The sequence below is a fragment of the Mesoplodon bidens genome, assembly GCF_964165515.1.
Source record: "Mesoplodon bidens genome assembly, chromosome: 8".
NCBI lineage: Eukaryota > Metazoa > Chordata > Mammalia > Artiodactyla > Ziphiidae > Mesoplodon > Mesoplodon bidens.
Window position 1 is genome coordinate 99,394,899 of NC_138165.1, and position 102,474 is coordinate 99,497,372.

The 102,474-nt window shown below is 42.1% G+C and overlaps 2 protein-coding genes across 2 annotated transcripts; one reads left to right on the top strand and one right to left on the bottom strand.

The window, feature by feature from the left end:
- Nucleotides 1-43,985: 43,985 nt before the first annotated feature.
- WDFY1 (WD repeat and FYVE domain containing 1) lies at nt 43,986-90,109 on the bottom strand. Its single transcript, XM_081242937.1, has 12 exons — nt 89,842-90,109; nt 73,043-73,110; nt 68,580-68,653; nt 62,456-62,510; nt 60,815-60,965; nt 59,127-59,239; nt 57,162-57,288; nt 54,927-55,032; nt 49,528-49,629; nt 47,858-47,988; nt 46,274-46,382; nt 43,986-45,488 (listed from the first exon to the last, which is right to left on the bottom strand). Exons 1-12 carry the CDS (start codon nt 89,976-89,978, stop codon nt 45,429-45,431), a joined length of 1,233 nt encoding a protein of 410 aa, XP_081099063.1. The 5' UTR covers nt 89,979-90,109; the 3' UTR covers nt 43,986-45,428.
- A 3,283-nt stretch (nt 90,110-93,392) lies between these two features.
- MRPL44 (mitochondrial ribosomal protein L44) lies at nt 93,393-100,136 on the top strand. Its single transcript, XM_081242938.1, has 4 exons — nt 93,393-93,722; nt 95,541-96,009; nt 98,595-98,773; nt 99,595-100,136. Exons 1-4 carry the CDS (start codon nt 93,544-93,546, stop codon nt 99,764-99,766), a joined length of 999 nt encoding a protein of 332 aa, XP_081099064.1. The 5' UTR covers nt 93,393-93,543; the 3' UTR covers nt 99,767-100,136.
- The last annotated feature ends 2,338 nt before the right edge of the window (nt 100,137-102,474 follow it).

A 102,474-nucleotide genomic window follows, 5' to 3' on the forward strand; every position in this document is an offset into this window, starting at 1 on the left:
GCCCAATTCCTGGAAATCCCCGCCCCTTCCTGAAATAGCTGGAATACTCCTCCCACTCATTAACCTATGAAATGACCCACCCCTATAAAAACTGACAACCGCACACCCTGGTGGTTTTCTCACCTTCTCAGATGGCCCACACTCTGTGGAATGTGTTTCTCTCTAAATAAATCCACTTCTTACCCTCATTAAGTCCTGAAACCAGCCGTGTGATCTCAGGTGGAAGACTGTGGGTTTTCGATGGGTTCCAGTCCCAGCCACGTGGGTCTAGTCCCAGTCTGAGTTTTGGCTGGGTTCGAGTCCCCACCGCGTGGGTTCAAGTCCTCATCTGGGTTTAGGCTGGGTTTGAGTCCCAGCACATGGGTTCAAGTCCCAATCTGAGGTGCACGGTTTCAGCTGGCAACCACGAAGGGATAGTGATTAGGTAAGAAAATGTTGAGAGTTTGGTCTTGGTTCTAAAGAGGCCCATGGGACGCCCCGAGCCAGGCACGCTGGGGAGGAGGCTCTGTCGATTGTCGGCTCGTTTTTGACCGGCAGGTCAACCCCATATACTTTTGCACGTCCAACAGCAGATCCACGACAAAACTGTCAAATCCTATACTCTTCTCCTTGACTCTGAGGTTTTTCTCCTACATTCTTGCATTCTTGTTCATTTCTGCTCTATTTCTTTCTTTCTTCTATTAACCCCAGAAGACCTGTGTGACCACCAAGGTGTACTTTTTATTACTTTTACTCCCCTCCCTCTGACCCTTACAGGTGCTGACCCTTCATTCCCAACTTATAGCTAGACCAACTCCCGCTCATCGTCAACACCACTGGGGACATCTGCACCATTTCTTTGCAACTTCTGGGGCCCTCACCTGGTTGGGAGACTACCTTGGAAAGGATAGCATCTAAAATCGTAAGTGCAAATCTTGACCAAATTGTGCAGTGGATTTTTTTTTTTTTTACGGTACCCTGGCCTCTCACTGCTGTGGTCTCTCCTGTTGCGGAGCACAGGCTCCGGACACACAGGCCCAGCGGCCATGGCTCACAGGCCCAGCCACTCCGCAGCATGTGGGATCTTCCCGGACTGGGGCACAAACCCTCATCCCCTGCATCAGCAGGCGAACTCTCAACCACTGCACCACCTGGGAAGCCCTGTGCAGTGGATTTTGACTTAAGAGTAGAATTTGGATAGCTCAGGAGTTAGGCTCAGGCTTGTCTGAAACTGGCCAGGCTGCATCAATCTCAACCAATACCCCCTGGACCATATACTCTGGGACTGGGAAAGATTTGGACAACAGTAATTAAAAGGAAAAACGTAGTAGGTTATGTTATCAGGTTTGGCCACAATATGAGTTAGGAAATTTAAAATGAAGTACCCTATGTTCAGATTTTCACAGCCTTGTATAGGCAATGAAACCCAAAAGAAATCTAAGGCGTGTGTAGCTCAGAGGGGTAACTCTAGGAAGGACACAGAGGGCTTTTTAACTGACCTACCCTACAGGGCCATGGATCCCGAATGAACGTGGATCCCTCCTCCCCTGAGGTACAGGCCCTTTTGTTATGCATTTCATAGCCCAGTCTGCCCCAGACATCAGGTGCAAAATTCAGAAAACAACTGCTGGTCCTCAGACTCCAATGAATGGTTTGTTCCAATTGGTTTATTTGGTTTTCAGTAATAAGGATGTAGCCAAAAAGGCTGAACACACCCAGAGAAATATGCAAAAGACCCAAATGATGGCAGTAGCTTTGTCCGCTCAGAGACCACCAAAGGGGAAGCTGGCTTTTCTGGGCCAATATGGCCCTGACAGACCCCAAGGCCCACGGGTACCCATACAAGGCCAGTGTTACCCTGTGTGGACAAAAGGGGCACTGGAGGGAGGATTGTGATGGATGTGCCCTTTGCAAACAGCCAGGGCACTGGGAGAGAGAATGCCCCAGACGCCAGAGAGTGACGGGCCCCCTCCTCTATTGATGGTTTTGCAATCAAAAGACTAAAGGGGCCCAAGGCCGAAAGTGGCTCTGCCTAGAAGTACCATCTACATAACTAACGTCATGCCTCAGGTGGTCAATGATGTGGCGGGCCACTTGATAAAATTATTTTATAGACACTGGTGCAACCTTCTCGGTCTTAACCCAAAGGATTGGAAACCTTAGCAGTCATAAGGAATACGTAATGGGGTTGTCAGGGAAGAGACAGGGACACACTTTCCTGGAACCCTTTTGTGCAAGATCAATGGCCAACTGTTTTTACATTCCTTTCTGTTCATGCCTGACTGTCCCATCCCTTTAATTGCAAGAGATTTATGAACTAAGTTAGGGACCACTCTGTTTCTCGAGGGGCAAGGGAGCCACCCTCATCACCAAATGGTTCTAACAAAAAGCAAAAAGGAACAGATAAAATCTGAAGCTAAGATAGAAGCCTTAGTAGACCCTGGAATATGGAATATCGAGGTTCTGGGCTTGGCCAAAGTTATCCAGCCAGTGATTATTAAGTAAAAAGTGTTATGTAGTGTCTGAATATAAGGTACAAATTTCTTAAACCTAGGGAAGATCCTCAAAAATGTTTGTAAGAAGATTACCAATATAGGAGGCCACTGGTCTGACTAAGCTGACCATAGCTGATATTCAGAGCCTGATGGGAATTTTGGAAGAAGCTTTCTCCCCTAAGCTAAATGAGGAAAAGTAAAACTTAGGTGAATGGGTATGTCAGTCCTTCAGTATCATTGAGGTAACCACCCAATTCTTTGAAAAAGAAAACAAAACTGTCCTTGTTTGACAAATGTAGTCTTTATAGGACCAGAGGTGTGGCTCCAAAAATAATCCAAAACCCACCAATCCTTTTACCACTCCCAAAACCTTCCCTATGTATTTTAAGAGGCTTGTAAGTATTAAACAAAGGGGAAACAAAGTCATCCTAGGAGGAATTTGCCTGTACCTTTGAGATGAAAATGTCCTATCTGGTCTTCTCAGAAAGCCTTATCTCTGCCATCTTTGTAATTGCAAATTTTAAAAATGAGGGTAAAGTAATTTAGAACTTGACTTGTCAAGGATAAATAGAAATCTTAAGTGTCTTTTCTGTAAACACGAGTAAATAGGGTTTAGCCATCTAGGTAGGTGACCTTGATTTTCCATCTGCTAGAAGCCCAGTTTGAATCCAACCCCTTGTTACTGATGGTTTTATGCTGTACCTGACTCAGGGCTGAAATTTTGGAATGGGAACTATGAGGCCTCTGTGTTTGTGTGTTCATATGTATCTATATGTGCATTGTAGGTGTATGATATTGCCAAAAATGAATTCGTAAAAGAGCTCTACTTAATTGGCTTTTAAAAAAGAAAATAATAATAAGTAGGGCTTCCCTGGTGGTGCAGTGGTTGAGAGTCTGCCTGCCGATGCAGGGGACACGGGTTTGAGCCCTGGTCTGGGAAGATCCCACATGCCGTGGAGCGGCTGGGCCTGTGAGCCATGGCCGCTGGGCCTGCACATCCGGAGCCTGTGCTCCACAACGGGAGAGGCCACAAGAGTGAGAGGCCCGCGTACCGCAAAAAAAAAAAAAAAGAAAAGCAATTATATAAATACTCAGAAATAGAAAATAATCTGGCCAGAATGAATTTCAGGTTCATGTCATCTGGAAAATATTCAGTACTAATCTGATATCTGGTATTGAAGGTGGCTTAAGCTTGTTGGTTTGATTAATACAGGCAAGTTAGAGTCATCAGTGTTGAGTATAATAATTGTGTTGTACCTAGGTTTATTAGAGGTCAAATAAGACCTTACTCTGTTACAAATTTGTCAACAAGAAAAGTATCTCAATGTGAAAAAACTTCTAAGAAAAGTAAGATATGCATTTTTAGTAAAAGAAGGTGTGAAGAATGAAAAATACTGAAAACAGTTATTCATGATTAGGATTTTCTAAGACTGGATTGAATTTAGTTGAGTAAATGGATTTTGTTAGGAATGGGCTGGAACAAGACTGGACTTGGTTTCTCCCTCCAAAGTATTCTTGAAATTCTGCTTTTGACAACAGATTGTGTGAGTTTCTTTGCCTTTAAGTGACTTGTATTTGCTTTTGAGATCTTTTGTAACTTTGGTTAAGGAATAAGTATTGTCTCACAGTGACCTATGATCTTATTTGACCAAGTGTTTTAAAACTTTTTGACAAACTTCCCAAGTATCAAATTTTAATTGTTTCTTTTGATTTCCAGCTAACTTTGGGGTACTTTAGAGGTCCCCTGAGGTATCTTAAAGAGAAATATTTAACTAGGATTATTTGGTATGTTAAGTTAAATGTAATCAGTCAGAATTCTGGTTATTGTAACCAAGTTTCCTTATTGATTACACTATAATCAGATGTTTAACCATGACTTTTAAGTCTTTTGTCATTTATAGATATTCTTGTAGTCTGATGCTGTTACAAAAAGTGCTTCATCATCAAGGAGATTTATAGAAAAGCTATGGAAGCAGTTACAACAGTTCCACACCAAGATGATGGCTATGCGAGGATTACAGCCCATAATGAGGTAAAACAAGGAGTTGCCCTGACCCTGGGGCCCCTAGATCAGTCATCCAGAGATTTTTACTCCCTGACAGGCAGGGTCCACACCCGCACTCAGCCCTGAAGCAATTACATAAGACTGGACCATGCCCTTCTGCTTCCCATAAGAATATGGGAGTAAAATCTCTGAGAGGGGAATGAAACAGGAGGGAAGGAGGCAGGGCACAACCTTTGAAAGAATGACACATCCCAAGGACATGACATAAACTGATTAGAACCAAATGGGTCCAAGATGGCAGACAAGTGACTTCCACTAGACCTTGAGCCTAAGTATACGCTCACTGTAACACATCAGCAAGCTAAATGACATGCCCACAGGCTCCATGACAGTTCCAAGACCAACCATAAGGATCAAAGAGTGGGCCATGGCCCAATTCCTGGAAATCCCCGCCCCTTCCTGAAATAGCTGGAATACTCCTCCCACTCATTAACCTATGAAATGACCCACCCCTATAAAAACTGAAAACCCCATACCCTGGTGCTTTTCTCACCTTCTCAGATGGCCCACACTCTGTGGAATGTGTTTCTCTCTAAATAAATCCACTTCTTACCCGTCACTTTGTCTTTCACTGAATTCTTTCTGTGATGAGACATCAAGAACCTGAGCTTCATTAAGTCCTGAAACCAGGTGTGTTATCTCAGTTGGAAGACTGTGGGTTTTGGTCGGGTTCAAGTCCCAATCAGGGTTTTGGCTGGGTTCAAGTCCCAATCTCAGGTGCACGGTTTCAGAGGCTCAAGTTGATTCCTGCTGAAGCCTCACACCTGGCAGAGCCACTCAGGACACAGGGTGGGGGATAAGCCATGTTTATTCAGAATACTCATGGATCTTAGTGGAATTACTTGCATTTTTGAGTCTTGACTTCCCTATCCCATCTTTGCTCCCTTTTGAACTCCACAGCAGGTCCACCAATAATGAGGCCAACCCCAAGGAGGACCCAGAGGTCCTGTATATCACGATACTCCACCGGGAAGATGGTCCAATCCTGAAGGTGCCTTTGATTCCAAATCTACTGCCATAAGCAGAAGCCAGGGAGCACAGTGGGGGATATGGTTCAGATCAGGCCATCTCTGAGCAGATTGGTGTGATTCTGTGCACAGAGCCCTGGTAGGAGGTCAACTCGAGTTATGAGTTTCACTTCTCAGATCACTCTATAACTCATAGTAACAGAAAGTACAGAGAATTCAGTAAAAGCCACCGTGGAGTCCATAGACGGGAAGTGGGGTGGGTGAGGTTACAAATCAGGGACATGGGAATAAAGCAAAATGATGACAGTCCATAAACCAGAATATATAGAAACTGATATTCTAGAAATTGAGGAAAGTAAAGCTACAAGTTAAATAAAATAAAAGAAGCAAAGGAGAAGGCAACTTCAAAGCCAGCCTGTGCAATTCCTGCATGGCAGCACACATCTGATTGAAGCCTGGCCCTGCTGTTCTTCAGTGCCTCCTATTAGTGTCTCAAGCAATCAACATCTCCAGTAATCCCCTCTGCAGTGTTCAGGAATTCACCTCATCATGGGGAAACTTGTGGTTTGAGGACTTATGTTTTTAGAAAACTTCCTTTCTTTTCAAAACTGGACATTTTTATTCCAAATAAAAGAACATTATCCAATATGTTTCTAAAGAGTATTTTTAGAAAATTTTCAGTTAAAAAATATTATAGGTTCACTGTAGATTTGGAAAATACAAGAAAGTGTTGTTTTAAAGCCCCACTCTTAATCTTACCATGAAGAAATAACCACTGTTACATTTGGTGTATTTCCTTTCAGATTTTTATTCTACAGGCACAGAGGAGAGGAGGGAGATTTAGTTTTTAAAACAAAAATTGGAATCCTACCATATGTACTGTTTTATATCCTACTGATTGTTTTTTTTTTGTTTGGGGCTTTTTTTTTTTTTTTGGTAACTGAATAAATATTAATTGAGCATCTGCTTTGTGCCAAGAACTGTGTTGGCTACTGGGCATAGAACAATGAGAAAAAAAAAAAGCATGGTCCCTCCCAAGATGAGTATGCAGTGCTATAGGGAAGATAATTTTTCTGTAACTAACATACATAAATGTGTAATTATCACAAAGGAGAAAGTGCTATGCAAACATGTAGTAAAAAAATTCCTAGCAGGGGGCTTCCCTGGTGGCGCAGTGGTTGAGAGTCTGCCTGCCGATGCAGGGGACACGGGTTCGTGCCCTGGTCTGGGAAGATCCCACATCCCGCAGAGCAGCTGGGCCCGTGAGCCACGGCCGCTGAGCCTGCGCGTCCGGAGCCTGTGCTCCGCAACGAGAGAGACCACAACAGTGAGAGGCCCACGTACTGCAAAAAAAAAAAAAAAGTCCTAGCAGACATTTGTTGTTTGCCTCTACAGGATCCAGTCTCCCTGCCTCCTGAAATCCCAGTTTAGGTTTGGGGACCCAACACACACATAACGCTTAGCCTTAGGAGTAGCACATGGCCTGACAGTGTCCTGGTGGATCAAAGCATTGCTTTCCCATGGTGACGATGATTGGCTCTAAAATAGGCATATGCTTGGAGTCAAGTAACCTAAGCCAACAAGACTAAATTCTGGGACACTTATTGGAATCTCCTTGGAGAAATATATCCACTCTTCCTCCTAGGTTTGAAGGTGAAGAAGGAAGCTGGAGCCACTGCAGCCATCTTAGCATGAAAGATGAGCTTCTCTTTGGAACCAGCACCAAAGAAATGCAGCCAAGAGATGAGAAGATAACCAGGTCCTGGTGACACTTTTTGAGTCCCGGATCAAGCCAGAAACTAACCCTGGATTTTGCAGTTACCTGAACTAATTTGGTTGTCACAGTTTGGTTGATTAAGATGATTTGAGGCATAAATGAGTCAGGTAAGGTTTCTCTGAGAAAGGGAGGTATAAGGTGAGATCTGAGGAATGAATAGGAGTTAAGCAGGCCTGAAGCGGGAGGGAGGTGAGGAGACCAGTTGAAGGCAAGAAACAGCATGCTCATGCTCAGGAGCCTGGAGCAGATGAAGCTGCAGAACATGGGTCCAAAAAGGCTTGAGTGCAGGGACGGGGCAAATCACGCAGGGCCCTGGAGGTTGGATTAAGCATTCAGAATATGAGATCAAGAAGTGGGAAACCATTTAAAGCTTACAAGTAAAGAAGTGTCAAATTTGTGTTTTAAAGATGTTTATTAACAATTTGCTATGGTGCGGAGAATAGAACTGGTGGCAGACAGGAGAGGATACAGGGCGTCTAAGTGGTCTTTGCAATATTTCAAGTGAAAGATGATACAGTGACTTTGACCAGGATTCTTGTAATGGATTCTTTAAAAATATATTTATTTATTTATTTATTTGGCTGCATCGGGTTTTAGTTGCGGCATCTTTGTTGCGGCATCTTTGTTGCGGCACCTTTGTTGCGGCACTTGGACTCCTCTCTAGTTGTGGTGCACAGGCTCTAGAGTGCACAGGCTTAGTTGCCCCGTGGCATGTGGGATCTTAGTTCCCCTGACCAGGATCGAACCTGTGTCCCCTGCATTGGAAGGCGGATTCTTAACCACTGGTTCACCAGGGAAGTCCCTGGATTTTTTTACTTAATGCTATTTTGTGAGAATCTCTCAGTATCAATTTCTAGTTAAAAAACAACAACAACAACAAAAACACAGGGACTTCCCTGGTGGCGCAGTGGTTAAGAATCCGCCTGCCGAGGCAGGGGAGACGGGTTCAAGCCCTGGTCTGGGAAGATCCCACAAGCCGCAGAGCAACTAAGCCTATGCACCACAACTACTGAGCCTGCTCTCTAGAGATGGGAGAATAAATAAGAAACGAGTTTGGACTTCCCTGGTGGCGCAGTGCTTAAGGATCCACCTGCCAATACAGGGGACACGGATTCGATCCCTGGTCCATGCACCACAACTACTGAGCCTGCGCTCTAGAGCCCACATGCCACAACTACTGAAGCCCATGTGCCTAGAGCCCGTGCTCCGCAACAAGAGAAGCCACTGCTCACCACAACTAGAGAAAGCCCGCGCACAGCAACGAAGACCCAACGCAGCCAAAAAAAACAACAACAACAACACAATACTTAAAGGACATATAAATAGCCTGTTCTTGGGCTATGCATATTCTATTTCCTTATAACTGACATATAATGAAATTCCAGGAATCTAAGTCCTTATGACTAAATACTGAGATTGTTTCCACTTGTTATTTAATGAATATTATTCAATACAATGGAAATCTTGTACATAAAATTTTTCTCCAAGCTTCTGGTTACATCAGGATAAATTCATAAAATTCAAATTACTAGTTGAAAGAATAAACCTTTTTGAAGCATCTCTCTCTATATATATCCAGTTTATCCTGGTCTATATTCCCACCATTAATAAAAAACCCACGTAACTCTTGAATTAAGAATAAATTTCAGTATAAACAAAGTTCCAGCTGAATTCAGTTGGAGAAAACTCACAACTCTGCTGACCTGTCTCAGTTTAGATTCCTGCCCACATATTTAAATAGCCTTTAGGGCCAACTGGCAGTCTTACCGCATCCCCCAGCCAACTTGCTCCCCTCGGCTGGAGGGCTGTTGAAGACCTTCTCTTCTCTCCTCATACTTCAGCACCTTCTCCCCTTTCCTCCCTCTCAGCTTTTTATTCCACTGAGAAAACAGAAGCAATCAAAAGACACACTGCTATATTTAAAATAGATAACCAACAACGACTTACTGTATAACACAGGGAACTCTGCTCAATACGCTATAATAACCTAAATGGGAAAAGAATTTGAAAAAGAAGAGATATATGTATATCTATAACTGAATCAGTTTGCTGTACACCTGAAATTAACACAAAATTGTCAATCAACTATATTCACATATAAAATAAAAATTTAAAAAAGAAAGATAACTTCCCCTGCCTTAAAACACCAATGTTGGGCTTCCCTGGTGGCGCAGTGGTTGAGAGTCCTCCTGCCGATGCAGGGGACACGGGTTCATGCCCCGGTCCGGGAAGATCCCACATGCCGCGGAGCGGCTGGGCCCGTGAGCCATGGCTGCTGAGTCTGCGCGTCCGGAGCCTGTGCTCCGCAACAGGAGAGGCCACAACAGTGAGAGGCCCGCGTACCACAAAACAAAAAACAAACAAACAAACAAAAAACACCAGTGTTCCAGCCTTCCCGAATTCTCTCATGTCTCCCCCTTGCTCGTCCCTCCATTACTACCACGGATGGCCTGTCTGGACCTGTCCGCTTGGGCACGAAGTACCCCCTGCCCCTCACAGAAGCCTGTTCTGGAACTGCCACACTTTTTTTCATCATCACTTCGTCCCATTCTACAAGCCCATCCCCATGCAACATTTAAACATGAAGTAATATCCTCCATTCTTTAAAAACAAGACAAAACTTCCTTTGGTCTTGTGCTCCCTTCTAGCTGCCACCCTATTATCTCTTCTCTCCTTTATAATAGCGTTAGGGGACCCACTGACTGAAACCGCCCACCCGGGCCAGGCACCATGGTAACCACTTGCATGAGTTATCTTGCGACAGGAGGTCCTGGTAAGGAACGCAGAAGTAACAAGCCACCACCAACCAGAAGAATTCGGGAAAGGTCAAAAGGAGAGAGGAGATCCCATCCAAATGTCCTACCAACTTCCCAGAATCCCTCTCACAGGAATCCATCTTGGCTGAGCGATGCGCACGCCACCAGGAAGGACCCAGAGTCAAAGTGATTGGACAGAGACAACCCGGAAACTAACCCCATCACCATAAAACCCGCGACTGCGAGCCACATGGCGGAGCAGTTCTCCTGGGTTCCCTCATCCTCCTGCTCTCCTCCCTGGTGCCCCTTCCCAATAAAGTCTCTTGCTTTGTCAGCACGTGTGTCTCCTCGGACAATTCGTATCAGAGTGTTAAACAAAAGCCCACTCTCGGGCCCTGGAGGGGATCTCCCTTCCTGCAGCAGTAAAGACTCAGTTAGCTGTTACTCCCTGTCTTTGCATCCTCTGATCCCACATTCTTTTGAACCCACTCCCATTAGGCTTTTGCCTCCACCACACTGCTTTTATCCAGATCGCCAATGAGCTCACGTTGCCCAACCCCGTGGGTAACGCTCAATCTTCATCTCAGTCCAGCCAGGTCTGACCAAACTGCAGGCAACCTCCTCCAGGAAACACTGTCTCCTTGGCCTCCAGGACACCACTCTCTCGGCTCTCCTTCTGCTTCACTGGCCCCGTCCTTTGCCTTTACTAAATCCCCCTCTTATTCCAATCCTCTAAGCATTGGCCTACCCACACTCAGTGTTTGGACCTCTGTCATCTTCACATTCACTCCCTAGTTTAGCTGAGATGTGGCATGAGTTAAGATAGTGTTTCAAAGCCACTAGTGTGTATTTATACCAATTTTTTTTGGGGCTGAGTTGGGTCTTCCTTCCTGCGCTCAGGCTTTCTCTAGGTGCGGCGATCAGGGGTTGTTCTTTATTGCAGTGCGCGGGCTTCTCATTACAGTGTCTTCTCTTGTTGTGGAACCTGGGCTCCAGGCACATGGGCTTCAGTAGTTGCAGCACACGGGCTCAGTAGTTGTGGCTCACAGGCTCTAGGGCATAGGCTCAGTAGTTGTGGTGCACGGACTTCATTGCTCCATGATATGTGGGCTCTTCCCAGACCAGGGATCAAACCTGTGTCCCCTGCATTGGCAGGTGGATTCTTAACCACTCTGCCACCAGGGAAGTCCCCTGGACCAATTTTTGAAGGGCACTAATGTCAGTCAAATAATTCCTGTTTTACTTTTAGACAATGAGGATCTATTGAAGTTTTTATAGTGGGGGTGAGCATGTCAGGAGGGGCTTCAAGTGGAAAAGGTTAACATGTGGCTGAAACAAAGCTGTGCTTGAAAGAGATTAACTTGAGACGGTATTTGGCTGCAGGGCATAAGGACATGATGCCTGGAGGGACTGTTCAAACAACTAGATGTCCAATCAAGTGGGATTTTACGTGTACTTTTTTTTTTTTTTTGCGATACGCGGGCCTCTCACTGTTGTGGCCTCTCCCATTGCAGAGCACAGGGTCCGGACGTGCAGGCTCAGCGGCCATGGCTCACAGGCCCAGCCGTTCCGTGGCATGTGGGATCTTCCCGGACCGGGGCACGAACCCGCGTCCCCTGCATCGGCAGGCGGACTCTCAACCACTGCGCCACCAGGGAAGCCCCTAAGTGTACCTTTTGGGATTTGAGAAGAAACTGGTAACCTGGCCAAGAAATTCAGTGTGTGTATGTGACTTAATTCACTGACATGCATGTATGCACATGCACACATGTGCATACACACACACACACACATCCCCAATAAAGGCAAAATTACAAGAATTCAGTTCCTTTGTGTTATGGCTTTTATTGATTATTGAAACCATTCACCAGGGAAGGCAATCCACAAACTCTCAAGCTGTTTCCATTTCTATATAAGCTTGTTTCCAACAATGATTTTCATGCAGTAGGGATTTATGGAAAGAGGGGTGCAAGCCCTAGAGCCAGAGTTGTGGTGGGGCTGGGAAATATCCTTGAGGAAGGTGGGAAAGCCAGATGCTTCAGGTTTACTGTTGAAACCAAGCGGGGCCCTGTGGGGCTCCCAGGCACAGAGGCCCCTTTGTTCCCTGTTCCTGGTAGGCAAGACTCCAGCCTCCATGATCTTCCCTGAGTTCCAGAGTTGAACATTTGCTAATCAAGGGAGAAGTAGCCGAGAAACCACCTGTGGCAAGACTAAAGGGAACAGAGAAGCTCATCAGGATTAGGAGACCAACCACCTGAGATGAGGTAAAGGGAGTGCAAGCCCTGCTCACGCCCTAATCTTGCTGGAGATCCCACCTTTGACCCATTGTTATAAAAGCCCTCATCAAACCCTCCCGGGTTGCTACGCAGTTTTTTGAGGCAGAAGCCCAGTGTGTCCCCCTTTGCCCAGCAAAGTAATAAAGCTATCCTTTTCTACTTCACCCAGAACTCTGTCTCTGAGATTTGATTCCGCCCCGGTGTTACCAAAAGAGAGGCCAAGCTTTTGGTAACACTGTCACCCCTACAAGTTCGCAGTGGCAGATACTTTGAGTGGGCTCCTCCCTCTTAGGGGAAAGTCCTAGACTGCCAGGCCCCACTGGTGCCTCCATAAGTTAAGTATGCCATTATCTCTAGAGTCCACAAATTGGCTTTAAAAACATAGCTACTTGCATATCACCAAGAGTGGGCTGGTCTAACATCTCTTCTTGACACACTGAAGGATTCGTGGACATTGCAAATCCCTGAGAATGTGAAATTATTAAAGCATGAGACAAATATCCCTGCAGTTACCTGCATTTCTGCCTTAGAGGTTTAATGGTATCTAACCAGATGTATGTACTAATTAATACTATTCAAATGTTAATTTATCACACTGTAAATGCCAGATTGTCTTTAGAAAAGAAAAAAGGTACAAAGTGTGCCTTTGTGTGTGTGCCCGCGCGGGGTGGGGTGGGGAGGAGTGATTTGCAAAACCCTTCCTGATTGAATTCTTAACAGTAATCTTTGGAATCTGCAAATAAATGAGTCTTACTGATGTCATCCAACAAGATTTGTCAGGAAATGTACAAGGTCATTCTTTTTTCTTAATCATAATGGTAATCTGGTTAAAGGCTAACTAAAATAAAAATAAATGGAATGGGAGGAGTAGTCCCTGGGTTTCTCATTTTGTTAATCTGGTCAAATACAAGATACTTCAACAAAGCAGGCAGATGGTTATCACTGCCACACTAAAGGAGAAAAGAAAATGGAATGCAGATACACCTTGATATTGGCTGGCAGCTACAATTACCATTAACAATGCAGAATATGTCAGTATAATGGATGCCATGGAAACTGGAGAGCCTTAGAAACAATTTATTGTGTGAGAGCTGGCCTTTGATTTGATCCTCCTGTCATGTTCAGAGACTTGCCTTCCCCATTCTGGGTCTTGGTTTCAAAGGATTGGCATCAGTCCTGAGTGCTGCATTGCGCTTTTGTCTGACTTCTGCCACCATTTTCTCACTACTTATATCCACCCGACTTTGAATTCTGAATGCTCAAACAATCACCATGTGGCCACTCACAATACCCAGTGGTGACACTGATGAGTTACCCAAGACATAGATGTGATGTTTGGGGCCAGATTTATAGCTGGGTAGAAGGGGTCTTCAGTTTGTTCTGAAGCTTAATGCCACATTGGTTTCATACATTGGCAGTCTCCTGTGAAATATACTGAACTCCATGGTTGATATTTAAATTTCACATCAACCAGAGAATCCTTTGCCTTGGTGTTCCTGATAAGCAACAACTTTTGGTTTTGTAGCATTTAGTCAAACTCCCCATGTAATCCTGTGGTCATGTGTAGGCTAAGCATGTGTACAGAGTCACTAGATAAATGTATATGTTGGGCAAGAGACTGAACATCAAAGCCAGTGATATCAAAATCCAGGGCAGGGAGTGGGGAGGGCAATGGAGAACAATCAGAATCACCTAGTCCTCAAGTGAGTTGGGACAGGGAATGAGTGGAGAGCTAACATCTCCCCAAGGTAATGTGTTGGGATTGTCTTATGGGAGGAGAGGAGTTTCTGCAATCAGATGCCCGGAATGCAAGTCTGGTCTCCCTTCTTACCCGCCATGTGAATTGGGCACCATGTTTAACCTCACTGTGCCTCAATTTCCTTATCTCATTCTTATGCCTCCTAAAGATGTTAGCAGTATTAAAAAGTCCACACTCAATAATTATAGCTGTTACTACCACTAGTAGTAAATTTGATAAGTATTAACTTTATTTAAAAGCTGCCTTGTATACTCACTGACCAAAACACCTTTTCCAAAGAATGATGTGCCTTTTTTTTTTTTTGCGGTACGTGGGCCTTTCACTGTTGTGGCCTCTCCCTTTGTGGAGCACAGGCTCCAGATGTGCAGGCTCAGCGGCCATGTCTCATGGGCCTAGCCGCTCTGTGGCATGTGGGATCTTCCCGGACCGGGGCACGAACCCGTGTCCCCTGCATCGGCAGGCGGACTCTCAACCACTGTGCCACCAGGGAAGCCCATGATGTTCCTTCTTAAAAGCATGTTTCAAAGCAATGGAGAGAGCTAAGTGGGATGGCATTGTAGCTCCGTGGGTCCAGCCAGCTTGCCCCAGCAGTGCAAACCACACTTGACTTTCACATGAAACTCAAGTAATAAGCAGAATAATAATCTGCACACACAAGCAGGACTTGGGCGATCAAATGGTCTCAAGGATCTTTAGGGTAAGTGATGTGAATGCCTAGGGGAGATGGTCACCTAAGAAAATGTCAGCTCACTGCCTCCTACATTCAGGAATTTGTGAGAGAGTATTTTTCCTCCTTCTGTTGAAAGAGATCAGGTTCTCTGCCTTCTAATTTCCATCCTTATAATATTATGCCATCATAAATACCTGATTACATGTTGGCTTTTTTCTTTTTCTTTTTTTTTAATAATAATGACGAACATTTATTAACTGCTTACTGTGATTCCAGTAGAGGGTTTTAAATGTATTGCCTTATTTAATACAATTATCCATTGATATAGGTTGTATGTACTATTTGCATATTTTTAAATTGAAGTATAGTTGATTTACAATGTTGTGTTAGTTTCTGGTGTACAGAAAAGTGATTCAGTTGTATATATATCTACATAGATATATTCTTTTTCATATTCTTTTCCATTATGGTTTGTTACAGGATAATGAATATAGTTCCCTGTGCTCTACAGTAGGACCTTTTAGTTTATCTATTTTATATAGAGTAGTGTGTATCTGTTAATTCCAAACTCCTAATTTATCTCTCCCCCCTTTCCCCTTTGGTAACTGTAAGTTGGTTTTCTATGTCTGTGAGTCTATTTCTGTTTTATAAATAAGTTCATTTGTATCATATTTTAGATTCCACATATAAGTGATATCGTGTGATATTTGTCTTTGTCTGACTTACTTCAGTTAGTATGATCATCTCTAGGTCCATCCATGTTGCTGCAAATGGTGTTATTTCATTCTTTTTTATGGCTTAGTAGTATTCCATTGTATATATGTACCATGCCTTCTTTATCCATTCATCTGTCAATGGACGTTTAGGTTGCTTCCATGTCTTGGCTATTGTAAGTAATGCTTACAATAGGGGTGCATATATCTTTTCGAATTAGAGTTTTCTCCAGATATATGCCCAGGAGTGGGATTGTAGGATCATATGGCAACTCTCTTTTTAGTTTTTTAAGGAACCTCCATTCTCTTTTCTATAGTGGCTGCACCAGTTTACATTCCCACCAACAATATAGGAAGGTTCCTTTTTCTCCACACCTTCTCCAACATTTATTATTTGTAGACTTTTCTTTTTAAATAGATTTATTTATTTATTTTTTTTTGGCTGCGGTAGATCTCCTTGCTGCGCACGGGCTTTCCCTAGTTGCGGCGAGCGGGGGTTACTCTTCTTTGCAGTGCACAGGCTTCTCACTACGATGGCTTCTCTTATTACGGAGCACAGGCTCTGGGCACGTGGGCTCAGTAGTTGTGGCACACGGGCTTAGTTGCTCAGCGGCATGTGGGATCTTCCCAGAACAGGGACCGAACCCGTGTCCCCTGCATTGGCAGGCAGATTCTTAACCACTGTGCCACCAGGGAAGTCCCTATTTGTAGACTTTTTAATGATCACGATTCTGATTGGTATGAGGTGATAACTCATTGCAGTTTCGATTTGCATTTCTCTAATAATTAGCAAAGTTGAGCATCTTTTCATGTGCCTATTGGCCAACTGTATATCTTCTTTGGAGAAGTGTCTATTTAGGTCTTTTGCCTATATTTTGATTGGGAGGTTTTGCTGTTGTTATTATTGAGTTTTATGAGCTGTTTGTATATTTGTAAATTAAGCCTTTGTCAGTTGCTTGGCTTTTTTCTAATATGGGTCAGTATTCTAAAAACAGTGTTAGGAGGTAACACATACTGGCTGTTAATTTTATCTTTATTTCAAATATTCTGCCCTTTTGATATAGTATTTTAAGGCTTGGGTGAAGCAAATAATTAGCAGGAATTCATTCAGCCTTGAGGTTTTCTGTGCAGGCTCAGCCCCCTCTTTATCTATTTTCTTAAACCACAGATTTTTCCTCCTTTCTTCTCTGGTCATGCTTTTTCCCCTTTTGTTTCCTCCCTAGTCACACATTTTGGAAAGTACTGAGATTGTTCCAGATATTCTGTGTAAGTTATTATCTGTCTTTTGTAGATGAGAAAACTGAGGCTCAGAATGGTAAAAAACTTGTTAAGATCACCTCACTAGTAAAGCGCAGAGCTGGGGTTCAGATTGGGCAAACTTGGCTCCAAAGTCTAGTATTTTTCCACTAAGTAATCTTTCAGCCCCCAGCCTGTGTTTTATCCAGACCTTGAGCTTTCCTTTACTCTTGTCCTCTTTATTCCCAACTCCCAAACTTCCAGCATTTTCGAGCACGATCCTGAAGAAGGTTTCCTGTTCTGCACACACCGTTCACATCTCCTTCTCAAGCCTGATGTATGGGAGTCCCCACCCTGGACACAGGTCAGGGTCCCACGGATGGGAAGGGCGAACTCAAACACCCATAAGAAAATTCCTGCCATGGGAAGCCATGAGAACTCTGGCCCCACTCACTAGAGCCAGTGGATCCCAAACGTTGGTGTGCACAGAAATACTGAGGAAGGAACATGCTAAAGATATATATGCCAGCCCATCCTGAGAAATGTAGACTCAGGAGATCTGTTCCAGGGCACAGAGTGAGGTAGTTATGGGCTCACATTCTACTACAAGGCTTTGATTTTAGTCCTGGCCTCACCACTTACTAGCTCTGCCACCTTGGACTGACTGCCTAGCTTCTCTGTGCCTCAGTTTCCTCATCTGTAAATGGAGATAACACCAACATGCAATTCAGTTTTGTTGTGAGAATGAAGTACAATAATAATACCTGAAAAGTGTCTAGCATGGTACCTGGTACATAGTAAGTGCTTAATAAAAGTTAACTGTTCTTGTTGATACTAAATTTTTGTGAATTTTTTCTTAGGCCAAAACAAAGATCTCACTCGGACTGTGTTCCCCCAAGACTAGTAGAGGAGCTGGAGTTCTGAGCTTGCTCTCCCTGCCCCTGACACCCACAAGCATTCTTCATCCCCACAGGCAGTTATTTTTCAGTTCAGTTCTGTCTGGAACGCTCCCTAATAAGATGTTCTCCCCGAGAGCTGCCTGGGTAGAGAAGCCCGAAGTCAAGGCAGAGACTACCCCGCACTTTCCAGCATAAATGATTAGAGGACTCACACCTTGTGAAGACCCCAGAGCCACTTTCCTTATTTGCAAGCACTGCTCCATTCACCACCATTTCTTTCTTTTCTAAGCCCAATTCAGAAATTCTGTATTTTGTCCCTACTATGTGCTGGGCACTGAGCTAGGTGTATAAGCACCCGTGGATGCAACAGACAATATCCAGTGAATTATAATCTAGTGGAGGGATGGAAAGTAACCAGTACCAACAAAAACACTATAATTGGAAATTGTGGTGAATTCTATGATGGATGAAACCACTGGCCAGAGTACAATGGGGAATCTACTTAGAAGGGGAATAAAGGGAGAGAATGTCTGATGAAGAGACATTTAACCTGAGGGCTGAAAGGGGACCAGCCAGGTAAAGGGAATGGGAGAGGACAGGTGAGTGCTTGGAGGAGCTGAAGGAGGGCAGGTGGGGCTGGAGCACAATGGGGGGCAGAGCAGTTGAAGAAGATCTTGGTCCCAGGTGAAGCAGCCTCTAGGGCTCTGATAGAGCTAGAATTTTGTTCTTAAAACATCTCTTTCTTTTAGCTTTCTAAACAAAATGGCACCCTAATCTCATTAGTTCCCATGATTAACAAATTCATGAACAGAATGCTTGTTCCCCACTCCTCTCCCCTCTCTCTGAATCCTTCTTTAAATGGCGTCACCTATCTCAACCCTTGGTTATGGTGGTATTTGCTTACCTGAGCTCCCCTAAACAGCACAGGAAATCATTTTTCTTGGAATGTGGGGATTGGGAGTGATCCACATTTTTCACTGCTCCAAATTAGTGATCATTGAGCATTTGCCTAGACAGTTCTCTTGCATTAAACCTACACTTCCAGGCAAAAGGGGAGTGTGAATATTAGCTCAGAGTTTGACTTCTGGTAAAATGAAGTTCCCAGAGCAATAAATAACTTTTTCTGTTCCTGCTGGATTTAAAGACCAGATTCTAACAGTCTTATGAGAGTTAGGTGTTAGTATAGCTTTCAAGGAAGACCAGAAGAGTGAGCTAATTTCAAGCCAAGACATGGCAGTAGAGACCCCCTGTGTTCATTTTGAGTAATAGCTGCTACATGAACCTGTTTTTCTCCTGACTTACAAAAATTAGAGGAGGGAGGGATAAATCAGGAACTTGGGATGAACCCACGCACGCTACTATATATAAGGTAGATGACCGACGGGGACCTATGTATAGCACAGGGAATTATACCCAATATTCTGTGTTAAACTATATAAGAAAAGAATCTAAAAAAGAATGAATATATGTATATGTATAACTGAATCACTTTGCTGTACACCTGAAACTAACACAACATAAATAAAATTAAATTTTTTTTAAAAAGTGAATGGATTCCAATTACATGCCTTACAGACAGTAAGAATGTAATCAATGTTTGCTAAATTGAAATGAATTGATTTGAATACTTGGATAATAAAAAAAAATCACAAAAAATTAAAAGACAAAGAGATTTCTCCCTAAATTGTATTAATAAAAATAAGTGACATTTCACATAAAAAAAGAGAAAATTAGAGGAGTTAAGTGGAAAAACGTCCTTTATGCACGAGGGCCATTCTTTGGAACTTTATTTTTTCTATAATTAGTTGCCACCTTTCCAAATAAACAAGTCAGCTCAGATTCAGTGGCACTAAGAAGTAGGGCCAGTAATAAACTGTCTTTCAGCTATACTGAGCCTTAAGTGTTACCATCTGTGAAAATAGTAAGTTTGGTCCATGTACTGTGCAGCAGCCATTTCAACTCTAAACTCCCATACATATATATTGTATGTGATGAGGATTGGAGATGTGGATTCTAGTCTTGCCTTTGCCTTGGGATGGTCAAGTCACTGAGCCTCACCAGGTCTCAGGGTCATGGAGGAGCTGGGGGATTGCATCAGTGCTCTCCTAGGCACTTCTCAGCTACTTTAAACTTGTAACCTTCAAAAGTTCCATGCAACTTCCCAGGCTTAAAAGAGTCACCATTGCAACTTGTCCCAATCTATGGCATTCCCCAAGCTTGGCTCTCAGACTGGGTGGCTCCCATTACACTGTGGTCCCTGTCCCCAAATGAGAGGACATGATTACAAAAGGCCAGTCAGGAACCAGAGAAGAAAGACTCAGACGTGAAACCCTGGGATGTAGCTTGGGCTTTTCAAACACCCCCCCATCAAGCAGGGCTGGGAACTGGGTCTGGGATCTGCCCGACACTGTCTTCACCTCGATGACAATACCCAGCCTCTACCTGCTGGGCAGGAGGGCCCTCTAAGTGCCTAGCAGGCCTCTGAGATGCATTATTATTCTTTGAATTTCTAATCTTCTGGCCCACTCTGGTGCATCAAAAAAGTTCAAATTTTATCTATAGAATGGAATACTACTCAGCAATAAAATAAGTAAACGGGGCTTCCCTGGTGGCGCAGTGGTTGAGAGTCCACCTGCCGATGCAGGGAACATGGGTTCGTGCCCCGGTCCGGGAAGATCCCACATGCCACGGAGCGGCTGGGCCTGTGAGCCATGGCTGCTGAGCCTGCGCGTCCGGAGCCTGTGCTCCGCAACGGGAGAGGCCACAACGGTGAGAGGCCCGAGTAATGCAAAAAAAAAAATAATAAGTAAACAAAAGGTTCAGTCACTCAGCAGCATAGGTGAATCTCCAAGTCATTATGCTGAGTAAAAGAAGGCATACAGAAAACAGTACCCATGGTACAATTCCATTCATATAAAATTCTAGAAAATGAAAACTAATGTATAGTGATGACAGAAAGCAGATCAGTGTTTGGAGACGGAGATGCAAGGGTGATGGATAACAAAGGGGCGTGAGGAAGATTTGAGGGTGAGGGCAAGATCCATTACCTTGCTTGTGGTGATAGTTTCATGGGTGTGTACACATGTCAAAACTCACCAAACTGTACACTTCAAAGATGGGCAATTTATTGTATGCCAGTCGTACATCAATTAAGTTGTAAAAAAATGCATTTATTATATAATTTAAAAGTTACTGAAAAATATAATAAGAAAAACAAAAAAAGTTCAAGTTTACTGAGCATTGAATATGTGGCAGGCCGTGTGCAAAACACCTTGTATGCATTAGCTAATTTAATCTTCACTATTAGACTCTCTGCAGGTAATTACTCTCCCCACCTTATAGATAAAGAAATCTTAAGCCAGTGGTTAAATAACTGGTCTGAGACCACACAGCTCCTAAGGGAACTTCCAGTCCAGGCATTCGACTCCACAGCCCATGGTCATGGCCACCCCGCTAACCAAACCCTAACAGCTGTGCAGAGTGGGTGCTCAATGAATACATGTTGAATAAATCAATTTTTTAATTTATAACTCCAAATGCCCTATATTTATTTATTTAAATATTTATTTATTTGGTTGCACAGGGGGCAGGCGGGCTTATTAGTTGAATGAATCAATGTTGAATGACTGAATGAATCAAAATGGAACTCACTTCAAGATTCAAGATCCCACTGAGGAGTGTTCCTGGACTCCAGATTCTCCTAGCCCCTTCCCTTCCTTTCTGGCCCCTAGGGACTCTTGGCCAGCAGGTCTATTCCCCTCCCTGAGTACGGAGCACTCTTTGTTACCCTTGGAGAGGCGGCCTCACTCATATCCTTCAATCCTGCTCAATCAGATTTTATGGCTTTTTTTCTTTGATTGGTAATAAGCACCCCTGGGGCTGGGTCAGGGAACACTTGCGTGCACTGCCCAGTATTGACATTTTGTTAAAGCACCCTGGTTTAGGCCATGGTTTTAGGCCATGAACCAGGAACTCAGGATGCAATCAGACCACACACCTCAACTCTCCAACCGAAAGTAGGTTTTGCCTCAAGGGGCATATCCCACGCACCACTCTCCTCTTCTCCATCGACTTCCCCAAAATATGTTCAATCTCCACTTTAACACCATCATTTCTAATGAAAGGGAGGGAGAGGAAAGAAACTAATATCTATTATGGATACTAAGCTAGCTACTTTAAACACCTTGTGCTTTACATATACAATATTATTGTACTCATTCTACAGGTAATGAAAGCAATGAGTGGCCAGGATGTTTGCGTAACTTCCCCGGGTTAACATATCCAATGAGCAGCAGCATTGGAATTCAATCCCAGATAAATCTGGGAGCAAAGTCCATGCACTTTCTACCCCATGCTGTCTTGAAAGTGTTTATTAGCACTTCCTGTAGGCTTCCTCTAGGAAGTCAGAATCAACACTTGGGCAGAAAAAGCAGAATTTGAGGAGCATTTCTTCATCTGTAAAATAGGAATAAAAATAGTTCCTACCACAGAGCGTTTTTAAAAGGATTAAATCAAATAACCCAAATGAAGAATTTAGCACCGCATTTGAAAAAGAATAAGCACCACCATGCCACCTCCACCTCCTCTGGACTGCAGGGAACCCACACTGGGCCTCACACAGGAGAGGCAGTAATGCCAGGCCATTTGGAAGATGAAGCAGCAGCATGGTGGTAAAAAATAAAGGGGGGGGGCGGGGGCGAGTAAAGATGTAACTTTACATCCAGACAGGCTTGGCCTCAAATGAACACAATTTAAAATCATATGCTGGCAGCAAATATGTTTTGAATAGAGAAATTAGTTACGCTCTAATTCAGATTTTTAAATGAACTGCCGAAAATCCAACAGAGAAAATGTACAAATGCAAAGAGAAAGCAACAAATAACAAGAACACAGCGTACTGAAGATGTTATGTGCTGTAGGAACTGGGCCTGACCCCCGTGCTAAAATGTAAGCATTGGATTCAAGAACAAAATGCAATACAATATATATTCTGTGCCTTTATTTTCAGCATGCAAGAGGCTATTCTTTCAAGGTGGACATTTTCAATTTTATTTTTATAAAAATATGGTAAATGGAAAGAAACAGGCTTATTAAAATTTTTTTAAGATTATAGTTAGGGACTTCCCTGGTGGTGCAGTGGTTAAGAATCCACCTGCCAATGCAGGGGACATGGGTTCTATCCCTGGTCCGTGTGCCACAACTACCGAGCCCATGCACCACAACTACTGAGCCTGCTCTCTAGAACCCGTGAGCCACAACTACTGAAGCCCGCACGTCTAGAGCCCGTGCTCCACAACAACAGAAGCCATCACAATGAGAAGCTCGCGCACCGCATCGAAGAGTAGCCCCAGCTCGCCGCAACTAGAGAAAGCCCATGTGCAGCAACAAAGACCCAACGGAGCCAAAAATAAATAAATAAATAAATTTATAAGATTACAGTTAGAGGGAACCAGTGTGGGAAAAGCTGTAAAGTAAAGCTAAATAGGTGAAACTACATGGACCTATGCATGTTTTAAAAATCTTTAGTATGCAGTAGCTTCTGCATAACTTCCTACTCACAGTTTTCCCTCTTTTCCCCAGGGAAACACTTTAATAAAGTTGTATATCTAGATCTGTATCGATATCTCTATCCCCTAGGGATTCTTCACCAACCAATCTAACTAGTCCTTCACTAACCATCTTCACTTCCTACTCAGTGCTCCCCTCTCAACACAACTAAGGAGTCATCTCCAATTAATTGAAGCTTCCCAGGAAGAGGGACTTTTCCTTCTTATTAAACTCTGTGTATTGCCCAAAAGACCCTGGAATTTTAATTAAGGTCCAGATAGATTATAAATAGTCCCTGTACACCAAAATTTCAGCTAACCCTTTCTGTTTTATTCCATCATCATGTAATATAAACTCCAGCACTCAGAGATTCATGTGTCTTATTTATTGCTATATCCCTAGTGTTTTGCTTCAACCGGTGCCAGAAACTAAATATGTGAAGAGGATATTTGAATGAATGAATAAATAAATAAATACATGAATGAATATTTACCCTCTTTGAAACATTGGTTCTTCAATGCTCTATTTTTTAATTTGACTTTGTTGTAAACACCAGTTGGCTGTAAGTAATAACCCAATATTCTTTCATTTCACCAGAGATATCTAGAAGAATATATTGGACATTTTTTTTGTCATTGAATTAACTCTGAGCCCTGTGATGTCAGAAAAAAAAAAAGGCAACTAGGTTTCAAGACTTAAAGCACACACACTTCCTTTTATGTCCCTTTGAATATTTGCTTTCTAGACACTAAGTGCAAACACTGAGGCAAATTCTGTAATGGTATTTTATTTTCTGAGCTGTAAATGCCCCTCAGGATCCTGCTGTGACTTGGTTTTGAGACTTAGGTAATAGATGGACATAAATCCAGCACTCTGCATTTAATTAGAAGCTTTCACTGAGCAATTGAAGTGATTATAGGAGCACAGAAGCAACTTTGCTACTAGGGGGAATTTTCCTAAATGTGCAATTGCATTTTCAACACCATTAGGTACTTAATTGTGTACTATCCTTAATTAATACATGTTAACACATAAGCCATTAGATCGAAAAGCAAAAACTACCCTTATCTACTGCCTTCTGGAAATCGGAAATCTGAAAACTATTTGGAGGTTTCTCCCTACCCTTTACCCAATAAGTTTTGAAGGTTCAAATTCACATAAGTATAACCTGCTTAATATTTGTAAACAAGGCTTAAAGTTTTTCTAAAGAATTTGTAAGGAATAAAATAGATAAGCAACAACAAGGACCTACTATATGGCACAGGGAGCCATATTCAATATCTTGTAATAACCTATAATGGAAAAGACTCTGAAAAAGAATATGTAAATATATATGTATATATATATACATATACATATATATAGATAGATAAAACCAAATCACTTTGCTGTACACCAGAAACTAACACAACATTGTAAATCAACTATACTTTAATAAAAAGTTGTCTGTTTTGAAAAATAAAATTCATATAATATTCAATAATAAATAAATAAAAATAAAACGAATTTCTAAGGAGCCATGTGAAAGAAATATATATCACATTCCCAGACACCAGCTACAAATTTAACTCTGTTGTATAATTAGGACTTTGACATTTTTTACCATAATTAAATATGAAGGTTTGAGATAACACTATATTAAAATGTACATTTCTTAATTTTCATTTTTCTACTTTTACAAGTTGTGGTTGAAATGTGGCAGAAAAAAATCTTCAAGTAATTCATTATAACTATATCACTGATGTCCAGGTTTTATGAAGACTAACAGGTTTTTTTTGGTGAGGGGAGAAGGAAACACAAAATTGTTTAAAAACCCTCAGCATTCAACCAATAAAATAATTCATTCAAGAAGCAGGATATATATATATATATATATATATATATATATATATATATATATATATATAAAGGTTCCGAAGAACCTAGGGGCAGGACAGGAATAAAGACGCAGATGTAGAGAATGGACTTGAGGACATGCGGAGGGAGGGGGAAGGGTAAGCTGGGATAAAGGGAGAGAGTGGCATGGACTTATATATACTACCAAATGTAAAATAGATAGTTAGTGGGAAGCAGCCACATAGCACAGGGAGATCAGCTCGTTGTTTTGTGACCACCTTGGGGGGCGTAGGATAGGGAGGGTGGGAGGGAGACGCAAGAGGGAGGGGATATGGGGATATATGTATACTTATAGCTGATTCATTTTGTTATATAGCAGAAACTAACACAACATTGTAAAGCAATTTTACTCCAATAAAGATGTTAAAAAAAGAAAGAAGCAGGATATAATTTCAAAAACAAATCGATAACCTTCTTATACACAATTACCAGTTAGAGGATATAATAGCTGAGAAACCTGCATTTACCCTATCAACAAAAATGAAAGAAAAAAAAAAACACTTGGGAATAAATTTAACACAAAATATGTGCAAAACCTTAGAGGAGACCAAAATTTTCCTGAAAGACACAAAGTAGATTTGAACACAAGGAACACATTCTCTTTGCACAAGATGACTCAACATTATAAAGATGTCAGTTCTCCCTAACTTAATTCATAAATAACTTATCCCAATAAAAGTACCAAGGCATGGTTTACTGAGCTAGACAAGTAGAAATAAAGTTTATATGGAAAAATAAACATTCAAGAACAATCAGGAAACATTTTAAAGGAGCTACAAAATAGACTAGCTCTACTAGACACTAACACATACTACGAAGCCTTTAGAACTAAAGCAGTACAGCACTTTGTGACAGGAGCAAATAGACCAGTGGAATGGCTTATAAAGTCGAGAGACAGACCCAAGTCTATTCGGAACTTTATGACAAAGCTTATCTCGAACCACTGATACAAAGATGGATTTTCTAATAAATGGTACTGGTACGCTGATTTACCATTTGGAAAAAAATTAAGTCAGGTCCATATGTCACGCCACATGAGAGTAAACTCCACAGGAATCAGGAATCTAACTGTAAAAAAGAAAGAAAGGGAGAAAGAGATAGAGAGAGAGAAAGAGGGAGGAGGGAGGGAGGGAGGAAGGAAGGGTAAGAGAAAGAGCAAGAGATAAAGGAAGAATGAAAGAGAAAGGAAATCACACAGGACTAAAGAAAACATATAAATTCATCTTTAACCTGTGTATATGGAAGAGTTTTTCTAACAAGAGACAAAATCAATAAAAGATTGATAACTTTGGCTACATGAAATTTAAAAAAAAATTTTATGGCAGGAAAAAAACACCATAAGTCAAAAGACACATGAAAAACTGCGGAGGGACTTCCCTGGGGGTCCAGTGACTGGGATAAGACTCCATACTTCCACTGCAGGGGCCACAGGTTCGATCCCTAGTTGGGGAACTAAGATCCAGCATGCCACGTGCAGGGCCAAACAAGACAAAAAAAGAAAAAAAGAAAAACTGGGGAAACATTTCTTGCAACATAGCCACAGATAAAGGGCTACTTCCCTAACATAGAAAGAACTTCTCAGAATTGAGAACAAAATGATCAAAATACCTGACTGAAAAATCTCTCCCTCTGTCTCTCTGTCTCTCTCTCTCTCTCACACACACACACACACACACACACACACACACACACACACGCACACACACACGCACAAGTTGGTTTTGTTTGCTTTTTGTTTTTTATTGAGGTATAATTGACATCACACAGTGTTTTAAATGACCATTAAACATATGTAAAGATGTTCAACTTGAGAAATGCAAATTAAAACTGGAGATTCCTTAACTTTTTGGTTAAGGATCAATCATTAAACAGTATGACAACAAACTCTGTTGGCAGGCTGTGGGGAACATGCTCTCTCATCCATTGCTGTGGGAGTGCAAACTGGCTCAACCCTTATGCAGGGTAACTTGTCAACATCTAACAAAACTATATATGTGTTTACCTTTTGATCCAGCAATTCCACTTCTAAGAACTCACATGAAGATACACCTCCAACAATATAAAAATACAGTGTACAAAATAAATCTCTGTGACATTATTGGTAACTGCAAAATATTGGAAACCACATGTAATCCGTGCATAGGAGGCATCTAAATAAACTGTGGCACAGCTATACTCTGCAGCAGCACAAATGAATGAGAAGAACTTCCGTGAACTGATGTGGGTGGTTCCCAGGATATATTGTTAAATGAAGAAAGCAAAGTGCAAGAGAATGTATAGTACGCTACCTTCATACAACAAAAAAGAGCAAACAAAACACACGTGCATCTGCCTCTTGTGCAAAAGGAGCCTAAACCAGGCACTGTCCGATTATTTACCCAGAGATAGTGAGTGGGATGGGAATGGAGAAACTAGGAAGGGGCTAGGGGAATGTCACTTCTCTACGTATAGCTCTGGGCACAGTTCTAACATTTGGATCCAGGTTAATGTTTCACATATGTATTAGTCAGGGGTTCCTAGAGAAACAGAACCAATAGGATGTGTATATATAGATGGCCCCCAACCTATGATGGTTTGACTTATGACTTTTCAACCTTACCATGCTGTGAAAGTGATACACATTCAGTAGAAACCATACTTCGAATTTTGAATTTCACTCTTTTCCAGGGCTAGCGATACTCAGTTCCATATTCTCTTGTGATGCTGGACAGTGGCAGTGAGATGCAACTCCCAGTCAGGCGATCATGAGAGTGAACAACTCATACATTTAGAACCATTCTGAATCCAACAACCATTTTGTTTTTCATTGTCAGTACAGTATTCAATAAATTACAGGAGATATTCAACACTTTATTATAAAATAGGCTTTGTGTTAGATGATTTTGCCCAACTGTAGGCTAATGTAAGTGATCTGAGCACGTTTAAGGTAGGCTAGGCTAAGCTATGATGTTTGGTAGGTTAGGTGTATCAAACGCGTTTTTGACTTAAGATATTCTTAACTTAAGATGGGTTGATTGGGTTGTAACACCATTAAGAGTTGAGGGAGATCTATATAGAGAGAGACATTTATTTTAATAAATTGGCATATGCAGTTATGGAGGCTGACAAGTCCAAAACCTGCAGGGTACAGTTTTTGGACCAAATCCTCTCTGGTTAAAAATAAAGAACTGTTAAATACTGGACCAGAATTTAGTAAACAAATTCTTCCTCTTCTCTCTCCTCCCCCCAAGTCCTCCTCCTCCTTTCCCTTCTTCTTTGGAGATATAGATTAGGAATTCTAAAACTATTTCCTGTATGTTCTAGGATTCAACAAGTAAGTAAATATATTATGGGTCATGGGAGACAGGTTTCTCACGGTTGTAGAAGGGAGTCATAAATGCAGAAAGAGTGGGTGGTAGAATGAACCCTGTAGTGTTGGCTTGAAGTTGGAATTATCATTAAGAATGCATGATAAGGATTTCCCTGGCGGACCAGTGATTAGGACTCCATCCTTCTACTGCAGGGAGCACAGGTTCGATCCCTGATTGGGGACCTCAGATACCGCATGCTGCGTGGCACGGCCAAAAAAAAAAAAAGAAAAGAAAAGAAAAGAAAAGAAAAAGAATGCACGATAGAAGTATAGCATAGATATAGGTGTGTGTAGGTATATATGTATATGTATATGTATATGTATGTGTGTGTGGAGACATATATCTATTTCCTAAACTCACTCCTTTGAAAAGGCCTAAAATCGGTAATACCCCAGAAGCAATGAGCCCGCCTAAAACTCAGATCTTGCTTCTATATACCATGAAATAAAACAAACTTTGAAGAAATGACAGGCATCAGGGCTGACACAGGGAAAGTGTAAGAAAAGCCTGGAATGTCTTGTTGTGCCAGAAAGTAAGCAAAGAATGATAGTGACATGTTAAGAGGACACAAGAGCCAGCTTGAAAGGACTCCCACGAGAAAAATCTAAACGAATTCAAGCAATAAAATAATAATAGTAAAGGATTATAACCCATTGGATAAAATAAGAATTCACTAGTCTACATGGATTGATTGATTTATAAACAAACTAGCAAACAGATGAAGGGAAAGGCAAAGCTTTTTTTTTTTAAATTTAATTTGATTTATTTATTTTTTATACAGCAGGTTCTTATTAGTCATCTATTTTATGCATATTGCTGTATACATGTCAATCCCAATCTCCCAATTCATCCCACCGCCACCACCACCACCCCTGCCACTTTCCCCCTTTGGTGTCCATATGTTTCTTCTCTACATCTGTGTCTCTATTTCTGCCTTGCAAACTGGTTCATCTGTACTGTTTTTCTAGATTCCACATATATGCGTTAATATATGATATTTGTTTTTTTTATTTCTGACTTACTTCACTCTGTATGACAGTCTCTAGGTCCATCCACATCTCTACAAATGACCCAATTTCATTCCTTTTTATGGCTGAGTAATACTCCATTGTATAGATGTACCACATCTTCTTTAGCCATTAGTCTGTTGATGGGCATTTAGGTTGCTTCCATGACCTGGCTATTGTAAACAGTGCTGCAATGAACATTGGGGTATACGTGTCTTTTTGAATTATGGTTTTCTCTGGGTAGATGCCCAGTAGTGGGATTGCTGGGTCAAGGCAAAGCTTTTCTTACTAGAAAGAAACTAATAAATGTAGAATAAATGCTGGAATTAAAAAATCATCAAGCAGTCTTGGTGAGTACCAAGAAAATCATCAAGCAAGAATCACCAATGGATGCTAAAGCTAGTGGGTGAAAATTTGAAGAGTAATAGGGTGTTCATAGAGTCTCAAAGTATTCATTACATGTGTTACTGAACCAGGTTGGTTTGCCCAAAGTGCCCCAAGCCAAACACTGAGATGCTGAGGGTTGTAGCAGAGAAGGGGTTTCTTCACAAGGCAGCCAAGTGAGGAGATGGGAGAACAATTCTCAAATCGGCCTCCCTGAAGGCGAGGGGCTTGGGATATTTATGGGTAAAGAGTATAAGGTGGTCGGAGGTGCAGGGGAAGGTGATTTGAGGCAGGAAAAAGGTGAGGCAATTGCTGCTCTGCACAGACATATCTGAGTTACATGCTCTTCATGGGATGCATGTTCAGAAAATGGTGGCTTTAGCTTGCTCTGAAGGTGGAGATTTTGACCCTCTGACGTCAAAAGGTCAGACTGGACAGCTGCACAGGCCCAGTTTGAGTGTCGGTGGACCCAACCAGTCTTAGCCAGCTCCAACTGTTACGATAGCAACCCATAGGTCAGAGGTATTATCTATGGGTTGGGGGGGGCAGTTAGGGAATCTTGTGATATATTACCAAGACTGTGTGAAGCTTGGAGGGTATACAACTTGCAAAAATAATTAAAGCGAGCTTAGTCAGTGAAGGCAGTTTACAGGATATTATTTATTAAGTGAATTATAGTTTAAGGGATCTAACCGACGATTGCCTTCAGTTTCACATGTAGTAAAATATTAACATTTGGAGAATTTGGGAGGGTCCATGGGAATTCTTGCAACTTTTTGTAAGTTTGAAGTTGTGTCAAAATAAAAAGTTAAGAAAAAAGCAGTTGACAGCATTCTCAATTATTGATAATTGAGGACCAATATAAATTCAACAGTCTTATGCATGTCCCAGATGATTGGAATTTTTAAAAATAATGTTTAAATGCTGACAAATACATCAAGACAATTTGTCTTTAAAAAAAATTTTTATTGAAATATAGTTGATTTGCAATGTTGTGTTAGTTTCAGGAGTACGGCAAAGTGAATCTTTTTTAGACTCTTTTCCGTTATAGGTTATTACAAGATATTGAACTTGGAACTAGGAGCAACTGTATGGTTCCCTGTGCTATACAGTAGGTCGTTGTTGGCCATTGGTTTTGAAGGACTTAGTTCTGTAATATATTTTCTATTTTCTAAAAAGATGATTATTGTACAGACAAAAGGCCATTGAAACCTTTTTTACCTGGGGTGAAAGTCACTGTGAAATCATTGAAAACTAGAATTACGTTTCTCTTTTCTCTAGTTATCAGTTAGCAATACTGTGTCGAAGTAAAGAAAGTTGGGTGTTTTGGGGGCAGGGGGTGGTGGTCAGTGGGAAGGAAGGAAGGAAGCTTTCATATCTTGAGAGAGGTGGTGGTTATGCTTTAGCTTTTAATTCATGAAATTAAAATGGAAGCTTTAAACATTTTAGATTAAAATTACATTATGAGTAAAATGATGTCATAATAGTTTTAAGTCTTGGAGCTAAACTGGAAACCTAATTAAAATCAACATATATATCACTCATAATTATGACTATTAAACAATGTGAATTAATGTCAAAATCAAAATAGAAATTAAAAATGGAAAAATGCATCAAATATACTCTGTAGAAATAATAATTCAAAATCTTCTTTTCAAAATTTAATTCTAATGAAAATTGATCCTGTTTTAACTGGGTCTCTTGTAGAGTCTGATAGAAACTTTGACCTTGACTCATTTGGGGGAATATAACAAAGAAACAGAAGGAATTTGAGTATGACAACATTTATATTTTATGAGAACTTGCAAGAGTGTTGGTATTAATCTAAAATTTGCCTCCCTGAGTAATATAAATCCTGTCTGTTTATAGACAGAGAGGTGTTTATTTTGATTTAATAAGGCTTAATAAGCTGAATTTTGAATCTGCATAACATATCCTGAGCACACGTCCTATGTGCCAGGAACCATTCTAAACACTTTTACATGGATTAATTGATTTGGCCATAACAAACTCCCAATGATGTAGGCACCATCACAATCTTCTCTTTACAGATAAGGAAACTAAGGCATAGAGAGGCTAAGTAACTCACCCAAGATCACACAGCCAGTAAGTGATAGCTGGGATTCAAGCCCAGGCATGAAGTCACCAGGGGATGCACTCCTAACCATTATCCCACACTGCCTCCCCTTCCCAAACAAAGTTAGATGCTTGTAAAAGAAAGGGCTATCACCATTAACAACAAAAACTAAATTTTTTGAATTTATCAACTGTATTTATCATCGGTCCCAAAGAGGTTATGCTGTATATTCTTTGAAATAAACTATGTGAATATTCTACTACTGGGACTTGAAATATGGAACACTGTGATCCACTTAACCCTTGGGCATGGTGCCCTAGAGTTCACTGAGATTCACCAATGTTTCCTGACATGTATAAATAAAGTGTTTAAGCGAAAACTTGGGGAATTTGAATTAATGAAGAGAAGACACTAGGCAACTTTTTAGATAAATGAAAGGCCAGTGAAGGGAGAACAATAACCATTTATTTTCACCAAAAGCAAAAAAACAAAAAACCTTCCATTTCAGCAAGAATGCTGAAGAATGCTGGCCTGGGCTGTTAAGAATGTCCTCACATTCTTTGTAAATCACACAGACAGGTGGTTTTGTAGAGTCCATATGGGAACCTGTATGGATTAGAGTCCTTGGGTATTTGTTTCAATCTAGATTAAAACTTGAAATGAGAAGCAATAGTTCTTAGAAATGGAAGACTCCAGGGACAAAATTCTTTGTTCAGTATCTCCTGACTCGACTCCAAATCTCTATTTTGGTTGAATGTTCCCTTCACTAAATCATTCTCATGACAGAGATTTCCTGAGCACCTGCCATGGGCCAGGCACAGTCCCAGGTGCTGTGACCAGGGCTGCGTTATAACTTCTGTGGGCCCCAGGCCACTCTTGCCATCATGGCCCCCTGTCCCCATAAAAATATCTTAAATAGTATATTTTATGACTACCTTGGTATAAAGACAAATATAATCCAGGCTAGACTCGTTATTATATATTCATTCTTCTTATCTTCATTTTTTCTTCTGATTTGAGAAGGAATTAAAATAAAACAGCTTTTGTGAGCCTGTAGGCATGATGCTTCCTAAACCTACTGGACAAGCGGGCTGTTTGTGACAAAGAGTTTATATTTTCATTGAGCTTATAGTCTAAGGAGAGAGATAAATATTAGTCACATTATTCACATTAGTAAATGAATGAAGAGGACAGCTTCAGATGATGATAATTCCTAAGAAGATGAGGGTAATGACTCAGGTCAGGACTAGGGTGCAGCATGTGAGGCTCCTGGGGCATAACATTTAAGGAGTCAAAGCCACACAGGTTATTAATCCTGAGCTTGTAGGACCCTGAGGGTGAGGGTGATTATGCACCATTTAATGGAACCAGAAAGCGAATGAAGGTGAACAAGCTTCCATTGAATTTCACTTATAATTAAAAGTAAGAAACCAAGATTGAAAAGCCCTGAGGCAGTCTGGAGCGGTTGTAGTTTTGCAGGCACCCTGAATACCAGATCGCGTGCCACCATCTATCAATGATAAAGGTATCAGTGGACACTTCTTCACCCTTTTAAAAGGATATATATAAAATAATTAACTACAATGGAAAAGAAAACAAATAAAATGGTATAACTGCAATAACTATTCCAAGCTGGGATAATAAAATGTCTGCAGACCCCCTTCTCAAATGGACAAGCTAGGCATCTAACAAAGTATCCTGGACTATTTCCCCACACCCACACCTCCTGAGGAGCTGAACAGTCCGGCAGGCATGACATTTATGCAGCAGTAATTCCCCTGCAAGCATTGCCACCGTTCATCAATTCCCTCCTATTAAACATCTCCAAGGAATTCCCCGGCGGTCCAGTGGTTAGGACTCTGTGCTTCCACTGCAGGGCGCACGGGTTCCATCCCTGCTCTGGGAACCGAGATCCCACATGCCGCCTGGCCCAAAAATACCCAAACCAAACAAAAAACCATCTCCAAATAACAGAAGTCTAGAAAGACGTAAAAATGTAGTTTATCAGGCATTCCTAATTCACAGATCATCTGGCACCATAGTGAATCTAGATGTCAAAAATAAAATGGGGGGCTTCCCTGGTGGCGCAGTGGTTGAGAGTCCGCCTGCCAATTCAGGGGACACGGGTTCGTGCCCCGGTCTGGGAAGATCCCACATGCTGCAGAGCTGCTAGGCCCGTGAGCCATGGCCGCTGAGCCTGCACGTCCGGAGTCTGTGCTCCGCAACAGGAGAGGCCACAACAGTGAGAGGCCTGCGAACCAGAAAAATAAAATAGAATAAAATAAAATAAAATAAAAATAAATAAATAAATAAAATGGTGCCAAAGTCAGCATAGCAAAGATACAGAAACTACAGGTAACTCATATACCTTCGCTTAGAAACCTTATATACTTAGATACCTATGATTAGGAATTATGTATTTAGTATGAGAAAACTATAGGTAGGACCCAAAGCAACCTGGCTTCAACAGTCTTTGGCAGCAATGTGTTCAAGCAATATGAGACAATAAACAGTAAGGACAGAAGCCATTCAAGTTGAATGAATGGGTAAATCAAGTGGATTTGTAGGTATAAAGATACTGGAGGATCTATTGATTCAGGAGAGGGGAGATTTAGGAGGCAGTGACATTTTTTAATCAATAATTAATTTTGTCTTACATAACTGGACAGTTGAGTAACATTATGAAAAACAAAGTGAAAATGCCAGCTGCTGAGGTCCAGTGAGGAAGTGTCCCCCTGAGGGCTGCAGCAGAATCTACAGTCTGTAGAGTCAAAATGGAATTGAATCCCGGCCCCTCCACTTAGTAGGCTGGGCAAGGTCACTGAACTTTAATGTCTCTGAACCTTTCAGAACTTTAGTTTCCTTCTCTGTGAAATGGGGATTCGTTCTCATTCATGGATGTTGCGTGAAATAAAGAAAAAACGCACACGGAATATTGGCTTGGCATCTGGTCAGTTCTGAATATGCTGGGTTCTTTTTGTGGTACGAGTTTGGATCAGGGTTCCCCAGCATCTACGTTTCAGCTAGACAACTGATCGTAATTCTGAGCTGTATGGCAGCCCCACCCTTCCCAATGCTCAGGGGAAAACTTGGAGCGTTTTCTGACTGAGCCGCCATCGTTTCTCTCCTGGATTACTTCCCAGCCTCTTCAGCTACCTGCCTTCCCGCATCGCTACAGGGTAGGGCAGCAGAGCAGCCAGTGACCCTCCTAATATGCGAGTCAGCTCACGTCACTCCTGTACTCAAAGCCTTCAGGTGGCTCCTACCTCAGTCTGTAAAAGCCAGCATCCTTGCAGTGGCCTCCGTGACCCAGCCCCCACTGAGCTCTCACTTTCTCTGCTAAAACTCTCCCCTTCACTCGTTCCGCTGCAGCCACTCTGGTCTCCTTGCTCTTCCCCTGACACATCAAGCTCACCCTTGTCTTGGAAACTCTGATCCAGCTATCTTCCCTGGGAACTTCTTCCTTGATTTCCTCTTAGCTATCTTCCTCACCTCCTTCAAATCCTTTGAACATGTATCACCCTGATCACTCTATTTGGCAAACTACCCCTACCCACCGCCTGCATGCTCCATTTGTGGCAACCTGTTCTTTGCCTTTTCTCCATAGCACTATTACCTTCTAGTATAGTGTATAACTTATCTATTAGGCTTACTGTGTATTGTCTGTCTCCCTCTGTAGGAATGTAAGCTCCACAAGGGCAGGATCTTTGTTTTGTTCATTTTCTTTTTTTTCTCAAGGATCTAGAATAGTACCTATACATGGTAGAAACTCAGTATTTTTTCAATGAACGGTGTTGTCAATAAAAACACAATATATATGATGTAATACACATCACATATAGTAACGTTTCAGTGCTTAGAAAACTGGGAATTACATAATTCAGAACTCTCCATGCCCTAATCATGGTACATGACTTGCATTTACATAATGGGCAAAAAACATTGAGAAAATTAGAGCACCCTTAAATATGGCCAATATAAAATCTGAATATGCTTAGTACAGACTGGGTTAATTCAAACCCAAATTCATTTGGCAGCCTGGATGGGAGGGGAGTTTGGGGGAGAATGGATACATGCTGTGCACCTGAAATTATCACAACATTGTTTTTTGTTTGTTCGTTTTAATTTATTTATTTTTGGCTGCGTTGGGTCTTTGTTGCTGCGTGCGGGTTTTCTCTAGTTGCAGCGAGCGGGGGCTTCTCGTCATTGCAGTGTGCAGGCTTCTCATTGCGGTGGCTTCTCTTGTTGCGGAGCACGGGCTCTAGGTGCACGGGCTTCAGTAGTTGTGGCATGCAGGCTCAGTAATTGTGGCGCATGGGCTTAGCTGCTCTGCGGTGTGTGGGATCTTCCCGGACCAGGGCTCGAACCCGTGTCCCCTGCATTGGCAGGTGGACTCTTAACCACTGAACCAGCAGGGAAGCCCTATCACAACATTATTAATTGGCTAGACTCCAACATTAAACAAAAAGTTAAAAAGAAAAAACAAGTTTAATGTGGCCAAAAGGGAAATCTCAAAGAAAAATTTGGAGTGGAGGTAGGGCGATGGGCTTGGTGGGTAGGAATGTGAAGGAAATCTGAAGAAAGATAATGAGGATCATGACCCATTAGCTATAGGCCCCTGGAGTACTCTTACGAAAAAAAACCCCAATTGTTTCTGAAGAAGTTCGTTGGTACTGTGTTGCCTTGGGTCCACTTCTCTTGCTTGGGTTGGCGGGTGGGTAGGGACAGTGCTCTGTCCTATGGCTCCCAGATGAGGAATTAATGGCTTGTTGTTCAGGTTACTACTGCTGTGTAACAAGTCACTCCACAACTTAACAGCTTAAAACAAGCATTTTATTTTGTTCACAGTTTGGTGGGTCACGAACTGGGGAAGGGCTCACCTCGGCAGCCCTCACTGGCTCCTCTCCTGCGTGGCAGTTGTCAGCTGGATCTGCAGACATCTGAAAGCTCAGATAGGCTGCCTCCAAGATGGCGCACCCACATGGCTGGCAGTTAACGCTGGCTGTCAGACGGAGCTCAGCTCTGCCACTGACCACAACACCTGGTGGTCTCAGGTGGCTGGTTTCCCGCAGAGAACCAGGTGGAAGCTGTGTGGCATTTTCTTATCTAGCCTCAGACACTGCACGGTGTCACTTCTGCCATATTCTATTGGTGAGTCACGAAGGTTGGCCCAGATTCAAGGGGAGGGTACCTAAATCCCACCACTCAATAGGAGGAGGGTCTAAGCATTTGCAGAAATATTTTTAAACCATCATACCCATCAAACATGAAGCTGCAGAGTGTTGTCTTCTGATTAGGTCTTAATGATGATCAAACTCCCAGAACTAGAGCTTGATGTTTTAGAAACATCTCATGTCCCCCGTGTACTTACCTTCTATAACCTCTCTACACTTTTCTCTAACTGCTCCTTCCAGCCTCTGGAGACTGTTAAGAGTAGCTTGGAAGGTGAGATAGGGTGGGTAGGAATGACGGTGGTGGAGGAATTTCACACTACGGACTCACTCCCTAAGAAAATTCACCTAAGTTCCTTGGCATTTATGCACACAGCACCCAAACTGTACACATACAGGCATCGTCATTTAAGTGTCTATGATGTGCCTGATCCTCAGCTCCATGCTGTGTTTGCACAAATTCTCTGTCCCATAGAAGTTAGGGAGAGGAAAACAAGAACTGCACGGTTAGACAGGAGCAAGCAAGGAGAACACAGAAGTCAGGGAGATAATGACAGGACAGTTTACAACTTGGGCTTCTACTGTGAGTGGGGTAGAGTCGTGAGGGTTTTGTGTACGGGAATGGCATGATCCGAGCCGTGTTTTAACAGGTGTGTTGAGAACAGGCTGTTAGGGGCAGGAGGTGGGAGACTGGTTAGGAGGCCTCTGGAACAATCCAAATGACTGGATCACGGTAATAGCAGGTGAATGGTGAAAAGTGGCTGTACTGGGATACATTTTGAAGGTAGAGCCAATAGGCTTGTACTGAGGTTTGTGTCTGCAAGCTTGCCTGTATTTTCAGCACACATTTGCAACTTGGGATTCATCTGATAGATTACAGCTGACATGACTCCTGCAGCAGAAGACATTTGATGCCATGTCAATAAAATACAAGAAATAGGAAAGTACAATAATAACACAGAAATAAAGTCCCAAGTCACTTGAGCAAAGAATTATTTTTACACAAGTAAATCCAGAAATAAAACAAATTTGTTTGACCGTATGCTTTTTCCTCTCCCTTCCTCTTTTTGATACTACACTGGGTTAATTCAACCAGATGTTCCTACTTAATTTTAGAAGTTGCTCTCCAATTAGTTCCTCTAACTACAGGTAACAGCTCAAGGAAGAGCACATAAAACCTTCAACGTATTCAGCCTAATGTGGCATTTTCAAAGGATGAGAAGAAACAAGTGTATGATGGGCATTGAGGATACAGATAGAAAGGCTGGTCCCTGCCTTTCAGAGGCTCTCAGGCAAGAACCAGAGCGCATGTTAGCAGGCCATCACCATGTATGTATCAAGTCTCCTGTCATGAGTTAAAGCATGTGGCAGGTCCAGAAGAAGAGTTTAAATTAATTTAGCCTGCAATTGTTCGAAGATAATTTTCCTTTCTGTGACTTCAGGTATCTTGAATTCAACAAATAGCCCAATCATGCAAAGTTTGATATCACAGCATTAACTGGAAAAATCTACACCTATTGAAATATCTGGTTACCATTATCTTATCAAAAGAATATCATATTTATTTAATAAGGGAATGATACTTTGAATTCTGAAATAGTAAAATCATGTAACTGTTTTGTGACTTTATTAGTTGGGTTTGATTTTGGTGTAGTCTACGGGCTATTGGCTATTCTTAAATGTTGCAGGAATAGATGAAAATCCCTGTTACGAGAGCAGATTTAAGTAAAAGTCCCTTACCAGTGTCACAGGCTTAACAGCCATACTTGAGAAGAGTGATTCCCAAGTTCTTTCAAATTTATTAGCTTGATCTGGGGACACTGCTACATTCTTTGCTGTGCATTAATGTTAATCTATTTCAGATAAAAATAATTTACTTTCTGGAAGGAATTTTTTTAACAGTTTCAAAATGATGTATAAATAGTAGAGGATCATAAATATCATAAAACACAGATTAAGAATCACTGCTCTTTGGAGTATACGGGAAATGATTGGTTTGTAAGAAACTCGGCATTATAAATGTCACCACAGAAGCCACCTATCAGTGATACCACTGATTCATGAGTCCAGGGTGGAGGTGAGGGGGTGACAGATAGAATTCTAATGCCCCTCTTGACCTTAAACTCTAGGGTGTGGGAAAACATACCACACATCCCTTGCTAATGGTGTAACAAAATTTCTATTACTTTATCTTTCTCCAGGATCTAAAATTTCTTCAAATATGAAAGACCCAGATGGGGTACTAGAAAAAGAAGCATGAGTTTTGAGGTCAGACAGACCAGAGCTTGAATCTTCAGTTTTCCACTTGGGTTTGACCTGGGAAGCTATCTCACAGGCTCCATTTCTATAGCACAGATGACAAGACTAAAGTCAAGAAGGTGGTCTCATAGTGTGTTACTCAACTTTTGTGGGAAACTATATGTATCAATATGTAATAAACTCCCTAAGGGATGGTTTGTGTGTGCAGTGAAAAGATTTAGAAAGAGATCTAACTATAGTCAAGGAAACTTAGGGACTAAAGAGTGATAGATGGGAAAGGAAGCTATAACTCAAGTATCAGCATTAGCCTCCCGAGAATGTTTTTATACGTGAGCCAGGTGAAACCTAAAAAGGGAAGGCAGGAAACAACTTGCTGGTCTGTTTCCACTTTCCAAGTGAAAAGCGACCAGCTGACTCTCCAGCACCCATGGCAACAAGCACATCAGGCTGTCGTAACAGCATTGAGGTCATCCAGCCAACCTTTTATCGCCCGCATCCTTGTCCACTGCACAGTCTGCCAGAGGTGACCTGGGTTCTATCTAGACTGTCTTACAGAAACCCGTAAATCAACAAACTAGAATTCCATAGATTAAGACACTAAGCTACACCTGTTTATTGTCTATTCAAAGGAACAAATTCAAATGTTGGCAATGGTATGAGGATATTAGCAATAAGAATAAACACAATATGCATATTCTTTGACCCAGCAATTCCTACTTCTAAGAATTTACCCTAATAATTGGAAAAATGGGAAAAGATGAATATACAAGCATGCTGAGTTTAGTATTTTAAAATATTTAGACTTTTAATTAAAAATTCAAATATTCAAAAGATGTATAATCTAATTTCAACATGGGACTGGTGAAATAAATGATGGTTCAGCCACATAATGGAACAATGGAATACCGCTGTCCAGGCTAAATTATGCTGCAGCTAACCCCACCCCCCCCGCCACATACCCTACCTCAGTGGACTAAAACAACAAAGATTTATTTTCCCCTCATGTAACATCCGCTGCAAATCCAGGGCAAGTTGGGTTCCATGGGATGGTTTAGCATCACACTCCTCTATCAACATGTACTTCCGTGACCGCTTGGAAAGAAACTGGTGGTTGAGCCTCTCGCCTGCAATTAAATGCTTCTGCCTGTACTTCATTGGCTGAAGTAAGTCACGTGGACTTACCTAACCTCACAGAGTTGGAGACTGGCAGTCCCAGTACACGTTCGGACAGCACAGAGCTAGTGTCCACTACAACTTTGCAGCAACTAATAATGCTAACAGGGTGCACAATTTTTTGACATGGGCCAACTATCCGTACTACATCAGGTGGGGAAAAAAGGTAGTCACCCATTAACACTACATCTATAAGTGTGTGTTCTATATGTACATGTGCATTTAAAAAAAAACCCTGGGGCTTCCCTGGTGGCATAGTGGTTGAGAGTCTGCCTGCTGATGCAGGGGACACGGGTTCGTGCCCCAGTCCGGAAAGATCCCACATGCCGTGGAGCGGCTGGGCCCGTGAGCTATGGCCGCTGAGCCTGTGCTCCGCAACGGGAGAGGCCACAGCAGTGAGAGGCCCGTGTACTGCAAAAAAAAAAACAAAACAAAAAAACAACAACAACCCTGGAAAGATACACGGAATAAGTTTAACAGTGGTTTCTCTGGGTGGTTGGACTAAGGGGTTTTTAAGAAATCTTTTAAATACTTTTTGGTATTATCTTTTTATTTCCCTTTTCTTCTTATTATAATAAACATATTATTATTATATTTTTTTCTTTGGCTGTGCTACACACCTTTTGGGATCTTAGTTCCCCAACTAGGAATCGGAACTGGGCCCCTGGCAGTGAGAGCCCTGAGTCTTAACTACTGGACTGCCAGGGAATTCCCAATAAACATATTATCTTGATGATGAGAGAAAATAAAGCTTTAGTGCTTAAAAAAAAAAAAAATCAATAAACTGCCATTCTGATCTCTAAACCAACCCCTTATCAGTTAAGCTGAGGACTCAGTTCTCCTGGGTCTGAACCACCCTGTGTTTCTTCCTAAGACTGAGCTGTTGGCAAGGGGACCTAGCGCAGGGATCATGGTGTTTCCACGTGGCTCAGGGCACTCAGGGGGCCTGTATATCCTGAGTGATCCGACTCCAGGGCTTCACAGACTTCAAAACAGATCATACCTACTTCCTTTATATAAAACCCTCATTCCACGCTACCACATTAAGGCAGGCGGTATGAAGAAGGCACGTGCTTTCAAGTCAGACAGACAGTATCTACTTGGTTTTCTCATTTGTAAGACGGGGAAAACAATGCCTTGCACGAGTGCCGCCGGGACTGAATAATGCAAAGTCCACAGAGCACCCAGCACACAGACAGTGCTAAACCACGGTAGCTACTACTGCTGCCCTATGTCCAGATCAGACATAACAAAAGCCAAATTAAGCAACAGAGTAACAAGCAAGGGACACTTTATTGTACGCACATTCTCAAAAAAACACACAAAAAACAGAACCCGCAAATAGAAGCAAAGAACCAAGTTTTCTAGCTGTCTGGGACACGCAGGGCACCCTGTCTTACAGAAACATAGCTACTACAAGACAAAATGTACTAATCAACATTGCCCTTTGCTTCCCCAGTCAAAAAAGTCTCTAGAGAAAAACACTTCAAATTGTATTCTAATATAAATTTGTTGTACAATTAAACTTCAACTTACTCAAAGAGTTACTGTATAGTAAATAGCAGAAAATAGAGTAGGCATTCAATAATCTGCTCACAGTTAACAATTAAGCAATAGACACTTGAATAAATATAGTATGTATTACTTACTTGTTAAACTTCACATTTATAATGAGGAGATGGTTTATCATTAATAGTAACGGGTTTCTTATATTTAAGGAGACACCAGGTCCAGTAACGGAAGTAGGATGTAATGTAATGAAAACTGATTTTAGAAAATATCTCCTTGGGTCTGAGCCACTATGGTATTTATTCCATACTTAGGCCTGTTTCAACAGTTTAAAAATGTAGGTATTAGCAGACTGGATGCTTCAGGGGGAGAACAAAGTGACACCATCTTCTAGAGCAGTATGTTTTGTTTATATCCTCTAGGCTGCAGGATAGAACTAAGACATAGTAAACAGAGATTTACAATGTAATGAATAATGTTTCCATCTCATGCTATAAGGGTATATTCCTATCACCTGCACTAATAAAGAGCAATTTTAGAACATGTTTAGAATGAAGAATTGGCCAAGTCCTGATCACAAACATACTAGATCTAAACAGAAGGATATTCTCTAACATTCTGTGCTTTGTGATCCCTAATTGCAACTCAGCGCGAGTATTCAGGAATGGAAAAACCGGTAAACCCTTACTCGGTAAACACTTAAGTGGCCCGTTTAAAGAGTAACGCAGTCAAAATAAGGCAATAACTAGAAGTCTAGCTGTACTCTATGTGCCCAGTCCCTAAAACTGTGAAAATAATTTTTACCCACCTTTATAAAAAATATTACCCCATTTGCTACCTAGTGTGTGATAGAGACAAGGCAAGCCTGCCATGTGCATTACAAAAAAAAAAAAAAAAAAAAAAAACTGGTAATAAGCTCTGGTGGAGAAAAAATACATTGAAACATTCTCCTTTCCTTTTCTGGATACCCTGTTCCAATTCTTCCTCACACAGACCTTTCCTCCTTGACTTAGGTTAACCCCTTAGGAAGCGCTATATCAGCCTTATATTCTCTATGAAACACTGAGTTTTTCATTAAGGATTTTTTAAAATAAAAAAAGTCTCAAAGCTATGGCATATTCTCAGCAGCTGCGAAACTCTGCTCAGTCTACCACAGACATCATAAAATCACATTTTACAGAGGTTAAAGGAAAGCAAAACCACAGTTCGGCACTCTTCAACATGGCAAGGGATAGATCATGTTCTATTTTCTTTGCAGGACTTCATAAAATCCCCAGGATAGCACCTTTGTATGAGCTGAACCATTGACTAAACTAAGCTAACATTCAACACTGCCATTCAAGTTACCATCACTCAAGTTTTCTTCTGGATTATGTCGGTAACAGACATTATGCAAAGGGCCTAGTAAAAATTTTTAAAGAAAACATCTTTTTCAGGTGATATAACACAAAAATTACAAGGAGCAACAAAGTCGACTTCTACTGCAGATCCTTCTAGAACATGATGTGCCTGACCTCCTTTCTTTATTTGTGCCACTTGGCCATTAAGACATCTTAGTTTAACTGCCTGTCTTAAACTATTATTAAAAAAAAAACTCATACAGAGTGAAGTAAGTCAGAAAGAGAAAAACAAATACCACATGCTAACACATATATAAGGAGGAATCTAAAAACAAAAAAAAGGTTCTGATGAACCTAGGGGCAGGACAGGAATAAAGACGCAGATGTAGAGAATGGACTTGAGGACACGGGGAGGGGGAAAGGTAAGCTGGGACGAAGTGAGAGAGTCGCACTGACATATATACACTCCCAAATGTAAAACAGATAGCTAGTGGGAACAGCCTCATAGCACAGGGAGATCAGCTCGGCGCTTTGTGACCACCTAGAGGGATGGGATAAGGAGGGTGGGAAGGAGACGTAAGAGGGAGGGGATATATGTAAATGTACAGCTGATTCACTTTATTATACAGCAGAAACTAACACACCATTGTAAAGCAATTATACTCCAATAAAGATGTTAAAAAAAACCATTTTAATTAACAGCTGTTATTTTAAAATATTTAGTCCCTTAGTTATATCATACAGAATGATGTTGTCTTGATATGATCCCCCAAAAGCGATGCAGTAGTTTTTTCAATATCCATTAGTAAGACTAACAAAAATAATTTTGCTATCTATTTTAAAATCTGTCCTTAATAAAAGTCGACGTCTCTCCACTCACTTCCATAGCCCTAAAGTAACAGGTACATGTTTTGCTGTTAAAAACAAATAGATATTTGAATATTAAAAGACAGGCTCCCCATTCCCTACCTCCGCCCCATCCTGGTACTAAGTCGCCAAAAACTTTTAAAATGCCGTTTGATACAACAGATTTTGCTAATTGTTATGAAAGTAATCTACAAGTTAGGAATTACTGTGCAGGACCTGGTTAACAGTTACTGCTCTGGATTACCGATTTCCTTCTGTGAAATAAGTTATAACTAAAGTCAACCTAGTTTAAAAAGCTTTGGAGTTCTTTTCTGAGGTGTTTATTAAATTGCCACAGTATCACAGGGACTCATCTTGAAACTGCAAATAGATTGTGTCTTTTAGGAGGACTGGGCTGTTCCATGGAATGGACTGATCATTTCCCATCACAGTCATGCTGGTAGCTGGGTTTTCCATTAGTCATCACTGACTGCAATCAGAAAAGTCAGGCGGCTTGTGTGAGTCCCGTGTTAACAGCACCATAGAGACGTCTTGTCCTCAGAGCACATCTGGGGGAAAGGGAAGAGTGTGGACTGCCTTGGTTAGTATAGAAACTGTACAGCTCACTTAGTGACAATCTGAGAGCTCGCCCACGGCATGCTGGCTGGGACGAGAAACAACTGAAGTGGGCCACACACTAACAGCAGACATGGCACTACCTGGAGAGGACAGATATTGTTAAGAGGTTTCTCAGTGCCTAGGGGTAGAGAATATTCACAGACTGCCAGCAGATGAGGAGGATCTCTGGGCTCCTAAGTCCCACTGCAGCCCCCAAGGGAGAGAAAAAGTACTCCTCCCCTGACCCCTGCTCTGCCTGCAGAGAAGCATGGGAGCCCCTGCGGGCCCAGCAGGTCTGGGGGAAGTGTGTTTGTAGTTGGAATTGCTTGAAGAAAGTTCTAGGCTTTAACTCTTCCGTTCAGAATTTTTCCTCCGGAACTCTCACGTGCTCAATTACTGCCTCAGCACGCGTCAGCTCACCACTCCCGAGGACGTCTCGCTGGGGTTAACTCCACTCCTCGGGGACCCGCTACATCCCGCGGGTACTTCCACAAATGCCCCAAAACACACCTTTACATTTTTTTCTTTTTAAAAACGTTGATTTGTTTTTTTAGTGGCTGCTGTCCATCCACGTGACAGTGACTGTGGAGCTACAGGGAAGCATCGTGTTTGGTGAAGGCTGCTGCTGGGAAGGCACAGACCCCGCCCGGCTCCCGGATCAATGTGGAGAAAACCCAGTCGCCAGGCTGCAGCCCACCACGGGCGTCATGTCCCAAATCTGCAAGAGAAGGGGGAGGCCTGGAGACGCAGCACCGGTCACGTGGCCCCCCAGGAGGCGCTGCTGGCACTGAGCACAGACAGCTGTTACACTCTCAAAGGGGCCAACATAACTCATTCCCTTCTTTCCCTACAAAACCTTCTCGAGATTTACATAGCGGCGAAACAACGTGGTCGGCTACAATATGAAAAAAGCTTATAAGCAGTATCTCTCTAGACACGTGCAAATTACATCATAATGATGTTTTACTATAAATTTACTTTTATTTTTAATAAAAAGCCCACTGGGGAAAAGCCCATTTTCTTTTTATGATGAAATAAACTATGTCATAGTTTTACAACTCAAGAGTGGTACTAGGATAAAACACTTACTTTCAGTTTCTGCGTTAGCCACCCAGGGATTTAATAAAAAAGCATGTGGTTATTTCTTATACGTGGGAAGCCTTCTGCCCAGGATGAAAGGATCAATAGCCAGGGAAGGAGTGATCAGAGAAAGGGGTCAGCTAAGGCCAGGCAGTGGGAGGGAGGACCCTGGGGCTGGCTCAGTGCAACCAGTGACAGAGGTGAGCCAGGCCCTCACTGGCTCACCTGGAGAGACCGATGTGGCCAAGCGAGACACCACTGAGTGCGTGGAAATTCACAAACATGCAGTTTGTTTCCAGGCTTCCACGTGGCTATAGGCTGTTCATCAAAAGGCAAGGCGAGCTTGCCAATCAGAAATGCCTTATGCACATTCATAGCGTGATGGTGGAGCAGTCTACACTGAGGTGCTAATTGGCAGGTTACCTTCACCACGCGATCGGTCCCACAGGTCACCATCAGGCCCCTAGCAACATCCATGGACATGTGGGAGATGTTATGTTTTCCTTCGTGAAAGGTTGCTAGAGAAGTCCGACTAACAGAGAGAAAAGAGACCATTTAAACTCACCCCGCTGTTTCTAGAGCCAAGGGGTGAATTTTCTTAGCAACAGAGAGGAAATACGATAACAGTGTCAAAATTCGCTCCTAAAAGTGTGGCTACAGTTTTGAAAACTATAATTAAAGGATGATAGAAAGCATGATAAGTTGCAAGACTGTTTTATAAGAGATTTTCTAAAACTCCTAAAATAACCAAAATATTTTTTTCTTTTTTTTTTTTAGTGGAAAGGCTGGTACCTTCCTAGACATAAGGACAAGACTACACTGCATGAGATCCCAGGCCGCAGGCTCCCTCAGAACCCTGGTGTGAGAAGCAGCACTCCTGCGCACGCTGACCCTCACTCTGCTCCAAAGCCCGCAGCAACACAGGCCCCATCTCCAGCTCCCTGACTGACACCAGTGGTGCCGCACTAGCTTTCCTACTTGGGCCTCCACCAAGGTATGTCCGTCTGCTACTTTCAAAGACGATTCAGAAAGGAGCAAAAGAGGGCTTCCCCGGTGGCACAGTGGTTAAGAATCCGCTTGCCAATACAGGGGACACGGGTTTGAGCCCTGCAACTAAGCCCGTGCGTCACAACTACTGAGTTGCGTGCTACAACTACTGAAGCCCGCGCACCTAGAGCCTGTGCTCCGCAACAAGAGAAGCCACTGCAATGAGGAGCGTGTGCACCGCAACGAACAGTAGCCCCCGCTCGCCGCAACTAGTGAAAGCCTGCGCGCACCAAAAAAGACCCAATGCGGCCAAAAATTAATAAAAATAAAAGAAAGGAGTAAAATAAAATGCTGGTTCTGTCCAAATGGATCTGCCTGCATCAGCAGAGAATGGAGGACAGACAGACTTGTCTTACACACAAATAGTTATTTAAGAACAGATTGCTGGGTCGGATTGTTGTGGAAGAGAGAACAGGGGTCTCCGGAGTTTTCCCACAAATAAAATTTCCATGCGTGTGTGCGCACAGGTGGAAACTAGGGTGCTTTTGTAGGGCGCCAGTTCAGCCACCCATCAGTGTGCACACGGCCTTGAGCCTCACAGCATCCCGAGTGGTGCGGGGGCTCCTGGCCAGACTGGTCTTAGCAGCATCATTTCTCACAGTGTTTGGGAGAAACTTGTCTTAAGTCATAAAGCTAGGGCAGAATCCTCTCTTTAGAAACTGTTTATGAAAGGGATAAACGAGTGGGCAGAAATACAGGGGATCCTGAACAACACGCTTCCAACGGCGTAGGTCCGCTGATACCCGGAGTTTTTTCAACGGTAAATACCACAGCACTACGTGATCCGCAGAACCATGGATAGGAGGGGCCAACTCTTTTTATACCCAAGTTACCCACTACGCGGAGGGCTGCACCTCTGACCCTCACGTTGTTCAAGGGTCAACCATGTATCTGTATCATTTCTCAGTCTCTCCCACTGCAGATGGACACACAAAAAGATAAAGATAAGCAAACACTCACTCCTCATCCTTGATGGAGTCATAGCAGGAATCGCAGACGCGGACCTGGAACTCAAAGCCCATGACAGGGTAGCTGGAGCGCTTGCTGCTGCACTTCCCACAGACAGCCTGCCCACACTTCCTGCAGTGGTGCTTCGGGGACCAGAAGGAGGAAAAGGAGGAGTTTACCTTTTGTTTTAATGCCCGTGGCCTCACTTCAGAGTAGGGGAAATGGAATTGGGACAATGTGCCTCGAATTATAATCACCCCCAATTCAATGTATCAGTAAACACGCCAAAGGCAGACAATATCAGCACCCGTTGAGGATTTCCAAATATCTTTGCTTTGTTATTGGTCAAATACTAGTTTTTATTCACTCATATTATCTGCCTAGGCGACCATAAACAACATTGTTAAGACCAAGTTCAAGCTCTTTCAGGAACCCAAATGGCTAGAGACTTCAGGAGGGAAAAATTATTCCTATTACAGAGAAAAGTTTTGATATAAAGTTTTAAATGTAATTTGCCCTCATTAAGAAACAGACACCTATAATCATGTTGTGCTATTTCTTTTAATCTTTCAAATTGTGATTCTGGAAATAAGCACCAAGAACATTCCAAAATAGCCCAGTTATTATTACTAATGTTAACATATATAATTTTTAAACCACTAAAAGCCTTGTGACCCACACCTTTCCTCTCTCTATCACTAGTTGTTAACTCATAAGATTAAAATTAATTCTTCATGTTTCCTTTGAAGTAGAGACTACTTCACACATCAGTTACCACCAGACATGCGTTGCGAAAACTAGGCCAAGGGTGCAATGTGGGTGCTATTTCCAAGCATTAGAATGTTATGAATGCTAAAACAATTCCTGCACTGCCTGCCAGTCTCATACCTGACCTTGCTGTAGAGTAGCTTCATAAGTAAAGTCAAAGAAAGTTTAATAACACACACAAACTTTCTGTCAGTCCCTTAGAGAGGTGCAACCACTAATAAAAGGAATAAAATTGCATTATTTTTTACTTATCTGCACAAATTCATATTCAATCTGAATGAGTGGCTACCTTCAAGGCTACTGAAGAACTATGTTTTTTGTAGAACTTTAGTGTTACATGACTAACCAGTTCTAAGCGCTTCCTTGAAATCTGTAGGCTATTTGGGACATGTATCTTCAACAAATTAAAAAAAATAAAAAACAGTACATACTTGAAACGTGCTTAATAGAATGCTCCAGGTACACTTACATGGAACAATTTATGAATAATCTAAAATTCTTGGTGTCAGAATTTCCAGTGAGGGCTAATCTGTTACTTGTTGTCTGTTTGTGCAAGCTTTAGGCTTAGACGCCTTAGTTCATTCTGATTTTGTGCTGGGCTAGTACAAACACTGACTTTAACAAGTAATAGTCCTAAACTCAAAACTTTTTCATCTGTTGACGAACGGGCTCCCAGGGTTTTCTGTGCGTCCCGGCTTTTCCACTGCAGGACAAGCAGTGGCATAGTTTGCTAACAGTCTCACTATTACCTGGGAAAGGCCCAGCTCATGGTCAGTCACACGATGATGGCGACACCACAAAGGTAGGAATCAACAGCATTTACAGGGAAAAGTGTGATCCCAAACAAAATGACAGATTAATCATATAAATAACAAAATACATAACCCAGTGATGACTCGATGTTGGCTACTCACCTGTCTCAACCCCAGTGTCTTCGTGTCCCACATCTGCTTTATATTCCAGAAAAAGGGCTGCTCACATTTCTGACAAGAGTCACTTTCTAACCACTGAGGAGCCTGGGGGACGAGAAAGTGAAACCCAACATGTGAGTGTCTGCCTGTTTACACTGAGTTGCCAGAAATTAATACAACAGTTCCATACCTTGGTGGGGTTATCCTTTTTTCAAACTCTTCAATATATTATAGCTGTTGCCATATTCAATATTATGTTTGTGTTTTGAATCATCTTTATCATTTTTGCCATGTTTTCAGGATTGTTCACTTTTAATCTATCGACAGGAGGGAGTAGTTCATTTTGCATTATGAACTCTTAAGAGCTGTCTTCATACACTTCTTTTTTATGCCCAAAGTTTTTAAAGTTGTTTGGTAACTATATCCAGTTGAGCAAAAACCTTTCCTGCAGAACCTGACGAACTACCACTTGGGAAGGCTTGTGGGGTTACAAGGTGACCAGCAGGAGATCTTCGGGGCGGGGCATCGTGTCAGACAGATGAGCTGCCCAGCCCCCATTCCCAGCTCCCGGAGTGGTGCCCTTCCCTCCCTGTGCCCGCACAGCCAGCCTGCGGACCCCCATTCGAGCAGTGATCTCTCTGCACTGCAATTCTTTTTTTTTTTTTTTTTGCGGTACGCGGGCCTTTCACTGTTGTGGCCTCTCCGGTTGCGGAGCACAGGCTCCGGATGTGCAGGCTCAGCGGCCCTGGCTCACGGGCCCAGCTGCTCCGCGGCACGTGGGATCTTCCCGGACCGGGGCACGAACCTGTGTCCCCTGCATCGTCAGGCGGACTCTCAAACAGTGCACCACCAGGGAAGCCCTGCACTGCAATTCTTTATGCACATTTCCTCCCCCCAGCCCCTTCGACTAATCTATGAATTATTCGCTGGTCTTTTCATCTTTAAATACGTTCAGCCTGTCACAGAGTAGGCACTCAATGAATTTTTGTTGAAACGGGGCAATTAGGCCTCAAAATTACTTCACTCAGAACTCAGAAAATACTTCTCTAAACAAAACATTACAAGTGTATTCGATTACAAGATGAACCTGCTAAAAGCCTACTTAACCTCAATCATGTACCATCATATACGTGCAATAAAAATGGAAAATACTATTTCCATAAAATTAAACCAAAGGTCATGAAGTAAGAAATAATCTGTTCTTGATCTTGAAAGTTAACACTCAAGAAAAATGTATCTGATAAGAGGAGACGATGGGACAACCACAGGAACTGACCTACACTGATCCTTATAAAATACGCAGTGAAGATGGTCAGCTTTACAGAGATTCGAAAGGGGACTTTTGGTGGTTTAAAGAATGAGTTTCCCAACTTCTTTTTTTGTTTCCTATCTTATCAAAACTTTTGGCTTTCTTATTCCTTATTTTAGATAGGACAGCCATTACAAAGGTCTTTCTTTCGGGGGTCGGGGGGTAAGGCACTCACAAACAGAATGAAGTGGGCTGAGACAGAGGAGAGGTTTCTTTTTGTGTGTGTGTGTGGTACGTGGGCCTCTCACTGTTGTGGCCTCTCCCGTTGCGAAGCACAGGCTCCGGACGCGCAGGCTCAGCAGCCATGGCTCACGGGCCCAGCCGCTCCACGGCATGTGGGATCTTCCCGGACCGGGGCACGAACCTGCGTCCCCTGCATCAGCAGGCAGACTCTCAACCACTGTGCCACCAGGGAAGCCCAGAGGAGAGGTTTCTTTAAATAACTGCGCTAATGTTGGAAATGGGAAGGGAGGACAGGAAGAGTGATAAAGAGATGCGCACCTCCGTGAGGAGGATTACCACTTGATGTAGAATTACTTGTTTCTGTGACCAGGGAAGAGAGAAGGTGGTTTGAAAACACTGCCTGTGAACAATGCTCCTGAAGGAGAAACGGTGATTACAACGACACGACGGGCCCTGCTGCCAACAACGTGGGGACATTAAATCGCAGGGGGAAGGAAAGCAGGGGCCACTGTCTAGTCTTATGTTTGTGACACACGCCAGTGTTAACTCCTGCAATACCACCCATGTGAGGAACAGTCCAGTGGAACAAGATGAACGCAAAAACGTATTCACGGCAGTGATATTCAAATAGAAGTATACACCGCATAAGGCTGTGAGGATTACATGAGGCAACATTGGCGAAGTGTTCTGCATAATGCCTGGTATATACAAAGGGCCTTGTAAGTCCAGCAGTGTGTGCCAAGGGTTTTATATGCCATATTTTGCTTAATTTTCAACACAACCCTAGGAGATACAGAGCAACATTCTCCCCATTTTACAGGCAAAGAAACTGTGGCTCAGAGATTGAATCGACTGTCCATGGTTGGTTAGTGGGTGGAGCTCCCAGTAGACCCAAGAGTCCAGCCCACAGCCCTGCACTCGTCCACTGCGCTCTACACAGCCTCTGGACATGGTCCTTTTCACCTCAACATGTCAGGGTCTCCAAACATGTTTCTGGAGTATGACAACCAATGGGGACTGAGTTCCTGCCCTCAGGAAGCATGCTTCTGCCTAAGGGTTAGGAAAGAATATTACTTTGCTGAGCTGGAAGGCAGAGGGGCATGAGGGAAGAAAAAATATGCTTAAAATAATTTGAGATAACAAATGAAAAAATGAACTCAGAAATCAACAGACTTTTTGGAACATATTTTGATATAAGAAATACCCATAACTTTGTTTCTTTTAATAGAATTAAGTGTTACGGTGTAAGCTATCATGAACCATCCTATTAAATGCTTATTCTCTAAGGAGACAAAGTTTTCTTTTATGCTGAGAAGAGCTGAAGAGAACATTAATCAAGTTTTCTGTTTCACTCTCTTTTCTCCATCTTGTTCCATCTGCCTAATCTGGACAAAGATGATGTAACAAGAATAACCCCAATGCACTGCTGCTGCTATCTGGTGCGCTCATCTACTTTGAACTAATGTATAAAACAGTATCCATTCCGTGATCGACTAGCTCCAAATAAAGTCCTCATTTCAAGAGGATTCATTCTAATTATTGTTACTTGCTCATTTGTGTTTCATGCCTACTTCCAGAAAAGAGTCCCTTTGATTACAATCTGGCAGGGAGGTAGATCTGCTTCCAACCAGCCAGTGTGGTGGCCGACAGCCATTGTAGGCTGGGGACACTCCACAGTGAGTGTTTCCAGGTGACTCAGAAAGAAATTCCAGCAAACACTGTGGGGCTAGAGAATCTGGGATTAATCCTCTAGGCCTGTGCCTAAAGAAGTCCTACAAATTGTCCAAAACCCTAACTCAAGTTCAGAATCTAATAGATCGGAGGCTGCTTACTTTTGCACTAATATTTACTCAGCTGGTAGAAACAAAACAAAACAACAACTAAAAACCAGAAAAAACTACTAAAAATGCTGCATCTTTTTGACATAATTTTCTTTCCCACCAATACTGCCAACCATCGAGACAGAAAAGCTCGTAGAGCAAAACGTATTACCAGCTGTGTGCTCATGATTTGGGGTACTCTTCCATAAGTGACTACAAGGAAAAGAGTGACCCCCACAGGAATGACAGGACTGTCTTTTCTTTCCCTGGAGGCACAAGTAAACTCCACACTCACATAACCTTGAAGGTAAGAACTCTGCTTCTACTTTCTACATCTAAAAGAACTTACCAAGGCTGAGAATAGTGGATTGAAATCCAAGTCGTTAAACCCTTACAAGAGCCACTAGTAGCATCAGGCCCCAATGGTCTCCTACCTCATGATCCAGGAAACACAGAATAAGACTGAAAAACAACAGGCCGAGTCTAGGAAATAGAACAGTATACTAGCTGCCACTGTTGCATGTAACGAGCAGATGATAAATATAAAACGCAGTTCAAATAAATCTTTGAAAAGAAAGTATTACACATTCTGTAATATCGAGCCAATGTTACATATGTTTAATAACAAGTTACTCTAAGCCTTACCAAAAGATCTTTAGAAAATTCAAAAAGGGAAATTAACCAGCAGACACGCAATCAAGATTTCCTCTATGTGACTTGTCTTACAAGGTCACTAAAAAACTAGCAATCGGTACTTCTCCAGATGACGGACTGCATTTTATCATTTATACGGTAGTCTGTTTCCTTCACTAGATTACAAACTTCTTGCAGGTATGAATCTTTGTGTATAAAGCATGGTAATCATAAAGTCTGGAAGTGAGTAATATTGCTATTTCTTTTATTTTTTTAAATAAATTTATTTTTATTTATTTATTATTTTTGGCTCTGTTGGGTCTTCGTTGCTGTGTGCAGGCTTTCTCTAGTTGTGGCGAGCGGGGTCTACTCTTCGTTGTGGTCATTCACGCCTGGCGTCCACCACAGAGGTATGCAGCATACTGACCTACACGCTGCGTAAAGGACAGCACCCAGAACACATCATGTGACATCATGCAATACAGTATGTACTGCAATGCAGTATCATTTATGATGCATATGCACCTAAGTTTCCAGACTTTAGGGTCACCCTTTAGATGCTCAATAAATGTTTCTGAAATTAAACCATAAGTCTTTAACACCCCTCACACTAAAATCTTCTCTGGAATCAACTCCGCTATCTACATCACAGGTTTTAAACGCCACTTGGAAAAGACAGATAAGTACCTGTGCTGGCAGAGATGAGAATGGAAATCCTGCCTGGAAATCCTCTGACAACATCTATAAAAAGCATTCAGAATGCACATATCCTTGACCCAAAGGGTCTATTTTCAGAAATTTGTCTGAAATAAATAATTGAACAATCACACAATGACAAGGTCAAAAATGTTCCCTGCAGCAATATTTAAAATAGAAAAAAAAGACAGAAAGATTGCTTAGATAGAGTGTCTGTCTAAGGAATTGGAAGAGACCTTAGAAGTCATCTCATTCAACTATTTCACTTTATGGAAGAAGGAACGGAGACTCAGGGAAATTAAGGCACTTAGAACTCGGGTCTCCTGAAAAGAACACTATGTTGACATGGACTCAGTGGAACAGAAGTCAGTGGAAAATAAAATCAGAGAACAGAGATATATTTTCCCAGAGGAGCTATGCCCCTGGTGCGCGTCTCGGGGACCCCAGGGCAGGTGTGCAGCCTCGGAGCGCTTCCCCACAGTCACTCCCCTGGGCGTGCCAGACCGTCTCCCGTGTCCTCTCCTTGCCCTTCTCTGTGAAAATCAGCCTAAATGACCTGGCTGTGTATATCGCTTGTCCCTGTGGAAACTCTCCAATGAGTAGTGAATGCAGTGCAAAGTGACATGCAGGACCCTGTCAGCTGATAACCAGTAAGAGCTGGGACTGTCTGCACCTTGGCTGGCATCTCCGGTCACCGGGTAGAAAACCAAGAGGCAGGCTGTGGGAGCTCTCCTGGTCAGCCCTGCCTTGCCCTCTCTTACCTCCTCTCTGCTAACGTCCATGTTCCACACTGCGATTCCGCCGTCTGAGGAACAGGAGACCAGCTGCCTCGTGAGCTGAAGGTAACACAGCGACTGCACCCTGTCACTGCAAACAGCACACACAGCAGTTACATGTCTCGATGTGGAAAACACAGACATCATCTTCATGCAGGCTCAAATCTCTCCCCTCGTTGGAATCAGCAACTGACATTTTATCATTGGTGATCTGGATCCCAGTATATACTTTAATTGGCATTCAATAACTTATTATACAGAATAATAGTTTCTATGAAATAAACACTACTAATCAGTCATTAAGAACTGCAGCTCAGAGTCCCCCACCAGCGGCTGGCAGGCGCCCTATTTGTGGGGAGCCATCTTGTTTATAGCAATACAATCTCACCTCAAGAAACAAGAAAAATCTCAAATAAACAATCTAACCCTACACTTAAAACAACTAGACAAAGAAGAACAAAGAAAACCCAAAGTCAGTAGAAGGAAAGAAATCATAAAGATCAGAGCAGAAATAAATGAAATAGAAAGGAAGAAAGCAATAGCAAAGATCAATAAAACTAAAAGCTGGTTCTTTGAGAAGATAAGCAAAACTGATAAACCCTTAGCCAGACTCATCAAGAAAAAAAGGGAGAGGATGAAAGCAGTAAAATTAGAAATGAAAAAGGAGAAATCACAACTGACACTGCAGAAATGCAAAAGGATTATAAGAGACTACTATAAACAACTATATGCCAATAAAACGGACAACCACGAAGAAATGGACAAATTCTTGGAAAGGTACAATTTTCCAAGACTGAACCAGGAAGAATTAGAAAATATAAACAGACCTATCACAAGTAATGACATTGAAACCATAATTAAAAATCTTCCAACAAACAGAAGTCCAGGACCAGATAGCTTCACAGGCAAATTCTATCAAACATTTAGAGAAAAGCTAACACCAATCCTTCTCAAACTCTTCCAAAAAATTGCAGAGGGAGAAACACTCCCAAATTCATTCTACAAAGCCACCATCACCCTGATATCAAAACCAGAAAAAGGTATCACAAAAAAAGAAAATTATAGACCAATATCACTGATGAACAGAGATGCAAAAATCCTCAACAAAATACTAGCAAACAGAATCCAACAGCACATTAAAAGGATCATACACCATGATTAAATGGGATTTATCCCAGGGGATGCAAGGATTCTTCAGTATACAGAAATCAATCAATGTGATACACCATATGAACAAATTGAAGAAGAAAAACCATATGATCATCTCAATAGATGCAGAAAAAGCTTCTGACAAAATTCAACACCCATTTATGATAAAAACTCTCCAGAAAATGGGCAGAGAGGGAACCTACCTCAACATAATAAAGGCCATATATGATAAACCCACAGCAAGCATCATTCTCAATGGTGAAAAACTGAAAGGATTTCCACTAAGATCAGGAACAAGACAAGGATGTCCACCCTCACCACTCTTATTCAACATAGTTTTGGAAGTCCTAGACACAGCAATCAGAGAAGAAAAAGACATAAAAGAAATACAAATTGGAAAAGAAGAAGTAAAACTGTCACTGTTTGCAGATGACATGATACTATACATAGAAAACCCTAAAGATGCCACCAGAAAACTACTAGAACTAATCAGTGAATTTGGTAAGTTTGCAGGATACAAAATTAATGCACAGAAGTCTCTTGCATTCCTATCCACCAACAACAAAAAATCAGAAAGAGAAATTAAGGAAACATTCCGATTTACCATTGCAACAAAACGAATAAAATACCCAGGAATAAACTTGCCTAAGGAGACAAAAGACTTGTACTCAGAAAACTATAAAACACTGATGAAAGAAATCAAAGATGACATAAACAGATGGAGAGATATACCATGTTCTTGGATTGGAAGAATCAACATTGTGAAAATGACTATACTACTCAAAGCAATCTACAGATTCAGTGCATTTCCCTATCAAACTACCAACGGCACGGTAGTTACTACCAATGGACTAAGGAAGAAGAAAATCCTGGCCTCTATTTTTGCTACAGAACACCAGACACTCAGGACTCACGGAAAAGCAGTTCGAAGCAGACTGAGTGAGCCCTATCAAACAGGGCTCACTGTCTGCTAAAAGACGGGGTTTGGAGAAAGTAGTCTCAGAATACTAACGCCTCCCCCGACCTGCCCCAACTCAGATTCCTTCCCCACCCTCACAAACAGTCACGCACTGGTGGCCCTGGAGCAAGAGCGTGCGGCCTTTCCTTCCTCCGATGTCCCACATGATGATGCTGTTGTCAGAGGCTCCTGAGAAGAGTAACCGTTGAATAGGGTCCCACCAGAGGCAGGCGACACTACCTAGGCGTGAGAGAGGGAGGCTAAATGTAACTCTACATCAGGACATACACATCTGAGGCAGAAGACCGAACGAGGACCAGCTGAGTCTTTAAGTAAAAATGTATTTTCATTGTACAAAAGGGCGTTCAACACTTTATCGCGAGTCACAGAGAAGGCACAGCACATCCGCTGTCCCGAGCTACAAGATTAGGATTTTCAGTTGCATATCAAACTGCTTTGAACACAAATGTGCTTAAAGAAGATTTTCCCTGTCTATACCAAAAAATTATAGAATAGCTGTATATGAGGGTTAGTTCAGAAAAAGCTTTTGAAGAAAAACAAAAAAATAGCTACCAATGTCTAATGAGAAAAGGCAGTGAAGTTTTCTGTGGTTATCTTATATAAGATTAAAATCTAGATTATTCTAGGGCTCTGGGACCTTGCAGGTGTCTTACCGCAGGATGCCTGCGTTTAAGAAAACTGAATTAAGTATCTCAGAGGAAAAAAAAAAAAAGAGATGCAGGCATACCATCCAATTATGCCAGAGAACTTAGGTAAAAAAATCCAAACCCTACAGTTCACACTCTATATTGGCTAAACTTATTAAATTTGATATCCTTGGGAAAATCTTTCTTTCTACAGATTTCTCTTTCAACAGATCTTTTCATTGTTCCATTGACTGCTGCTTGCCTAGAAAAAAACTATTAATAAACCTAATAAAATTGAACCAGTCACACAAGCTAATAATATTTTTGGTTGGGTATACAGAAAACTGATAAAGCCACATTCAAAAGCAACCAACAGAGACTAGTTTCTCACAGAAGCTTAACGAAAGTGAAAAAAGAAGTATTGTGCAAAACTGGCTTCAGGGATCAACTTTGCAGAAATCCTGACCCTGTCTGATCCTATGCCCCATGCACTTCAGCTAGAGGCCTAATAGCAGACAAGCAAGGTCTTTCTACATGAACACTGCTAAGTAGTTATCAGAACCCACTCTGCCCTTAGCAACCTAGAGAATACTTAACAGCATGGGGATCATGAGACCATTAGTCATAACAGAAAGTGGTTTCTGCAGGGCCTGTGCTTTCCTGCCTAAATCTATTCAAACTTACTGTCCTTCTCTCTCCCTTTTCCCCTTCAAGGTCCCTGATCTGATACACTCGGTTTTATATAAATAGATTAGCTATGGAGGACATTTAACTTGTTACACTTAAAAACACTATTTTCATAAATAAGTCCATCATTAATTCCTTCAACAAACCCCCAATTCTTCGATGTGAACCAGATGGCCTCAGAGCTTCTAATTTGTTACTCAATATAGCCGATTGAGTTTTAAAGCCTTTCCACAAAGCCTGGCCAACTCACCACCCTACAGAAATAATAAAATTCCACCCAGTCATTCTTTTCCCTCGGTCCCTCCCCTGGGGATGTTTCCCAAGTAGAGACAGAACCAGCTCATACATTTCTTCTAATTGTACTCACCTACTACATCTTGCTTGGTGTCCTAGAAAGTGACAAATTTAAGACAGTAATAACAACATTCTTCCAAAGGTCTCACCATTTATAAGACATTTTAAAGGGTCTTCAAAAATAATTTAATTTAAAAGGTAAACAAAATAGAAAGTATTATCCACACAAGCAATCTAGAAGGGATTTGGACAACACAAAACCCTACCCAACACCCTGCCTTCACTTAGTTTTCACTCTTTGAGATCTTTTGAGATTTAATTCCCCTATCTGGCCAATCGAATTGAAATCTGGCAGATCATAAGGAGGTGATCATTCGTGAAACCACAGAGCTGAGAACTAAATTTGGATGCCCAAATTAGGTGAAAAACGGCGGTGAGTATACAGCCTACCTTCATGTCCTTTAAGGGTGGTAATAACTGAACAGGAGCTCTGTTCAAGCTTCAGCAGGCTTATCTGTCCAGAACAGTCGCCGACAAAAGCATACTGAGTATCAAAGTCATATCTGTGGAGCAGCAGTCAAGGACTGCTTATAACACAATCCATCTCAAAGTTATAAAGAAGAAAATGTACATTCTAAAGAGAGTAAGCACACACCTAAAACTATGAGAAAAGAAATACCCAACTGAAAATCATACAACATGTAAATATTGAAGAAAAAGAATGTTTTAAGCTAGAATTATCAGGAAAATTAATATTCATTCATTCAACAAGAATTCACTGAGTAGCTGTTACTATTCCAACCAGTATCCTAGGAATTGGTAACAAAAAAGTTAAGAGCTGTTAGAGAAGACAGACATAAAAACAAGTGATTATAAGCAAATTATAACAAAGTGTTAAAAAGTAAAATGCTCAATAATGAAAACAGCCAAAAAGAACTGGAAGAAAACTGCTTTTCATGAAAAATCTCTGGAAATGGTGTAAAACTGACAGCAAATATGGACATGACCCCATCTTTTTGGGGGGCCTAGATGATTTAGCGTTAAGTGAAGAGGATGGTTTAAATTGCTGTGAAGAGTTTAATTTTAATCATCCAAAAGGCAGTCATTTGGCATAGTAGTAAACTTTAAATTTAAAAATATATTAACTATTGGCAACAACTCATTACTTCCTTGGTCGCTTTATGGCCATAGACATTTGTGGCAAATCAGTAGTTTACACACAATAGGATAACTACTATTTTAATTCCAAAACATAGATCAAAAGGACGACCACAGGCTGGGCCATGATTATGTGATTCGGTGCCATTTTCTATCAATCCATACGAAAGCCAAACACGTAACAGAAAAACTTATTTAGCACATGATACATCTGAGTAGCCTTCCCTTGCTTGATTCTAAAGCATATGGTACTATTTTAAATATCTCATGCGGTGCATTCATTTGTAGCACACGTTTTTTTATAAAGGCTTTCAATGGAAGAAAAGAATTTTACTACACCAGACGTCCAACTCTCAAAGAGAAATTACTGCGGGGCATTTGCCTGTTGCTGGCAGCCTTGACCTTGCCATCACTAAGATACACAGCTACCACAGACAGCCTTAAGCAAGAGTGAGCTCTACGTGAAACAAATCCCACAGAGTAGTAGAAAAATTTGAGAGCGTCAATTTTGTAACATTTGGGGTATCCTGAGGCATCTTTGAGAGTATTATAAGGATTATGAACCCTCTCCAAACACATTGTAGCCCATTTATGAACTCCAGGGTCACAGACCCTTCTTATATTCTCCTGTGGGGTCTGCAAAGAAACCATCACCAGAAGAGTCGTTCCTTTCTTTCTACAACAGAAAGTCTTTTCTTTCACTTTGAAAAGCAAAGGAGTGGAGGGGTCTGCGTTAATGAAGTTTAGATTTTCCCAGATTTTGTATTAAAACACCTAGAGCACATCCCAGCAGAGAACAGCAATTCAGTTAGTCATTATCTTTAATAAACCAACTTTATAGCAAAAAAGCAGAGACAGAAATTCTTAGATTTTATGTGAAATATGTAGGAATCGTTCAGTCTTTGGATCTCAATCAGCAATTTCCAAGCACATTCAAAACTAACTACTGAGACTGGGAGGCGCTGGGCGGGGAAGGATACTGCAGACACGAAGCCCAGGAAGTGGAGAAGTGCCTCCCGAGCATGTTCCCGCTGCGGGTGCACATCCAGCTGACACACTTGTCGTGGCCGGTGCTGATCACCCACTCTGTGGCCAGGCTGAAGATAATCGCGGTCACCCGGTTCTGATGAGCTGTGGGGACAGAGAGGGAAAGTCTGCGCCCTTCAGGAAGAAATGTGATCTTTGGAATCCAGTTTCCGTGGGTGTGAACTGAGGCTCCCCTTCTCCACTTGGTCGGTCTGCAGACTCACAGACTCAGCAGTCCTATCCCGGAGATGCCTGCACTCCAAACAGGCTGCAGAGCATCTGCCCGCCCCAACCCAACATCTATCGCAGGCTCTCCGTGGCCCTGCCCTCTGCCTCCCTACAGGGAAGACCATCAGAAGCTACAAATCATTACAGAGTAATGCTCAAGAGGGATTCAAATAATATATTAGAGAACTGATTAAAAAACACACATACAACTCTCAATGAGTTCCATATGGAAAACAGCAGTCTTATCTCCAAAAAATATGTTTGTTTGTTTTTTATTGTCTATACCTTTAGTGTTTTGACTCTTTAGAAAACACTGGCATTGTAAAAAATGGCAACTGAAATTTTCTGAAATTAACTTTTTTATTTTTAAGATGAAGCATTTGTAAAGTTCTTCATTCCAAAGCAATAGCTGAGAATGAGGAAGGTGTTCTATCACCTAACTTCTAGAATATTTCTACTTCCAGGTCAATTGCAAGCCACACCAGGGCAATGACCTGTCTGCTTTATCTGGAACAGGATCTTGCATGCAGCTGGTGTTTAATAAATGCCCAGTTTGATGAATGAAGTCAGAGGCTAGACAGAGACACCTCTGACCTTGCTCTCAGCTGTGTAGCCTGCTTCAGAAAGACGGAGGGGCTCTGATAAATTAATCAGAAAAATCAGAAAATACTACAACTCCCAGGAAATATGGGCTAAATCATGAAGAGATATTCATAAAACATGACAAATGGTCAACATTAAATAAAGCTTAAATAATTTTAAAACTGAGAACTATTTTTGACTATCAAACTGGCAATAAACATTTATAAAGATCAATACAGACTTAATGAACAGGCACTCTCAATCACCACTCATTAAAAGTTTACACTATTGCTGGAAAGAGTTTTGCAAAATAAATCCAGAGGACTAAAAAAAGTTTTAAAGTTTGACCCAGTTATTCTACTTTTAGTAATCTGTCTTAAATAGAAATAATCAGAGTTACAGAATTAGAGTAACAGTAACCATCAAGGACACACACACACACACACACACACATATGTGTATATACATATATATGAAATACACACACAGATATGTATACACACCATCATATATGTTAGTATGTGTTATAAAAAAATGGAAGCAGTATACATTTTCCAAAACAGAGGAATGGTTAAATTAAATCTGACACATGCACCCAATGGAACAGTATACAAAATTTCAAATGTTAATAAGCAGGAAAAGGATGGTAAATAACTCTGAAGAGCTAATAACCTCCCACATAACTGGGGTAACAAAACTTTTAAAAAGTTAATGTGAAAACCTAATTTTGATCATAAGACATGGTATTCTAGTTGTGTGTGTGTGTGTGTGTGTATCACAATTACCTGGGTAGGTCTTGATAAAGTTCATTTTATTAAAATCTTCAGAAACGTGAAATTCCTAAAAGTAAACACATGCAATAAGAAAACAGTTATGGTTTTAAAAACAACAGGACCTTAACTTTCAAAAGGAAGTAAAATCCAAAAATGGCCATCACCAGCCTTGGGACTCAAGATTAGCTACATAAGAACAACAGGGAATTGCTTCTTGGTCCTGTCCTCGGGTTACCGTTTCTTCTGGAACCAGACAAGTAAAGAAAGTGCTGCGGACCATCACAGCATTTTTGTCCAATTCTTCCTCTACAAATCAGCGCTCTGTATTTCCTCTCCCTCTAATTGCAAAGGAGGCATCTTGTTAATTTTGCTCTCTTGGCTTCACTAGAATTTCAGGATGACACATACAAAGTAAAACTACAAAGACCCATTACTAACAGAATTCTCAGCACTAGTGAAAATAAGGCATTGGGTATATGAGGCAATAGAGGAGGAAAATTACATATATTTAATATATAAACACACACTAAAAAGGAAATTTAGGGCTTCCCTGGTGGTGCAGTGGTTGAGAGTCCGCCTGCTGATGCAGGGGACGCGGGTTCGTGCCCCGGTCCGGGAGGATCCCACGTGCCGCAGAGCGGCTGGGCCCGTGAGCCATGACCGCTGAGCCTACGCGTCCGGAGCCTGTGCTCCGCAACGAGAGAGGCCACAGCAGTGAGAGGCCCGCGTAACGCAAAAAAAAAAAAAAAAGGAAATTTAGACACTGTGGGTGTTTTTTTTTTTTTAATACTCCTGTATCTTCTAAAATTTATATAGACTACATAATACTTTATAACTAGGAAAAATTAAAAGTACATATTTCTTAATGAGAAAATGAGCCTCAGCATAAAACTGAGAAGATAAAACTCTAAAGAAAAAGCACTAATTAAAAATTCTACTGATCAGTGCTAAACTGATAAGTCCTTAAGGGTCTCGATAACATGGACACTATGAATTGCTGATTGGTCAGGATGAAAAAAAACCAAAAACAACCCACAAAGGAATACTGATTCCTTGTCCTCCATCTTGGTTTTTTACAAAGTACAAAAATGTATCAGCATTTTATACATACTAATTTCTACTCGGGGGAAATCAATAGATTAATACTAACTAATAATAAATTGAATTTACATTGCCCCTTTCCACTGAGGAGCTATGAGTTTTTATATGCCACCCTATAACCACAGAGAGTACCCTTGAACCACGAGCCACAAGAATGGTCCCTAGAGAAATAAATGCATGACCACTACCACCACTGGAGAAGGCATTTGAGGCTTGCACTCGTGGCTTCTCGTTATATATGTGTGCACACATCGCCACGATATTCCTATAAAATCTTCAGAGGGAGAAAAACAAGACCACCAGCATTTATTACTACACGACGTATACACAGCAGCCCCAAGCAGGTGGGCACTGACCCTCAAGCCCGCAGCTCCCCAGCCCTCACCAGCGGCCCACTGTTGCGTGAACTGCTTAAGCAGAGAGCCTGTCCTTTCTCTTGGCTCTTTCTTTCTTGGCCCTTAAACACACTCAAGGCTTCTTCTCCTTAACTTTAAAAAGCAAAACAAGCAAACAAAAAACAACAAAATTCCCTTAACGATACTAAAACTTTCTTCATCCCCTCCCCAGCCAAAACCTTCTCTACAGATGAGTCCACACTCACCACGTTCAGGGTCTCTAGCTGCTCACCCCGGTCACTCTTTTTTTCTTTTTTTTTGGCGGTACGCGGGCCTCTCACTGTTGTGGCCTCTCCGGTTGCGGAGCACAGGCTCCGGACGTGCAGGCTCAGTGACCATGGCTCACGGGCCCAGCCGCTCCGTGGCATGTGGGATCTTCCCGGACCAGGGCACGAACCCGCGTCCACTGCATCAGCAGGCGGACTGTCCACCACTGCGCCACCAGGGAAGCCCGATCACAGCTATTCTTATGGCTTGAAAGACGCCCTATGTGCAGATGACTCCCTAGCCCGGGCTCCCACTGGGCTCCAGGCCTGCAAATCCAATGCCAATTCTGCATCGCCATTGGGTGTCTCACTGGTATCTCAACTGTACAGCTGGTTCCTCACTGTCTTCTTTCCCTCTAAATGCCCCCTCTCCCCACATGCCCCTAAGCCTTTCTCTTTTCAATAAATGATACCTCTGACTAGCGGTTACTCAAGCCGGAAACCTGGCTGTCACCTGAGTTGCTCCCCTTCCTCCCCTCCCCACACCCAACCTGACACAGATGTATGTCCGTCATCTGCTTCTGACCATCATCACTGCCACTGACCTCTCACCCAGAAGGCGACAACACCTGACGTTCCCGCCTCCACTCTTGCGGCCCCTCGATCCACTCTCCACTGAGCAGCCAGAGTGATCTTTTAAAAATGTAAATTAAATCACGCCATTCATCTGCTGAAAACCCTGTAAGAGCTTCCCACAGATTTACAAAACTTAAAACTTCACCCAGACCTACAAGGCCCTGCATGACCTGGCCTCAGCCCACTTGTCGCATCGCCCCTCGTCCTGCCCCGTCGCTCAGCACCATCCCGCCAAGATGACCCCCTTCAAGTCCTCAGACACAGAGATCTTCCTGCCTCGAGTCTTTACTTGGACCTTCACTTCTGGAAAACTTACTCTGGCTCTGCCTGGCTGTCTCCTACCTACCCTTCAGGCCTCAGCTGAACGTCACACCCTTGGAGCAGTCCTCCTTCCTGACGATCCTGTTTGCTAGGAGTGGGGCCACACATCTCTCTGGATTCCCTCTTTCACTGCACCTGTTCACTTCTTCACGGCACCTACCACAACCTGCAATTTGATGTTTACTTGTATATTACCTGTCCCTCCCACGAGGCCATAAGACTCCTGAGAGCAGGGACCATGTCTACCTTCTTCTTAATTAGCACTCTGCATGACACCTAGTGCTGAATGCAAGGCTCTCTATGACCCGCTCCAGCCATCTCTTCAGTCTTACGTGCTTCATGCTGCCAAGCTGCTTCATTCTTGTTCCCTGCGCACACTCTGACTTTAAAAGCCCCTCTGTCTTTGCTCATGCTGTCCTCTGCGTCTGGAAGTCCTCCTCCTCCCTCTTTCCTGGTTAACTCCTAGCCATCCTCTATGACTCAGCACAGTAACAGGCTGGCCTTGCCTCTCTCCGACCAGGTGCAGGCACCGGTCTGTGCTCTCACTGCTCTGTGTGCAGTTCTATAAAGCAATGATACTCAAAGTGCGGTCTGCGGACCACTGGTCCTGATGAAAGAAGCAGAGAAATAGGGAATGTGTGTTCAGAAACCTTTACAGCAATTTAATATTATTATGACATCCAAGCAGACAAAACCAGCAAATTTTCTCAATCAACAATGTAATACCCAAAATATCAATCCAGCAAACTAAACTCAAAGCAAACCAAAGGAAAAATAAAAGAGTTGAAATACATTATCAGAGAATAGAAAAAAACAATAGAGAATCAATTAAATCAAAACTGGTTCTTTGAAAAAATCAACAAAATTGACACACATTTAGTCAGAGTGGTGAAGAAAGAGAGAGAGATGACTTAAACTACTAAATTCAGGAATGAAAGGGGGAGCGTTACTATAAACCTTACAGAAAGAAAAAGGACTGTAAAGGCTGCTATGAACAATTACATGCCAACAAATTAGATAAGCTAGATAAAATGGACAAACTCCTAAAGACATAAACAACAAACACCGGCTGAAGAAGAAACAGAAAACCCATAACAAGTAAACAGATTAAATTAGCACTCAAAAAACTTCCCAGGACGAAAAGCCCAGGACCAGGTGGTTTCACTGGTGAAACTCTTCCAAGCTGAAGGTCCAAGTATTTTACAACTCATTAAAAAAAAAAAAAAAAAAAAAGGCAAAGGACTTGAATAGATATTTCTCCAAAGAAGATATACAAATGACTAACAAGCATATGAGAAGATGCTCAAGATCACTAGCTATTAGGGCAATGCAAATCAAAACCATAATGAGATACTGCTTCACACCGATTAGGATGTCCATAATAAAACAAAAACAAACCCAGAAAATAACAAGTGTTGGTAAATACGTAAAAAACTTAGAACCTTTATATATTGCTGTTGGGAATGTAAAATGGTCTAGAAACTTTGGAAAACAGTTTGGCAGTTCTGTAAAAAGTTAAGTACAGAGGTACCATATGACCCAGCAATTCCTTTCCTAGGTGTATATACCCAATAACATTGAAAACTTAGGTTCACATGCAAACTGTTATGTGACTATTCATAGTAATATTATTCATAATAGCCAAAAAGTAGAAACAACCCAACTATCCATCAACTAATGAATGGATAAACAAAGTGTGGTATATCTATGTAACGGAATATTATCCCACCACAAAAAGGAATGAAGTATTAACTCAAGCTACAACATAGATGAACCTTGAAAATATTATGCTAAGTGAAAGAAACCATACATAAAAGGATATATACCTTATATGATTCTATTTATGTAAAATGTTTAGAATAAGCAAATCTCTGAATTCAGAAAGTAGATTAGCTACTGCCAGGAGCTGAAGGAAAGGGGACTGTAGTGTGACTGCTAATAGGTGTGGGATTTCTTTTTTCGGGGGTTGGAGGAGCTGATAAAAATGTTGTAGAATTAGAGTATTAACAGTTGCATGATCTTGTAACTATACTATAAGACCAATGAATTGCACACTTTAAACTGGTGAATTTTATGGTGTATGAATTACATCTCCATTAAATATATGTGCACACACACACACAGTTAGACCCACAAAAATACCAATCTATAATAAACTGAAAATTTAAATATCTGGTCCTTCACCAAAGATGGTTTGAGATGTAGAGCCTCAAAGAGTTATATGAGCTGTTGGCTGAATGACTAGTCCCTAGTCTTGTTTTCCTTCCTCCTCATCCTACACACACACACACACACACACACACACACACACACACACACGTGCGTGCGCTCTCTCCCACACTTTCCTTGCCCCAGCCTCCTCCTTCATGGGTTCAGGGGTCAGGGCTGCTACAGGACTCACGTCCCCTGTACGAAGGCTGTGCTTTGTGGGCTAGACTGAGCACCAAACCATCAATCATGACAGCATTCAGAGCTCCATGGAACTACAGATGGTCCCTGACTTATGATGCTTCAACTTATGATTTTTCAATTTTACGATGGTGCTAAAGCAATACGCCTTCAGTAGAAACCACGCTTCGATTAATGTTGATCTTTTCCCATACGATCCTCCCTCATGATGCTGGGGAGGGGCAGCCGCAGCCCCACTCAGCCATGTGATCATGAAGGTTACCAACCAACACACTTACCATCATTCTGGACTCACACAATCATTCTGTTTTTCACTTTCAGTATGGTATTCAATAATTAACATGAGATATTCAATACTTTATTATAAAATAGGCTTTGTGTTAGGTGATTTTGCCCAACTGTAGGCTAATGTAAGTGTTCTGAGCACGTTTAAGGTAGGCTAGGCTAAGCTATGATATTCAGTAGATTAAGTGTATTAAATATATTTTCTTTTTTTTACTAATTAATTTTTTTTTTTTTAAGTTTTGGCTGCGTTGGGTCTTCGTCGCTGTGTGTGGGCTTTCTCTAGTTGTGGCAAGCAGGGGCTACTCTTCATTGCAGTGCACAGGCTTCTCATTACTGTGGGTTCTCTTGTTGTGAAGCACGGGCTCTAGGCGCGCGGGCTTCAGTAGTTGTGGCTTGTGGGTCCTAGAGCACAGGCTCAGTAGTTGTGGCACACGGGCTTAGCTCCTCTGCGGCATGTGGGATCTTCGCAGACCAGGGATCGAACCCGTGTCCCCTGAATTGGCAGGAGGATTCCTCACCATGGCTCCACAAGGGAAGTCCCAAATGTATTTTCAACTTACGATGGGTTTATCAGGATATAACCCCATCATAAGTTGAGGAAGACCTGTAGTTTACAATTAAGCACAAACTAAAATTAATCCATTTTTAGGCCTAACATCTGTACTGAATGAAACATTTTCTAATGCCAAACAAGCAGGCATTCATTGTTAGCTTTATTTACACTGTCCAACAGGAGTGAACACAGGAGGTCAATGTAATGAATACATTCTGGAAGCTACCTACCATCACGGCTCCGTTATCCTGGCCCACAAATATCCGTCTGCTATCATGATGGTAAGCCATAGCAGAGCAAGGAGCTGCCAGAAAGACAAAGATCATGTTACGTGCAAAGCTAAGCATGTTAAGTCATTGTTCAAGGTACATTATTAAAAAGAGCTATAAAACTTAGGTTAAAAGAAAGAGGGCAAAAACACTTTATAAAAAAAAATTACTAAAATTCTGTTGTCTTAGTGTAAAATTTTAACTTTAACAATCTTCCAAGTTACTTTTATCACTTTGGGTGAAGGGAGCTCCATGAAGTTTCATCTGATTGAAACTCCTACCTGTTTCTGGAAAGGTCTGGGGTCCAGTGCTTAGAGTAGGTGATCTGCTACCCAAATTCCACAGGTCATCCTGCCCCTCCCACTTCCCCATCACAGGTAAAACAGCACCTGGCATCTGTGGAAAGAACAGTTCCCAGCACCACAATTCCCTTTCCGTGGCATGTGAGCAAGCTGGGAAAGCCACTTTGGGATTACTTGTGTTTTTTTTTCCCAATGATGAAAAAAATGTTCCGTTTTGCGATGACTCATACAACCCCAGTTTGTGCTAACGAGTTGTGAGGGGTAGATAACGTTTCTTTGTCCATAGCATGTCATGTGACTAGGACAGCCCCAACTCTTCCCATGTATGCACCCCTCTTCCAGCTTCTACATAGTCTTCTTCCAGAAAGCATGGGCCAGAGAATGAGTTTCACAAGGGAGAAACTCTAAATCATCTCCTCTGCTAAAAATCAGACTTAAAGTGATTTAGAAAATGGAACATTTGGAAAAAGAAATGTTTGGGTTCACTTCAGCCTTAAGAATTTTAATTGACTGTGGAATGAAATGCATGCTAGGAAATAAACAAACGAGTTGATTTTGAAATAAAACTTCTTAAAAAAAGTAAAAGAGAAACATCTTATAAATGAAGTTACGATTTGAAAGCAGTTTAAAGTTCTCTAACTGCAATGGCTGATATTCTCCACCAAAGGAAGAAAATAAACTACAATACTGAATTGTACTCAAAGGCAGAAACATAGTTAGCTGTATGATCAGACTATTTCAGTTGCATTCAAAAAACGATCTCGTTGAAATGTAGAGACCAAAACTGTCTACACACAAAACAGGTAGAACTGACTACAAGTTTGTACACCCTTATCCACCATATTGATGTTTGAAACTACAAAGAACGATCATGTTTAAGAATTATAACCACAAAGATATATGTATCTTCATACAAAGTGCTTTTTAATAAACACACATAAAATTACCTTTGAGAAATCAAATCTCTGATGATTTTAAAGATTCACTGTCATCATTTTTGCTTGCTTTTCAGTTGGTACTAAATCTTAATGCTTTAGTTTTAAGCTTCTTTTCAATTCTTTTTATGCCCAATCCTATAACTAACTGTACATAGACATGTTAAAATCTTTTGTGTAAAAATTACAATGTGCTGAGTAATTTTATAAGACTAGAGAATTCTAACATATTAAAAAAAAAAGCCTCGCTAGTCTGCTTTGTATCTAAAAATGTCCTGGCTTTTTTCCTAGAAGGGAAGCTTCTACTGAGATAAACTATACCTTCTTTTTTTAAATGTGAATGTTCACGTAGTTTTATAAACAAGCAAAACACACATCATCTTTCAAATCAGTGACCTTTTAAAAAGGCACCACTGCAGTCCAAAAGCATATGCTTAAAACTTTAGTTTTGTAAACAAAGGGTTTTCTGGAATATAGTCAGGCTCTTTCATTTATGTATTCCTATGGCTGCTTTCACATGACCATGGCAGAGTTGAGAAGTTGCCCCAGAGATTGTTTGGCCCATAAAGCGTAGTATTTATGGCCCCTTGCAGAAAAAGTTTGTGGACCTACCCCATATCGGGGTGAGCAGCACAGTTTTGGAGTCAGATGGGCATGAACTGCAATTCCAACCTCTGGCCTCAGTTTCCTTGTCTACTAACTGGTGAAAATATCATCTACCTTATATAGCTGTTGTGATGATTTCATAAAATAGCACCAGAAAACAAAAATGCATGAGGCACATAGTAGATACAGAAACTAAGAGTTACATCTTTCTTCAGCTAAAGCAGATTCTGAAAGTTATTTTTGTTATGTGAGGTAATGCTCTGAATCATAATTGGTCCACATACAGCAACATTCTAAGGTTTGCTTACTGATCACCTCTGTTAGGTCACAGGAAACAAACTGGTGGATGACCACTAAAATGTCCTCAACTGGGTAATCTGCAGACAGTTTTTAAAACCAACATGGCACTTTTCTTCTCATACTTCAAATTTAATTTTAAAATAAAACAGACAAGCAGTTATTTCTCAAAATTCATTCATTCCGTTTTCTTCTGGCAGTGTTCTTGAAATTTCATCAGTAGACATTGTTCCAGATGGAGGTGATAAAGAGGCATCTGGAAGCAACAGGCTGCATACGTGTAGATACAAACATGAAGGTGTCAGTCACCCACAGCAGAGATGTGTTTTTTCTAGTCTTTCCAGCCACAGCGCTGGAAGCTACTTCTGGAGGGTACAGTTAGGCCAATATAGCAAGGGATGGCAACAGAGAAAGCAAAGCCACGTGCCCAAGACCCAAAAGCCAAGGAAGAGTGTGCACTGCTACTGCTAGGTTCTGGTGCCCTGGGGGAGAAATCAATTACAAAGTGAACTAAATATCTGGGGGAAATACAAGCCAAGGAGTCACTGAACTAAACACTGGACAAAAATCTATCTCAGTCTCTCTCTGTTCTTAAGAGAATGAACTCCAAGGTTGAGGTCTCAGGAGATTGAACTGTGGCCAGATTATGAAGTGCGGGGTAATGGAGAGGAGGGAGGGATAACAGCAAGAGCATTAGCAGGACTGTCCACAAAGACGGCAAAACACCCCCCAGCACAGGTAGCAGGTCCCCAGGCTGTTGGATCTATCACTGGGTCACTGGAAGTAAGGAGTTATCTGTCTAAGAGAAGCCTTTTATTTTTCAGTTGGGTAAAGGATAGGCTCAGAGGCCCAGAGTACCCCACCTACCTCTACCCTGCTCCCTCAAAATCCCAAAGTAAATGTATCAAACGGCCTCCATAAGCACATTCACAAGACATCAGCCGCTTCCTATTTCACACTGAGTAACCAAGGTGACAAATCCACAGACACACACGGACACAGGACGGGAGGTACTACTGCCTGGCACAGTAAATCATGATTAGGGTTTCAGGTAGTCTTAACACACTGCATATGGTAAAGTTTTATGGTTCCTTTTATAATAGTTAGCTTTATACCAGTATTCCAAAAAGCCCACTTCATTTTCATTGAATGGTTATCAAGATAGAAAAGATAACCAGCCTGCCCAAGCTGTCAGTAGAAGGCAGAACAAATGAAAATCCTGATAAACTACTAATTTGTGGAAATGCTTATAGGATCTAAACCCTGCATGTACCCTGCGATAAATGTGCAAATGAGAAAGCGCTAGCCAAGAAAGGAGGTGCTTGGAAGGATGACTCAAGCTGATATAAGGAATTTGCTGAATAACTGGCAGCTCCGTGTTTGTAAGAAACTCCACAGCCCCTGGAATAACTCTTAAGGGAGCTATGAACAGTGTCCACAGCGTCTGGAACTAGCAAACACTCTTCTTTGGAGAACTCCCTAACAGTCGTCACTAGCAAACCGTCAAGCCTGCTCCAGAGCCTTTTGTCTTTTCCTAGGGGATCCTCTGATTATTGAAACCTTAACTGAGGAAAAGCCCTCATTAAGGACCAAAACCACCAGGAAATAAGCAGCTATGGATGCCTTCCGTGTGGCCACTGGGGGTGGCAGGACTCAACCCCAGCTTGGACCTGGGTGGTATCCAGGCGCTTTTTTCAAGAAAAGATGGAGAAGTGGGAAAGAAGGATACAAAGCTGCTTAGATCTGCAGGAAGGGCTGGATTTAAATGTAATTTTATGTCACTACATCTCAGGGCTGTTCTAAAATCTCAATGCAAAAGCTTTATCGTCAAGGTTTATTTTTAGAACATATTTGACTACTGAGAAAAATCTCCATGTAGAATGCATTGTGCCTTGGATCAAATCTCTCAACAGTACCCAGAGTTTATGAAAAAGTTGGGCAAAAGGCCAGTTAAGAAGGCAGAGTGTTCAGAGCCCTGTTTTAGTGTCAATATCAGCTATTACTAAGAAGAAAGTGACTACTAATACAAGTCGGCAAAAGAAAGACAAAGGAAAATGGAGGAGGTGGGAGGCTTTCCTCTTCCTTTTATTTTCTCCAGTTCTGTTCAAGTCCACTTCAGCTAAGCCGGTAGACCCAGCTTCATTCGCAAGAGAAAGGGAGTCTTCCTGTGGTTTAGCACAGCCTATCAGAGGTATCAGGCAACTGAGAAGCTCATTTCGAAATCTAGCGGCATTTCTTTTAATCAGGAATTTTGAAATTTAAATCCTCCAAGACAGCTACTCACAGGCCATTGTGTGGTAAATGCTGGGCCAGTACTGACCGCTGTCTCTTTTCAGCCATACTCGGATAGTTCTGTGGAGAAAAGCAAAGAAAAAAACGAGTAGTCTTTAGTAATTTTACCTTCTTTTCCGCTCCAGGCAAACTTTTCATTTTATTTTCAGTATTGTTTCCCACTGACCTTATAACATTAGTAACTGGAAACATTAGGCAAATACACACACAGAGTATTATGGTATACTTTATACTAGTATATATGTGTGTACATACACACACACATATTATATAGTTGCCTACAGTACGTCCATACATGGTGAGTTATGCAGTAACTAGGAGTCAGGATTCTGAATAACTTTAATAATATGGAAAATACTCATCATATAATGATATTCAAAGAAAGCTGAGAACTCTTAACTACTTTTCTTGGCAACAAACTGCAAACTTGGTCGCCTGGCTGTCACATCCAAATGACAGTCGTAGACGTAAATGGAAAGAAAATGTTTCTGGAGAACTTGGAGAGACGTGCGTACAAAGCAGAGCCCACGCCACCGCTCGTCCACAGATAATTCCCAGTCGTCTCGGCCCCGGGAGGAAATCCTTCCACACCCGTCTCTGAGCCTCTCCTTTCACCAGAACGCACACAGAGAGATGAGGAAATCCTGGACACAGGCAGGAAAATGACACATGACCAAAACAGCCAAGGTTTAATATTTTGGCTTAGCACCTCAGAAGAACACTATGGAATATTTCTCCAGCACTCATGGAACCTCCAGGAAGCTCTGGGCCTCTTCCTCTTCAGAGGAGGACACTCACTGCCTTTTCCGGCACAGCTGTGCTCTGCCTTCGCCATGACTCCTGTCTCAGTGTCCCTTATTGTCAGCTCTGTCACACTCTTGTATTTCTAACAGCAACACAGATTCTGGCCCACAGCCAGCACGGAATTAATGGTTGCAACCTTGAACTAAAATACAGTAAGGCTAAATGTTGACACTACGTTTCCATTCTGCTTGAAGTTCAAGACAAGTAAGACAGGTCTATGAGGATAAAAATCAGAATGGTGGTTGCTTCTGGGGGTGAGGACAGAATGCAGTGAAGGGATGTGAGGGAACCTTCTAGGGCCATGGTAAGGCTCTGGGGAGCAGGTGACGTGGGTGTATGCATCTTTCAGAACCTGCCCAGCTGTACTTAAGATCTTACAGATTACTGTAAATGATTAGAGCTAAATAAAAGAAAATAAAGACTAGATGTTAACTTTCATTCACCCAAATAAATAAGATGACCCAGCAGCACAGTGGGAATCATGCTATTTTAAATGTGAACTGGGCATATAGGCCGTAGTGTAGGAGCAGCCATTTGTAAAACATGACCCATCTTCCAGCCACTGCTAACTGGTCATGATGGAACCTTTGGCCAAGTTGAATCCCTCAGAATGTTTCTCTACATCCCACCTCTGATCACAACTGGCCAGACCAGGAATGGGATCAGTCAGTTCCTTCCCTAGGAAATCAGAAACCAGGAGAGACAGAAATAGATCAGTATGTCTCCAGTCGTTGAAATGACTGTTTCTGGTCACACATTTCGCAATTTGGACTGGAGAATTTTGTACGTTAATAAAAGGGAAAGAATGAAGCCGGCCGAAGAGGAGAAGCAGTAGCAAGCTGGAGACAGTCCAGGTGGAGAGTCCCCCATGCCAGCTGCTCCTGAGGCCGCTATTTCCCTAGACTTGGGTTCCGTGAGGCAGATGCCCCAGCGTCCTCACCATAAACACCCTCAGCGGCTTAAGCGAATCTGAGTAATCTTTGCTATTTGCAATCAAATAGGTACTCATACACTGTGTCTGCGTGGGACACCATGAAGTCTCTCAGACACTGTCTCTTCGTTCAAGCACCATTAAACAAGATCCTACGTGACAAAGTTCACAAGGCAAGTCAATCAGGCAGACTCCTTCAGGAGTACCTATATTGTGATAGGAAGTTCTAGAAAGTTCAAGTTCACATCCAAAATTAAAAGGGAAAGAGAGAGAAAGATCAGACTAAAGCATCTGTGAACAGAACTATACTTTTTACTGTTTGTAGTTCGGCATCTTAAACCAAAATTTGACACTCTTTGAGGTAACGTTTTAAACCACTGTTATTATTTGTGGGTTCTTGGTTACTGTTCATGATTATTTAGTTTTCTTTCTTCACAAACCTCAGAGGTTAAGACTTTTTCATGGAACAGATCTTTCTAGTTTGAAACCATTTAAATGAAGCTATGAAAAATACTTAATGGGGATTTCCCTGGTGGCACACTGGTTAAGACTCTGCCTGCTAATGCAGGTGACACAGGTTCAAGCCCTGGCCCAGGAGGATCCCACATGCCGCAGAGCAACTAAGCCCATGCGCCACAACTACTGAGCCCATGCGCCGCAACTACTGAAGCCTGCGCGCCTAGAGCCCATGCTCCGCAACAAGAGAAGCCACTGCAATGAGAAGCCTGCACACCGCAACGAAGAGTAGCCCCCGTTCACCGCAACTAGAGAAAGCCTGCGCGCAGCAACTAAGACCCAACAACGAAGACCCAATGCAGCCATAAATAAATAAATAAATTTATTTTAAAAAAATACTGCTTATTTCTTTAGGTGTGATAATGGTGTTGCAGGTTTTTGCTTGGTTTTTTAAGAAGTAAGCAGTAATGCCTACCTGCGACACTGGCCCTTGTCTCTGTTCTCAGCATGCCCCCCACCATCCAGCCCTCATCACTCATGCCTCAGTGCAGCCTCCTCTCAGGTTACGTGGTGGGCTCATCCCTCTGGTCCACCTCGGGCATGTCGACTACTGGCAACATCTCCCAAGGAACCATGCATCCCACTGCCCCTGTGTTCAGAGCCAACCAACTGTTGTCTCAAATCAGGGGTTCGGGCTTCCCTGGTGGCGCAGTGGTTGAGAGTCCGCCTGCCGATGCAGGGGACATGGGTTTGTGCCCCGGTCCGGGAAGATCCCACATGCTGTGGAGCGGCTGGGCCCGTGAGCCTTGGCCGCTGAGCCTGCGCTCCTCAACAGGAGAGGCCACAACAGTGAGAGGCCCGTGTACCACAAAAAAAAAAAAAAAAAAAAAAAAATCAGGGGTTCAACTGACATAATTATGATTCCAAGACCCAGACCCTACATCCCAGCTAGCTGTCAACCTCAGAGGCCCCAAATATGCTGAGCTCAGGTTATGTCCTAATCCCTCCTCCCTCACCACTCCACCAAGGACTTTTCTCTCTAGGCAGTAGTTCATCTGGGCAGCACCCTCAGGATGGGTACCATTTCAGCACGACCTCACCTAAATTAATCAATAGAAGCGTATAATGATGATCCTTAGGCCTGAACTACTAACACAATATTACATTCTGTTGACTATATTTTATGTTACTTAGTACAGAATGTTTATGGATACATTTCATTACTTATGTTCAACATAGGGGATGAAACAGGAGTTATAAGAAGTTAAAGGCCAACTCACCTCTAAGCATTAAATCTGTTCAAGGATTCTACTCCACTTGCAAAGACAGGACAGCAAAGGCCAAGGCACTTGAAGATGAGAGCACCGTACAGCGCCTTCATTCACTCAAAGGGATTAAACCTATCTGTCTGTTTTTTTAAGGGTCTAAAGACCAGAATGCTGATGTAGTCTAAAAGCTCCCAGATCAACCCCAAAAGTTGTGGGTCATGAATGCACTGGTAGCTTAATGGAGGCCTCAGTAGCACATGTTTTTCCCTGTATCCTCTTGAAAGAAGAGTGATTTCAGACAGCACAGAAGTCACTGTGAGCTGGAAACCTTAAAGGTTGTCTCTTCCATCCAATCATCTAACCTGGAAAAGTCAAATTTTAACTTCATGCTGCTGAGTCCAAGGTCAAAATGGGACCTACCTAGACCCCAGCATCTTTGAAACACAGTATTATTTCCTTTGGAGGACAAACATAAGTTAGTACCATTTGGTCTGCACCCAGCTGACACACTAGGAAACTGGCAAGACAAATGATCTCTTGGGGTGTTTCATTTGGAAATTATTGATCACACCCAGGCTGAGAGAAGACCATCCTTGCTTGGGAATCAGGTTCCAAATCAAGCAGCTGACCTTGATAGTTGGCTTTACCTCCGTACTCACACCTTCTATCTGGAATTCCCTTCCTTCTCTTTTCAAGCCAAACTCTTTCCCTTACTTAGGGGACACATTAAAATCTCCCACTTCTGAGATAAAAATCAAAACGATATTCAATTTAACTCCTAGTACTCCGGCACTCTCAAGAAACTATGATATTAAACAAAGGTGTATAATTTCTCCTAAGTAATATAGAAATTTGTTTTGTATTGTAGTCAGAACATGCCTCATTGGTTTAAAAAATGGTTATAAAAACAGGCTTAAGTTGGGCTGCTTATTTAAAAAAATCAACAAATTCCACAGACTAAAAAAATTTACTATTCAGAAAACTGGAAACAAAATCTACTAGTCACAAACAGTTTAGTAACATTTTACAGGAGCAAACTATTAAAAACTCTAGGATGATATTAATGAACGACATAATCACCAAAGTGTCAGGATCAGATGGCTCTATTTTTCCAAAAACCACAATCTTGTCTGCCTAGATGAAGGTCTAAGTCCCTCTCTGACTGAAGTAAAACAGCTTAACTTTTCCTTCACTATTTTGACAACCTACTCCCACTCACCTAAACTCATTTTATCTTTTGCCTGCTGCTTATTCTACCCATTTTTCTAGTAGAGGGGTCTTGTTTGATGTTCCAAGACTGCGTCAATCTGGAAAAAAAGTCTTTCCTTAAAACCAGAACCTTAGAAACATGTTCATCTTTGCCAAGATCTATTTTTAAGTTCTTTTAAAAACAATAGTCTGATATTTTTCCAAAAGGTACTTAGAAAGGAAATGTGTCATTTCTTTCAGAGCCTACACTATTATAAGTGCTTTTCAATCTTCCCCACGCTCCTGCTGTCCCTGTGGAGGGCTGCACCATCAGTCTCCTTTGCCCTCCTAGTTTGAGAAGCATGAACTCATGTAGGGCTGCAGCGTTTTCCATGGAGACATGAGAGGAAGTCTCTCTGTAAGACTATAGCCCCACTGTATGCGCATCAAACCATCATCTTATTTGCCTCGTTGTTCAGCACGGTGGATCATCATCTATTCATTTTCTAAATAAATGAAATGCCAAAGTTGGATTGTATTTCTTTATTTTAAATAGTTCAGACTGAAATGTGTTTAAAATGTATTGCCGGGCAGGGCTAAGCAAAGGAACAGCTGAAAACAATAATAACACGCCATTTCTAGGGCTCTCATGATTTTCTGTCAGCACTCACTGCACACTAGAGCTAATCCTTTGGCAAGAATTGTGCTCCAGGGACTGCCGGTGTGGGGGACACGGGTTTATGCCCAGGTCCGGAAAGATCCCACGTGCCGCGGAGCGGCTGGGCCCGTGAGCCATGGCTGCTGAGCCTGCGCGTCCGGAGCCTGTGCTGCACAACGGGAGAGGCCACAACAGTGAGAAGCCACAACAGTGAGAGGCCCGCGTACAGCAAAAAAAAAAAAAAAAGCATTTTGCTCCATAGAGTGAGAAGCACGTTTCCTGCCTAATCATGAAGATAACAATAATAACAATGATGATGATGATGACGAGAACAATAAACTGATTTAGGAATTCCAGGCTTGGCAACTGATCCTGAAGAAATTTTTTAATAGATGAAAAAAGGAACTACATATTTTTAAAAGTTCATATGAACATTATTCAAAAGAATAAAGTTAGGGGAACATGTTAAATAATGAAATGGATTAATGACACATGAATTTAATTGCCTATATAGTCATTAAAATTAGTTATGAAGACCATAGAACCATGAAAAACTGTTTATAATATATTAAGGGTTTCTTTTTTTAAGCTTAATATAATATGATAGAAGTAAATTCCATGACTACGCTGAGTCAGGCTGGGCAGGGAGGATAAGGCGGCTGATGAAGGGGAGAAAGAAGGAGAGGAGGGAACACGCCCCCGGGGCAGACAAGGACTCTGGTTCCTGGGGGGCGGGGCGGGGGGGCGGCGTTCCCAGAGAAAAGATGTGAAGCAGCTGAGAAGCAGGGAAACAGCAGGGCCACCAACAATTAAACACCTCCTCATAAGCCCTGAGGCACATAAGGACTTATCTTGCCTGATTTTCAAGGGTACCTATCTCAAATTCTAAATGTAAAAACCATCCACTCCCTGGGAGCCTGCCCGTTAAATCATTACCACTGAGAGCAAGTGAGGCTGAGTAGTAAAGCAGGGGTCAGACTGAAGCTCTGGCGCGGCTGCAGGCACTAGAATCAGAGGCAGTTTCAAATAGGGCTCGACCACTTTCCTTTTTTCAGTGCGGCAGAGTCTAGGAGGCCCTGTGCCCCCATGGAGTCTGTCAGGGGATCCGCTGCACCCATGGAGGTCAGCGCAGAGGAGTGAGGAGGGTCTGGACACGAGGGCTAGAGGTGCCGGGTGGACGGGGCCTTGAGAGCATCAGTTAGGCCCCGGGAGCAGTGAGCAGGGGCAGAATGGGCAGAGCTGGGCAAAGAAGTCCAGTGCAGCAAGAGAGGAAAGAGAAAACACCAAAAGGCACAGGACTCGATGGCCTGAAAGATACAAGGCAAGAAACCGCGCCTCTTCACAAACGTGTCCCGGCTTAACTTCTCAAAGTTCCCAGAGAAGAGCTCCAGTGGCACAGACGCTACCTCCTGCCTTCTACATATGCACTGGGAATCTAGAAAAGCTGTGGTCTGTCGAGAACATGATGCCACACCCTCAAGGCAAAGATGACAGCCAAGACCTCCTTTGTTTTTTTTGTTTTTTGCGGTACGCGGGCCTCTCACTGTTGTGGCCTCTCCCGTCGCGGAGCACAGGCTCCGGACGCGCAGGCTCAGCGGCCATGGTTCACGGGCCCAGCCGCTCCGCGGCATGTGGGATCCTCCCGGACGGGGTCACGAACCCGTGTCCCCTGCATCGGCAGGCGGACTCCCAACCACTGCGCCACCAGGGAAGCCCAAGACCTCCACTTTATACTTAGGGAGGCAGAAGTCAGGAGGGAGAAAGTCCTAAAACGAAACAAACCAACAGCAGCCCTGGATCAGATTTTCAAACTCTGTCTACTTATTCTGCCAGAAGGTGATGAAAATTCACATTTCAAAACAATACCAAAGTAAATAATTCAAAGCAAAGAAGCTTTATATGGTAATTAATTAATATATAGAACAATTTTTAAAGGGCATTCAGAAAACTCTACATTTTATCCTCCAAAGCAGTAACTCCTAAACAATAAGCAAACATGAAGCATTAAATTCCTTTTTTCTCCAAATAAATGCAGAAGGTGGAAAAGTCCAGGTCTAACTCCAAAATTCTCACTTAGCTCAAAAAAATCCTGACTTCTGTGCTCAATATGTACAATCATTCTAACAAAATCTCTCACTACCTCAAGATCAACTACAGTATACGATTCAATATGTAAGTGCTTGAGGTAGCAAGTTGCAAAAATGGGCCCAATGCTTTACCCCTCCCTGCATCCATGCCCTTTACAATGTGACTCTGTAGCTCTTCCCATCAAGAGGTGAAAGCTACTTCTCTGATCTTGAAAATGGGCTGCCTTGTGACTTGCTTTGGCCAGAAGAACATGGTTGTAGCAATGCAGTGCCAGCTCTGAGTAAAGAGACCCTCTTTTGGAAGCCTACCATGGTTACATGAACAAGAGGGGCTAGCCTGCTGGTGGATGAGAGATCGCACAGAAGAGAGCCCCACTGTGCCAGGTGAAGCCATCCTCCACAGGGCTGCGGCTAGCAAGCCACGTGAAAGAGATGGACTAAGATGAGCAGGGCCAACACGTGTATAAGTGAGCCTGGCTGTGACCAGATGGACTGTCTAGGTGACCTATAGGCTCATGATCAATGATAACACTTGTTGTTTTAAGCCACTGAATTTTCGGTTGGTTTGTGACATAGCAATAGCTAACTGATACAATGCTATCTGTCCCAAGCAGTATATCTTTAAGAATAGTTAGGAATCTGACCTTAAAACTGGAAATAAAAACAGCATTTGGCATTGACCAAGTGTCAAGAATTTCAAAGTACTTAGTAAACACATAAGTCCACTTTAACTTTTAACTGAGCTCTAGGATCCTCACTTTGCTCAGATGCTAATTTGATTCCCAAGAGACTGAAGACATTACTGTAAAAGCATAAATGAAGTCATTACTCTTAATTAAATATTATTCAATATTTTCATCCTGTCTATCAAGGATAATAATTCTGTATGTTCTTTTACCTTACTACAGTAGATACATAAAAAGCAGACTAAAAACCAAAGGTTTGATTAAGAAAGAAGTACTTATTCCTGGGAGATTAATCTGTGATCTGCTCAAAGACATTCCTGATGAGGAGCAGAGAGGCCCCTTTTATTTCTTCTAGTCCCTTTGTTTGACTCTTTCAGAGAGCTGATTGAAAGCAAGTTAAAAATATACTTTAGGAAATCACCAAGTCTATAAAGCCTCATCTGCTTAAGCTACAACATACTAGAGCAAAGACAGACTCAAAGCATGATTTTTCTTCTAAAAAGCGCTGGCTCTCAAAACAGGAGGCATCTCATGTAAGTCATGATTAACACCATTTTCAAACCTGTAACTCCATGAGAACATACATTTGGTTCAATACATGTTATTTTCTGGTATGATTACCTTGAAAATCATGCCCACACTTTGATAAACAGATTCAAATAGCACACAAGTGTTTCTGTAAAATCACAAGGCCAAGTTCCACCTCGCCCGACACATCAGCATTTCTAAAACCAGCTCTTTTTTTTTTTTTTTTTTTGGTGAGTATGACTTTTAGTTTTTAGCATCTTTATTGGAGTATAATTGCTTTACAATGGTGTGTTACTTTCTGCTTCATAACAAAGCGAATCAGCTATATACATACACATATATCCCCATATCTCCTCCCTCTTGCCTCTCCCTCCCACCCTCCCTATCCCACCCCTCTAGGTGGTCACAAAGCACCGAGCTGATCTCCCTGTGCTATGCAGCTGCATCCCACTATCTATTTTACGTTTGGTAGTGTATATATGTCAATGCCACTCTCTCACTTCGTCCCAGCTTACCCTTCCCCCTCCCCGTGTCCTCAAGTCCATTCTCTGTGTCTGTGTCTATTCCTGTCCTGGCCCTAGGTTCTTCAGAACCATTTTTTTTTTAGGTTTCGTATATATGTGTTAGCATACGGTATTTGGTTTTCTCTTTCTGACTTACTTCACTCTGTATGACAGACTCTAGGTCTATCCACCTCACTACAAATAACTCAATTTCGTTTCTTTTTATGGCTGAGTAATATTCCATTGTATATATGTGTCACATCTTTTTTATTTATTCATCTGTCGATGGACACTTAGGTTGCTTCCATGTCCTGGCTATTGTAAATAGTACTGCAATGAACATTGTGGTACATGACTCTTTTTGAATTATGGTTTTCTCAGGGTATATGCCCAGTAGTGGGATTGCTGGGTCGTATGGTAGTTCTATTTTTAGTTTTGTAAGGAACCTACATACTGTTCTCCATAGTGGCTGTATCAATTTACATTCCCACCAACAGTGCAAGAGGGTTCCCTTTTCTCCACACCCTCTCCAGCATTTATGGTTTGTAGATTTTTTGATGATTAAAACCAGCTCTTTTAAAAAAGTTCTCAGGGGACTTCCCTGGTGGTCCAGTGGGTAAGACTCCACACTCCCAGTGCAGGGGGCCCAGGTTCGATCCCTGTTCGGGGAACTAGGTCCACATGCATGCCACAACTAAAGATCCCATGTGCTGCAACGAATACCCGGCACAGCCTAAATAAATAATTATTTTTTAAAACTTAAAAAAACAAAGTTCTCAAAAAAACACCCTAATCATCCCCAAATAGCTAAATTAAAGCAATTTAACCATCTTTAAGTTGTAAACTGAAATACAGGGGTTATTCAACAAAATGATTTAAAAGAGTACAGAGTATAGCATATGCTACAAATTAATTAAGCCTCAGGCCTGATTTCTTTTAAACTCTGAACAAATAGTAAGTTTGGGGAAATCTGATTTTCCAGTCACTCTTAGGATTGCTGATGCTATTTTATATCTTGGTAAATCACCAAACATTTGTGTTACCTACTACAAAGGATATTTTTTCCTAGTCTGACAGTACCTCCAGGGTTACCTACAAAAATGTGTAATTCTGGTAGCCTGGCTGGTTTCTATAACATTAAAATGTTAGCCTAAGAGGGAGAGGAAAGGATATGGTACAATCTGCTTTTATCAAATAAACAGCAGTTTCCTTCCAGCCAAGTCTCCTGAACTCTGCCCTCTTCATTACCGCGGCAGAAAGCAGCCGTTCTCCTTTGATAACAAAGGGGGGAAACACTAGATTTTTATTGAATTGATTATCTAAACTGAAAGGCAGGGAAACCAGCCTCTTTCTACAGAGGAGAATCAGACTGGTTTAAAAAAATTAAAATTTCCACCCCCTTCTACAGTCCAGGGAAGGAATCCGGGGCAGCTTCAAGGGTCCATGACAATGGTGACTCTCACACTGCAGATCCTGTCACAGGCAGACTTTTATCCTGGAGGGAAGGCCACTTGCACTTGTGTGGTACTTGCACCAGCCCCTAAATGAATAATGATGCTCCAGAAGCCTGATGGCTGGGTTTTCTACCTGCAGATGTTTTCTTTTTTATTTGGGGAACCACTCCTGCTGTTATCTTTTCACTGTGACCTCTGTGCCACCCAGGAGGGTAAAAGCTATCACAACCTTTGAGGAGCAGGGGCAGGAGGACAGGATGGAGTCAATCAATGTAGGGTCCACGCAACACTGATTCTTGAATTAAAAATAAAAAGTTTCAAACTCTGTTCACAGCCCAGAAGTCTTGAAATGCAAGGTTATACTAACCTAAAAGAAGCACCGTTGGAGGCCATAAGGAAGAAGCCTGTTTTTCAATTCTGGTCCATGCTTCTTCATACCTACCAGGTTTATTTGTTCATTGATTCACTCAAACTAACATTTGAGAGACTGCTGACCACATGCTTTCCTTCTGGGAGTCTGGAATTTCAGCACGTGTGAGGCAGAGGCTGACTTCATGACCAACCGCTAGTGAAAGCCTTGGGTATTGAGTCTCCAGCCACGTTTTTGCTGGTAGAAGGTATTTCACACATGTGATGTAACTCTGCTGGCGGAACGGAGCACCTCCTGAGTGCCTCCACAGGGCCAGGACTCTTGCAAGCTCATGCCTGCTTTCCTCTAGACTTCACCCCACGCCTTTCCCTTCATGGATTTTGTTTTGGGTTGTCCCACTGTAATAAATCATGGCCGTGAGCATGACTGTATAATGACAGTCCTAGTGAATCAAGGAAATTGGCGGTGGGCTTCGCGCCCCCTAACACAGCAGGGCAAAGATTTTTATAAGGGAAAACTTATGGCTGATGTGACTTGTAAGTGACCAAATATGGAAATGATGAAAAGGCATAACTCGAAGACAGTTATAAGAACTTAGGTGTGTAAGTGACCCCCAAAACAGTATTATCCTATTCAGACAGGAGAAATTTCATTTTATGTACACACACACACATACATACCCACAGACAGAATAAGCAGAGAGAACTTTAGCTTCTGATGAGATTAAAGCAATTAAATGGAAAATAAATGGGAATGAAAACAGTAATAGCCAACACACAAAAAGCACTTTACCTGTGCCAGGCACAGTTCAAAATGCTTTGCATATGAATTCATCTAATTCCCACAAAACCCTATGAGGTAGGTGCCTTTATTATCTCCATTTTGCAGATGAGAAAACTATGATACAGAGAGAACAAGTAACCTGCCCAGGGTCACATGGCTGGGATTCAAACTCTGGCATTCTGGATCCAGAATCTGTTCTAAACTATGCTATAAAAAGAAAATGATCATAACAATGAAAAACTACTCTAACGACAGAGGAATAAATGCTCTCCCACCCAGGCTTCCCATTTCTCACTTCTTCACTTTATTTTGTAACACAAACGAAAGAGTCTATTTTTAGGCACTGCATGACAACAAAAATACAGTGGTTAACACTCTGGTTTTCTGTATAAACTAAAAACTTCCAGCTACGCCAGGTTTCCTCCTAAGCATAACACTTAAAAATCAAGTTGTTTATTTAAGATTGTTTCCATGTGAACAGCTACTAAATACATAATTTTTCCTTCAAACCGTCTTGATATGCTTAGAAATGTCTAAAAGAAAACAAAAAAATTAAATAGCTGGTGTAACAACAACAAAAAAGGAAGATGCCACCAAAAATATTTTAAAAGTTGATTTTCTATAATCTCTATTATTTACCAGCCTAAGAGAAACATCCTAAACTATCTTAAAATATATGAGATATCTCTTTGTTTGACTTGGGCCAGACAAAATTGAGTTTCTTGCAGAAATCAACCTTGGCCCACAGGCCCCTGAAGCAATAGTATTAGCACGCTTTTCTCCAAACTCTATTTTTCAAAAAATGAAGACAGCGGGCCCACAGCCTTAACTTATTGGTAAGGCTTTTAATAAAGTTTTTATCTTTAAAAAATGCTATCTATCCTTTTCAACCAACTGACTGTCTAATTTTTTGGTGCAGTTCACAGCAAAGAAGTTCAAAAAGCAAACGTGTCTAGGGAATCAATTCCTCCTGCCTCACCACATTTCAGTTCTGTCCTGAAAGCAGAGTCTCATTTTCTGTTTCCCTTACCAGGAAAATGACTGCTGCGGTTCAAATTCTGAAACGTAATACTGAGGTTATTACTTTGATTTTCACAGTCTCCTGACTAGAAAGACAGTCATACTCCGTTGACTCAAGAATATTTTTTTTCACTTTACAAATGTATCATTCTACTTTGCATGCTCAAATATTCTAGTTCCAAAGTGCAAGCAACTGAAAACTAAAATTTAAAAATACTAATTAAGGTTTCATGAAGAATGAAGTTTAAGCAAAAGAGCGTGGGGTACTTACTACTTCAACAAAATAGAAACGAATGCATGTGAGAGGAGCGCCATTCTCTGTTAACCCTTCATGGCACAGTAACCCCTGAAGGTTTCTGATTAGACCCCCTAAGCTCACTGCCCAAACCATTACCAGTGACACCAGGTCTGATGGAATTAAGCTGAATACTCCACAATGGTTTATTACTCCCTGGGGGGATTCTCTGTATGTAGCTCTATCATATATATAGTTTGGTTTTACTGGGAAATAGGTGGGTATATCTAAAGGACTCCAGGCAAATACATCCCAGAAGCTGACAAAAAAGAGGACAACGTAGAAACAGTATTCTCTCCCAGTGGGTTTCCACAGACAAGCATCATGACAAGTAAACTCTCGACAAACTCTCAGGCCCCGCCCCAGACTTACTAAACTAGAATCTCTGTGTTTTAACAAGATTTATCTCCATGCGACTCTGATGAACACTCAAGTTTGAGAACCACTGTCTAGAGAGACCAGATAAACATGTACATTAAGCCTAGACCAGGGTTTCTCAACCTGGGCATTATTGACATTTGGGGCTGCATAATCCTTTTCATGAGGGTCTGTCCTGGGCATTAAAGGATGTTGAGCATCCTCTACTCACTAGATGCCAGGAGTGCCCTCCCCGAGTTATGACGACCAAAATGCCTGCAGATATTACCCAATGTCCCCGGGGGGAGGGGGGAGGGGTGGAAGGCAGAATCCTAGCATTTTACACTTGCTGCCGGAGTAGACAGTCACTGACACTGCCTGGACTCAGGTTTTCCAAATGTGTGGAACTAGGGCCGTGGCAGAAAGAACTGGGGGCCTCAGAGTCAGACCTGGGTTCAAATCGCAGTCCTATCGTTTACTGGCTACATGACCTTGGGTACTTACTCAAGGTCCTTTGTGCCCCAGTTTCCCAAATGGTCAAATGCCCGTTACAATAAGATGCCTACACCAAATGTTCCATAAACCTCCCAGCGGGGCCTGGGGCAGCGCCTGCAATTAAATGCATTGCTCTTTCTGCAGTGAAACAAATGAATATTCACACCACATGGGACAAATAAAGATTACAGATAGTCTCAACTCTATAGGTCAAGTTTTAGCAGCAATGAGTTTTCAGGCCTAACTCACACACAAAAAACAAACAAACAAAAAGCACATCTGACTTTTTAAATACTTTGAATTTTGGAACTGCTGATAAGACTAGGTGACTGAACTCGCCTCACAGGGAGATGTGAGGATTGGATGCAGTCACGTACATGGGTCCACTTCTGTACTGAGAGAGGAAAGGGGCTTTTAAAAGGTTAACTATTGTTACTTCTCAAGTACAGATTCTGATCATGTCATTTGCTTGCTTTGAACTCTTTGATGGTCCCCCACTGCTTGCAAACTAAAGTCCAAATTCTCCTGTCCTTTCCCATTGCCTGGACCAGGGTCACACAGACCACTCCTCTCTCCAGTGATTTCTCCTCTGGGAGGCTTTCCCTGAAACCCAGCCCTCACCCAAGGATACTCCTTCCTCTGTGTCTCCCCAGCACCCAGGAAGCTGAGAGCACACGGCCATCTCTTCACCACACCATCCAGCCCTTTGGAAAAAACAATTTCAGCGTCAGCTTTTTCTACCCACTGGTCTAGCGTGGGCCCGGCACACAGTAAGTGTCCAATAAATGCTTGTTTGATGAATTAGGGTGGTCAGTGTTCTATTTCCTCAACAGGCTGGTTCTATCAGTCAGAGGCCATAAAATCAATGATTCCAAAGTTATATAAGGGCAGGTGCTATGACTTTTGATCCTTGTTCTATCTCTAGGGCCTGGCACTCAGTAAGTACAGTATTGCTAAATATAGAAATGAGTGAATAAATAAATGATTGAAGAATACGACACATATTTATGACAATGTAAAAACCAACCACCATATCCAACAACAACAAAAACCCCATAGCCGTGTGCTTTCGTAAATCTCATAAAGTGTAGCACCTGCTGAAAAGAGTGTCCTACCTTCCAGGACGGTCCATGGGCCTGAAACACCAATTAGAAACCCGAGGCCCCAACCCTCGCCTGGTCCAGTCATCTGCCAGGATCCTGCTGTGCCCCAGTGACAAAATGAGCTGATCTAAGGCTCCCCCAGAACACTTCAGTCCCAGGGCAGCTAAGTAATCACTTTCCATAAAACATTTATCAGCACTGCTCCTGGCCAATAATCTCAAATATTCAGCGATTGACCCAACACATGAGTCATGAATAAAATATTTTACTGAATAAAGACAGCTAACTTGTATAAAGTGTTGTCTGCATCTATGTTCATATCATGCAAATATCATTATTCTGTCCTTTGCCTTTTTTTACATTCCCCTCTTCTCCCTGTGGCTCATGTATCCCTCTCTCTCCCATTCCCATCCTGGTGACGCACCCACACCCAGGTCCCACCAAGTTCATTGCCTGCGCACAATAAACTCACTCAAAAGCAAAATACAAAGGTCAAAGAGGCACTGAGGGCTTCAGGTTTCCTCTTTCCATTTGGGACAGGCCCTCAAAGGTACTTACTTCAAAAGATAGATTACAAAAAGCCTCCAGCTTTAAGAGAACAGCAGTACCTTCCTTCTTCCAGAAAGCCTTTCCACTTTTGCAATATCACCCTTTAAGACCACTCATTGTCACAAGGAAACACAGTTTCTCTCAATAACATCAGTCATTTCCTCCAAATTCCCACAGTAAAGCCACTAACCTTTTAAACTTTCAGGGTTTAAAAAAATGCCAAAGCTTTAAAACAAATAACCTCTCTCCGATCCAATCACACAGCCCTGGGAAGACCAGAGAGCTGGACTGGGGAATCCTGGGGTGCATTTGTGGCGTCACCAGTATTTCTGTGCCTCTCCATGGGCCTCAGTTTCCTTTTAGATAGAATGAGAAAATCGCATCAGATCAGTGTTTCCCAAAATACGGTGGGCAAGATGTCTTGTTACAAGATAGAGCTGACTTTAGGTGACACAGATGAACATGTTTTAGCTATTAGTTTAATTTTTTATGGCAAGTGATAACCGGTTTTCCATTAATAGTGGAAATATCAAATTATCTGAAAAATAAAAGTATCTTTCACTATTCTTATTAAGTTTTTTCTTAAGTGAGTCACTTTTAGAAAAAAAAAAACTATTTTGTAAATAACAATTCAGGTGGTCCGAGCTGCTGTGATAAAATAACTGATCTAGGGACCTGGTGTGCGCGACACAAACAGAGGTGTAAACTCCAGCGTAAAGCAGAAGGAAGACCTTTGAAGCCCCGGGAGGTTTGTTGCAAGAAGGGAATCACTGGCACCGGGTCCCGCGGTGACCGGCCGCCAGTCCCGGCTCCCAGAGAATGCGGCTCGGAACTGACCGAGGAGGGGGCGCATCCAGCTCTGGGCGAAATCCCACAAAGGAGAGTGCGAGGGTGGGTGGGAGTCCCAGACTGGAGGGACGTGGCGGAGATGCGGGTCTCGGGCTGGCAGAGCGCAGCGGACGCGGGTAGGACAGGTGTCCCGGACTGAAGGTGCGAAGCGGATACGGCGTCCCGGGCGGGAGGGGAGCGGCGGGGGTCGAGACTGGAGAACCCAAAAGCGGGAACCCTGGACGGGGGTGGGGCCCAGAGTCCAGAAAGGGCGGCGGGGCGACAGGCCGCGGGACCCGGGGGCCGTGGACGTCCCCACGAGAAAAGGGACGAGGCCGCCGACCCCATGGTCCCTACACCCGGTCGCCGGCGGGAGTCCGGGCCGCCCCCGTCGCGCCTCGGCCCCGCGCTCGACCCGCCGTCCCTACCTGTCCTCGCTGGCTGTGATCACGCCGTCCTCCTTGGGGATGAGCAGCGCGGCCGTGACGGCGTCCTGGTGTCCCTCGATCTTGCTCAGCAGCACCGGGCGGCTGCTCTGCGGCCTGGAGTGGATCTCGGCCGCCATGTTCGCACAGCAGCGGCGGCGGCGGCGGCGGCGGCGGCGGCGGTGGCGGTCTTCGCGGCGGGCGGCCCATCAGCTGATGGCCGGGCGGGGACCTGCAGGTTTCGCTTCGGCTCCTTGGCGGTGAGGGTGCCGCGCCGCCGTAAGCTCCCGAGTGCTGCCGCCAACGATCGTATTGGCTGGGGAAGACGCGCAACTAAAATTACTTGGCGGAGAGAGAGGCCCTTAGGGATTTGCCAGAGACGTGGTGAAACTCACAAAGGTTGAAAAGTAAAGTCATTCACCCAGGAGTGGATTGAGCAGATGGCGGCGAAGAGGAATCGTCCCCCAAACCAGAGCCTTGGGAAAATAATAATACTACATTGTATCCATTCTAAGAAGCCTTTGTTTGGACCACAGCTCCATTTCAGACATGATAAAGTGTGAAAAAATGAGTGCAATTTAGAATCTTTGAAAGGTACTCATTGAGGGGTGACTATATACCAAGCACTATCCCAAAGTCTTCACATGGGTTATCTCAATACTGATAACAACCATAAGAGGTGGAGAGATAAGTGCTCTTTTAATCTCATTTTGGAGATGAGAAAACCGAACCATGGAGAAGTTAAATCACTTGCTTAAAGTCACAAAGCTATGAGAAAGAGAAAAGCAGCCCTAGACCTCTAGGAGCTGGCCTGGTACTGTCAGTCAGACTTGGGTGTTGCTAAGAGCTTCTGGGTGCTCATAGCTGGTTCCTGTGGAACATAAATGTCACTGAACCGAACTTGGGTCCATTAGGCTGCAGCGCAGCAAAGCCAACCTACTGACACCAGGTTGTGGTGAAGGAAAGTACAGCATTTATTTGCAGGGCACCAAGCAAGGAGAACAGGCAGCTCGTGCTCAAAAGACCCAACTCCCTGATGGCTTTCAGGGAAGGGTTTTTAAAGGCAACATTTGGGGTGCGGGTTGCAGTTTGTGGACTTTCCTCTGGTTGGTTGGTGGTGAGGTAACGGGTTATGTTTCAGAATCTTAAACATCAACCTCTGGTTCCAACTGGTCTGGAGTCTACTTGCTTTTGGTCAGCCTGTAGTCACCATCCTCCACCTGGATGGAGGGGAGGTCTTAGTTTCTGCAGAATACCTCAGAGATATGCATCAGACTGCTATGTCTCTTCCTTGAGAAGGAACAAGGACTATGTTTTATGGCTAAACTATTGTTTAAGCTATCATTACTTTCCTTGCTTGACTGCTATTCCTTTGTTTCTATGTTCCTTCACTCCCCTAATTAGTAACTGAGTCTGCTCTTTGGAACTCAGGGAAGACCTAGTGACTAAAGCCTTTTTCTACCAACAAGAAATTGGGGACATGGAAGGGCTTTTTTGTCCTGCTTGGTTTCAATCCCCCCCTTTTCTTTAGTACTGCTCAATGAGAAACTTTCAATACAGAGACACTTCATTTAACATTATTGTGCTCCAACTAGATTATTAGATCATTTATTAGATTATTTCTCTCAAGTAATGGGATATTGCAAAAATACAGTTCCCTGTGCTTTCTTCCATTCCATTTATTCAATTGATATTCCATGAATTTTCAATACTTCACATTGCAGTGTAATACAAAGACCAATCACAATCCCCTCTCACCTTTTCTTAGAGAACTTTCTTCATCCAGAAATTCATCAGCTTGTTTTGTGATATGTACCAAATCCCTCTTTTCTTCTCTCCCTCCCTATAGGGAACCTTTTTACAAGCTGGAATGAACAGTTCAGATTCCTCCTCTTGAAAAGTTAAGCTAAGAGAACTAAACTGTTGTATGACTTGTCAAAGAAAAATAACAGCTAGACAGTAGTTAATAACAGATTTTATTTAGGAACTGTTGCAATGAGGGAAAAGGGACCCCAGCATACAACTGGGATCAATTCCCAATATAGCAGGGACAAGTGGGGATTTGAGGCCAAGGAGCAGGGTGGGTGGTCAGTGGGTGGAAAAGTACTAAGAGGAAACATCAGGGGTAAAGGAGGAGTCTGGCTAAACCAAGTTGACAGAACTCTTGCAGAAGGCAGGCCAGGGTGATCAGACATCACTGGAGGATAGAGAGGCTTATAAGTTTGATTAGATATCAAGGGTGATGAGATAATGAGGATGGGGGAGCCTCTATAAACTGACTTAACAGGATTCTTGCTGAAACTGGGTGATGCAGGCCTGTCAAGTGGGGGACACTGGAACCTAAGATCAAAGCCTTGTTGAGGAGAGGGCTTACGGCAGCCTGACTGAACTTTGGTCAAGGGAGAATCTTTGCCAGATCCTAACATCAGAGATGCTTGAGCTAAGTAGTAACATGTTTGGGTCTGTGTTTCAGGGAGATGAATGTAGGTGAGATGTGCGAGGGAAGAGAGGAAGGTATAAGACTGATTACAATGAAGGCTGATTACACTAACCTCGGAGAGAGGTAGCCTAAGCCATCAGGTAGCTGCTTTCAGTCTGAACTGAAAAAGACTTGGCAACTAGGCAAAAGAGGGTGTTTGTGGAAAAAGGAACAGCTGAAGACATAGGAGCCCAATCTGGGTGAGGAGGGATTTTAACGCCATTAACAAGTAGAGAGACCACAGAAAGAGGTGCCCCCTTTCAACATCTAGATGTTCTGCACCCAACTCAAAATTGAGAATTCAGGGCTTCCCTGGTGGCGCAGTGGTTGAGAGTCCACTTGCCAATGCGGGGGACGCGGGTTCGTGCCCCGGTCCGGGAAGATCCCACATGCTGCGGAGCGGCTGGGCCCGTGAGCCATGGCTGCTGAGCCTGAGCGTCCAGAGCCTGTGCTCCACAACGGGAGAGGCCACAACAGTGAGAGGCCCTCTTACCGCAAAAAAAAAAAAAAAAAAAAAAAAAATTGAGAATTCAGACAAGATTTCCCTTGTGATTTAATATTAAATTTAAAATATATATATTTACAGTTTGGTAAGAAAGCAATATAATGATATTGCTAAAAAGTGAAAGATTAAAAAAAGACATAAGTCCACTGTTCCCATCTTGATGTGTTTTTTTCCATTCTTTCCCTTTTTTTTTTGTCTGTAAAAAAGTTCGTACTTAGTTTTTAAATAAAAATGTTTATTTTGGATAAATCAATATGTTTTAGCATAGGTGTCCTAAAACGAAGGCTTCTGGAGACATGCCAGGTAAATATTTGCTTATAAATAGCGGCTGGATTGATGGTCTGGAGCTCTAAGACATGTTGATAAGAAATGTTTTCTTTTTTTGAGAATTTAAGTGTTTTCTTTAAACTAAACGTGAAACAACGTTTTTGTTTTACTTTAATTAGAACGGAAGGAACGAGAGCAACTGACAGGATGAAGAAACTTTTCCAGAAATTCCTGCACCCAAATACCCAGCAGGCCCTGTTTCCCCAAGAGAAATTCCCAGGCGCGCAAAAACACCAACGTTTGCGCATGCGCACCAAAACAGCCCAGTCGTCCCACCCGCCGCTCGCTGGCTCCGCCCCGGCCTCGCTCTCCTACCCCGGTTCCGGGGGAACTGTGTTACCGTGACGCTGGGCCGACTTTCTTCCTTCTGCCGTCCCTTGCTTTCTTCTGCGCGATGGCATCCGGGTTCGTGAGGTTGCTGTTGTGGAGGCCTCGCTGCCTCCTGGCACCGGCCGTACCCGCTGTCGCCCCGCCGATTCGGGGAGTGAAGAAGGCATTCCGCGCCGCCTTCCGCTTCCAGAAGGAGTTAGAGCGGTGGCGCCTGCTTCGGTGCCCGCCACCGCCCGTGCGCCGGTAGGAGCCACCTCGGGACGGTGTTGGGGTGGCGGTTGGGGACCCTGGCCTCCCCTCCCCGCAGCTTCGGCCCTGCGGCGGGAAGGATTGCTCATTGCTAGTGCGCCCCTGGCTTGACCCTAGTTGTGCGATAGGGACACCCGCGGGACGTGGACGCGTGGCCGAGGCAAAGGGAATGATGGATTTCTGCTAAAGGGTTGGGCGCGTGGCTGCCCCCGACGCTTTCGGAACTCCCATTTAGAATACAAAAGTTGTGGGAAAGTTGTGAGAAATGAGGCCGGCTGGAGGGTAATCTTTATCTGGGCTTGGGTGTTGTAGCCCCTGCTTTGTGATGATGCCTGCGAACTCTTTAGGTACGGACAAGAGGGAAGAAAGCACTCTACAGTATTGCGATTTAGGGCAAGAAAAGAATTACACAATCATAAGTCCACTGTCCAGAGAAAAAGGAAAACGGTTTGGCTTTAGATTTCTGCCGAAATTAATCTTGTTCCAGTAGTAGAAAATCTGGTAGGAGTAGACGCAGATCTTTATAGCTTCAAAAAAGACCTTACTATGCATGAGGTTTTGCACCTTTTTTTCTTTAATAATGTGTCTTTGACATGTAGTTGTGGCTATACAAGTTGATGCACCTCACTCTTTTATGACTCCATTTATGGTTGTTTGAATTCCATACTGTTGCTATTACAACCGATGAAACAGTGTACATCTGTTAGTTACATTGATGTAACAGCTTTGAAGTTATTACTGTTTTGGAAATTTAGTATGAAAATTTGATAGGTACTTTAATGTTGCCCTCCAAAAAAAAAGGTCGATCCGGTTTATACACCTACTAGGAGGTGTATACGTGTTCATAGTCCTATATACTTTCAACACAGAATATTAAGTTCTTTCTAAAGAGAAAAATAAAATAATGTTTCTTCTTAATTCACATTTGATTATTGTGAGGTTAGTCACTTTAGGCTTTTATAGTTGGAAGAAACTTTATGGATTGTATAGATTATATACATCGTATGACTTACAACCCATATCTTTATACTTTGCTGCACTTTTTTACTTAAAAGAGTTTTATTTTCGATTTATTGTCTTTATTTTATTTATTTATTTATGTTTGCGGTACGCGGGCCTCTCACTGTTGTGGCCTCTCCCGTTGCGGAGCACAGGCTCCAGACGCAGAGGCTCAGCGGCCATGGCTCACGGGCCCAGCCGCTCCACGGCATGTGGGATCTTCCCGAACCGCGATACGAACCCGTGTCCCCTGCATCGGCAGGCGGACTCTCAACCACTGTGCCACCAGGGAAGCCCTATTGTCTTTATTTTTTAAAAGACCTGTTAATCATTCTTGAGAATGATGATGAACTTTTAACCTATTTGTAATATTGATAATAGATTATTTAATTGCTAATTTAAATGGTTGCTTTCAAAACTTAATAAAGTACAAGATAAATATAATATACTTACTGTTTATGGGTTGACCCTATGAAATTATAATTTGTATTTCATATCTAAGTATGAAGCGTAGTCCCATTTAGAGCAGAAGTAAAGAACCTAAAAGTTAGGATAATGGCTTAGTCTCTGATGTTGAAGAACCACTTTGATGTGGCATTTGACTCAAAGGGAAAATTAATCTGGCAAAGAACCACAAGTAATCATGAGACATAAGTTTTAATTTTCAGAAAATCAGAGTCTGGAATTTAAATGAAACTCAGTATTTTAAAATCTCCTTTATATAATTAATAAAATTGCATCACAATGAAAAATGTTTGCATCATAGTAACATCTTGTTCTCTTTCCCATCTATCTTCTGTTTTACATTTTCAGTTCAGAGAAGCCCAACTGGGATTACCATGCTGAAGTGCAAGCATTTGGCCATCGGTTACAGGAAACCTTTTCCTTAGATCTTCTCAAAACTGCATTTGTTAATAGCTGCTATATTAAAAGTGAGGAGGCCAGACGCCAAAAACTTGGAATAGAGAAAGAAGCTGTTCTTCTGAACCTTAAAGACAATCAAGAACTATCTGAACAAGGGACATCTTTTTCACGAACCTGCCTCACACAGTTTTTTGAGGACGCATTCTCAGACTTGCCCACTGAAGGCATTAAAAGTCTAGTTGACTTTCTCACCAGTGAGGAAGTTGTGTGTCACGTAGCTAGAAACTTGGCAGTGGAGCAGTTAACGTTGAGTGCAGAGTTCCCAGTCCCCCCAGCTGTGTTAAGGCAGACTTTCTTTGCAGTGATTGGAGTCCTGTTACAGAGCAGCGGACCTGAGAGGACGGCACTTTTCATCAGGGTAGGTGATCGTTAATTGCACACGCTGGGACATGCTTGAGGTAGACAGAAAGAGAAATTTATTTTTGTACTTAATGTCCTTGCTCTGTGACCTTGGCAGGTTACGTGTGAGTTTTTCTCCCTGCCCAAACTGAGAAAGACCTAAAGCTTTTTTATGGTAGTGTCTTAATTATTCCAGTTGTCTCTTACTGAGGGCAGCATCAGAGGTGAATACTAAATTCTGGGTTGTGAGTTCGTAAGCACTGCAAGCCCTGCCTTTAGCTTTACATCCTCAGGTACAAGGGTAGTGCCTACATGGTGGATGCTCAGTAGATGTTTAGTGAGTGAATGAGTCCAGAGACCACTATTGGAGGGGCTAGTATGGTTAGGGAGCGCCATGCTTAAGTACTAGCTGCTGTTCTGTTCTTCTAAAGTGATAAAGTCTTAGATTTCTGAGTCCCTATGATGTATACCTAACTCCTTGTTAGCCAGTAGCTTGGCTAATTAAAATACTTAATAAATAATTGGTATGACTTAACTCCAGTGTCCTTTTAGAATTGTTAACTGGGAGAAGTTTCATCCTTTGCTTTTGGATGAAAACAAGAGTTTTTGGTCTTTCTTACATAATGGTTAGTCCAGGCAATCACTTCAAGTCACAAAAACAGTCTTGATTCAGACCTTTGAACGTCAGGTGTTTTAAACCAGCATCCCTTACTGTTGGAATCTGTTTACTTAGTTTTGACACTGAGTTTGATCATTTTGATCAAGAAGGATACCTGTATTGACCAACACTCAGACTTCGTTCATAGATGAGACCTGTCTTCCTCCTTCCCCAACCAGGGCTTATAATAGGTAGACTACCTGTTTGCCTTTGGGAAGCAGGTATGTTAAGTGACCCCTCTGGAGTGGGAGCTGAGGGAAAAAAGGAAAGCAGCAGATATTTACTTGATGTCTGTAAACTGGTTTAGTGCTTTCTGAGCCTGATCAGTGTTTAAAACAGACTCTAGTGAGCATTTTGTTCCCTGATGGAACCTTGTAACCAGGTTCCTTTACATGGGTGTTGGCTGTCAGCTTCTAGCGTCCTGGGTGGGATTCCTTTCAAAAGGACATCCCTTCTGTGAGTTCCACGTCGGGTCTTAAGGATTTGTATACCTGTGAGATCAGGTGCAGACTTCCACCCCACCAGTGCGGGCAGCTGCTGCCAGCCTGCTGAGCAGGCGTGTGTGTTGGCTGCCAGTTGACTGATCATCACTTGCCTCAGATTCAGAAGCCAGTGGAGCCTGTGAAGCCCTCTAGGCTTAAGGTGAAAAGGGAAGCCTCTCCTGCCCCTTCCTCCCCCTGCAGTTAAATAGCTTTTTCTAAAGAAATTCTGACAAAATCCTCCCTTGATTTCCATTCTCTCGCTATCACTATAGTTTATGTAGAGGCTAGAACTGCCTAGTTTTGGGTCACCTTTTTGAAATTTCACAGGGTAGTCATGAGACCATTTTGGAAATACTTGTTTATCATATTTTAGCGCCTCTGTTGACAATTCCAATTGTAGATCCTAGTAGAGTCAGATAATTCAGATAACCATTCCTAAGTCAAGAGCTTTGATATCTCCCATAGTAAAACTGACTGCCTTGGTGGTGTAGTGGTGAGTGTAGCTGCCTTCCATAGTAGAACTGACAGGTTTGAATTGTCTTATTTCATTCATCTGTCCACCTAATATTTATTGTCTGCTGTGTGCCGGGCACTGTGCTGAGCACTGAAGCCCGAGCTTCGTAGCATTCGATCCTTGCCTTCAGGGTCCTACTCACAGCTCATTAGACAGGTAGAGTGGAACATGGGCGGTGCTCCCCGTTATTGTAAGGAGGAGAGGGAGCCCAGGAGGCAACAACTAACTCTAGCAGGGCTGGGGCGGCTTTACGGAAGTGACACCTGCCCCCAGAAGGTCATTCCAGGAAGAAACCTTGAGGATGAGCTTCTGCTCTAGGAACTACAAGTAATTTTGTGTTGGCAGATGGGGAAATGATGGGAGATGGGTCTGGACCTTTTAGAGCCAGCGTGGGGAAGATCTTTTGAAACTGTGCGTCAGTATTACCATCACTGAGAACGTGCTAGGAATGCAGACTCTCAGGCACCACCTCAGACTGCTAATGAGAATCCCTGGGAGTAGGGCCTAGGAATCTGTTTTAACTAGGTCTCCAGCTGATCCTTAAGCACCCCAGAATTTGAACAGCACTATGTTTAGCCATGCTGAGGAGTCTGTATTTGATGGTCTAGTAAAGGCTAATGTGGAGACAGCCGGAGAAGCTCTAGGTAGGAGCTCTTCATGATCAAATGTGCATTTACTTGTTTGTTTTGATTTACAGTATGAATTTCAGGTGTGCAATATAGTGATTCAATATTTTTATAGATTATACTCCACTTAAAGTTATTATAAATTATTGACTGTATTTCCTGTGCCATACAGTATATCCTTGTGGTTTATTTATTTTATACATAGTAGTTCTTACCTCTTAATCCTGTTAAATTTTTAAATTTCTATAAAAAATATAATTTGAATTGTGGCCCTTATTTTCTTTATACTAATTTAAATGTATCAATTGTATTTTTTATATGCAGGACTTCTTAATTACTCAAATGACTGGCAAAGAACTCTTTGAGATTTGGAAGATAATAAATCCCATGGGGCTACTGGTAGAAGAATTGAAAAAAAGGAATATCTCAGCTCCCGAATCTAGACTTACTAGGCAGTCTGGAAGCACCACAGCTTTGCCTGTGTATTTTGTTGGCTTATACTGGTTAGTAAAATTTTAATCTTAACTTCATAATATTGATCGGAAGCCTTAAAAACTGACTTTTCACAATTTCTTAGTATAACCTCTAATTGCATTAAAAGATTTTATAAAAATCTCATTCCCATGGTTATCTAGTCGCTACTTCCTTTCCTGCTGGTCATCCTTAGAATAGTAGCTTTTGTTAACCAACTATTCACTGTAGAATTTCATGGAGTATCTGCTAATCTAAATATTTCTGTAAAAAAATTTTGACTCATAAGTATTACAGATTTAACCCCAATCCACACTTGTAACAGCTTCAATTGAGCCTAGAACTGGGAAAGAAAAGAAACTAAACGTTGTCCACCAAAAATGTATAATTCACCCATGCTGAGAACATTTTTGGTTTCTTAGTAACAGTTGACCTGCCTCAAATTGATTTCAGGTGGATTGAAGTATTAAATGTAAACTGTGAATATCTAAGGTAACTAACCAAAATTTAGGTAAATATTTTTCTGATCTTTATGTGATGTAGGACTTTATAGGTATGAAAGCAATGGAAGACATCGCAAAGGAGAAAATTGATAATGTTTTAAGAAGTTTCTTCTTTAGTTTTAATTGAAGTGCAAAGCAAAATGAGATACTCTTGCTTATCAGATTGACAAGCTTTAAACACATCCTTTATCAGCAGTTCATACACTGCTGGTAGAAAGAAAAAAAAGCGCAATATTTCTGTTACTTTTGGTGAATATTGTTGCCAAAATTAGATCAGGCAAAACTGATTTGTGCACTTTGTTTTATGATGCACCATGTAATTTTAGGCTACTGTTGGGTTTTTTTCCTAGCGATAAAAAGTTGATTGCAGAAGGACCTGGGGAGACAGTGATGGTTGCAGAAGAAGAAGCTGCTCGAGTGGCACTTAGGAAACTCTACGGGTTCACCGAGAATCGCCGGCCCTGGGACTATTCCAAGCCCAAAGAACATGTGAGAGCAGAAAAGACCATCACTGCCAGCTAGCCAGCCAGAGATGTGGCAGCCTGAAATTTGTAAGCAAAACAGCGAGACAAATGTCAAAAGACGTCCAAAGCTGGACATTTTTTAAATTGTAAAGAAATATATCTTATTCCTCATACTGAGTTCCTAAAATTAACAAGTATTGATATTTATCAGGTCACTTTTTTTTTCTTTTTAATCATTTTTGTTTTGTCAGAAGTCTTCTTTGTTATTTTTCTGATAAATTTTAACTAAAGTTCTTGATTTTATTATTGTAAATATTTAACTTGTACAGTTAGGTGTATTTTATTCCCTTCTAGCTTTGAAGTATCATAATTTGAATATATGTTTTATGTGAAGTTTGCTGTAATGCCAATAAAAAGTTACTCTTTAAGTGTTTCATTGTAGCTTAATTTGCTATACCCAGGTTAGTGAAATTTGCTTCCCTAGTATGGATTTAGCTAAAAAGTAATGTTATAACTCTTAACCTTTAGAAATGTAAGGGGCTGATTATAATAATTAGGCATTTACATGAACTCTAGATTCTGTCTAGGTTTAAGATTCTGTATACTAATTAATTTCATAGTTATTCAATATCTATAAAACAAATGAACAGCAGGGAACGTACATTTTATGCTTTTAAAATAAAATCAAAAGCAGCTTAAGATGTTGAAGCTAATGGAAAAGTAAGGTATGTATTTATCAATTAGTATTCCATAATCATCATCATACCTACCATGTACCAAGCACTCTTCTAAGTATTTTATTATAACACGTTTAATTCAGTAGAGGACAAATCTTAAGAGTGTGTCCTGGTTCTTTAATCCTTTGTGTTCAATTCAGTAATCCTTCTGCGAATTCCCTTTGATTTATTTCTTTTCAACTTTTTGGCAACAGTAATAATTTTTAGTTTCATTTTGCCAGTAGTCACTCCCAGAGGTTAACAAGAAAAGTGGGACTTGGGAGTTGAGAATAGAAAAGTGGTAAAATGTTTAAACTGACCGCACTTTTGCCATGAAATCTTTTTTATAAGGGAAGACGAAGGATCTTTGAAACTCCTTTCCTGAGACTGGTTAGGAAAGTGGACTTAATGTTATATGTAAGAGGGCTCACAGCTATGACAGCTAACACAAAGACTGCTTTTGGGGGGAAGTTTGAGAATGACCTAGTTGGCAGAATTAGTAGGCTAAATGTAAACTATGTCACCTTTCTTTTGAGAGTAACTGCAACTCCTAATAATTCAACACAGGGATAGAGGACCAAATCCAGTAGTAAAATGCTACTCTTATGCATATCATCCATGACAAGTAAACCTGACTTGATAAGCATCTCTTTGACACCATAGGAGGAAAGAGATTATAGAAAGTTTCTGGGACGCAAAAGATGGTACATGTCCTCCAACCACTTACTCATCCAGCATGTGCAAAATGTCAGATTCTAGCTAGAGCAGTGTTCTAATTTTATTTTAGTTGAATATTTTTTTGAAAAGTCTGGAGAACTCAGTTGCAAACTCAGTAATCCTTTTTTTTCCCCCATAAATTTGTGCTGATATTTCTCCTGTTCAGGGCAGTTTGTAGGACCTTAATCTACAAGGTTGGAGGGGAAGTATCCTCAGGTTTTCAAGCTTCTAAACTTGAATGCTTTTAGATTAACTTGTGGAACAAATCTAGCTCTAGTTCATGAAAACTGCTTTGCAAGAGATCCAAATTCCTTGAAAAAGAATGATTTCAACACAATTGTAAAGTCTTAGAACCTAAATTAAGTTATACCTTTTAAAAGCACCCATTAAAACATGAACTAGAACACAGAAAACAAATAATATGCTTTTGCACTTCTGTGTGAAATAGCTTGAAACTTGGAACCAACCTGGACAACTACTTAATTTGCTGTATGAGAATAAATATTGCATACGTTTGATGTGTGGTCAACAGGAACATGTGGGTCTGAGGGTGTTGCCAAAGGGGGTTTGTACCCAAGAGCATTCAGTGACCATTCGGGGAACTCCTGTTTGACTAAAGTCTAATCCAGGTTGAGAAGACAGTCGTTATGACCATAGGAAGTTGGTGGGATATAAAAGCACTGATACTTAACCTTGGCAGCAGAGAAAGACATTTAAAGTCATTTGCTTTGAAATTCTGACACTTTCCCACCCTCCAGTTTCCTAAGCCCAAAATACAATTGCTCCAAAAAGATTCCTTAGCCAAAAATGTTAAGCTTGATATCTACAGACTTAATTACACAAGGCTTATTCTTTTTAGTTCATATTATGTTTTTATTATATGCATATGTAAAATAGGCCATATTATTCTCCAAAGTGTTTTATATGGTCATGAGAAAGTATTACTAGAAACTAGTAAACTATTATCCCAAGTAAGAATGGAACAAATGCGGCTTTTTGTGTTCGGCATGTGTTAGATTTTGGCCACAAGGTGGTGCCCTAACCCTACTTGCTGTGAAGTAATATATAAAATGCTATTATGGGGAACACCATTTTCTCCCTATACAGGAAAGATTGATTACATTTGATTACAGTGAAACATGACTTTTCTAGGCCCCTTACAGCTCTAATATTTTATGACTATTTCTGCAGAAGCTAGTTTACCTTTTCCCTCAGGACGTAAAGTTAAGAGTTTCATGTATGAACAATTCATTTCTGATGCCAAGGTACGGATGTTTGAGCTCTTTTATCTTTACTGGAAAGGGGGAGAATTGCAGGGCTGCCGTGGATAAAA

What these genes read in the sequence shown, in the direction of transcription:
- WDFY1 (XM_081242937.1), bottom strand. Translation starts at nt 89,978, where the DNA reads ATGGCGGCCGAGATCCACTCCAGGCCGCAGAGCAGCCGCCCGGTGCTG. An exon ending in CTCTTGCTCCAGGGCCACCA is followed by an intron (nt 55,033 to 57,161) that starts GTGCGTGACTGT and finishes TGCTGTTTGCAG; the next exon opens with TGACAGGGTGCAGTCGCTGT. An exon ending in TGGACGTTAGCAGAGAGGAG is followed by an intron (nt 49,630 to 54,926) that starts GTAAGAGAGGGC and finishes CTCGTCCCCCAG; the next exon opens with GCTCCTCAGTGGTTAGAAAG.
- MRPL44 (XM_081242938.1), top strand. Translation starts at nt 93,544, where the DNA reads ATGGCATCCGGGTTCGTGAGGTTGCTGTTGTGGAGGCCTCGCTGCCTC. An exon ending in CCGCCACCGCCCGTGCGCCG is followed by an intron (nt 93,723 to 95,540) that starts GTAGGAGCCACC and finishes TTACATTTTCAG; the next exon opens with TTCAGAGAAGCCCAACTGGG. An exon ending in GGACGGCACTTTTCATCAGG is followed by an intron (nt 96,010 to 98,594) that starts GTAGGTGATCGT and finishes TTTTATATGCAG; the next exon opens with GACTTCTTAATTACTCAAAT.